This window comes from Uloborus diversus, chromosome 1 (genome assembly GCF_026930045.1).
Source record: "Uloborus diversus isolate 005 chromosome 1, Udiv.v.3.1, whole genome shotgun sequence".
Taxonomy (NCBI): domain Eukaryota; kingdom Metazoa; phylum Arthropoda; class Arachnida; order Araneae; family Uloboridae; genus Uloborus; species Uloborus diversus.
Window position 1 is genome coordinate 179,905,843 of NC_072731.1, and position 104,487 is coordinate 180,010,329.

The 104,487-nt window shown below is 32.7% G+C and overlaps 2 protein-coding genes across 6 annotated transcripts; both read right to left on the bottom strand.

The window, feature by feature from the left end:
• Positions 1 to 15,166: 15,166 nt before the first annotated feature.
• Positions 15,167 to 16,617, bottom strand: LOC129217416 (uncharacterized). The gene is made up of 2 exons (XM_054851718.1): positions 15,302 to 16,617; positions 15,167 to 15,170 (listed from the first exon to the last, which is right to left on the bottom strand). The coding sequence occupies exons 1-2, from the start codon at positions 16,606 to 16,608 to the stop codon at positions 15,167 to 15,169; spliced, it is 1,311 nt and encodes a 436-aa protein (XP_054707693.1). The 5' UTR covers positions 16,609 to 16,617.
• Positions 16,618 to 37,957: 21,340 nt separating this feature from the next.
• On the bottom strand, positions 37,958 to 103,985 carry LOC129223376 (replication factor C subunit 1-like). Of its 5 annotated transcripts, none has more exons than XM_054857967.1 (24): positions 103,818 to 103,979; positions 103,613 to 103,712; positions 93,710 to 93,749; positions 78,666 to 78,701; positions 72,471 to 72,559; positions 71,484 to 71,561; positions 65,522 to 65,693; positions 65,139 to 65,233; positions 63,476 to 63,592; positions 62,577 to 62,756; positions 60,888 to 61,244; positions 60,528 to 60,714; positions 57,515 to 57,615; positions 56,954 to 57,068; positions 54,447 to 54,538; positions 53,176 to 53,313; positions 48,389 to 48,484; positions 48,192 to 48,290; positions 46,346 to 46,497; positions 44,956 to 45,073; positions 44,728 to 44,873; positions 42,015 to 42,228; positions 39,154 to 39,336; positions 37,958 to 38,154 (listed from the first exon to the last, which is right to left on the bottom strand). In XM_054857967.1, the coding sequence occupies exons 2-24, from the start codon at positions 103,640 to 103,642 to the stop codon at positions 38,056 to 38,058; spliced, it is 2,934 nt and encodes a 977-aa protein (XP_054713942.1). In that variant the 5' UTR covers positions 103,643 to 103,712; positions 103,818 to 103,979; the 3' UTR covers positions 37,958 to 38,055. The 5 variants fall into 5 exon arrangements, with proteins under 5 accessions (XP_054713942.1, XP_054713934.1, XP_054713952.1 ...); XM_054857959.1 differs by having other exon boundaries at positions 72,471 to 72,604; XM_054857977.1 differs by lacking the exon at positions 71,484 to 71,561 and having other exon boundaries at positions 72,471 to 72,604; positions 103,818 to 103,985.
• Positions 103,986 to 104,487: the final 502 nt, after the last annotated feature.

Here is a 104,487-nt window from a genome sequence, read left to right on the forward strand (position 1 = left end):
GCAACAGAATCTATCTTCCTACATATGATTCAGTGCAAAATAGGGGAAAAAGTAACTAATAGTTTATAGATCAGAAACTAATGAATTCTTATTGGTGTTGTGGAAAGGAAAAGAGCTTTAGGATGGCATCTATCTTCAGGAGCACTTACGGAAAAAAACATCTAAAATTTTACAAGCTTTTGATGCATTTTCCGACTGCGATTCAACAAGTAAAATAGGAACAAAAAGTATGCTTTCACTTTACCAAAAAAGTCGGAAACTGTTTTTTGTACACTAGAGTTATCATTAAAACAATATCTGAGTGCTTCAGAATTTCAACTGTTAGAAGCTGTATTATAAAAAAAATTGTCAAGAAAATAGGTATTTCTTGTGAATGCAACCATTACACACAATAATTTCTTATCATTTCCATCAGAAATAAACAGGGCCGATCCTAGCAGGTGTGCAGAGTGTGCACCGCACAAGGGCGGCCAAAGCAAGGGGCGGCCGCAGGCCGCATCGTACAGTTCTTTTAATGAAGCAAAATTCCTCATGAATTTCTCACAAGATAACTTATAATAAGAAATAAATAGGCTGAATTTTAAATGTTCAATTATCAAAGTAAGTGCCGATTTCCCGACAGCATAGCATACTTTAAGAAAAATAGATTGTTAGGGAACATTGTGTTGGTTTATTGTCCATTAATATCTACTCTTTACACACATTGCTTCATTTGGATGCAAAATTTGTGACAGAACCGGTAATATGGCATGGATACAGGGGAGGGGAGATGAGGGAAATGGCCCCCTCCTGAAGCATGAAAGGGTGCTTTCTAAAAGGAGCACTCAAGGCACAGGGCGGCCACTAATGCAGAGCCTGATTGCCGCAGGGGCATGAGGGGCACAGGCCCCTCCTCTTAGATTTCAGGGGGGCCCAAAATCCCCTTAATTTATCATGATAATTAAAAATAAAAATTGATTTCACTCAGAATCTAGAGTACAGTGATTTCATTTATATTTGTGGATTTGTGTAAATGCTAAGAGAAGCAAAAAATCTCTTATTTGTCGATAAAATTCCCCTTAAAAACTTGATGTCTTTACAAATCCTAAAACCACTCCAAGTGTAGTCTGTATTTACTATTAAAAGTTATATCATAGGTAACTTTGATATTTACGGTTTAATGCAACGAGCAAAGTTTAACCACATCTTATATAACTATCGTATACAATATCTCTTCTATTTTTAAAATGCATAATACTCTATTGTGATATGAGGTACCTCCAAATTTAGCATGGTATCGAAATATTTTATAGCTTCATTATATAAGCAGGAATGGGGGAGGGGGGGGGGGAAATAAATTTCATGCCTAAGGTCTTCAAAAATCTAAGTCGGGCCCTAGGGGGGCCCTGAAATAGAACTGTGCCCCGTGTCCAACATCAGAATGATCGGGCTCTGCACTAATGTTTACCCCCCAAGCTTTTATAGACTTAAACAATTAAGACACATTTTATATATTATATTTTTAAAAAGCTATACTTATTAGTACTGATTAGATACTCTCGCAAGCATTTCAAACAACAAATTCTGATTTCAACAATCGCGGATGCGTGGAGAGACAGTGGAAAATTGCGACCCCCCGAGAATCAAACATATATGAATGACGAACTAAAATTTTGTAATTTTCCCCCTTTACAGCATTTTTTTCGAATTAAAATCACGAATGAACTGCCCGGTTTCAGATCAGAGCTCTTGCCTCGAGTACTAGAATTAAACGTCGCTCTAAAACGAAGATCCAAAAGGATGCCATGACCTCCTTGACGAGACTAAAGAAGGCTTCAAATTGCGTTTTTAGGACTTTAATTTCGGAAAATTTTGCTGTTTTAACCACCTATCTTGAGGACCCAATTAAATCTCTGATTCATCCCTTTCACCTTAACTTAATCAAACATAGCCTGAAAATGTTCGCTTTAAAATCCAAAATGTGCTTTTAGAAGACAGCCCTTCTTAATGTCATCAAAATTTACTTAATGACATTTTTCTTATTTCGTTTTCGAAATTTTTGCGATGGAGGGCCCTAAAATCCATTCCCAAACATTACTACCAAAGATAGTCTCAATTAGCATCTTTAGAGAGACCCATAATCCCTTGAAATTGACTTGAGTTTCAAAAAACAGTTCGTGAGGACACACTGAACCCCTCCCCCCGCCCGCTCTTTGTCCCATCGTTATCAAACAATGCGTAAAATACGATTTTCTAAAAAACTCTGGAGGAGAACTGCCTGGCTTATGTAACTTTTTACGGCGTTAGGGCATATACCCATCAATTGTCGAAGTGAGGTGGACAAAAGTCTATAGTTGTGCTTTTTCAGATATTAATATCGAAAAATATCCGAAAGATCCGCCGAAGCTTCCCAATTTTGTTAACGTTACCAAGATAGCATAAAATTGCGCTTTTAGAAATATCCACTTGGGAGCCCCAAAACCCTTCCTTCCCAAAAATAGCCTAAAATGGATTTTAGTTCCGAAAAATATTTCGGTTTGGAATATTTTCACGTTTTCCCTATTGTTTTCAAATATAGCCAAAAATGGGTTTTTGAAACAATAGTGCCGAGAAATTACCGGAGAAAAGCTGCCAGATCCCCTAACGTCACCAAAGACAGCCTAAATTTGCGTTTTAAACTTCAATTTCGAAAACTGTCGATACCTCCCTCTAGCAACGTCAACAAAGATAACCTAAAACTGCTTGTTTAAAACTTCAGTTACGGAAAATTTTCGGGAAGAGCGCCAATCTTTCCTAAGCTACGGTCACAAAAAATAGCTTCAAATTGATTTCAATTTTGAAAGAATTTTAGGAGACTCCAACATTACTTTTCCCATAAAGTCTCGAAAAGGTTCGTAAAATTGCGATATTTGATGTCAATTTCGAAAATTTCTCCACGCACCTTGAATATACCCGACTCTTTTCTCCTTGCAACCAAACACAACCAAAGATTACTAAAGCTATTTTTCGTTTTTTTTTTTTTTCTGTTTTAAATTAGAACATGATATAGAAATTTGAAGAAATATTTATATGGACGTCAAAGGTTAGTCAAAATATGCAAATTACTCTTGAGGGGCGGCACATTAGATCTTTGCACACGGGCGGCCGACACCTTGGGATCGGCCCTGGAAATAAATATAATATCAGCTCTCTACCATGCTCCTGCAACTCTTTCCAACATGTGCTAAGAAGTATTGCTCTATTGTAGAAGTAGTACGATTGAATCAATTCCCCTGTACCTTAGCAGTGCCTTTAGATGTAACCAAGTTTGGGTTTCACTTGAATGAAAATAAAACAATAAAGCCCCACATCTTATGATGCAGCCAGTGTTACCAGAGAGTTTAATTCCACTCAGCGCAGGCAAGGCAAAATAATCTTGTAAAAAAAATCTCTCTGTAAATAATCTTGTAAATGTTTTATTAATAATTCATCTTGCTGTAAATACTGTGCTATTAAGACTAAAGCAAAAACCCATAAACTACAAAATACTCGGAAGAGAACGATTCAACAGAACAATTACAAGTCAACAAAAGAGAGTACGATCCAGCTTTCAGAATTTCTGATATATTAATGCTTTATGTATGCATATTGATATTCTGCAATTATTTTTTAATGCGCATTATTTTACTAATTTTATTTAATTAGTTTTTTAGAACTTTAGTGTATAATTTTATATTTATATTAATTTTCATAAAAGCTCAAAGAAGCTTCCAATTTTTTATATTTATTTAGAACATATTATTTCTTGTATCATTGTTCTTTGTTGGGTAAATTATAAAAAATAATATCCGCAAAACAATACCCTCAACATTCTTTTGTGCAAATTGAAAATATAAATTAATAGAAATAAATTAAAATTATATTTGATATGAAACTACTGTGGGCCTGGTTCCCTAGTTCCTCTCAAATTTAAAGCAGCATATAACAAAATTAAAGCCATAATTGAATACTTTGCAATTAGAATAAGTTTATAAACTGAAGAATGAATAGTTCGTCATAAAGATAATAAGGCTATTTTTTTCTCCTTAGCATACTGCCGTTTTGTTCAATGCGCTAACTTAGGCAGTGCTTGCATTTTCTATTTCGCTTTTTAACGCTCACGTTGGTAATAATTAAGTAGTTTTTTAAACAAAATGAATGATGAAGCTTCAGATTTTATTGATTCCCTAAACGGTTAAATAATTTTTAAAAAAAACTTATTTTTGGAAAAAAAAGCTTTTCGTATTTTATTGAAAATTTTTGCATGGCTGCTAAAAAAGGAATTTTACTTATAAACCAACAAAGATAGAACTATAAACATATTTAGGTTTTTCAAGCCCTTGTTCAGTTGCATCTTTTGCCACATTTTTAATGCTTTACCTCCAACAGTTCGAGTTATAAGTGTTTTAGTAAACGGCGTCCCCCTACTGCTTTCCCCCTCCCCTGGGGATGTCGACCGCCGAGGGGGGACGACGACATGTGTTTTCATAATCACTATAGTGCCTGTAACAATAATCAGAAATAATTTTGCGTCAGGTCTTCCATGCATGCTCAAAACCCCCCTTCAGATCCTGAACCATACTACGAATAGTTCGACCTTGCTACTGTCATTTTGTTTTTCAACGCGTTAACAGTACTTAAATAGTTTTAACAAACTGAATAATGATATTTAGGACTTTATTTGAAAAAAAAAATGATTTGGAATTTATTTTTTTCAAAAAAAGTTTGTTTTTCGCATTTTATTCAAAAATTTTGCTTGTTTGCGAAAAATGGAATTTTACTCAGAAACCAACAAAGATAGGTCCATAATTATATTTAGCTTTTATGAAGCCCTTGTTTTGTTGCGTCGATTGCCACTTTTTTCAGTGTTTTATCTCAAATAGTTCGCGAGTTATGAGTGTTTTAGCAAACTGCTCCCCCACTGCTTTCCCCCCTCCGCCGGGGTTGTCGACCACTCAGGGGGGACGACGACATGTGGTTTCATAATCACCATCGTGCCTGTAACAATAATCAGAAATAATATTGCGTCAGCCTTTCCATGCATGCTCAACCCCCTTCAGATCCTGGACTAACATGTTATATATTTTGTTTTGTGTATTTGGTTTGTAAAACAGATACAGCTGTTCGAAATTGTGTTATTTATCCAGTTAACTCATTTTGAAAGGGAGCACTAAATCATTGAATTAGTTAATTGGGGCGTGTTTTTTTTTAATCTATAAATGGGCTCTAAAGTATTGCAAGACTACTTTAATTATAATTTAATGAAGAACAACAAAAATTTTGTTTGCTTTAAAAAATATTTAAATCATTTTCTGAGTTAAAATATTTAAGACAAATGAAAATTACTGACCATTTTTTAGCTTTAATTATACAAAAACAATGAAGCATTTTTTTTATGTCAGAGTATCATAAATAATCGGAAATATTTTATAAAATTGCAAATAACATTTTGTTTGTATTAGTAAATAAAAAGTGATGTTGCATCATCTCTAGTTTCGGATTAACATTGGTCACTTGTGAAAGGACAAAATTCTACGATATTATTGGGTGCTGGGAATTGGTTAATATGATAGGAACTGAACATAAGTTACATCGTTGCCGTAGTAAAATCATTAGTGGTCATTGTTGATGACATTACCTGTTTAAAATAAATAGTATTATGTGGTTAGTACCAGAATAGATCTTCTGTCGTGAGCAAATGGAACTTACTTTGCAATTAAAAATGGTCGAGTGCACTCATCCGTTGAATCTGTATGGAATGACCCAATAAAAATAGTCACAAAAGTAATATGTTGGAAGCAAACCTCGATAACCAATATAATTATAAATAAAAATATATAAATTTCGTATGATAAAATATTTATTAGGAACTTGCATGCAATGCATGTGCGTGTAGAGTATTAAAACAGTCTATGGTGAAATTTTTGTGCGAAATAGGTGATATGATTGTCAGAGGCGCCCGATGGGGGTCATGGGAGGTCATTGTTACATCCAAACTTTCCTATTTCGACAAAAAATATCCGACCGTTCGGAAAATTCGGAGACAACATAATAATATTTTTGTTTGTAAGGATGTCTAACTTCTGATTTTTATTTTCGTAAGATATTGGTACGTGATGTGCATGCTCGTATTTTGTCATTCGGTAAATTGACAATCCCCCCCCCCCCCCCACAGGGCCGATCCCAAGGTGTCGGCCGCCCGTGTGCAAAGATCTAATGTGCCGCCCCTCAAGAGTAATTTGCATATTTTGACTAACCTTTGACGTCCATATAAATATTTCTTCAAATTTCTATATCAAGTTCTAATTTAAAAAAGAAAAAAAAAAAAAAAAACAAGAATGATGAACTTATAAAAAGGGAGAAAAGTTTATAGTAAGAAACTCCCTAGGTACAATTGATATCTTTGAAGAAAGTAATAGATACTAAAATTTACTAGTCGTAAAAACGCATTTTATAGTCTATCTTCGGTGACATCAGAGAAAGCACGGAGGAGGGGGAATCAGGGGAGGGGGGATTGCTCAAAGAAAATTATCGAAATTGGCCTACGAAAAATAGCTTTAGTAATCTTTGGTTGTGTTTGGTTGCAAGGAGAAAAGAGTCGGGTATATTCAAGGTGCGTGGAGAAATTTTCGAAATTGACATCAAATATCGCAATTTTACGAACCTTTTCGAGACTTTATGGGAAAAGTAATGTTGGAGTCTCCTAAAATTCTTTCAAAATTGAAATCAATTTGAAGCTATTTTTTGTGACCGTAGCTTAGGAAAGATTGGCGCTCTTCCCGAAAATTTTCCGTAACTGAAGTTTTAAACAAGCAGTTTTAGGTTATCTTTGTTGACGTTGCTAGAGGGAGGTATCGACAGTTTTCGAAATTGAAGTTTAAAACGCAAATTTAGGCTGTCTTTGGTGACGTTAGGGGATCTGGCAGCTTTTCTCCGGTAATTTCTCGGCACTATTGTTTCAAAAACCCATTTTTGGCTATATTTGAAAACAATAGGGAAAACGTGAAAATATTCCAAACCGAAATATTTTTCGGAACTAAAATCCATTTTAGGCTATTTTTGGGAAGGAAGGGTTTTGGGGCTCCCAAGTGGATATTTCTAAAAGCGCAATTTTATGCTATCTTGGTAACGTTAACAAAATTGGGAAGCTTCGGCGGATCTTTCGGATATTTTTCGATATTAATATCTGAAAAAGCACAACTATAGACTTTTGTCCACCTCACTTCGACAATTGATGGGTATATGCCCTAACGCCGTAAAAAGTTACATAAGCCAGGCAGTTCTCCTCCAGAGTTTTTTAGAAAATCGTATTTTACGCATTGTTTGATAACGATGGGACAAAGAGCGGGCGGGGGGAGGGGTTCAGTGTGTCCTCACGAACTGTTTTTTGAAACTCAAGTCAATTTCAAGGGATTATGGGTCTCTCTAAAGATGCTAATTGAGACTATCTTTGGTAGTAATGTTTGGGAATGGATTTTAGGGCCCTCCATCGCAAAAATTTCGAAAACGAAATAAGAAAAATGTCATTAAGTAAATTTTGATGACATTAAGAAGGGCTGTCTTCTAAAAGCACATTTTGGATTTTAAAGCGAACATTTTCAGGCTATGTTTGATTAAGTTAAGGTGAAAGGGATGAATCAGAGATTTAATTGGGTCCTCAAGATAGGTGGTTAAAACAGCAAAATTTTCCGAAATTAAAGTCCTAAAAACGCAATTTGAAGCCTTCTTTAGTCTCGTCAAGGAGGTCATGGCATCCTTTTGGATCTTCGTTTTAGAGCGACGTTTAATTCTAGTACTCGAGGCAAGAGCTCTGATCTGAAACCGGGCAGTTCATTCGTGATTTTAATTCGGAAAAAATGCTGTAAAGGGGGAAAATTACAAAATTTTAGTTCGTCATTCATATATGTTTGATTCTCGGGGGGTCGCAATTTTCCACTGTCTCTCCACGCATCCGCGATTGTTGAAATCAGAATTTGTTGTTTGAAATGCTTGCGAGAGTATCTAATCAGTACTAATAAGTATAGCTTTTTAAAAATATAATATATAAAATGTGTCTTAATTGTTTAAGTCTATAAAAGCTTGGGGGGTAAACATTAGTGCAGAGCCCGATCATTCTGATGTTGGACACGGGGCACAGTTCTATTTCAGGGCCCCCCTAGGGCCCGACTTAGATTTTTGAAGACCTTAGGCATGAAATTTATTTCCCCCCCCCCTCCCCCATTCCTGCTTATATAATGAAGCTATAAAATATTTCGATACCATGCTAAATTTGGAGGTACCTCATATCACAATAGAGTATTATGCATTTTAAAAATAGAAGAGATATTGTATACGATAGTTATATAAGATGTGGTTAAACTTTGCTCGTTGCATTAAACCGTAAATATCAAAGTTACCTATGATATAACTTTTAATAGTAAATACAGACTACACTTGGAGTGGTTTTAGGATTTGTAAAGACATCAAGTTTTTAAGGGGAATTTTATCGACAAATAAGAGATTTTTTGCTTCTCTTAGCATTTACACAAATCCACAAATATAAATGAAATCACTGTACTCTAGATTCTGAGTGAAATCAATTTTTATTTTTAATTATCATGATAAATTAAGGGGATTTTGGGCCCCCCTGAAATCTAAGAGGAGGGGCCTGTGCCCCTCATGCCCCTGCGGCAATCAGGCTCTGCATTAGTGGCCGCCCTGTGCCTTGAGTGCTCCTTTTAGAAAGCACCCTTTCATGCTTCAGGAGGGGGCCATTTCCCTCATCTCCCCTCCCCTGTATCCATGCCATATTACCGGTTCTGTCACAAATTTTGCATCCAAATGAAGCAATGTGTGTAAAGAGTAGATATTAATGGACAATAAACCAACACAATGTTCCCTAACAATCTATTTTTCTTAAAGTATGCTATGCTGTCGGGAAATCGGCACTTACTTTGATAATTGAACATTTAAAATTCAGCCTATTTATTTCTTATTATAAGTTATCTTGTGAGAAATTCATGAGGAATTTTGCTTCATTAAAAGAACTGTACGATGCGGCCTGCGGCCGCCCCTTGCTTTGGCCGCCCTTGTGCGGTGCACACTCTGCACACCTGCTTGGATCGGCCCTGCCCCCCCACCACAAAATATAACTTCCGGTGCTCCTGATGATTGACAGTCATAAATAAATATCTCTACATAGTATAAAATGAAGTCTCCAAAAAGCGTCTGTGTGTTTGAACTCGCAAAACTCGAGAACTACCCAGCCGATTTTGCTGAAATTTTCACAGTTTGTTCCTTTAAGTCCTGAGAAGGTTTGCAGACCAGTTCGAAAACAATTCGATGAATAGTTTTTATTTTATTCCAATTTAGGCCCAATTTTCACATAAATTCCCGAATATGGGGGTGAAAAATTACTCGCAAATAGTAATATTAGATATCGTTGGAAAGGGAAGAATTTTCCGCGTTCTACGCTATTGGTTCCAATGCTCTAATTTAATTGCGGCGGGAGGTTTTTACGTTTTTAGCTCGAATTTTTTTAGGCTTAGCTGAAATTTAGGCACTACTTTCTTCATTAAATCCATCAATAGAAAGTGAAGGAATTGTCCCACAGTTTTCTTTTTGACTGCATTGGAAAGAGCTACCTTTTTTACTCCAGATCTAACTCGACCTATGGTCGAAAAAATAAGCTTTTATGTCGAAAGGAAAAAAAGTTACAAGCCTTTTCCAATCAAGTTTAAGAAATCTCGATTTCATTCAAATTGTAAACCATTTTCTTTCGCATTTTAATTCCTTAAACATATTTTATTTTGTTTCCATGGTTACTCATTTCAAATCCATCTTTCTGAGTTTAATTTCTTAAAATTATTTTAATATCTGTCGTCATTGTTTGGAAGGGAAATAAATCATGATGTTTTTCTTATTTATTTTTTACGCATGGTTGTTGAATATATGTCACTTGACACAATTTTTATTTTCAAGGTGAACCGGGCAAAGCAGCTAGTGGATTAATAAATGATTAATAGCAAAACACAGCAGGGATGCCCCCAGGAAGGGGGGGGGGGGGGTTATGGCGCAAGTTGCGCCATCAAAATTGGGGGGGGGGGGGTCTCTAGAAGTTTTTTTTTTAGAATATGGAGTTTTTGATTTTTGGAATAAAAAAAAAATATCTAAACTTATTTAACAGGAAATACATGCATAAATAATTCCTTTTTGACGTACTTGTTTCGAAATTTTTTAGCCGGTGTCTCTTTCTGAATAAAGGGATCATCAAAGACGGGATGGAGTCACTGTCCATTGCAAATCAGGATCAGTCGATTTCATTTCTTTTTAACTTATTATAAACTAGCTGCGTCGCCTGGCTTTGCACGATCTACCGCGAAAATATAAGTTATGTCAAGTGATGCGTGTTTAACAATCTGGCTTGGACAAAAAAAAAAAAAAAAAAAAATTAAAATTTCCTGACAGATCGCGGAAAAATAACCAGAAAGGAAAATTTTTGAATCCCCCGATTACAGGAAAAGCCTCAAAACAAAAGCAAGAATATTATTTGTTCCCAACCGAGAATAAAAAATGGCGACAGATCTTTCTTCACCAGATTAAAACGCAGTAGACGATGAATTTCTGATTTGATATTGATGTTCCTTTGCTTAAAAATGCGTTACAACTTTTCTCCTGTTGATTTTACAACCTTGTTGACGGTTTTGAAATCCAAGGGAAGTAAATCTACTTCAGGCGTATTTTTGCGGGCTTTCGAATGAGGCTAAAACAGAGCCGACTGGGGGTTGAAAAAGCCTTTTAATGGTATTTATGGTCGTAAAACTGGAATTCGAACGGTTCAGTACTTCTTTGCCACTTGAAAATTCCGATACGTTCGTTCCTGTCAAATATGGTCGAGATCCAACATAAACTGGATCTATATAGGGAACATGTATACACATATATTCTTTGTTTTATTTATGTAGATTTTCTGGAAGTAGCACAGTTCTGTATAAAGAATATATGTGTAACAGTGATGAGAGGGAGGTCAAAAATGGCTAAAATAAAAAGTTTTTTAATTGTTTTTTTTCCCCTGTTGTTTATTTATTGTTTGTAAGAATTTTGACTACTATGCTCTAGCCTTTAATGGATTCATTTGCACCAAAACAATCGTTAAAAACTAATTTTGAAGTTTTCGAACAATATATTTTTTAACCCATCACTTTAAAATTAATATAGTTTCTTTATTAGGGCTTCAATCTCGAAAAAAAAATTCTGGGTTAGTGCTTCCGAAAACTCCTTTCTCTAACGTCTTGAAAGGCGGCTACAAATGCGATTTTAGAGCTTCAATTTCAGAAAACTGCCTATCCTCTAACCCTAGATAGCCAGAAATCGCAATTTTAAGACTTCAACCTCGAAAATTTTCCGTGGGAGACCTCCCGAATCTCTTCTCTACCTAACATTACCACAGATAGTTTAAAACTGCTTTTTTAGAACTACTATTTTGAACCACCCAAACCCGCCCACTCTCCTTTACATAACAGAAGAGTATCTACAGTTTTTTTTTTTTTTTTTTTTTGATATTTAAATTTCTAAAAAAGAAAAAAAAATACCGGGGAGGGACCACCGAATCGTTCCAATCGAAGCCACCGAACCTTCCCAATTAATGTCTAAAACTATGTTTTTATAACTACAATTTCAAAAATTTTCCGGGAGAGAAACCCTCGGACCCCCCTATCCGACTGAATATTATACTTCCGACAAGGTTCAAATGGCTTACATCCAGTAACGGCTCCATGATAAACCAGAAAGGTGAATCCATTCTCTCTGTATGTCTTCATATATATATACGTTTGAACAAAAAAAAAAAATCTCTAAGCTTTTTTACTCAAGGACCATACGGTAAGTTTTGGGAGGTGAGACGTGCCAACACCCAACAATATTTCGGTTCAGATGGCAGTAGTTAACGTTACCCTCCTCCCCCCCCCCGTTAATTTGCCCGGGAATTAGAAACTCTAAAAAGTGTTATCTTTAACCTTATAAGATAGCAAGAAATTTTTTTCGGGGGGGGGGGGGCACCCCTGAAAACACATACTGACTGACGCAATTTAAAAAATCAAGAGAAAAATTGTTTCAATAACAAATTTTATAACTGAACATTTTCTAGGTCGTGATTTTTACTGATTTTCGTGTATGTGACGTACCTCTAATAAGTTTTTTACTTTGCCAAAGCCAGGGGCGAACTAGCCCGCTGCCGTCGCATCGAAGCTGTGCGACTCCGGGGTTTTTTCTTTCTTTTGGTGCCCTCGAAACTGTGCGACTTCGTTTTTTTTTTTCATTTGCCCAAGGACGCGTGCGCGATTTCGTTTTTTTTTTTCTTCTACCCCTGAAACTGTGCGCATTTTGGAGTCAAGGTTGGCGCCCTCTTGGAAGACTCCGTCTGCCACCGGTCAAAGCTATTTTAGAGAAATTATTGTTACAATCCAAGATATTAAAAATTATATGCTTTGACCGGAAAAGGACCTCGACTAAAGCACCACGCCCCCCCCCCCCCCCATATTGCTATTTTTATGCTTATCGCGCTGGTTGTAATCTTTTCTAGACAAATTTTGTTTCTCCATATACTAACGCGTCGCTTTTTTTTCCTCAGCAAGCTGTATATTTTTTCCCCCTCTGCGACGTGCGCCCTTTTCTGCTTGCGCGCCTAGGTTGGCCTATTGGGTAATCCGGGCCTGCCCGTCGCCACCGGGATTACTAGAAGGCCTCGGGACGGGAGGTATGAGTCATCACCAGAAGACGATGTGGAGGGGTGTTGCAGATGGTTTTTACTCTTCTTTCTTAATTCCACGGTTCGAAATCTACTTTTTTGATAAAAAAAATCGCTTATTCTGATGCATGTTAAGCGTATTTTCTTTCGACGAAAGCAAATATAGTTGCTATTAAAATTATCACATGAATTTTAACATTCTTCATTATAAATTAAATGTAAGCAGTCTGTGTTCAGCTTTCAGTACGTTTAAATCAACATTATGTTTTGAACAGTAATGTGTTGTATAGCGTTGGAAAATTTCAGTAATTAAAAAAAAAAAATATAACTGTATGCATATTAAAAAATAATAAATTGAAAACTGTTTAGAACTACATAAACTAAAGTGTAAGCAAGAAAATATATCAGCATAAGTACATGTCAATGTTTTTGGCAAAATAACTCACAACTTCTATGCATTAATTTTTATTGTTCAACACATATAACAGACACATTTAGATGGTTTCAAATGAAAATATTTTGAACTAACTCAGCACTCAACGGTGTAAATTCCTATTTGGAAAAATTAACCCCCCCCCCAAAAATAAATAAAAGAAAGCATTTTTTTTTTTATATTTCATTTTCAAAACACTTGTTTCAAATTGCATAAATAATTAGAATATAAAACATAACCATTGGTACAGATACCATTGTTTTTAGTATTAAAATCATTTTTAATTTAAAAAAGACTTTGTAAACTTTTGTCGCTAATTAATTCATAATTTGAAAATGCAGTAAAATTTGAAATGGACAGTTAAAAAAAAGAAAAAATACAGAAACATATTTAAAGTGTTACTTCACCAAAAAACCTTTTATATTATGAAGTATGATCAATTTTAATGAAATTGTATATGGAAATAAATACAAAGAGTAATGTTGTATTTAATTAAGCTTGGTTTACACTAAAAAGAATGAAGTAACACATGTGATTTCTTGATTACAACACTACAAAATTTCATTTGATCTTAATATTCTTATATTTGGTTAATTCTAAGTCAGACAATCCTCCTTAATAAAATTGAGGGAAGGAGAAATATAGGCGGTATATTTGTTTGACTAAACATTAATTCTTTTTACTCAACTTTTACTGCTGTTCCTTAAGAGTGCCTGATTGTTTTTTTTTTAAAGGAAAAAAAAATACTCTAAGTGGCTACTGTTGATAAATAATATGGCAGCTACTAACTTATAAGTGTCCAACAGTCACACCAACAACTTATGGAATATATGAATTTTCAAGTTGAGAATAGGATGAGAGATTTTAATAAAATAACAATAATAAAGTGTGGACAAACTCTAAGGCCAAATCATGATTGAGGAAGAAAGCTAATTCCTTGTAAGAAAAAAACAGAGCAAATGAAATTTTAAACGTAAGGGAAGTTCTCGAGTTTAACCTAAAAAAGGGTTTAAATCAGAGCTTGAAAAAAAAAATTATTGATTTAAACCAGTGCCTTATATTAAGCTGAATGCGGGCAAACATATGTAAAATTTAGATTCTTTTCAATTTAATATGGTAGAAAAAAGAAAAATGGAAGAGAATTATCAGCAATTTAAATCAGAAATACTGATTAAAATTAAAATATTATGAAAATCATGTAAACTGTTACCAAAACATATTAATCTTTCCACTAGCTTTTTCCATTTAAGGACCTATGACAGCTCTATTTCTTAAGAGTTTGAAGTTTTCTTGCTGCTACAATTTTTTTGACAATATCATTCTTCTTACGGCAATAATTCTTTAGTAATATGTTTGTTGTCACCCAAACAATTTTTTTGATAATAGAATCGGATATATGACCATTGCAACAAACATCCGTATCGTTGAAAATTTCATAATTATTTAAATTCTTTAAAATCAGATTAAACATATAAAACCTCTGCTTCGAAGTTTTCAAAAACTCATTTTCATGTTTGGGAGACAGTAGTTTTTGTGCTACAATATATGACACGTTTACAATACGTATAACATCAGCATTGGGGAAAAGTAAACCACCTCTATTTATTGACCCAATCAATTTATAGCAGTCTTCCACTGCTAATTCACGATCTGTTGTGAGTTGCTCCCTACATGGCTCACATTTGATTCTATTGCAAATGCTGTAAATGCAGTAACCTGCAAGATATGTTAACACAGGCATGCTGCCTTCAATTTCATCAAAATCAGAATCATTAACAGAAATATCAATTTTGAATGAAGTATCAATTTCTGCTTCTTCCGACTCGATTTCAACATCAAATTGGTCAACTGAAATTTCGCCATAAGTAGAGGACTTTAAAGAAAGAGGAAGATAATTTTGAAGTCTTAATTTTGATTCAGATTCAAATATTTGTGCTATTGATACATTGTAATTTGATCCAGACAACATTCTGTACTTTCCAAATCTTTCTTCTAATAGATCGGTCTGAAATTTACCTGTTAGAAAATAATGCATTTTAAAATTACTTAAACAATACGAAGAAAGTTGTAGAAGAGCATTAGTGGAGTGAGTTAGCGCAGCATGAGTTTCCGTTGTCAAAATTCCAGTTGTACAATTTGAATTCCACCATATGTCAAGCCATTGTAAAAAATCTTTCAGAAAAGAAACCCTTTCATCATTTTCTGCATCAATTAGTGGATACATAAAAGAATTTTTTAGGCGATTACCTTTGTTGGGTGTTTTTACATTAACTACCCACCACCATTTCAAAATTATTTCAATAAACATTGCAGTTCCCTGAAAATGTGGTAATGCATGCTTTTCCCCTAAAGTATTTAATGCTTCTATAACAAATTCGTTGAAGATATTTAAGACTAGTTTAACATTCTGTCTTTCTATATTAGTTGGATTTAATGACTTAAGTGTCAAACCATGACCAAATTTCACTAAATTTACATATTCAAGCTCATGAAGTTTTTTTAAAGTGCCAAAGGAGGCAGTTTCAAGTTCTTTAATCACAAAGTTATTGATATCTTTAAAGTTAGGGAAAAACATGCACTGACCTGGGTTTTTCTGGTTCAACCAATTATTACGTATGCATTTAAAAATGTGAACTACATCAATAACATAAAAGAGAGGTCTATCTGGATTAGCAGGATGAGGATATTGTGTTTGTAAATTTGGAGGGTCAACAAATAAAGACATTGTCTTCCTATTAATTGAATTATTGTCACTAGACACTGCAATTACACAAAAACCTATCTCTTCTAGCCCTAATATAATTTTTTTAAGTATGATATGCAGTTTTTCTGCAGATATGGTTTTGACAGGCAATATGTGCACAACCTCTTTAAAGTCAGATAAAATACTCTGAACCATAAATGTGTGTGCACTGGTTGCAGCATGCTCACTATCATATGCCATGCCGATCAAATTCCCACCTTTATACTCAAAATACGGTTTTATGTGTATTTCATCCATGGTTACGACTACAACATTTTCTTCGCTTTTTAGCTGCTTGAACTTTTCTGTAATAAATTTTAAAAATGAAGCATCATGTTGTTCTTCTGCGGGATTTATGTTAAGATTAGATGTAAGCTGCCTTATTGTTGTTGGATGTGGAAGAATTACACTACCTGAGTTCCTAAGAAAACGGTAGGCATGGGGTGAAATTGAATTGAGAAGAGCAGCAAAAACCATTAGATTGGAAGGGTAGCGCCTTTGATTTTTTTGCACATTCGATAGGCTTATTTGGTCCTTAATAAATTGCGATAACAAATCACAATCTATATATTTATCGACTAAATGCTTTAATAGGGGAAGGGCGTCTGATTGTTCAGCATCACTTGCTGCTTTTTTTAGACGAACAGTTTCTAAAAAGTCAAGAATTGAGGAAATTTCGCGAAGGTCCTTTATAGTTCTTGGAAGATGCATTTCATCACATTTAGGCACTTCAACACTCCCAAGAAAGGCTTTTACTGTCAAATTTAAATCTATCACGACAGAAGCTACAATAGATGGAGCAGTTTCCATATGTAACCAAGCAAAAATTGTGCAACTAGACTTTTCGAAAACAGTCCAATTTGAGGGAACATTGTATGTTTTCAAACGTGCAGTCAGTTCATTATATGAAGAAAACTTCATTTTTTCGTCAAACTTTTTTTTGCTCTCATGGCTTAACTGAATGGCAAGTTTTAATTGGTCATTTTCAACTCTTGCTTTCTTTGCTTCAGGAGCTTCTCTCTCGATTTCAGTTTTAGAGAAGTATGAAGGGGAACCAGAAAATATAGTTGGCACTGCATCTTTCCTTAGTCTCGGATGTTTCAATGGTGCCGAAATTTTTTCCCCTGTTTTGCTGTCGTAGACAAAAGTTTCTACCTCGATATCCGATTTTTGGAAGTGTTGCTCGCAAACCTAAAAACAAAATTAGAAATTCAATTTTCAAATTTTCAACATCATAACATCGGTGAAGAGGAAAAACTCACTAGGTGCATTTTAAGTGGATTTTGAGGTGTTAGCACATTTGGTTATTAAAACTTGTTCTTTTTTCAAATTACAAAAACAAAACTTAATACAAAACTTGAACATCAAAACAATATACTATATATACCAACAAATATTGCAACGGAAAATCACCTTCTTTTTAAAAATAACTATTTTTAAATACAATTTCCACATTTCAAGAAGTTAATCAAAGTGCACTTAGTGAGTTTTTCCTCTAAACTGACGATTATGAATATATATATATATTACAAAATAAAGAAAAAGAAACTTTACAAAAATATATATATATTGGGTTTTAATGGGAAAACCAAGTTGTGTTGGCCTGCAACCTCATTAAACGAAATCCACCTCACTCTGTCGTTCAGAATATCAACGAATTCGGGTATAAAATGCATCTGAATTTTGGAAGTGTGTCCTATACTCCATAAAATTTGGTATTTGTTAGTATGCAGCATTTGTAAACTATTTTCCTTGCTTACAGACATGGAATTTAGCTGTGCAAATGATTATACCAAAAGGCTTTACAGACTGCAGAAATTAATATAATAAAAGCATGTCATTTTTTACCTAATTCTTGACTATTTCACTTTGTCTACTTTTCGCTTGTCGAATTTTAAAGCATTCGGACGAACCTAAAAATCGGTTTGTCTGCCGAATAGCAAGTGTAACTCCAATTATTATTATTTCAGGTAGAAAAAGCAATTTAATGCCCATTGCCCATTTAGGGTTCTAAAATTAAAATTCAAATGGTCCAGTTCATTTTCGGCATTCGAAACCCCCCCCTCCCCCAACGCTCATGCTTGGGTGCCCAAATTCCTCCCTACCAAATTTGGTCGAGATCTAACATAAATTGTGGGTTTGTATAAGGAACATACACATGCATATGTACAATATATTCTGTTTTATTTATATAGATGACATAAGAATAATGTGAACAAATATTGGACTTCATATTTGAATTCAGTTTCTTGTTATTTTGGTTTTATTACAAAATATCAAAGTGTACAAACACGTTTGGGAACCACAATAGCTGCATATTGAAATATCACTTAACCATATTAAAAACCAGGCCTAAAGCAGTTACTACTATTCATTAATTGTTTTGCGTAGAAATGACATAAGAATTTGTAGTAGCTGTATGTTGCTGCCATCGTATCTCAATCAGCAACACGATAATCATGTCTGACTGTCTGAAATGTATAAATAATGACAATAATAATACCAATAATTCTAACTATGATCAATTTTGAACTGATAAATGTGTTACTGAACTCAAGGCTGAATGCAAATTTTGGTAAATTGAAATGTCCACAAATGTAACGGCTTCATTTTCTATACCAAATATGAAAAATTTTCTTCTTGACACACAATACCTCCAAGCTAGGCAGATTTTAAGTTCATTCTGAATCTTATGCATATAGGGGAGCTCAAACCAAAATTTTTAGGAGGGTGAAAGTTCTCAATTTTCCGAATGAAATTCTCGATTTTACTTTACGATTAAATATGAGCATGCACACGTCTACACATATTCGTCCTAATGAGAAAAGAACAATAGACATCTCTAAAAGAAAATTAAATTAAATAAAGAAAATAGAATCTAAATGTTACAATAGGCCCAAATTACCTCATAGTAGGTAAAATTTGGTCCTTGATCAGCATTTTTCTTACTACTATCTTTGATATTGATAAGATTTCTTGGACTTTAACTTAACATATGCATGGTTTGAAAGTAAGTAGTACTACACAAATCAATTTCAGCTTATTTGAAAAGTGGCAGATATGTGTAAAAATACTGTTTTAGAAGAATAAGGAGTGTTATCAAGTTTATATAAAATAATTCTCTTTAAAACTAATAAACAAAAGAAAAATGGGTCATGTTTTTGCTCAATTAAATATGTCTCTTCAATGTCAAGCAATGCTAACTACAAAATCATAATTATTTCCAATTTTTTAACATCAAATAACACATAAATCTTCAAGTACAGTAGAAGACCGTTTCATAGGTTTTGACATAATATAGATCATTTCACAAATTTTGAAACTTGTTTTCAGAATATATTTATGTTTGTACTTCAGAATAAGTTTTAACTGAAATTATAGCACCAATTATACAATAGATACATTTTTTCATTCACAAATTAATGTTTCACATTTAAAAGAAATTTTGTTATCCTGCAATTCTGCTAACATCATTGGTTTACATAACAATTGCATTTTCAAAACAGATCGGTTGCTTTTTTTTCACGCTGAATTCTTTAATCTTTCTGATTTTCTTGTAAAAGATTAGTTGCATTAATATGGAAAGATGAAAAAATTCAGTTTTCACAACAATTTTCACGTTTGCAAGGCGGAACAGACCGTTTTTTTAACTGCAAAACTTATTGTTTACTTCTGAAAAGTTGTGCGGTTAATAGAGATTTGGTCGGCGTTATAAAGGCATTCTACTGTACTTAGAGTGCATTTTCTAAATTCTACCGACATGCTTTTAAGTAGTATTTTTTGACATTAAGCGAAGGATGAATGTATTAACTCAAATAAAAGTAGAAAATAGAACTTACTCTTGATGAATTCGTGACTTTGTAATCCTTCCGAGAGATGTTCCGGATCCACTTAGATCTCAGTTGTTCGTCTTGAGGAAATCTAAACACGGACACTTTATTTCCATCATAGTTGCCTTTACAATTTGGCACACAGCAGTGGGAGGGCATGTCAACAAAATAAGTTGTCCAAATTAATTGGACAATTAACACGATTGCATCAAACTATAGAAAGTACACTCCTGCAATGGCGGCAGTGGTGTTCAACGCTTCACGTGCACGTCCACGACTTCTATCGTCTTCAGTGGGTGACTCAGAGGTAGCTTGGGGGGAGCGTCACGAGGCCTTCTAGTAATCCCGGTGGCGACGGCCTGCCTGGCAGAATTATGCTGCTTAGTGCGCTAGATGCTAATCACAGTATTACGACGCTGCTAGGTTAGGTTTGCCCCAACCATAGTAAATCATCTTGAAATTAATTATCATTAAATAATAAGTTATTAAAAAAAGAAAACAAAAGGTATGACTAATGAAGCTAAACTTGAATGAACTATTCATTGTTCACTGTCATCAAAAAGTATTCTAAACAAATTCAAGACGAAATATTTATCCTGGAATTTTGTTTTTAAACAATCTTCCCCATAAATAAATAAATTAAAAACATATTGACCCGAATCCATCTATGGGTGGGCAGTAAACGCAATCAGAAATTACCTGCTGGGTGGGGGCTTTTGGTTATAACTGCCTTCAAAGTACCGTATAAAAGGATTGACAACATGTGTTAAAACAAAGTGTTTTGGAAGTGGTTGGTTCTCAACCGCTAATCCCGCGTTTACGTGTCTGAGTCAGTTAAAGAGTATCTAATTTAAAAAAAATGAATAAATAAATCAGATATAAATCAAATAACTATTAATAGGAACTAGTGTTCGCCCAGTGGTCGAAATTCGACCATATTCATAAATGAATATTTGAGAAAACTTGTATGAATTTAACTATTTCCAACATTTTTATTTCTACTCTTACTCATGTTTACTGCATATCTGAAAACATACAATTTTTATACGGACACACAATACCACAGTAATAATTTATTCCAATTTTGCATTTTATTTGTTAATTTCAAAATAAATAGATGAAAGGGGATATTTCGGTGATGGGGTCGTTTCCTAAATTTTCAAAGTATTTTTTACTGAAAGAGGATGCTTAAAAAGGAAGGTTTTAACCATTTTTAAAATAATTTGAAAAAAAAAGTAATATTTTTTAACAACTATTTTAATCGATGCACAGATTGAAATTGATTTTTTGGCATCAAAAGCGATAAAATGCCACTCATTGATGCCATTAGCGTACAGCGCAAATTATCATAATCCAAAAACGCGGTATAGAGCAAGTCGTAAATATTTAGCGCGGCAATGGAGTTGCGCTCCAAAGCATATCACTTATAACGTCATATAAACCACGCCTTATTTCCAAAATCGGACATTCAAAAAAGTTAAAAAAAAAAAAAAGAAAAAAACTGTTAAGAACATAAAAGTTTTTTCTGGCTCAACATTTTTTTTTTCTCTTATTCTATCTATTTCAGTGACTAAAAGTAGTACTTTTGACTGAAGGAAACAACCCTATTAGCTTATTCTTTCAGAACTTTTTCTGCTGCGATTTGCTGTTCTCCAGCGATCCTTGAGCGACTATGAACTAGCAGGTGGCTACGAAAAGCTGTATGGGCCCCTGTACACTCGACGAGTGCTACACGCGGCAGATTAAGGAATTGATTGGCACCCCACCTCATTAACCCTTTGATTGATTACAGCCCATAAGCTATACGCCGCTATCTGTGGGAGCCAGCGGCAGAGTGTTTCCTAGTTTCCTGCTAGTTCATAGTCGCTCAAGGACCGCTGGAGAACAGCAAATCGCAGCAGAAAGAGTTCTGAAAGAACAAGCCACGTAACCCGCACCAAGTACGCGACAGCTATGGCTAGCACAGAATATTATTCAATACAGAAAAATTCGTTTTGGCTGTTAGCGAGCACTATCTATGGGATCTCTCAGCATGTGATTACTGTGATCAGAATTAAAAAAAATAATAAAAGCGTGGAGCATTGTAGCTCAAGCGACTAAGCAGCAAGTAATTAGACACAGAAGCAATCTCAGAACGCTCATCCTAAGATTGAATACTTGAGGAAAAAAGATGCACAAATATGCGGCACTATATAATCGCACCTTATTAATTTTACTTTTTAAAAACATATAATTGGCGGAAAAATCGTAGGGAATCAAAGTACTTCATTTTGCAAGGAAGAAAAAAAAATTTTTTTTCTTCATTTGATTAATTTTCCCTGAATTTCTGTTATTTTTTTTAAAAATTTCCTGATATTTTCCTGATTTGTCGCCACCCTGTTTTATAACGTTTCAATTTGTGGCAACCTCTCCTCTTCCTGATCTCTTCATTAATCCACAATACAAGAGCAGCTTCCATTTTCAGAATATTTACTTTACTAGACTGCTTTGCAAGCTTCAATATTGAAACTAAGTTCTGATCTTTTACGGATATCTTTTTGTTTTGACCTTTAATTGTACATATGGAAGATTCCCTCTACTTATTGTCGCGTTACCGTCGATGTTTTGTAGTTGTTCAAGCATATCAAGAATCTTGGCCTTTTTTAAAAAATTTTATCAGAAACTTTTTTTTTTTTCATCTTCACAAACTTTAGATAGAGGTGACACTAAGGTGCCATTATGTTTCATCAACTTTTATATTTAGAATGAAAAAAATGAATAAATGAAAGATGCTGAGTGGTTATTTGATGCACTAGACTAGTTTGGTGCAGGGTTGGCTTTTCGCCGGCAGAAACTGGTTATTACCGGTAAAAACCGGCAGAAACTGGCAAAAACTAGAAAACGTTTTTAATAGCTCTAGTAATTACTTAATGACAGGCAATAAAGTAAAATAAAAGATATAACTCCATTTCGTCATTGCAAAAACTTAAATATAATAGTTATTTAATAATTAGTGTAAAAATATGTTAAATAACAAGACTGACATTTCCAAAGCAAAGTAAAATTTATCATAGTTGAAATTGCTATGTGTTAGAAATTTTAGCCTTGTAATGTTGTAAGTAACAAATTTTTAGTTTGTTGTTTATAATTATTTTGTTTGCATTTAATATAAAGTGTAATATATATATCAAATATTTAAATAAATACAGATGTTTTATTTCATTAAACTCTAAAATTCAAGAACTTCTTATTTTACATTTAATATAACTGAATAAAGCTATTCTCAAAGAGCTTAATCAGGCAGTTACTGATAATCATTTACTCGCCTATATGCTCCATCAAAAGTATTTTGGAGTAAATTTATCATGCAATCAAGAAGAAAATGTCCGCACTTTACTCACAAATATTAACCCTGATTATGTACCTTATACCATTGCTTTACAAAACAAATCGGCCCCTTTTCCCAAAACCTATTTTTCCAATCACATTGTAACAACTACTCCAAATACCAGGTCCTCCAAAATGGTGGTCCAGTTTGAAAAAATGTGCTATAGATGAAAGTTATGTGAATCTTGCTTGTTCTTTGAGGATAATGCCAGTTAGTTCTGCTGGGATTGAAAGAATCTTCTCAAATTTCTCCTTTGTGCACAACAAATTGGGAACTTGGTTAGGTTTAGAAACAGAGTCAAAACTTTTATTTTGTTACAGGCTGCTGCAGTGGGAAAACAATGTAAAATTTGATTTTGAATGGTGATAGTGTTGTAAATAAATTGTATTTGGGTTAATATTTAATTATTTTTCTTATACATTTTCTATTGTATGTCAGGAGTTACATTTATGTCATTTTTTGAGTTTCCGCCAGTTTCTGCTATAAATGTGGCAGAAAGGGGTTTTTGCCATGCCGGTTTTAACCGGTTTCTACCAGTGGTTTTTACCGCCTCGGCAGAAACCTGCCAACCCTGGTTTGGTGTGGGAACTTTGGCTGTCAGTGATGCTTAAAGGGATGTAATAACATCCACGCAAGAAAGATTTAGTAGCCAATAACAAAGCTGATACTTCCTTCCAACAAAATTGAGTTGTGGGCGAAAAATTCGTGTTAGCTCTAAAATTCGTTACTCGTGAAAAATTCGCGGTATAGCCATTTCACGTAAGTCGAATCGCGTTGTAGTGGAAGTCGACTGTATTGGCAAAGTAGGCCTGTCGCTACATTGTATGCATAATTGTAAAAGTGGAGAAAGGGAACGCAAAAATTAATCTTCCTTCAATCATCATTCGCTGTTAAAAATTTAAAGTGTGCATATAAATAAAAATGCAAGAGTTATTTTGAAAATATTTATTATAGATGAAAAAGAAGTTTTAAAACATAAACTTAAAGTGCAAGTATAAACAGTAAATATATGTACGTAAACATATACTTTTGCTGGAAATGGGGGGAAATAAAGATGGACTGCCGTCTAAAATATACCAGCTCTCTATATAATGAGTAGTTAAACTTTTTTTTTCGTAATATAATTTTTTAATCTGGGTTGAAATAGTCAATTTAAAATTTAAAAAAAAAAATTCATTATTTCTTTTTTTCTATTCAACTCTTGTTTGATTGTTCTCTGATTCAACTGAATAATTTGTTTTCTCCTATCCTTCTGTATTTAAAGTGTAGTAATATGCTATCTATACTTAGTTTTATTTGAAGGTTTTTTTTTTTTTTTTGGTAAAGAATACCAAATGATATATATGAAATGAAGTACAATTTTTTTAAACGTAGATTTCAAGTTTAGTTGTGATCTGAAAAAGAAGAAGAAAAAAAAAAGAACAGATGAATAAAAGATTTTTTGCGGCAGGAAGTGTATTTATTTATTTTTGCTTTCAAATTGGAAATATATACTAAAAATGCAATACATATAACAATGTTAAAACTATGCAAACATATAATTCTATTATTTACATTCAAGTCAAAATTCTGAGCTTGTATACGATTCCTTATATTTATTCATTTGTTTATCCTTTTTTACTTTCTTCTATATCTAATATATAGAAAAAAGTATTGGATTCGTGCAAATTTTCGAATTTTGACGGATTCGAACGTTTTGAGGTGTGCTGAGTCCATTTCGACTATTTTTGGAAAATGTCTGTCTGTCTGTGTGTGTGTGTGTCACGTCCGTGTGTGACCAGTTTTTTTGTGGCCGCTCTACAGCAAAAACTACCGCATGAAATCGAACGAAATTTGGTACACACATGTGCCCCTATGTGAACTTGTGCCCATTGGTTTTTGGCGCGAATTCCTCCAAGGGGAGGTGGAGCAATGGGACGTTTTTTGAGTTACCTGTGCTTGCTATTCCATCAGGAAGTAATTTTCGGAATCAAACAAAATTTGGTCCATATGTTGCCCCTAACAGGAGCAGGTGCTGATTCAATTTTGGTGTCAATAGCTCAAACGGGGGTTGAGTTATAGAACGTTTTTTGTCGTCAATTGTGACTGCTGTATCTCAAGAAATAACAAACGGAATCAAACAAAATTTTTTTGACAAGTAGCCCTTAGTGGGTATAAGAGCTGATTTTATTTTGGTGTCAACAGCTAAAAAGGGGGGGTAGCGCAATCGCCCGTTCTTTTTTTCCATTGTGAGTGCCCTATCTCAAGAAGTAATGCTACGTTCTGGTTGAAATTTGGAATATATGTGAATCCATACGTAAACAGGCTTTGGTTCAATTTTGACTCCAATCGCTCCAAGAGGTGTTGATTTTTTTTTTTTTTTTTTTGTGAATAAAAATAGTTTTATTAATACAACAATAAGAAAGATAAATCGTAATAGATTGTCGTCTGCGTATTTCTCGTGATTTTAATTGTATGGAAATGATCGGAAATATTATCTCAATGATTTAAAATTTTTAACTGTTGCCATCTTAGTTTTGTTAATAAATAAAATATTTGTAATTAATTCAAGTAAGGCTTTTAAAGTAACTTTCAATTTTCGCTCTTTGTTTTTACAATAATTCAGACATTGGGATGATCGTCAAGTTTTCGCATGTGTAGTTTTGTTTTTGTTAGGAATATTGCTTCCTCGTCAAGCATGGGGAGGGATCAGAAAAAGGAAAAATATAGAAGAAAGTTTCGTGATGGCCACAACATACTAGTTTTTCCATTTGTTTATCCTTTTTTTCCTTTTGTTTCTCTTCTCATAAATTCTGTGCATCTAGGATATATTCGGGGTTTCTGCATGGCATGGGGCAAGGATACCTTGAATCGATGAGTTCTGGTAATAAACAATCAAAATAAAATTTGATCAGCGTGTTTTCCATTTGTGATGCCCAGAACTCATGGTCTAAGTCGATCTTTTCAATCTTTATGTCGCGTGGTGTCCACAGGGCAAATAAACAATAACTTCTTGAAATACGTAGTTGGCCCTGAATCTGAAAGTAAAATGTATGTTTTAAGTTAATACTTTTGATTGTGTTATTTTGTTTGTTGATATTCCAAAACGTAAATTTTCTTTCTAATGTGCTCTCCTCTGGGGTCAGCTTACTGCAAGAAGAGGGACATTTTACCTCCACCGAGCCATCATTGTCGATGAGTCCATCTAGACTTGCAGCTAAAAATGGCAGATTTTTGTCCATAAACAGACCACAAGGTTCTATTTTTGTTCCCATTTTTCTCATCTCATCCAGGGCATCTTTTTCATGTTTTTTTCCATATTTCATTCCTTTGAATTCAGAATTGTTATACAAAATTCTTTTAATTATACTATCGCATTTTGTGTGTGGTAGTTAATTACACACAATGCCAAAATTGGAAGCAGTTAAGCGTTTGCGCCTTTCTTTCATCCATTCATGGGACAAACTTTCAAGAGTTGTATTATGATTTTATTAAAATACGATTTACTTCTTCTTCAGAAACTGATAAACTGTGAGTGAACTTGTCCAATTTAATTTTGTAAATCGCTGGATCTAAGTCCGGTTTTTCAGCATTGCTCCCATAGGACACTGCGTCAGCTGGAGAAAAATGTCGTTTTCGGGTACAAGTTTTTTTTACGCAAGAAATAGTGTGCTCTCCTAGCAATTTTTCTTGCCTCGTACCTCTTGCTTATCTTCCAGGACTGCACCGATACAGAGCTTTCTGTAACTTGTATATCGGTGTTCTTGAATTGTAAGAAACCACAGCTGCATAACATCTTGCTTGATAAGACCATTTCAAGCAGTAGTTTACCCGCTTGCCTCTTATGAATTTCGAGGTAATGCTGTTGAACTCTTCTACCTTATTGCTGGTAACGTTTTTAATCAAGCTTTTGGCATGGTCTGAGAGTGCATTAAAAATATCCAATAATCTACAAAGTAGACAGCTACTTTTTAGTGCAGGCACATAGTTTTTATCCTTCTTATCACAGCAGAAATAAGATTCACAAGATTCGTGATGTCCAAATACATGATAAGGTACATTTATGATGTCTTGCCTCAAGGAACTTATTTTTTGATTCTTTGCTTTGTCTAAATCTTTTCAATATATAATTGCCATTGTTACGGCCATTCTCAATCGTAAGATGCGGCTTCCGATTAATTTGAGCAGATTAACGTGACCGATTTTGCTGTTTTTTGTGAGGTCTTTCAATTTATTACACATATTTCTTAATAGATGATTTTTGCATTCTATTTTCTCAACAGTCAAATTGTCGCCGTTGCTTATGAATCTAACTTATTTCACCCCATGCATTTCAATGCTTCTCGAGAAACCTTCTACAACTATATCTTCCATAGCTGATGAGCTTCCTGCAAAGTTCCTGAAACACTTGTGTTCATCTGGTTCCAAACCCTTTGATTCAGCTCTGGCACATATGACGCAATATTTGTTTCTCACTCCGGCAAATAAAACTTTTTTGCTTTCCAATCCAACTATGGCTGCCTAAAATGAAAAGAAAAGAAAATCAACTATTATAATTTGCTTTTGCATATTTTTAACAGAATATACTCTTCAGAAAACCAAATCAACAATGTGATGAATAACAGAAAAATCACAGTAGCATAGTCACGGCAATTAATGTAAGTTAATGAATCATAGAAAGAAGTTTCATGACAAAGCAAACTTTTCACTATTAAAAATGGACATTAATATAAGCCAGAGATGCCAACGGAAGAAGAGGGTTATAGCACAGAATGCACCATTGAAATATTTAAGGGGGAGAGGGGGGGGGGGGGTCAAAAATCTTAAGACTTTTTTGGAAGAAGGACCCTTGCTGTTAGGGGAGGGTGATGTCTATAATCTAAGAGGATGCACCATTTCTCTTAGTGGCGATGGGCGTCCCAGTAATAGGATTTTTTTTTTTTAGTTGTTGAAAGAATCAATGAAAAGATTTATCATCTAGAGTTTATAGGGCTGCGGAGTCGGAGAGAAACGGTAGGAGAGAAACCCCCTAACCATGGGAAAGAGGAAAACCCTAAACAGTGATTGAAATATTAATTCATTTTTATGAAATTTTCACGTGTGTTTTTTGCAAACCCAAGATGCATACAACGTTGTAATCAAGAAATCATATATGTTCTGATTTTATTTCATACCTTTTAATGTGAACCAAGTTTGTAGAATAGTTTTGAGATTTAAAAAACATTTATTATATTTTATGGGATCTTTTGGGTTAATGCTTTCACGCCACATATTATATGAATTTGCCGCCCCTAAGAAGCTTCCACCCAGTCTACGAGCCGCAACTTGGCCCAGGGATAAATTTCTTTTACTATTTTATAACTGAAATCAAATTAAAAAAAATAATACTGGTTGTGCTTTCTTCCGATTTAATAACTGCTTCTACTTACAAAACATTAGGGAACAACATCTTTGCTGACTTGAAAGTTAAAACAAGGAAACAAGCGGATGAGCGGGGGTATTACAGACAGAGAAAGTGCCATAAATAAGGAAGCCAGCTAGTTGCCAATGGCAGTTATTTTTTTATTAGTAAGTCTTCATACATAAATCAAACCAATTTGTAGTTTTTTTTTTTTTAATGTAAGAAAAGTCATTGAAAATTAGAGAAAAAAAAGATGCCCGGGTCGCAGTTGGAGTCTGCATGTTTTTCAACGACTCCGACTCCTTTACTCCAAAACCAGTCCGACTCGGATTCAAAACTTTCAATTAATTTGGTGCATTGCACATAAGAAAGAATATTTTTTCCTTATAACCTGGGGAGGCAATGGTCCTGCATTATTTGTATAACCAACACTTCTCTCATTATACTCTGTTGTCTTACATTGAAATCATCGTCATAGGCATAATTAATTATCTTCATATATATATTTTTTAAAAAGTATCGTCAAAGAAATGTGTAAACCCTGTTTGTTGCGGGTCCGTGTCCCCATAGCACATACAGCCTTCAAATTTTGTTCAAAATTACTTTGAGCCTTGGAGGTTTGCACCTGAGATCATGCCACTGATTGATGGATAGAGTGATGGATGAGACTGGGTAATCGCGAACTAATAGGGAAGTTGCAACCTATTAAATGTTCATATTTTGGCTATTGGATATTGTTAATTGACCCTCAAAACTAAAAAATTCACCATCGCCGAATTTTAAAACACCGTGGTTGATTTTTAATGAATTTTTAAAAATCCACGCGCAAAAGTGCGCGCTTCTGAAACGTCACGAGCCTACGTCACAGGGCGCGAATGGGCAGCCTTCCGCCGAAGATCCCTTGTTTTCGCTAGGAACATTTTGAGCGCGCTGATATTTTTATTTTTTAGAAATTCAATAATCCTTTTAAACACATTATGGAGGCCGGATTCGTTAAAGCACAATCTAAATAATCTTCCTCAAGTAACACCAATGAGATATTCGAATATTTTCGAGAGGATGAGAGGTTTAATGTTCCAGAAACGCGAGGAGTTAAATGCGAGGAGAAAGCCTTTTACGTTTCGTCTTCGAAGTCGAATGCGTGACCTTCGCTTCTCCCTTATCGGAAGAGGGGATGACGTCACTTCCTATGCCATTTGATGTCACAAGAGCTTGAACTTTAAAAATTAATTTAAAAAAAACTACTTATCGTATCGCAAAATTTTTTTTACCTATGATGTTCATACATGTTACTCTATCATATAAAAATAAAATTGAAAAATCGAAAACTTCCCTATTCCAAGCTCAGTATTTCTAAATGTAAACAATTCTCCCTTGCCACACATGTCGACGAAAAAGGGAGAGTAGTATTTCACCTTGGAGCGACAAATTAAAGTCATTGTGCCCACTGAGAAAATACCCCCCCTTCCCGCCACCTTGCAAAGTGACCCTAAGGGCCCCTGTACACTCGACGACTGCTATGAGCGACCAATTGAGGAATCGATTAGCACCCTACCTCATTAGCACTTTTATTGATGATGGGCGATATGCTTTACGTGGGTATCTGTGGGAGACGGCCGCACAGCTTTTCGTAGTATCCTGCTAGTTCATAGTCACTCTCAGCAAGTGATTACTGTGATCAGAATAAAAAAAAAGCTTGATTTTAAAACTATTTTTCTCTTAATGATTTTAAATCAAGGCCGACCTCCCATTGGGGCCTCTCTGCCAATCATATCACCTACTTTGTGCACAAAATATTCACCACAAGCTGTCTCAGTTCTCTATACAGACATGCATTACATTAAACAAGTTCTTAAAAATAATTTTTTGTGCACAATTTTATATATTTTCATTTATAATTAGGTCGGAAGTTGGGATTTAATCCAACATATTATTTTTCTGAATATTTTATTCAATTTATCATCGCAATGATCACAATAAAATGATTAAAATGCATGGGATGCCCCAAAATATATTTTAAATAGAAGAAAAATTAAAATATGTAGGGGAACATGGGGAAAGTGAAATGGTCAGATGTTTACTCTGCTTTTATTTCCACCTATTTGGTATTATTTTAAAAATTTAGTACCATATGTAGCATATTCCAGTCAGGAAAAAAATACCGTCAAATATTAAAGCATTTGGTAACACAGGCATTTTTTAAAAATTGACACTCATACTGCAATATTTTGTAGTAAAACAAAAAATATTTGTTACTACAAATGATCAAGTTCTTGTTATGAACATTTTAAATATCAATTGGGTTACCCTAATATTCAATGCAGTATTGATTTAGTTAATATTAAGCTTATTTGTATTTTGAATAAATTATACAATTAATCAAGTACATACGGGGCAAAGTTTGTTTTATTTACTCACTCAATAATTTAATATAAATCACTTACGTTTCATTTATTAATTTATTCATTTACATTCCTTCATTTAGTTATCCACTTATATTTATTAATTCATTTACTTATTTTCTTATTCATTCATTCATTCTTTTACTCGCTCATTTATTTTTCTTCACATATTAATTTATTTATTCATTTAGTTATTCATTTATTGTTTCATTATCTTTTCATTTATTCATTTAACTTTTTGCTTACTGATTCTTTTGATCAAAAAAATATTTTGAAATCGAATAGAAAATATTTCATTTGAAAAATATTTTATTTTTCACTTTGCCTCATGAAAAAAAGTGAAAATTTCTCTTTCTTTTTTTAAGGACTCAAAATTACTGCCAAAAATAAAAAATAATGTTTCAATGCAAGTTTTACTATAAAATATAATGTTCTTATGTACTGTAATTTTCAAAACAAATTTTTGATTTGTTCATTTTGAAAAAACTCAGTCATCTTAACCGTTTCACTTTGCCCCACATTCCCCTACATAGAGAGAGAGATATTTAGAATACTGTAAGGAAGAGATACCAGCTGTTCTAAATCTTTTTAGACAAAAAAAAAAAAAAAAGAAAAAAGAAACTAAAAGAAAATAAAGCTGTATCAAGAAACTCAAGAGCCATGATATTTATATTTCAATGAAAAGGAAAACATTACTTATATAAGATAGCACTGCTAAATTTCTTCAAAAACTTTTTTGTTGGTGGGGGGGCACAGACGTTCCTTTCTTAAACACGTAAAAATTCGAGGTGTAAATTGAAAAATGTACTATGGAAAAAACAAAACAGTTCAACCTTTTTGGGAAAAAAAACTTTGGGAGGATGTCTTACAACATATGTTAAGTAATAAATATAAGATTAAGGACGTAGTGAAATGGGGGGGGGGGGGGAGAAAAGTGTTTTCCGAGTCTAATCCCATCCTTTTACGTCAACAAAAGTAGCCTAACATTGTGTTTTTGTAACTTTAATTTCAGAAATATTCCAGAAGAGATTCCTTGAACCTGCTGCTACTAACATCTTCAAAGATTATCTAAACTTGCTTTTCATGAAACGTTAATATCAAAAAGTTTCCGAGTTAAACTCAACAAGTTTAACGTTATTAAAAACGAACTTGAATTGCGCATTAAGGTCTTAAATATCGAAAAATTTCTGAGGAGAGTGCCAAACCCTATTTCTTTTCCAAACACGTGGTCTAAAATTTCAAAAATTTTCCGGAAAAGAGTTCACAAATCCCATCTTCTCAACCAGAACCATCAAAAAAGCATTAGATGTCCTACAATGCATATTCAGAGTTTTCATTTCAAAAATGTTTAGGCAAAAGCCCTAGAACCCTCTATCTTCATGTTATAACAGATCGTCTAAAATTTAGTTTGGAGGACCTCAAGTATAAAAACTTCCCTGAAAAGTGACTCTGACTTCAGCACTCCCCCCACCTCATTAAAAATAATCTAAAATTTCGTTTTTAGGATCTACATTTTTCAAACTTTGCGGAAGAGAGTAGAAAAACCCCATCCCCAAACCCGTCATTTCAAAGTTTGACAGGAAGGGGGACAAAAGGCATATACTCAATGCATTGGAAAAAACACAAAAATACATGCAAAATGGACATTTTCTTTTTATTTAGAAATCTGCCCCGCATAAAAAAAATTTACGGGGGAGCAGCCTCTCCCCAGCAGTAGCGGATTTTAGGAGGGGCCTAGGGGGTCTGTGCCCCCCCCCCCCGCAATTTGATGAATTAATATTACTACTTTATTTATTACTCTTTAATCAACCTTTTTTTTGCATTTTCTTTTACATAGTTAATTAAAAAGAACACAAAACACACACAGCATATTTTGAATAAAAGCATTTTTGTTAGCTAAAGAAGTATTGCTTGAGTCAGAGGTCCAGAGTTGCAGAATACATTTAACTCACTGGTTTCAAATTCAAGGGACCATATTAATTCGAATCATCCACCAATTCTTCTTTGATGGAATCAATAACTAACATTTATTTTAAAAAAATGTGTAGACACACCTAAAAGAGTCATTTTGATCAAAGAACCTATTCCCGAAGTAATAGATTTCCTTTTCAGCTTATAAAAAAAATGCAAAATGAAAGAAATTATATGGTAGTTTCTGGAAAAACAATGATTTTTAATGGAAACGGCATATAGTATCAATATGTTATCTTAATTGTATCATGGCTTTAAAAACAAATCAGCAACTGTTTTGAAATCCACACACAAACAATTTCTAAATTCTTCAGTAAAACTGACATGTTATGAAGTTATGATTTTCTTTATAAATTAATTAAAAAGAATTCAAGTGAGGTATGGGTTTATTTAATAACCAATCTTTTAATCTGTCAATTCTTATCTTTCAATTTATTAATCAATATGACAATGCTCCTATGTAAAGCCACTCATTGTCTAGCATCGTGGTGACATTATATTGGGTTTAGTATTTAAATGGTTTGAAACCTTAAAGATATTTTCCGTCCACATTAAAAGTACATTAGTGCATAATATTCATGTACCTAGAAGTAGTTTCATCAACCTGAAGGAATTCTAAAGAAGAAATAAATAAAAAACACGAACATTTGAAAATAAAGTTATTAAAACTTTGTTATGAAACATCGAAGGTGCCGGTGGGCGGGGCGGGGGTGAGGGGGCTATTCAATTTCCCGTGCCCCCTCTAAAAGATTTTCTGTATCTGCCCCTGCTCCCCAGCATCAGTAGAGATCCTCAAAATTTTCCTTTTTATGACTTTCATTTAAAAGGAGGGACGGGTGTTAGTCCCCGAACCAGGGTGGCGACAGGAACTGGGAAAAAAAGTTCCCTGACTTTTCCCTGATTTCCCTGATTAAGTTCACCAAATTTCCCTGATTTACGTTATCACTGATAATGGTTTCTTTTCTTTGCCCTACCTGAAAAGCATTGCATATTAAATAAAATGCAGTGTTTAGAACGGTTTAAGCTGTTAATTAAAAATATATTTTCAAAAGATGCTCCTTTTTTGTTTTGGTAAAAATAGTGTATTAAATTATTGACTGAGAAATATTGTAGGAAATCTAAAACAAATACTTTACTTCCAGGAACCAGTCAACACAAGCATTCTAAGAAATTATTGGAACCACTCTTAAAGAAATATCTAATCATGATAAAACTAAAAAATTTAAATGGAAATAATCTTGAACTGAATTTTCAAGCAGTATAATTGTTGCTGCAAGAATAACAAGTGATAGTTAATGTATAGAAGTAATGTAGTTTTATTTACGTAAATAATACTGTCGTGTGCAGGTAAACGGCAGTATCTGCAGAAGTTAGTTTTCGAGATATTTGAAGAAATGTGTGGTGGATTCAATACTAACAATAGGAAAATGTTGCAGTTGGACGTTTTTGTCGCGCCTCTTTTTCAGCGGAAACCAAATAAGCAAGCTTGTACAATCAAGATAACGTACAATAGATGACAAAAATGAAAAAAAAAAAGTGTAGTTACTGCCCTTTATTTACTTACGGCAGAATAGACATATTTATGTAAAACAAATTGAAATCTTTCAACAACCAGTCATATTGAGCTATTCTCTAATCAAGAACTTACGTTTTAATGAATGAATACAGCATTTTAACCATTAAATAATAAATAATAATATTTACTTATGTACACAACTCAATTTCAAATAATTTCATTAGTTGTCAAAAAAAAAAAAAATCTTAGATTACTTTTTAGTAAAAAACACATTGAAATTCAAAAATAATTATTAATTTTAATATGTATATGGTTTTAAAATAAAAGTGTTTTAAAGTCTGAAAAAAAACAAAAAAAACCTTCGTATAATCAGGAGTGACAGCAAATAATACTATGTGCAAAAAAAAAAAAAAAATTGATTTTCAGTCAAATTCCAATTTTAGCAATTAAATTAAAAACGCCAAGTGATAACTTTTAAGATTTTTTCAGCATTAATTTAAAAAAAAAGATTTTTTTTTTTTTGGAAATCGTGATAGCAGTATGCTAATTACTTCAAGACAATGAGTAAAGGCAAGGGAGCAAAGTCATTAACGAAGGCTTCCTCTTTGCCTGTCGGGTTGTTTATTTTAAGTAGCTTGGAATGCTTGGAAGGAAAATTCAAGCAATGTAAAATAAACAACTTTACAGACACACAAGCAATCTTAGAAAGCTCATCCTAAGATTGAATACTTTGACCTTGAGGAAAAAAGATGCAAAAATATGCGGCACTGGTATAATCACAACTCATTAATTTTACTTTTTCAGAACAAATAATTGGCGGAAAATTCGAAGGGAATCAACGTACTTCATTTTGCAAGGAAAATTTTTTTTTCTTCATTTAATCAATTTTCAATGAATTTTTGTTACTTTTTCAAAATTCCCTGATTTTTCCCTGAGTGATAAAGTTCCCTGACTTTTCCCTGATCTCCCTGATCTGTCGCCACCCTGCCGAACTCATTCCTGCGTCTAACGTCTAACATCATCTCTGGCACAAAATAAATAAATAAAAGAGAAAGAGAGAAAGGAAAAAGTAAAGAATAGAAGAATCATGGATAAAAGCGCTGGTATAATTTAAAAAAAAAAGGATTATAGGAAAAAAAATTCTGCTCATCACAAAATATGCTACATAAAATAGAGTGAATATTGAAGATAAAAATTTAGTATCTTGTTTTCCAAAACAAAACTAGAGCTAACCCAAATTAGAGCAGTTCCAGCACTATTACTTCGAAAATTCGTGGTTAAACAACAAAATCTATTATAAAAACAGCTAACTTACCACGCCTGATAAAGATGCATAGTTCGTCTTGTAAGAGCATTTGGCCCAATTTCCATCAACGACGACTGTGATAAGTGGTAGTACGCCATCAGAATCTATGTCCTTGCGCTGGATTGCAAGACGTTTCTCTTCAGAAACAGCTGATTCCATTTGCTTTAAAGTTGTTGCTTCCCAGGCCTCTGAGAGTTTCTCTTGTGTTTTGAGGAAAGTCTTTTTCAACATTGATGGAATATTAATTGCCGAGAAGAACTCTTCCATGTGAAAAAAATCTCCGCCAATGGTTATAATTCCAAACTGCTGCGGTATTGGTGTCCGTAGTTGGGTTTTGAGTATCATCTGCCCAAATAACTTTTGTAAAATTGCACATACAGCATTTTCATTTTAATTCCTGAACTGAGACCATTTTTTTTTCTTGGACAGTATGAACATATCAGAAAAAGTACAGCTCAATGGACTGTGTTTATTACAGTCTTGAATTTGCGAAATAAAAAAGTTAATGTCAATTATTCGCCTGCCAGAAATCAAAAAGGATTCTTCAGGAGTGGAAATGCTATCACCGTGAGCACTTGCATTATTTTCTGTTTGTCTAAAATGAGAGGAAAAAAAATTAAGTTGCAGAATGTTTTATATAGTAAAAAATACAGGGCAATACATGTACAATAACTTAATAATTAAGACAGTTTGTCATATTGAGGGGTGGAGCTAAAAAGAAGATAGACCGATCGCAAACATAAAACAAAATATATCTATATTATCGAAAATACTACATACATAGAATACTAAATGAACGATATTAAGAAAAAGTTAATATTCTATGCTAAGACAAATCCAAAAAAATTCCATAATCTAGAAACTGGTCAGAAGTGAAACAAAATTAAATAATTTTTTTCGAATCGATGCAAAAACTTATTTTCTAAAATATAAGTTAAATTTTATGTTCCTAATACATAAATAAGCCTCTCCAATTTAAAGTGGAAAGTATTTAATTTATTTTTTTAAATCATGCATCCCATGTTTCTTTTTTTTAGTGTCTTACATCAAATTTGCTTTGCTGAATAGAAAGGAGGAAAGTTAATTAAAAAAAAATAATAATAATGAATGCATTTCTAAACGAGCTGATGTGTGCATCACATGATTTCTTTTTATTCCAATTTAAAGATAATAGTGCCTCGGAGTGAGCAAAAAAACACTTCAAATACTTTCATTCCAAGTCTGTTGCAAACCGAAGCAAAGAAAACGTTTTATACAGATAAATTTTTCCAATATTGGCAGTTTTAATGTGATTCTATGGTTAACTCTCTAAATATGGCCAAATCAAAACCAGAGTTTAAAAAAAAAAAAAAAAACCCGCCAAATTCGTCGCCAAGTTCGCAAAAAAACTTGGCGACCAAAAGCTTCGCAATATATTGCCAAGTGTTTGCCAAATTATAGCACCGCTTGAGTATACATTGAAGTTAACAATGATTTTACCCCAAAAAGTTGTAAGAAACCCCCTTTGGAACATCCAAATGCAAGCAAAAGAGAAGGTGCACAACTAGACCCCACTTGGAGCCGATGTACCAAATTTCAACTTCCTAGGACATACATACTGTTCTTGAGTTACGCAAGATACATATGCACGTCACGAGAAAACTCGTTGTAATTAACTCGGGGTTCGTCAAAATGGATTCTTCAGGTGTCTATACGTTCTTAGGCATTTATATACACGTGTGGTCAGGTTGAAAAAAAAATCAATATTCATTCAGGGGTGAGCAAAATGGAAATTAAGGCCGATCTTTGAGTGAAATTTTTTTCACGAATACAATACTTGCTTTTTTGTAAAAGGAAGTAAAAAGGAGGACTGAACCACTTAGAAATTGTTAAAAATACACATTTTTTTACTAATGTGGTTTATTTTATTCATTTATATCTCCTCAAATATATACAATTAAACACTCGAAATTTAGCCTCTTCTATATTAAATAAAATTGATAAAAGTCAAACTTACCTTTTTCGCCAATTTACTAGATTTCCACCCTTGTTTGGTTTTCTTTTTGCAGATAAAATTAGCTGACGACGTTTCGTGGGGTACTAATACTGACGAAAAATCGATCAACAGACAAAGTGGCTTTTGCGATGATTTCTTTCGGGAATTGTCGACTTTAGTTGGTGGTGGAAAAACAGGATGCTCCTCCTGCTTTTAGAATTAAAGTCAGCTTCCAATAATTTTATTACGAAACTTTAATAACAATAAGAACATTTTAGAATAATAGTGAAAAAAATACTCTAAGTTTTTGTCTAAAAAATACTTTTATTTTTATTCGTAAAACAGTATGATAACAATTATGGTACAGTTATATTTGTAAAACTTTAAAATAAGGCATTAAATATCACACAGCTACTTAGTTTTTCCTTTCTTAGAAGAGTTTTTCTTTCTCTCTTTAGAGGTGGAAGCCTCACTTTGAGATTGAGTTGCTTTCTTAGATGGTTTCTTTACCTATGAATAAAATGCACTACATTTAATCAAATAGCACTTTAACTCTTAATGTCCATTTTATGAATTACTTCTGACAAAAATGTAATTGCAATGATATTTTGATACTAGTTAATGACATCAGCAGCTCTTGTATTATTAGGGTGTAATTGTATTTGCAGTGCTTTCGTGCACTAAGATGCACATGAATAACAAATTGTTCTAAGCTGAAATTTACTCTTAAAAACAGATACTGTAACAATAAAGTTTGAAATTAAAAAAAAAAAGTTAAAAATAACACATGAAGAATTTTAACATTACTAGAGTTATAGTTGTTTAATTTATACAAACATCTTTTTGCCATATACGAGTACTTCATACTTTTACACCTCATTAGTGCTGATTTTTCAAAAACTTTTCACCATAGAAAATACCAAATAAATCAGGAACAATATCAATAGTTTGTAATAGATGTTAAAGAAAAAAGAGAAAAGATATGAAGACAAATTTTAGAATTAAATTTGCCAATTTGTGGAAGTATCGTAAGATATAATTATAAATATAAAATAAAAATATTTTGCCTACATAGCATCTGTTAATAATAATTCAGGTGGAGTCTGTATTTGAATTTTATTCTTAAAGATGCTTACGATAAAACATGGTTGATACATTTATGGTAGTACCTCAGTATAAAAAGTAGCAAATTACCAAGAAAAATTAAGCAGTACAGATAAAATAAATAAACTAAAAAAAAAAAAACCTTCAATACAAGTAACACAGTACTGATTAAAAAGTCGAAAGAGTTGATGACAAAAATATTTTTCAGAACTTTTAAATAATTCAATTGTTTGTTAAAAGCTTTGCTTTACAAAATGTTTCTTGAATTATAATTAATTTTAATTGCAAGACCTAATCAAAAACGACCAATGACAGATAACACATGCGGAATAAGTTTAAAGAAGAAATGTTCAAGACATTAAAATTCCAACGCCTTACATCAGATAAGAACTTTAAAAGGCTTACTTTGATCATAGCATCATTTTCTAACTTATCATCCTCCTCTTCTTCTGACTCAAGAGCATTTTCTTCCTCTCCAAGATTTTCATCAGCATTCGCAGCTGATCCTTTTTTCTTTTTAACATTAGTGACAGCATATGGATTTTTACTACATTCTTTATTATATGTTCTAGTAAAGGCAGCTTTTACCTGAAATAAATTAAAGGTAGGAAAAAATGTGCTCCACAAGGAAATCAGTCACAGTTTGTACAGCAAAACTTGTACAATTGTTTTGTCAGAGCGACAAATGTTTTCCCAGTGAAAATTAAGTACAAAGTATTCAATCTTTTAGAGATATATCAACATCAAAATAGTTAGCTAAATAATACAGAACTTTTTCTTAACCTGAAACATTTATTTTCTCTTTAAATTAAGACACTTTAATAGTAATATTCATCAATTTTTTAATCGATATACCGACCTCATAAATACTTATAAAAGAAAGGTAAGAAGGATTTAAGGTTAGGCAACAATTAACTATTACCCTTTTATTATACATAAATAGTTAAATAAGTAACAATGTGTCTTAACTGCCTTGCTAAATAAAATATCATTTAACAGATTAAATGAACTCATGATTGTGTTTGTGCAATTCAGCAATTTCAGAAAAAGTTTATAGTCTGGAACCATTTTATGTATAGTGTTTAACTTGTACAACATTTTAGGACTGCAGGTGCAGATTTTGTCTGATCTAGTAGCTTATACTGAAATAAGTAAAAGTTTTTGCTCTAAATCCACTTTGTAGCTCAGCATAATGTTTTATTTGTTTACTGTTGCTAAAACCGGAACTGCTGATGCTCAACAAGGCAGATAATTTCACAAAATGACTGAATGATACTGACAAGTAAATATCCCTAAGAGTTTATATATACATGCTTAGTAGTTCTAATATAGCCTACATGGACGTACATGCTTAATGTTTTTCCTATGTTTAATAGCCATATGCTTAATAATTGAATCAATTATTTCAAAAAGGGCATGTCCAACTAATGCACCTTTTCAGAAATCAATAAAAAGTGATTTTTCATTCATGAATGAACGAAGTCCAACGAAAATTTTTATGACTAATCTAGCCACAAGTAGGATCACTACCTTACTTTAAATTAAGTTTCATTTCATCACTAAAATTAATTGATTTTTTTTTTTTTTTAGTTTGGACTTATGCTCTTTCTACAATAAATATCCTGACAGACTAGTTTAGCGTGATGAAAATGTGAGTCAAGTGAAACAGATTTGTTTCAAACTGATTTATGATAATAAAAAATAATATAACAAAGGGACAAAACAATTAGGGAATTCCATATTCAAAAATTTATAATCTTAAGAAAATACATTGAGTATTTTCCTCTTTCTCTGGTCTTGTTTTAGAGAAATAATAAAGTCTAAAATAAAGGAAAGGGAAATAAGAAAGTGTAAAAATACAAAAACTAACAAACTGAGATAAAAAGCAAAAGTTTTACACATGTGTATAAAAATATTCATATTCATCAAATACATCCTCCACGGAAATATTTTTTTCTATCCTTCTCTTGTCTAGTTTTGTGTACCAAGTTTGATGTACATATGACTATGTTCAAAATTGCACTGAATAATCATCTTGATATTTGTTATTTCTTCCAACAATATGAAAATTTTCCCTTTATGCTCAATATTGGCAAAGGTAGTTGAGCTGACAACCGTTACCTTGCAACACTCTTTTGAAAACCGTCTATAAAAAAAGAGCCTGAAACCGTTCCTTTGATGTTCTATCGAATATTAAAATATCATGAATGTTGATAATTGAAAACATTTGTCGCCCAGTAGAATCTTTTTCCAAAATCTCAATTTGGGAGATAAGTCCTCTTAAAAAATGAAGGGCACCTGTTTTAGCAGTTATATTTATTGTTTTCAACAGATGTGACGGTGAATCTTGATGTAATTTCAAAATTTCACTTATAAGAGTTTGGATTTTACATGGTAATAATCTGTCATATTTGTTTAACATTCGTATTATTGTTTTAAAATCCCGGTCGCAAAGGACAAATAAATTTACTCTCGGAGGAAAGTCATCAGCAATCTTGTTAAATTTCTTCAGTGTTATTTCTAAGAAAAAGTCTCCTGCAGTGTCGTTCTTATTTTGACCAGAGTATATCTCACTGAAAGCATATAGTTTTTCCACAGTTCTTAGAGTAATGTTAATAAAACCCTGGAGAAATTAGCGAATTTCATTCGGATTCCGTGATTTCGAACCTTTTCCTTAACCCAACAAACTGACATAATTACCATTACCAAAATTATGCTAGATCAAAGGAGTTATTTGTTTTTACTTCATTACGCCAAAAAATCTAGTTCTTCTATGATCTTGCCATTGTGTCTTACTATTTCTTCCTTCACGTTTAGTGCAAAGGGCATAATTCCGGGACTTATGCCCTTTCTACACTAAACGAAAAATGTGATCCCTAAATAAAGTGCTTTTTAAGAATCCTTGTACAAGGATTGACTTCCCTGCTACACTAATTGGTGTCTCTACATACAAATATGGGAAAACCACAGCTAACTCAATTTTGAAAAAAAGTGTGACTTATGCCCTTTCTGAAATAATTGATTCAGTTTTCCTATAGTCGTTAGACATACTGAATGCATAATAGTAATCAAAGGGAGGCAAAAGTATTTCACAGGAAAACATCCAGAAAGTCAACAGACCCTGTTAGAACATCAGATACTAACCATACAGAAATTGATGTTAACAGAATTATTTCAAACTATGCAGAAATATATGATAAATAGTTATGCTCACATTATATATCATAAATAGTAATTTTATGCTAGATGAGTTTATGCTTACTAACCTTTGTATTAATTTTGCTTCTAGGATCTATCTGATTAGGCCACAAAGACAAGTCTATAACAGAATCAAAATCTTCTCGTAAGAGGTGGTAATATTCCATAGTTTTTAAAACATCAGGTATGCCTTCTTGTTCACTGTTTATCAGAGGCTTAGTAAGAGCACGCTTCAGTAGCGGTAAATATTCAAGATTGACATCAGTTTTATTTCCTGTTATTCTTAAAAAGAGATAGAAAAGAACTGAGCATTTGTATTTAATGTTACATTAACATTAATATAAAATAAACTATAAAGTTTAGAACAAGATGAAACAATATAATGAGATAGAAATGAGATTGTAGCTTGTACAAGAAAATGTTCTTATCTAGCAATCAGGGATGTCTATGTATATTTTAACCAACTTCAAAGGGCATAGAATTTATAAGGTATACCGGTAACAGTGCAATCTGTGAAAAAACATAATTGTAACATAAGGGTCATTCTCATAAAAGCAGTCAGTTAGAGATCATTAAGTTTAGAAAAATTAAAAGTGCATGGAATCAGATGAAACCTTTTATAGAGATAGATGTATGCAAGAGCATTATAAAAAAGTTACTAATTGAATAACGCTCTCATGTCAGCAACCATGAAAATTGAGCCATTATTGAGTCGGCATTATTTCATTGTTGAGCACCAAAAATTCAGTAAGTTATTTGTAATTTGATAGTATTTCTTAGCAATATTTGACCTGCATGGAAATGCTTTATTTTAACAAGGCTGAACTGGATCAGGTAACTTAACTGTTTTACTGTTTTAAGTGGTTAACAATTAACATTATCTATGTAGCTCAGGGTCCACTGGAGTTAGGGTTAAAATTTCAACAATCAAAATATCACCAAGCAGGCAATTGCTTTATTCAAATGTAGAAGCAATTTTCACCTGTCATACCTTGATGGGCGATTATCTAGTTTTTTGAATAGTTATCATTAGACCCTCACTTAAGCATCATTCCATCACTAGTGAGGGAATGACAAATTCATTAAAACACGTTGAAGTAGTAATGTCTAACTGATATTTGAATCTATTTGCATACAAATATTCTCAAACGAGGAAGTAACAAATGATTATGCAGTTTTCGTGCATTACTTTATTTTATTTAACATCAAAAACAGATGTGAGGGAGTGACAAGTGCAAAATACCTTATCTGGTTTTATGCTTTTATACAGATCCCAAGAACAAAGTTCCAACAACTTAAAGATGCAAATGTTTTTGTGGGTTACCAGCAGTAAATTACTACTCTTTTGGCTTAAAAAAAAAAATCCATGTGATGCTGGGATTAAAATAGACAGTTGTGAGAAAATTACCCTACCGAATGGGGACCAACTTAAAAATAATTGTGTGAACTAATTTTTAATAAAATTTAATTTTAAATGATATTTTTTGGCTGAAAGTATTCAATATTTTGAAATAAAAACCCAAACATGTGAACTTTTGGCTTGTTTATTTACAAATAAGTCTTGCATTTTTTTTGACTAACAGTGGGGACAAGTGTGGGAATGGAATTTGAGTACCTTAAACTTACATTAAAGATATTTAAAATAAAATATAAAAACTTTACTTTAATTGTATTGGTAAACTTTGTTCTGAAAAATATTTAAACTCCAGAAATGTGAATGAGTCATAAAACATTTTTAAATTATGACAAGGACAAGAAAATGACTGTTTCTGTGAGAGTGACCCATTAGGCACTCTAATTCTGATACGTAATATCACTGTCAGATAGAATACTATGGTGGAGTTACATTGAATTTGTCGGTCCATCGAATTATAACGTTATTACAAACAGTAAAAAAGTTGACTTTCATCCATGCTGCAGATATCATAAGCAGACATATTCAGAAATTAGCGGCCGCAATTTTACATGGGTCTTTGTCACAATATGAGGACCAATATAAGCAGTTTCACCACAGCTTATGTGTTGAGAAAGACCTAGAAGATTTAAAAATCTGTTGAGCTAACCGTAGCTATATTAAAAATCAGTAGTACTTATTCGCTGCCCAAAAATCCTATGATAATGTCCCTAGTTATAATGCAGTTGGAACTCATCTGCATTAACCAAGTGAATGAAACATTTTTGAACACAACTTGTTTAGCTAATTAGCTTCTTATAGCATTTGTTTTCCTTAACACTACACCATTTTTACTTCCTTTTACAACATAGTAAAGGAAGTATTGTAATCGTGAAATTCGTTTCAATTAGCAGCCTAAATTTCCATTTTGCTCATACCCGAATGAATGTTGAGTAGTTTACTCGGTTTGTCCACACATGGATTAGGGTGTATTGAGAAAACCTTTTTGTGGAAATTCAAAATTTTAAGTTGATATCTATCGCCAACGTTTGATACTATGAGACTACTACATACTACTTTTATTATGACTTTTATACTACTTTGAATGTAGAGGCAAAGATTAAACTCTTAGTTTATAATGTTAAACATTCACCGATGTTTCCAGATTTCAGATGAAATATCAAAATCAACTGACTGTTTTAAAAGATAACTTTTGGATTTCCTAAATTTCTGCAGTTCTCAAAGAGCAGCAACACTGATATTAATACACATATTTTTCACATTTTGTAGTTTTGAATAATGTAGTAACTCATAAATTAAAATACGTGTTGCATTAATAATCAGAGTGTTAGAAATCAAGGAAACATATTGATAACTTTTATACTTACTTCATCCTCATGTGAACATGTAGTTCCTGTAGCACGCGATCCATATGATTACGGTTAGAATTTTTCCCAAGCCAAGCAGGGAAATTTATCATTTGCCTCAAATTTCCACATAATAAATCCCCAGGAACAACGCTAGCAAATATTGCCTGGATGGAAAATAAAATAATTAATAACAATAAGGATATCTGTCATTTTTATAACAAAGGATCCCTTCTAAAATGAAATTACCTGAGTGGGTAATAATCCCCAACTATTTTGGTTTCTGATTTGACGATCAATCACATCTCCAATACAAATGCTATCGGCTGCTTGACTTAACAAATTAAGATGTTTCTTTTTGTCTCCTCTGAAAATATAAATGATCAAGAAACTAAAAGTATTATAAAAGCAATGTTAACTGCCACTCATTTGCTCAAGTAACAACACAAATCATATATAAATTGCTAATTATGAAAGTGGGGCAAGTTAATTTTTTGTTGCTACAAGACATTTCTGGGTTTGCTTCAATAAATATATTTTGTAGTTCTACATAAAGGACTTAGCCTACTTTCAATATTAATGAATTACTGAAATCATTTTAAAACTGCTTCTCAACTGGTGTGTCTTAGCCCACTGCTTGCACTGGTGTGCCACGGCATTTTCAAAATTACAGAAATGGAAAGAACAAGGTAGTAAATCTGTCCAAAAGTTTCCGATAGAGTTTAAGAGGTCATCTATAATGTTAGTAGTTTAAATTAAATACCAAAATGAAAAATGCATAACATAGGTGAAACCCTTACTTTACCAGCCTGTAAAGAACTCATACAGAGAATTTGTCCCAGTGCAATAAAGGAGTGATCAGAGTATCACTTCCAGACGACACCATCAGGAGTGCAATGCCTTTTACAGGAAACAAGAAACAAACAGCAGCAAATATATATATATAAATATATATATATGTAATTTGGCTTTGCTGATCTGGCCAAAATGAAACAATTATTACCAGAAATGTGGCAACTGAACCATAATCTGTCAACTACGGACTATGTGCAAATTGAAGTGAACAACATAGAACACAACTCAAGAAATAAGACCAAGGGAGACTTTCAGTTATGATGTTTTCTTGCGGCAATAAGAAACTCCGGGAGAGTTACAGTACATTGTTGGGGCAAATTAGCAAAACTCTTGCTGCCACAGAAAATTACAATAGTTACATTACAATATAAAAACTCAGACAAAAAAAAAAAAACACCAAAAAGACGGTATTAGAGTACAAATGTTCTGCACAGGTTTGGCTAGTTAGAGTAGAAAACATTTAAAAAAAAAATCCTTTCTTAAAATAGAATAGCAATAAAACTACACATCTTTGTTAATAACTTCTCTGATATGAATATTGAATGTTACTCATACATTAACTACATGAGCATCCAACATGGAAATAAATGTCTAACAATTAGTTATCACTGTTTTTTTTTTTTGTTAATTTCACAGAAATATCAGTCAAGATTAGCTGAAAAAAAAGGGGTAACCACATTTCAAAAATGAACATTTTGTTTTAAAGAACACGAAAAAAATGCAATTATATCCCACATTAGTTTGTAATAAAACATTTCATTGAAAACCTAAAGTTGCTACTCACTCTGCTGCTTTTGGCATTACATAAAGATAATTTTCTTGAACGAAAAGAGGAGCAATGGAATAATCATGGAAAAAGAGATCTGATTTATCCATGATAGTTGCTTTAGGATTATTGCCAATGGAAAATACATCTCGAAGTACATCAAAAGGTCCCTGTAATAAAACAAACTTTTTTAAACCACTACAAAGGTAACAATCCTTCATTTTGCTTTTACAAATCATTGTGAATTTATGTAAAGAAGTATTAAATTCAATCCTTAAAAGGCACCTGATTTGGAATTTATCTTTCAAGTGCAAAATTATGCAGAAACTGACAACCTCAGTTGCAACAACATTGGAGGGTTTGTAACATTTTTTAGATTTAAAGCCCAGGTGACAGTACAAACAAGGTTAATTTAGAGACTAAATTTAACAACCTATTGTAAGGTGATGTAATATACAAATTTATACAAAAGAATGACTGGTTTTTCAAAAGAATGACCAAATGGTTCATACACAAAATTAAGAAAAATTTCAAGGACTATTTAAGGACTTTCCAAGGAAAAATAAGTTTTTTTCAAGGACTAGCCAGTATTATTAGAAAGCAGAAATTTTTTACAATAATAAAATAAAAATTGTTGATTTGGTTCCAGTTCATATAAAAGTTTCAGCATAGAGAAAACTTTATACACCCCCAAACTATAAAAGCTACAAAATCAATCTTTAAGCATAGGCAGTAAAAATCAGATTGATTAACACAGACATAAAATCACAATAAAAGAGTGGTATTTAAAAATTGAAAGACTAATGTATAATACAACCGGTAATTTAAAAAAGAAATCAGAAGTGTTTTCAGAATTTCTTTTTGAATTATTCTGTGATTGCACTGCCAGGAATAATATGAAATATTCTCTAATTTCTTTTTTTATTTCATACAAACCTTGATTTTTGAGTCTTATGTGCACAAAAGTTTGACATATAATACAACGTTTTTAATCACATATGATTCGAGAGTGCCAATATTTGAAGCTGCAGATTTGGCAAGTAATGCGGCCCCTTGTCGAGGTTCATTATTAAATAAAATAAACCAAATGAAAAAAATAAGTTAAATAAAATATAAAATAAGCAAATTTAAGCATATGTTTTAATATATGCCAGTTTTTAAAACCATTGAAACATTTACAAGATGTAAAAATATTGGAATCTCAAATACTACATGGAAAATTCTGGCAAAGTGCAAACTCAATGTTGGCAAGTTTCCAAACTTAAGATTTTCATTAAATGAGTCGTAAACTGAAAATTCAGTTAAGTGGAAGAAATCAATTTATTTCATGCATTAAATTTGACTCTGGTTTCTCTTCAAAAAATTTAAATAGATGGCTTTCCAGAGTATAGAAATAAAATTAGTAAAACTGAGGCAAAACTTTCTTTACAAATTTTTTCAACGTACCTTTTTAAAATAAATGAAAGTACAAGGACCAAAGATTCATTGTGACATTTTTCAAGCACTTGAAAATGAAACATTTTATGAGGTTGAAATGAAACTTTTAAACAGTTTTCAAGGCTTTATTTGAGGTGTACGAACACAAAGTGTTTATGTTGAGATTGCCATCAAAAACTTTTAAAGGTGGTCATCAATTTATTGATTTTGTAAACAAAGTTGAAATAAAAAATTTGTTGATATGACTTGAAGTTCATTACAAATTAAAAACATAATTATCATGTTTTAAGTGTATATAACATAAGACTGCATATTTTAAAACAAACAGCGAAGATTGACACTGAAATATTTGAAAGTTGAAATCGTACTTCTTACATCAAATATGTAGTTCAAGAAGTAGGTAAAATATGTTAATAACAGTTCTTACCATTTTTATATGTTTAGTACCTCTACCGATATCTTGTTTAGTTTGCTCAAGGGAGAGGCCTTTGGATTTTGCACTCCACATTGACATATTATGAAGAACCTAGAAACATTGATGTTAAAAGAAATATCTAGCTTATTTTGAGGTTGATGAATATATATATATATATATAAAAAGAAAGAAAAAGTAAAAGTTCAAACCTGCCGAACATCTTGATTTGAAGCTACAATTACATCTTGTAATGCATTAGGTGGAACTTTGATGCCTTCTTTGAATGCTATAGACATCATAGCTGCCTGAAATTTTTTAGAAGAAATATAATTAAAATATCCATACATGTAAGTACATACACATTTTGATTATTAACCAAACCTACATCAAGTAAATAGCAAAGTTTTGAAAATTTTACTATCCTCAATAAAAAATAATAGCAGAAAGTTAACACTGACTAATCTATGAGCTGAAACACAGTGCCGGCTCTACTACAAGGCTAACACTTCCACAAGCACCAAATGGCAGATCACTATGAACTTCTAAATATTATTTTTCTTACTCGGCACTTTTAACTGACAATTCCAAAAACTAGGAGACAATATTACAACATTGCAATTATTTTTTAAAACCTTTTTTTCAATGAGGCTCACGATCTCTTCTCATTAGATGCAGGAATGCATGCACAAACATGTTGTTTTTATCATTAGGTAAAATTTGTAATTACATTCAGTAAATCGAGATTCCTCCCCCCCCCCCAAAAAAAAATGTTCAGGGAGCCTTTGGTAGCTCCTAAGATCCTTATTTATATATTACTTAAACAATTGAGTTTTAAAAAATGTTCTATATATCCATCAACCATCTGCTGTGCTCATTTTCCAGCAATGCATGGGTGAAACACTACAGTGGGAGGCAGGGCTGGAGACAGGGGCGGCATTTCAGCATTTCGTTTGGGGGGTCGAGCTACTTGAACATGAATTTTCTCAGTACGGTATAAATTAAATATTGGTTAACAGGAAGGAATAATAAAATGGTTTTAATGTTAAGAATAATTAGGTTTGTTAAGAACTATAAATTTTTTTGCGACCAGAGCTTTAAATTTATTTTGTACTCACAAAATATCTCGATAGTAGTTTTTAGTCTGCTATTCTTGGGGTCAGGAAGAACAGAAAATTTTGTAACTATATTTAATCAATATCCAGTGTTTTGCTTTTTTTCCAGGATAGCTAAAGATGAAGGTCTCGCTTGCCACATTGCGGTTCGAAAGTATTTCTGTAACCTCCTGAGACACAAGTCATTTTTAAAATGACTGACCAGATTGAAAGAGACAAAAAACAATGGAAGCAAGAAAGTTATGTTAAAAAACACACTTCCTTCAGATATCTCTTTTTCAAATAATCAAGAAAGCTTTCTAAATTGGGCTAGTATTTATTTTGCGTCATCGAAAAGTATAGTCGTAATTCACAAAACAATTCCTCTTCCCTCATACTCTGAATTTTTCTTATAAGTGCAGTGGCACAGCGAAGGGGGGGGGGGTGGTGGAAACACCCCTAGAGCCATTGGTTTTAACGTAAACGCAAATTCTAATGTAGTAGTTTACGCATATGAAGGGGCTGTTTTGATCAAAAGCTCCGCTTCAGAAGGTGATTTTCATCAAAAAATACCCTTCAAAAGATATTTTTCATCAAAAAAAAAAAAACTCTCCAGAAGGTATTTTTGATCAAAAAACCCCCTTCAGAAGAAATTTCTGGTTGCGCTAGTGTACTAAGGTAATATTTTCTTCTTCGGTTTCTATAACCAACAGACTAACCTACATAAGACCGAAAAGAAATGTATCTCATCAAATCCTGCCTCAATTTCTTGAAAAACTGAGTTGATTATTTTATTCAAAATATTAATTCAATATTTTGACTACAACTTCATGTGGGTTTTGTCACCTCTTCTACATTGTCATACAGTAAAAATTGTTATAGAAAGTTTTGTCACACAAAGTTCCACACTTGGTTCAAGTATGCATTAGTGCAAAAATTACTAAGAGTTTCAATTGTCAATCCAATAATTGAGATTGAAATTTTTATGATTCAGTGTAGCATTGTTCAGAAAACGCTCCGCAGGAAATAAAATAAACAAAAATTCAAACAAAGTCACATATATTAAAATAACATTATATTTTCTATCTTTGAGAAGGTCGCTTTCCAGTAATTCTTCCAGGGAGTTTTTATAGGTTTAACTCTTGAATACCATTTGTGTCACACTGAGATTGTCAAGTTAAGAGCCCCAAAATATATTTGTTGTTGATGTGAAAGTAACTTTTGATGTGGGAAGTTTCTCAAAAATAGCATATCTTTACAAAACGTTTCTATGAAAGCATATAATACATATGTATCGCGTTGCTAAAATGTGTTTCCAGTACCGGTAATTACTAAACCCTTACTAGCTAAACATTAATCATGAGCATTAAATTTATGTAAAATGACGTGGATTTTACGTGTAAAAATTGCGCAGTCTCCACACTATACGGGCATCTCATACAAGATGCACCATCATAACATAGATTACACAATTTTGAAATATTTAATCCATATGAAGAAATTCCTTCTTTAGTTAAGGCAAACCATTATTCTCCATCAGTTTTTTCTGTTCTGAAAATGCAGGCAAATGATTTTCTATATCTAAATTGAATTTACCCATTTTTTATTTTTCTCAGTGAAAAATTTGGGGGTGCAACCGCCCCCTCTTGACCCCCCTATTTGCCGCCCCTGGCTGGAGAGAGACCACGGCAGCATGGTCGGAAACTATGGGCCTAGCTCGGAATTGGAGTAGCTTAAGTTTTACAACTTGACAAAGAGCCCACCTTGGCTCTCGGTTGCCCCAGTGAGAGGTTATTTTATAAATCAGAAGTCTGTCCTGAAGGGTTTAAAGGAAAGTTAATTTGTCTAGGTATATTCAGTAAAAAAAAAAATAAAAAAATATATCTATAAAATAATAAAAAAAATAATAATAAAAAACAACTATTTGAAGCGTTATAATTATAATACAGCAGTTCTCAACCAGTGGTTCGCCAACCCCTTGGGGTTCGTGAACCACTGGTTTGTGAAAAAAATATTGTTATGGTGGAGTTTTAACATGCCTGTTTCTGATGAAGTTTCATGTTCAAGTGGTTTCAAGCAAATTTTGCTCCTTTTTTATTCATTTTGTCTCTCACACATTCAATACTCTTAGCTTGAATATATTTGCATACTTCCAGACATATGTTACATTTAAATAATTTAGTCTGTCATTGCAAAGTGCCGGTTTTTGCGCTTCCATTGACAATGATAGGTGATAGCCCTGAAGCCATGCTGAAAAAGCTCTACCTATGAATACAATGTCCTCAGATGAAAGAATTTGAAAGCTTTTGTTTCTTCAGAAGCTTTTGATCGGAAGGATTGATAGACTTTATGAAAACATTGCATGGAGCATATACGAGCGTCTAAAATATTTTGATTAGAAAATTTTCATGGGTGAAAGTTTGTCAGCGGGAGGTTTACGCAGTTAAAAAAAAAAAAAAATCAACGGAGTTTAACCATGCAACATAATTTGCGTATATGTAAATAAGGAATTTATGAAATTTGTGTAGAAAATTTCTTTTGAAGTGAGTGAGCTTAACAATATTTGTTTTGTAAAAAATTACCTTTTGTGTAAAAATTAGAGTAAATGCATATATTGAACATTGACGCTTTTATTATTTCTCAATATACAGTTTACACCACACTTAAAGCATAATTACAAGAAAATTCTTCAGCAATCAAACGATTAATGTAAGCAGTAAATCTTCATCAAACAGCTAGGTTTGTAGTCCTTTTCAAGAAGACTTAAACCTAGATATTTCTCATTTTACTGTAAGAAAAAAGCTCATTTAGTTAATCTGAGAATTCCCTGAAAGGTATTTTAAAGATCATTCTTTAATTGACTTCTGATTTAGTAATAATAGAGAAAAATGTACCTTAGGGTCAGAAAAATTTCAGCCAAACTTATTTTGAGCATCTTTGTTCCACAAATATTCCATTTTCATAATTTTTTCAAAGTTGATTGAAGCTCAACATAGAATAATCACTGTGTTTATTTTTTTGTGTATTTGTTTAGCAATCATTTTAGTATGTAGCAATATTTGTAATTCTATATTTTGCAATTATGTTTTCATTCTTGTTATAAATTATGCAGCAGCTAACTAAAAAAAGTCTCACAAATTTTATTGTCAATGTGTAGTTGTGTGCGCACACTTTTTTTTTTGCTTGTTACTCATTGCCTAGTACCCAAGGGGGAAAAGGTTGGGAACCGCTATTATAATATATCAGCATAGTAGCAGAGAAAGTGGCAAAATCTACACTGTTTTTGGAATAGTTTGAGTTATTACAGAATAGAAAGTTTTATAAAATTCCATAAAGAACTCCTTTTTTTTTTGTCTTTCTTCTTATCACTTGCAAAAGCTTTCTGGCTTAGGGACAGTAACTTACTGCAAAATATCCATGCTTTGCCTTCAATTCACAAGTCGAACCGCACCATGCTGCGGATACTCACTGGCAAGATAAATTCACTTTATCTATCAGTTTGATGACACTGTTAGTTTTAATGAGATGACATCTGCTTCCAGCTTGGTTATCCACTATTCCTGACTGAGGAGTTCTAATAAGAACGAAACTGCAGTCTCATGATGTGATAACCGAGCTGTCTGGTATAACTGCATGTACATAGTGATTTTTATTACCATTTTCGTTTTACACTTTAAAAAAAATTCTTGGCCAATGAACAATTTTCCATAATTATCCAAATAATCCAAGATTGAAAAATTCACTTAATTTTCCTGGATTTTGCATTTGTTTCACCATTGCTTCAAAAATAGGAATAATATCTTAGCTTTCTGCTATTCTCAACAACTAGATGCAAACAAGATGAAACCTAAAAGTTGAATTCCTTTTGGAAAGTAACCATAGACCCAAAGAAATAAGAAACTTACTTTGATTTGCTCAACTCTTGGCTTCTGAAATCTTAAATCAAAACAATAGTTACTCAACGATCTTATTTTTGTATGATTTCTGTCATTGCATATACAAATGATTGGCACTTTTGAGGCTTTAATAAAATCAATTAGTTCCTGAAATGGGAGAGAAATTAATGAACAACTGGTTTTTATTGCACACAGCAAAAAAATGAAAAATATTTCAAAGAAAAAAAAATACTCTTTTTTGGTTACAAGTTACACAAATGAATATAATACTTGGCAGACAGCAGAAAAGCTAATAAAGCAATGCCAACTGATTAGATTATAAGCATATTATCATTTATTAGTTAACACTGAGTATGTAATACAGTTTAAGAACAATTCTTGAATTTTATATAAAAAACAATAAAAAAACTCCCTTATTTTGACTGAAACTGAAAGACGGGTGGTTCTGAAAATATTTTATTACCTATTCAAAAGAAATAGAGTAGCAAATCCAAACATAAAATCAATATTATTTTTAAAATTAAAAAATCCTATTTCCATGTTTTGCAACATAGATTATATCTACTCAACACATTTTTTCTGAATCAGAACAGTAGCATTTTCTCTTTTGAAATAGTGCATTACTGAGTCATTACTACTTTCCAGAAATATGTCAACAGTTTTTATTGTTTATATTGTTGCCGAAAAAACCTGACAAACTGAAGGTCTGTCATTTATGATTTGGCTTTTTAAACCATGCATGAGATTGCCAAAAATGGAAAGAGGAATTCATGCAAAACAGAAAATTTAAAAAGAAAGTGCTCTAAAATTAGGACTGCGGAGTTGAAGGACAAATGACCGACTTTGGAGATATTTAGGGTCTCTTTGATTTTGAGTAAAGGAGACTCCCAACTCCTTTACCCAAAATCAGTCCCAGTCTGACTCTGACTCGGCAAGTCACTGGCAGAGTTGCAGACTTTGAGGAAAAATGACCGACTCCAACTCTTGAAACATTAAACCTTCGACTCTCGACTCGGCAGCTCTGACAATGACTTAAGATCAGGTTTTAATCAGTTTGCCATTTTGACCAAATTTGAGACCAAATTTGCATTTCCAACTGCTTTAGAACAAAAAATTATCTTCTGTGATGAACCTTTCTTAACTTTCATAAAAATGCACTAACCGTAAAAATTAAATCAAATGGGATGGTGAACATTATTTTTATGCTTCAACTGGCTAAAAGTAGCACATTGCATTCGATTTTGATCAAAGCCTAATAAATTGATTTGAAAGCTGCTTACTCGCATTCCGCCTCGATCCTCATTTCCAGCCATGCCATCAACTTCATCCATTACAATGACATGATTACTAGATACCTTCCCAGCAGATGAATCTAAAGTAAATTACATTAGCTTTTTTGAAACAAACTGTAATGCACTCTCACACACATTTGTATACATCTGCTCATAAAAACAGATATTAAAAAGAAATTGTTTTCATCTTTAGGATATTTTTTGGGTGCAAGGGAAATATTCTATTGCACTCTCATTTCAGTAAAGAGATTTTCATACTTTATACATTACAAATATCTTTATACAAAAAATGTTACAGAGGTACATCAAAACTATTTTTTTTAACAATTTTATTTTTTTCAATTCTTCACAAAAAGCAGCATTAAATAATTGGGCAACATCTTATATCTTTAAACGAGCAATTTTGGGGGAATATATATATTTCTTATCTCAGAAACGGCTCTAACAATTTGGATGAAATTTTGGATTTAATTGTAGTTTTGCATTCTAAGTTCATCTACATCAGTGTTTTTTCTGTAAAAATGCGATTTTTTACAAAAAACAGTTTTTTAATATAAAGTCAAATTGAGTTAAGCCTTGAAGTAAACTGTGAGTTGACGCATCAGGCAGACGATTTGCAACCATAACAATGAAAATTTGTCTCTTCTCGCTTTAAAATTTTATACTTGCTTAGGGTTGCCAGGCTTGGCTGATATTGGCCACTTTGGCTCATTTCACTCACACTTGGCTAAAAAGAAATTCAAAAGCACTATGTAAGTCGAGATAAGGTTTGGTTTTTAAATCAAAACTATTGCTTGGCCATCTTATTTTATTTTGGCTTCTTATAGCTGAAATGATTATAATGCTGATGAAGTGTTTACATGTATATCTCTCGTTTCTCGGAAGCATCGAGAACCTTAATATTTCGTTAACGTGATGCTTTTCAAGTATATTTAAAAAAGTATCGAACCTTAGAAAAACACGAGTTGACAAAAAATAATTCTTTTAAAGCCGAGCGAGGCTCGGTTGTCCAGGTACTTTGTTTTTATGAGGTCAGTTAAAGTAAGAGCTGCTGTACTAACTAGAGCAACGAAATAATCCTGAATTTTATAACTCAGTTGTTAGTAGGATGAATAGACTAAAGAAATTTATGACAAAGAATTTTAGATTTTTAAAAATGATTATTTATTCATAACAAGAAAAAAATTCCTGTGGAAAATGTACATGATTCACTTACTTTTTGATCCATTGCAAAATTTCCAGATTTTTCCACCACAACACAAATCTGAGTTGAAAAGTCACCAGGAACTAAATTATTCTATTAACCCACCTCCCTTCATTACATTTTAAATAAACATTGGCATGCGTTTTCTCGACTGACATATGGTAATGATTAATTACTAGCTGATGTACATAACATTTGCCAATTTATTAGAAGTTAAGACCTTCTGATAAAAGGGTACAATAGATTGAGTTTAAATTATGTGTAGCATATTTCAAATATATTCAGGCCTTAATATTTATTTACAATATGTATTTTTGAAAAATGCTGCAGTTTATCATTACTATTTTTCTGGGCTTGGCTGTTTGGTCGATTGGTAAATGAAATTTTTTTAAATATTTCTTGATCAAAATATTTCATTCAAACATTTACATTATGTTTTACTTGTTAGCTTAGAGAAATAACTAAAATGCTCATTAGAGTCATTCCATTTCAAATCAAGCAGGCAGTTCTGAAAAGTGTAGCATGACACTAGTCATAGTAACATAACACTAGTTAAGGAACATTGGTAATAATGCTTCAGATTTTTACTATTAATTATCACAGAACCAAAGGGCAGAACTTTCAGGAAGGAAGTGCTTTAGATTTTCTCATTAAACTGTAAAGTTTTTACATGTTTTAAGAACATAAAATTTGACTTCTTATGCAAATCCAAAAATGAAGGCTAAATTTCAAAATCTTAAAAAAAAAAAAAAAAAAAAAAAAAAAAAAAAAAAAAAAAAAAAAAAAAAAAAAAGTAAAATCAAATTAAAAAATCAAGAGACTTTTGTCATTTCATATTGCCAAAATTGCGCAAAAAAAAAAAAAAAAAGTCTTAATATGAGATAACTGAATTATATTAAATTATTAAATGAAATTTTGTCAGTAACAAATTCCAGGAGTTGATTGAATTTAGTGGAAAAACTTGTACAAATCTGTCAGTGAAGTAGCCATAAAAAAAATCATTGGAATGCTTCTAAGTTTCAGCAGGAGATGTATATCACCAAATCCTTGGCAATGCCCTTGAAATCTATGATATGTTGAAAAATTTATAAAGAGCTAAAATTTTAAAACTATAATTGCATTATGCAATTACAGTTTTAAAATTTTATATATAATAAAATTATTATATATATTTTAATTATAATGTTTTTATAATATAGGCATAGTGTCATACATTAATTTATAGTTGAATTTTACCAAAATATGAACCAAAAAATATTATAAATACTTATAAAAGCAGTTAATTCTTTACCTTTGAAACAATCTGCTAACGTTTGATTTCCAAGCAATTGTGAAACAGATTGTTGTAAATATTTCTTGGATCTTGTGTCAGATGCATTTAATTCAAAATAATCATATCCAGTTTCCTAAAATGTAATAGTTAAAAATTTAGTTTCATACTTTGGAATATGTATCTATAGTTAGGGAAAACCTAACCTGACAGCATTCTGAAGGCTATGCAGATCCCAATCACAGCATTACAACACTGCCAGGTTAAGTTTGCCCCAACTATACATGTCTGATTTTTTGAGGGGGTATTAATAAGAAAAAGAAAATTATGAAAACGAAAACAAATTAAAGCAAATGAAAAATAAAATTTCCAAGGAAGAGGGAGGGGGTGGAGTGAAACCTAATTCCTCAATTCCTCCGTAAAAATAAAATCAAATTAGCAAATTTCTCATGTTAGCCGTATTTTATTCAAAATTGTCTCTACTGATCTAATCATTTCAAAAAACAACAATACCCCAATACTCACGTAACATAAAAGTCTGATTTATGATTTTGATAAAAAACTAAAATGTATTTCACCTACTTTACAGACTAACTGGGCAGTTGTCGTCTTTCCAACACCTGGAGGTCCTGACAAAAGGGCAGCTTTGTAACCAGAGCCATCGTCTTGAGCATTCCATCGACCTATACAAAATATACATAGAAAAATCATTCAAGTACATCCTTAACAATGCCTGTGGTTTGTACATAAAATTGGATTTTTTTTGAAAATGAGTATTTAAGGAATTTTCAAGGGTAAAATAAGGTTTTTCAAGAACTAGTTTGGACTAGTTGAAAGCATGAATTTTTTTACAATAAAAAAATATTAAGTGCTGATTCAGTTCTAGTGCAAATAAAAGTTTCAGCATTGGACAAAACTTTTTACACCACACTCTAGAACAGGGGTTCCCAACTTGTGGGATCGACCACCAAGGGGGGTTGTGAAGCATTTCTTAGGGGGTCGCGACATTATCCCTATCATATCATTGCATAGTTGAAAAATTGAAATAATACATAGGGGGGGAAAATAGCATTATTTTAGAGTAGGGTCAGTCCTTGAGTGCAATGGCAAATCCAGGAGAAGGGCTATGGGGCTACAGCAACCACCATCTCCATCTCATGCTAGAGAACCTGATCCCCTAACATCCTCTAAGATTATCTTAAGCTTTGGTTTAAGGACAATCTCCACAAATTTCCGCGAAAAGAGTCCCGAATTCACTCCCTATAACATCATCCAAAATCGTTTTTGGAACTTCAATTTCCAATACTTTCTGTGAGAGATTCTCTAAACCCCAATCCTTATCCTGAAAGATGTCCTGTAGTTTCCTTTTTAAAACTTAACTTTTGAAACATTCTGAAGAAGAGTTCTGAACCCCATCCCGTCCCTTAACTTCATCAAAAAAAAAAAAAGCATTTTGTTTCCTAAAAAAATTTGAGGAGAGTGCCTGCTGTTCCCTATCACATAAAAAGTCAGATAAAAATTTGTTTTTAGGGCTTAAATTTCAAAAAAAAAAAAAAAAAAAAAAATCAGGATGAGAGTCTCTGAACATATCTACTTCTCATAAAAGATAACCTACTATTATTTTTTTTTTTTTTTTGGACTTTAATTTAGAAAAATTTCCTTGGGAGTACCCTAAATCCGCTCTCCCCTTACATCATTGAACTTGTCTAAAATTTTGTTTTTAGAACTTGAATTTTGAAAAAAAAAATACTCCAGGGGAGAGGAGATCCAAATTCAAACCTTTTGCCTAATGTTTACAAATATGGTCTATAATTGCATTTTTAGAATCGCAAATTCCAAATGTTCCGGAGAATAGGTGGCCCAAACCCCTTTTCTTTTCATAACTGTAACAAAGATAGCCAACAACTAAGCTTATTCAAGACGTATAATTTTCATGAAATTAGAGAGCAGCTCCAATCCATTTCACTTCTTCCCAATTGTTAAAAATCGTCTAAAACTTCATTGCTAGCCAATTTTCCCAGTAAAAGTCAATGAAAGAAGAAAAAAGCATGAAAAAAGGCTTAATGCATCTTGAAAATATTACAAAAAAAAAAAAAAAAAAAAAAAAAAAAAAAAAAAAAAAAGTCAAAAATAAAAAAAAAAATAATGAAATATCAAAAAATGAAAAAATTGGAAAGAAGGGTATTGAGATGGGAGAAAATGTCTCTCGGTCTGTCCCCCCCCCCCCCAATAACTTTTGAGTGAATAGTCCAATTCAAAACATTTTTTTTGTTTGAAAGATTTCGGCAATTACACCTTATCCCTATATTTCACTTTTTTTTTGATTTGAACTATTTTTTGTTCAATTTTGAACAACTTAAAAAAACCTAAACGTGGAAATTCAAGGTAATTCCGAACTGTGAGGCGAATTTGCTTCAAGCAAACTTTGTAGGAAAAAGCTTTTGATGAAAAACTTGTATATAAAATATCTTTTTGATTTGAATAATTTTCCCTTCAATTTTGAACAATTCAAATCCCTTAACATTAGCGTTTACAGGGAAACTGAAAGTCAACGTAGAATCCGTACTTGAAGGTGGATTTACTTCAAACAAATTTTGTTGGACATAGCTTGACGACCAACTCCCGACTCAGAGCATTTTACGGCACCCGACTCTGACTCCTGTGCCCGACAATTAGTCGAACTCTGACTTCGTAGCTTTGGTAAAAATTTATACAAGGAGGAAAAATGACTGATTTCGATTCTTGGATATTCAACTACGACTCCTTTATCCCAAAATGAGATCGACTCCAACTCCGAAGCCATGGTTTTAACTGTGAAATAATTATTGTTGATATGCCTTGTTTTTATTTTCACTTTAAATTTAGGTACTCAGTTTTCGGCAGATAAATTTGAAGTCATTTATGTTTCTACATAAAGATATGCACAGACGATTTTTTTTTTTGACAATGAAAATTTCTTTAAGTTGACATTTTATTGCAGGGGAAAAAGAAATGTTTTTTTTTTAATGTATTTATTTTAATGAGCTTATTAATTTTAATTACTATTTTTTTGTTTTGAAAGCAGTTAAAGAATTTTTTTTTTTAAATGGAAAATAAGTGTATTAGTTGCTTTTTTTTAAAAGGTGCTGCTATTTTATTTATTTTTTTTTTTATGCATCTAATTTTTTTAGATGAGTAAAGTATATTTTATTTCTAGAAATCAGCTTAAAATATTAAAAAATTATGTTTGAAACAATTTGCGAGTTATTTTTGAGAATATTGATCAGGTACTAGAAAGTAGATAGGTATACAGAAAAGTAGGCTCGTTTAGTTCTAGACGGAACTTCTTGTTAGGATTTCAACTTCAAGAAATTTCAAAGCCCATCTTCGAGCTTGAACCATTCATAAAAGTCCCTGAACCTCTCCTCCTCCAAATATCACCAGAGATTGTGTAAACTGCAGCTTTAGCACTACAATTTTGAACAATTTCCAAGTGAGGACCATTGCGAATGTTATACATATTGTAGGTTCTTGTTGTTAATTCTCTTTCTCTGCTTATATAATGCAATTCTCTTTTCAAATACATTTTCAATGTTTAAAATCACTTATTACTTACCAGGTGCCATAGGTTTTTTATTTAGACGACGATTTTTATGCCAATTCAACAGCCAATGTAGTAGTTTCTTTGCATTACTTTTGTCACCTTGCTGGCCAATGATCTGCTTAACAGTAGTAGGTTTATACTTATCAACCCACATAGAGAGATTTTCACCAACTTTTTTCACTTTTTCAGGACTTTTTGTCTGTTTCAAAATAAATATAAATTTTAATTTCACAAGACATTTCAAAATAAACAATTTCTATTACTACACATGACGTTTCACAAAACATTTCAAAAGAAACAATTTCTATTACTACATGACACAACTCACTCAATGTTAAAAGTAAAAATTTTAATAACAAAAAATTTGATTACTTGAGGCAAGGAGTCAGGTACATCATGTTCAGATTCTCTTTTCTGTTCTGGTAGCTTCTTGTTATCTCCAATGATTTCATCCTCATTTGGTTCAGCAACTTCTGCAAACAGATCATCATCTTCCTCCATCAGCTCAACTTCTGAGCTATTACTCTGTTTAGAAAAATGTCTGCTTACTGTGCTACTTGTATCATATTTTTCTTCTTTGGCATTCTTTTGTTTACTGACTGTGCTACTTGTACTACATTTTTCTTCCTTGACATTCTTTTGCTTACTCTTTCCATTTTTTCCTGGCATTGTTCGAATCAAATCAAGTAAACCATCTTCATCTAACTGCTTTGTTCCAAACTTTTCAGCCTAAAAAAAGAACCACTTAACAATATTGAGATTAAAAAAAAAAAAAATCCAAAAGTTGACAACTTCCCACACAATATGTGCATGTATCGGCTTAGACTAACAAAAGTTTCTGATTTCTTCACTTAAAATTTTCGTATTAAAATACAATAATTTTCTTTTATTAGAATTAACTCATCATTTTGTGATGGAATAGGAGGCCCATTATGTACCAAGAAGAAAATGTCACATCTTTTGCATAGAGAATGAAGCCTATACATTTATTTACTGTAAAAATTTCAATTTGTTTGGTAGTAACAAAGACAGGGTCATATCAAATACAAATCTCGTACGCTCCTTCAAAACTCTTCCAATACTCCTTCATTTTGGGAAAATTTTTTAAAGGATCCTTCCAACGCCTTCATTTTGGTTTTAACTCCTTTTTTAGTTCAAGACTACATAATCTTCCTCTATGAGAGTAACTTAAAATACGTCGATTAACAACTAACTTCATCATAAGGGCGATTTCCAAGACATTTCATGAGTGAAGTTAAACATGCTTAAATCATCCTTGGCTATTTCATCCACAGCAGCATATGTCAGGTTGTCTAATTATTAAAATATTTAAAAATACATAAGCAGATATACTATATTAAGTGACTGTGTTAAAAAAAACAATTGTTTAGTTGTGATGAAGTAAAAAGGATCACACACAGGTGATGTCATGTCTCGAGGGGGAGACGGGTTCATGAAATTGTGACAAGAGGAAGAGAGATGGTGACAAAAAGTGACATCACACGGTTATTGTAACGATATATTTTCAAAAAAATAACATGTATCAAGAAGAGGAGTTAGGCGAAGTATGACACTTTGTGATAAAGGGGGTAGGGGGTCAAATATGTTGAAAAAAAGTGCAAAATCATTTTATTTCATTTTACTCTTTCAAAACTCATTCATTTTATTTCTGAAATTGAGTACAAACCCTGCAAATAGCTAACTTGAAAACAGAATTTTGATAATGATAGTATTTGAACAGCAGTCTTGGATGACAACTGATTGGGTACCCAGGCCCACATTAGCTATGGATATTTGTTTACAGTGGATTCAGACTATATTGCAAATATTGTCGTCATATTGCAGATAAATTTGCAAAATAAATGTGCACGTCATTTAAGTGCATGATAGTGTTATTATTATTTAGAATTGAAATTAAATTTCTGGTTAGTATTTGTACTAATTAGTAGTAAATGTTGAATGTAATAATAATAGTTACTGATTCTGATCCTTCTTCATAGACAAAAAGAGTTAACTAGAAGTGATAATTTAACAATGTGCAAGTAATATAGAGAGTAGTACCTTATCTAACTTGCTTGCACCAGCGTCTCTGCCAATTACAATATACTTTGTATTTTTGGAAATAGTGGACATTACTTTACCACCATACTTTTCAATTAAAGACTTGGCTTCATCACGTTCCATCGATTCTAAGATACCTGTAACTATGAATGTTAATCCAGCTAGACAGGCTTCCTCTCCCTATAATAATAAAAAAAATGAAGTAGAGTCAATAAGCAAAAATGCAACTTTTGCTGGGGTAAACTAATCTGGCAGCATTGTGAAGGCCACACAAATCCTAATCATTGGCCGCAAAAAAAAAAAAAAAAAAAAAAAAAAAAAAAAAAAAAAAACCATTAAGGTAAAATAATTTTAGATATTCTATTTTAACTGTTCAACACAATGAATATTATAAGTATAGCCAACATAATTCCCGAAAACTTGGAGCAAAGCAAAAAAAAAAAAAAAAAAACAGAGGTGAGGAGATAAAACAAAAGAGACAATATTGCATTTCTGGCATCAATGCATAAAAGAATACTTAATTTCACCATTTACATGGAACACCTGTTTCATAAGGACAAATCAAGTCTGTGATAAGATAAGAGTACTTAAATTAAGCACTTTGCGAGAGCAGCATACTGCTTAAGCAAAAAAATACCTTTCTTCCTCCCATTAATTGAAATTTAAAAGAGATTTCTTCATTTTGAAGACCTTGATTGTGAAGCTTAATGTGAAAATGCTAAAGAGGAACCAATGCATAACAGAAATCGTATGATATGATTTTGAGATTTAACACAAATCTTCAAAATGAAGAAAAATTAGTTATGATATGTCCCCAAACAGTTTGTATTTTACTTACAACTACAGCAGCATGTACTGAAAAATATGTTTATTTAGTACAAAAAATATGTGAAAGCTACCTCAGGTATTTCTTTGCTGCCAAGAGCCTTCGGACCTTCGCGATTCAGGTAACTTGCATAATTTGCTGAACCTTTTGGTTTTGGCTTCTTCACTGCTGGGGAAGTGTCTTTATCTGCCTAAAGAATTGTGGAAAATTGTCAATACTCGAAAATTTTATGACTCATAACAATTTTTATAGCCACACAACAAATATAATGAATATTCTTACTAATTCAGCATTATGTTAATGCTTTCAGACTAAAATAGACAGATTTTGCAGAAAAGAAGTCATACAAATTAAATATACAGAAAAAAATGAATACAATTACAAAATCATATTGATGCTTTTATAATATTTTCAACTGTTTATATCACACTGCTACCAACATCAGAGAGTGAATTTGGTGCATTTCAGGCCTAGTAGCAGTGGTTTTGTTAAAAAAAAAAAAAAAAGAAAGAAAAGAGAAGATCAGGACACTTCATCAATTTTATAACACTCTAATCAATGGAATTTTGACACCGATTTAAAAATAGCTGTTCGTGACAGGTCTCGCCAGTAGTGGCTGTCTCAAGTACAATGTATCAAGCCAAAAATTACTTTAACAGCTGTTAGTTTTTTTTTTTTATAAATATTACTCATATTGGCTTCTGAAAATACATAACTGTTAATTAAATATGTAGCCTCCTGATGCAGAAAAGTACGTTACAATATATTGTGAAAGATTTTTTTGAGCAATCACATTGACTATTGTTCTCACTTGATGGTTTTGATGTTCCTATGATTTATTTTCCCCCCGCCTCCCTCTGCAGCACCACCGTTGACTGGCCCCTCACAATGCTGCTCCTCTAGCGAAAACGGTCTCCAGGTTGCATCCATATCCTATACACATGCATACATACATACATACATACACGCATACAGACACACATATACATAGACACACATACCGACACTCACGCCAGCACACATACACACACGCCCACACACTCACGCCAGCACACATACACACACACCCACACACTCATTCCTGCACACAAACACACACGCCTACACACACTTGTGATTGCAAAAAACATCATTTGAATGCAAGATGTCAAAATTCAAATTATTATTATTATTATTATTATTATTATTATTATTATTTGAGTTTTGCTCCACCTGTTTTGAAGACACTTTTCTTTACGAAAAAAAATTAAACTCTTGGAATTCCATCCAGTAAGCATGCACAAATAATTTTGAAGTTAAATCATTAACATTTTTACTTTAGAAGCTTAATGAAATGATGATTCTAATGATAAACCAAAACAAACAAATAAAAAACATCTCAAAAGCTGACATGTAAGTTGCATATAATTACCAGGAATCACTAACAAAAGATATATTTTTCGGAAATTTTTGAGCAAAATAAAGTTTTAGTTTTAGATGAAAATTGATGTTTCTAAAAATTTTACACATAATCCGGATTGTTTTAGGAAATTTTAAAATGAGAAAACATTTAAAGATTTTGGGAAAATACCTACATTTTGCTAAAATACAAACATGTTCATTTTTCAATTTTCTAATCATTCAAATGACTACTATATGCGCATTAAATTCCATTAGAAACAAAATTCACATTTAAAACACGAGTAATAGTTTTTGAGCAGAGAAAGATTTTAGAGTCAGCTTTGCAATCAACTTACAGATACAACTGCTGTAACACTCTTTTTTGGATTTTTAATTACTTCCATTTCAATAGAGCTAGAAGGTTTAGATTTCTTTTTTGGTCTTGAATCATCTAAAAAATTGTAAAGAAATAATTAGAAGAAAAAACAAAGTTAAAAATTATGAAATCACATAAACATTTTATTTTGTCAAAAACATAGCCAAAATTGTTAATCAGCTTTAAATGTGTTTTGTTTGAAGAACCAAGAAAATAAAGTGTCTTTATTACTTGATGTAAAAGTCTGCATAATCCTAGAATTCTTTTATTCTTTATTAAAGTCAATATGTTTTACTTAACAGACTATTATTGCCCGTTTGTGTTCATATTAAGGGGCATCCACTGTATCAATATATTATGCACCTTGAAATTTTCCAGAATCTCTCGTCTGTTTTTGTTTGGCCTTGGATGGGACTTCAATTTCAATTTTTTTTGCTTTGGCTGGAGATTCAATTTCCTTTTCAGTATTTCTTGCTTTGATGGGTGATTTAGTTTCCTTTTTCACACTTTTTATTTTAGCAGGAGATTTGGTTTCCTAAAATTAATGAACAAATGATGGATTAATGAATGAATGTGAATATCTTATTGTATACATTGTTAACTTGTGGGTTACAACTTCATACAAAGTCCACCATAGATAACAGACCAACTAATTCAGCTTCTTGATACCAGTTTTGTTTAAAGTTTTTGAAAATGTTATTTCTGATACCTGTTGCTTCTTAAAAATAACCAACAAGAAATTAAGTAAAATACTACAGTAACCCCTCGTTATATCACGCTTGTGGGGAGACAACAAAAAAGCACGACATATCCAAAAATGCGATATAACAGAAGTCATAGAAAGGTAATGATTTAAAAAATGTAAAAATTTATAACATTAGTATACAAACTAATGCTTTCAAGCAGATCTTGGGACCAAAATGCGAAATGAGTCAGTTTCCCCACCAACATAGTACAGTAGCCATATTTCAGGGATGACATTGACTTGAAACCCTGAAAAGTATAGTAATATCATCAAAAATTGAGAATTTATATTCATAATGCCTACTCTGCAACTCAAGTAGGAAACACATAGTTTTCGAAAACATTTTTTTTCTTCAAAAAAATGATATTTACTGGGCAAATAATAATTTTCCAGTATTTTTTAAAAATTCTTTACGAGTGCATTATCACCACATAAGTTAGAATTAAATTTAATAGCTATTTTTTTATAAGAACTTTCGGTACAAGAGAAACATTAGTCAATGGAATAATAATACATGCCAAATGTCTACAAAATTTGGGAATTGATTGCGATTCTTTAACTGGAATTGCACTAAAAAAGTAAATTATGAATAGGTTTATTACTTGTTTCAGCACTTTTCCCCCCAATTTCATACCAGCTTTGAAGAAACAATTTCAAATTTTGCTTGCATTTGTAATTAAGCAGGGGGTAAAACTGTTTGGAAGGTCAAAAATACTGATTTTACAGACCAAAATTTAAGAAATACTGACCAATACTCACTAATATCTAGCTAATTTGCAGGGTTCGTGATTTTTTTATATATTTTTTTAAAAATAAAAAAAGTCAGACTTTTTTAAATTTAAAATCGGATTTTTTTGAATTAAATCAGATTTTTTTATATTTTTATTAAATTTATAATTATTACTTTACATTTATAAACATAATATATTTCATACAGTTGATGAATCTATTCAGCTTCCTTTTCAAACTAAGATAAGTTCTCTAACTATTCTATACATGTTAAACATTTATAAATCGATTATAGTACAGTAGTCCCTCGCTACTTTGCGCTTCGACTTTCGCGGCTTCAGTACATCGCGTTTTTTTTCAAAGTTTTTTTTTTTTTCCAAATATAGTAATTAACATTTTTTATGCGCACGTATAAGCTATTTGCTACAAAGAATAACAAAGCATGTCTTTTAAGTAAGGTGAGCTCTTTTGAGGGGCTGTAGTTGTACTAATTGAGGGAGTGGAGGTATACAATCTCCGAAGAAAGTGAAAGGGAATCGCTATCTCATTTAACTGTTAAGCGCTAACTGAAAAGTATAAATCACTATATTATTACAAGGGGATAAATAAATCTGTAGTGCAGATGGTGTTCAACTTTGTACTAGCTTTTCAAGTTGTATACGTAATACCTCTAATGAGGAATGTTGAAGAAAAACGGGGGCACATACGGTCACTAACTAGCAATTAATTTTCATAGATTAGTAGTAGTGTATAATAACTGTGTATTATTTTGTGCAATATATTGAATACTACAAATTTAATGTTGGCTAAGGGTGCTGTTTCATGTCTATGGTGCTTGATCTTAACAACCTATTTAAATAGTCATAAGTTTTATGTGCTCTAATAAGGAAAATATTCTGTTTATAAATACAGAATCCTACTTCGCGGAAATTCAGTTATCGAGGTAAAGTCTGGAACGAATTAATTACTTGCGATAAACGAGGGTTGACTGTACTTCGATAAGAAATGATTTTGTTTTATGCTTTGCTTAAAAATATGGTTTCCATCATCATGTACCTTTTAGTGTACAAGAATATGTTAAGTAATTACTTTTCTCATATATATCAGTGATGGTGTATGAGAAAAACTGAAAATTTTTATTTAGTTCTATATTGAATTGAACTGTAATTTTGGAGTAAAAGCAATATTGCAAGAAGGAAAATCTGTTTCACACACATCAAGAGGGATCTATGTAGTTTTGCCTGTTGAAGTTAAGATTGTATAATGCAGAGTAGTTAAATTTAGAGCAACACATTCTAAAAATGCAAAATTAATTTATAGAAAAAAAATAAACTGATTTTAATTAAGGATTTTGGTTAAAAAAACCACTTGATTCAAATCAATTGATTTAAATCATGATTTAAATCAAGCAGATTTAAATCAACGAACCCTGCTAATTTGGGACAAATTTTGACTGAAAGTTTAGTTTAATTCCTATATTTATTGAATAAAACTTTTCTGAAACTAGGGAAAATAATTAAAAGATCTTGCAACTGTTTAAAATATTATTAAGCAATTGAGAGCAGTTTTTCATTCACATTTTCTGTATTTTTTTTCTAAACTGAGTGGAACATAACTTTAAGAAAAATTCTGAAATCAGGAAATACAAAGTGGAAAAAATACATAAATTATACACTTATTCCTGCTAATTTTTAGTTAAAAACATATTTTCGTAAAACTCAGAACACATTTAAAACATTGTTTTAATTACTAATAAGCAAATATTTTTGTATGTACAAGAACTACCCCCGTCCCCAAAAATATAGGTATAAAATACAATTCACAGTAAAAATATGAATGGAGGAATTTATATCACATATGTATATAATGATAACCAGTACGTGAAACACAAGTTAGGGTGATTTATTTTAAAAACACCATGTGTTGAATTTATTAAGAAACCTAGAAAATAGGGTGTCCCATAATTACAAACACTTTTTAATTTATGAATTATATTTAAGGTTGAGAAACACAGTCACAAATGAAAATATGAGATTTTGTTTCCATTACTTCCAGTTACTTCAAAGGCATGAGTTCATCGTAAGTATTAAGTTATTCCTGCGTCAAAAAATATTGGCTTCCAGTTTCATATCATTTTGGTGCCAGATGTAGCCCAAAAGGCAGATCCAGAAATTTATCAAGGAGCGAATGATTGTTTTTTACCATTACTTTTCCAAGGTAACTGATCTACATCTACTCTAAAATTGCATTATATAAATTATTTCATAATAATTCAGGGGAAATGTTTCAGATTCCTCTCCTCCTAACATCATTGAAGGTGGTCTAAAATTGCACTTTTTGGAACTTCAGATTCGAAAAATTACCAGAGGAAAGTCACTGAACCGATTCCTTACCCTAACACTACTTGAGATACATGCAATCCCGTCTGTCAAGACTTAAATTTTAAAAAATACCTGGCGGAAGGCCTCCAAACTCCTCCTCCATACATCACCAAAGATCGAGAAATAACCCTCAGCTGAGAAATAACAGGAGAAAACCAGCGTAATTATAGCATAAATACACAATCTGTACATTTGTGCTACAAATATGTTAGTTTTCTCCAGATATCACCAAAGAGTTTAAAATCTCCCTTTTGAAATTTTTCTTCCAAAAAGTTTCTGGGAGGGAGATTTGAATCATATTTTTTTCCTTAAAGTCATATCAAAGATGGCCTAAACTATTGATTTTGGACTTCAATTCGGAGAAACTACTGGTGCAGGGTTCCTCAAGGGAGGAGCAAACGCCCCTCCCTTGTATCTGTCCTTGATGTTGCCACAGGTTTAACATAGGATTTTCTAATCGATGGCCAAGCCATGACATTATTCATGTTGAACTACAGATTTGTTGAGTTGGATGCATCAGTAGGCCCTTTGTCATGCTGAAATCCAGTTTGGTCTTCCCACCAAATCCTGCATTTACATCTGGTCCTATAATACTCGCTAATAGTTGAGAAAACTCATTTTCTTGATGCAAATTGCCGAAAAAATAGACTTTTCTTATGCTAATTCATAAGAATACAACTTTGAATTGGAAGGGGGAAGTTTATGGTTTCTATCAGTCCTGATTTTTGAGGCCACCTTCCATATTATATTTTTAGAGATATTTTAATCAGTAAAGGAACGATAACATCCCAAAAATTAGCCTAATTTTCAAAAAAAAAAAAAAAAAAAACAGCGTCAGGGGTGCCGCCCCCTAACACCCCTCACTTCTGACCCCCTATTTTTCTGGTGCACCACTTGCCTGTGATAAAAAGTGTCAAAATTATGGGTTACTCTATTTTCTGTTTTTCTAAAGAAATTCAACATGTGATGCAGGGGGGGGGACTACCCCCTAAGATCACAGGTGCACCCCTCTAAGCATTGCAAAAGACTCCCCCTCCCCCCCCCCCGAAAAAGGGAGAAAAATACCCCTTAAAAGAAATCTTCCTACAAACCCCCCATCCCCAGGTTGGGCACCCTTGCATGATGTTTCTTCTAATAAATTAACCTTATCTTGTGCTTTACATACTGTTTATTATTAGTATACACACATGAAATTAAATGTCCTACCATTCATATTTTTACTGTGAATTGTATTTTATGTTTGTGTCTAATTTTTTGAGATAGGGGGTAAGTTCTCTAATACTGCAAGAACTCATGATGATGAAAGTCAAAGACAACAAATTAAAAGAAGAATTTTAACATAACAAATTTTGACTCGTCTCGATATTGTACACAAATTTAGCTGTCATATACACCTTATTGCTCGAAAAAATCTTCATCTTATCTTGTACTTGGGCAAAAACAGGGAAATGTTTCAAAGAATATATCCCATTATTGGGGAGGGGGGGGGTTGGTTTTCCATAACACTAGATCATTCGAATTCAATAAAAGATTAGCAAAGATTTTTATCAAGTAAAATAGACTACCAGGTTGGCGAAATTAGGTTGCTATATTAGCGATTGATTGCTTTTTTGGCATTTTTTAAAGTTTATCAGAAAATAAAAACAAAATTGACAGTGAATATTATCTTAGAATTAATTATGTGGTAAATTTCCAAAAAAAAAAAAAAACCCTAATTTTACTAAGTTCTGCAAATACTGACTTACTCTGATCAATTTTTGAAATACTGACTTTAACTGACCAGCTTTATGACCCGATTAAATAAATCAGTCACAGGGACAAACATTCGAAAGAGTTGAGATTTTACTGAGGGAACCAGTTTTTATGCATATTGATCTAATTAAAATTAGACATTTTGTGTTTCAGACTATAGGAAAACTGATCACTAAGCAAATGATTGAAAGAGTATTTTCAAAATACATACTTTATACTGAGTTTTTTTACTTGTTAAATCCACTTTATAATTAAAAATAAATATATAATTATTTGTCATTTCCCATGTATTAACATTTTTCAACTATCAATTAAACTTCAAGTTTTCTAAATTTACGTCTTTAACTCTCTCATGCTCTTCCCACTGTTTTCCACATTGTGTTTAAATAAGAATTAAGAAATTGCATACAAACACAATTAGTTGAATTTGGACCATAGGCAGTAATACTTTTACTTCATTTCCTATCAGATTTCTTTGAAATATTGAATCGTAAGATTTTTTTTTTGAGCTGGAAATATGAGTTGCTGTATGCTGACACAATTCATTGTCTTTTAAAGAACAAAATTCTGTTCCATCAACTAGTGGATTTTTTTAAATATTAGAAGCAAAAAAAGTTTACTGTACTTATTTTCTCAAAAAACAATAAGAATTCAAAAGTTTATGATCTTGTATTATACAAAATAACTTTGAAAATAATTTCAAAAATCATTCATAAACCTTTTGAGTTGTTTGATTTAATTGCTTCAAAGTTTCTTCAAAATCATGATCTTCATGAACACAATTTTCTTTTAGTTTCTGGAAAAATAAAACATTCATAGCTAAAAATTCAAGTGCAAACTCAAGACTACCGTGAAACATTAACCTTATGAACTTGAATGGTGAGTGTGGGATCACGAGTGGGGTCAAGTTTTATTTAATGGAAAGAGGACCCAAACATTATTTTGTGAAAGCTTTTATTACGTACATATCAAGAATGACGGCACACACAAGAACAAGAGGACAATAGAACACACAAGATGGATGACAAAAGTGAAAGCGCAAGTATATTTTCCTGAGCGCTAATAGCGCCACCTGTTATTAAATAGGGCAGATGCAACAATGGGCTTGCTTGAAGGAAATAGAACTCAAATGATGAGCTTTGTCATGGCATCGGAAAACTATCAGAAATTTCCACAAAAAAGTAGAAAAAAAGTTTTTTGCCTCAATCCTCAAAATTATTATTAGAAATTCTGCGAGAAAAATAACTAGGAACCCACTATCTTATGCATTGTTATTAAGTATTTATTAAACTTAAAATTATCCTACATATTTAAAACACATTATTTAAGCAGTTGCATTTTATAAAATTATTCCTTTTTCTGATTAAATTTTTCAAAATAATAATAAAAAAAAATCACAATTAAAATTTATTAAATTTAAGTCTTTGGCTAAAATTTTTAGAATTAGGCTAAGACAATTAGAAAAATTCAGTCAAATGAGTATCAACAAGCCCTTTTCAGAAATTCAGTCATGAAGTACATAAGTACAACTATGTTCTTAAAAATCATAAAACTCGTGCTATACTAAATGTTTACTTCTCATATTAAATGAAAATCTAAAACATTATTATGGTCTTTCGAACAGAATAATTTATAATCACACAATGAGGAATGAGCATTTACTAATACGTACGTAATAGTACACTGAAACTAAATGAAAAATTACCTTATTTTCTTGATGTGTTTTGCTTTCTCTTTTAATAGGTCCATTACCAAAGAACTCAGATACAGAGACAGCTTTTGTATTTGATGTTTTTTCAGTAGCTTCCTTCTTGGTTCTTTTATCTGATTTTGATGTTTCTAATAAATAAATAAATAAATAAATAAATAAATATATATATATATATATATATATATATATATATATATATATATATATATATAAACATCAATAGAACAACAAACAGACAAAGTAACAACATAGATAAATGACAGAGATGAAGCAAGTACTCTTCAGCAGTGGAAACTTCATCCTATGGTCGAAAGACCAAAATGTTAATACTAAAACAATAGGATGTCCAGTTCCAAAAAAATCAACATTCAGGATTACATTGGGCAAAACGCACCACATGTGAAAAATAAATGCCTCTTCAATACATTTTTAATATATATATATATACTTAGGAACATTGACAATAGTGCCCCAAGAAAGAAGAAAGGTACAATTGTGAAATTTTGCATATAAGAAGAGTGACATCTGATATGCAAATGATCCATGTTTGGTGTCAGTGCGCATGACCGTTTACCCTACACTATTGGTGACATCACGAAAAAGGTGCTCTATAAACCAGTGCATAATTTAAGATTTGTAAATGTTACGATTACATCCAGATTGTCAGAGAACCTTAATGAGTGAAGGATGCCAGGTAGACGAGTTAGAACACGTTTCTTGCAGTTAAGCGAGTTTGAGAGAGGATTGATCATCGGCATGAAAATTGCAGGTAGGTCGACGAGCCATGTTGCTGCCTCGTTCGGTGTGTTCCATTAGAAACTGTTGGAGGCAGTGGACACAAGATGGTACCCATGTGCAAAAAGAAAATGGGTCTGGAGTGACCAGGAAGACCACTAGAAGAGAGGATTGAGGATCATGTGGAAAGCGCTCGTGGATCACATAGTGACTCGCTTCACCATACAAGCAGACGTAGGGGTAGTAGTTGATCCCCGAACCATTTCTAAACGTCTTACGGTAGTAAATCTGCCGTCCAAGAACCCTTTTCGTGTACTCCTTTTAAAACCAAAACATTGCAACTCCGTCCTCAATGGTGCAAAGCCAGAGCGATGTGGGATGTCACTGATTGGCAAAAGGTGAAGCTCAGTGATGATTCCTAATTTGTTTTGGGGTCAGATGGTATCCTTGCATGGATGTGGAGGCACCCTGTAAAAAGGTACCAGTCCACCCATTCTATCTCACGACACTCTACCCGCACAGCAGGCAAAGTGGTTTGGAAGGCTGTAGCCTATGATAGCCGGTCCACTCTAGTTGTAGGAGGGTGTACCTTAACGGGCCAGCGTTATGTTAATGACATTCTGCAACCACGTTTAGGACTGTTCCTAAATGGCTAAGATTTAGAAGTGGCTGTTCAAAATTTGGGGGTCCACTGCCTCAGAACAACATCAGACTTTAAATTAGCTCAATGTCTGACTGTATTATGTCATGTATTGCAGCAAAAAGGAGTCCAACGCATTATTAAAGTAGCACTGTATTTATCTCATTTTTCAATCGGTATTTGTTTAAATGTCTGGATCTTGGGATCAAGTGTATCTCTCATCTGTATTATTCCGTACATTAAATTTCAATTCAATCCAATGCTTCCTTCTAGGGGCGCCATTTTCAATGTTCCTCAGCGTGTATATATATATATATGTAGAATTTGCAGCACTGTCTATGGGTATTTTGAACGATAATCGTATTCTTCATTGTAATAGGATGTAGGATCCGTTGCAAAGAACTACAACCAAGTGACGACACATAATATTTATTATTTACAACACAAAGCACAAGACAAAACACATGCGGAAAAAAAGACGTCCGCCATCACGGACCATAAACAGGCGCTCCCCTCTTTATCGAACTCCCCACTAGAGGGCAGGGTTGCACGGAATGAACATGATTCAGTTGCCAGTTTATTTCCTACAAATATATACACATTTCAAAGCTTCAGCTAATAAATGTGACTTATATAAAGAAAAAATACATGTTTCCTTAAAATTGAGTCAATGAAAAGCGAAGAAGATGTAAGTGAACTTCAAGTTTTGAGTAAAACACATGCAAAGTTCAGTAGGTAGGCTTTCCATTGAAAAGTCTTTCAAACTCATGGTGTATAGTACCATTTCATGGGAGAGGGTGACAGCATAGGGTGTGCTATGGCCTTCTGCGCCAGTTGTCTTCACTCTTACCTATTCAATGTCAAGCACTTTCAATCCTTATTCTACTTATTATTTCATTTAGGTAAAATCAGAAAAAATTTAGTTACATCTCTGTAAATAAAGCTCAGTATTTTTGCCATTTATGAAAAAAGATATTTTTGCAAGGATGGTTTTAACCTTTGAGTCCACCTTTGATAAAAATACGTCAACTCTAGTTAAAATTAAGTAAACATTTCATAAGTAGTGTTATATGCTCACAGAAAGCATAAAAAATGCAGTTTTTGCTTCTTTCAATAGATTAAAAATTTGACTAGCTAAATACAGTAAAACGGACACCCCTCAAATGCGGACATCCCTCTTATGCAGACAATTTTTAATTCCCTGACTCGAAGGCAAACAACATTATTAAACCCGTCCTGCGGACACCCCTCTGTTGCGGACAAAAAATTTTTGCCCTGTTAAAATCCGCATTAGAGGGGTTTTACTGTATATATAACTAGTGAAAATACCCGGCGTTGCCTGGGTCAGTAATAATTAAGAGAAAAAATCGTTACTTGCTTTTGTTTTCTGTTTTAAGTGAAAGAATTTAAAACACATCTTTTTGACGTGATTAAAAATTGAGTTTCTTCCTTACCCATAAAACTAAAATAACAATAAGTATAAAGAACAAAATAGTATTGATTTAGAAACGAAAGCACTATATTTAAGCATATACAAATTTCCAAAACATGAAATTAATCTTCTCATGTTTAAAAAGATTAATCTGTTGATACTTTTTTTTTAACATGGAGTCTAAAACCTTCTCTGTATGGCTAATGAAGTACGAAGTGATTTAAAAAAAGTAGCTGCGCTCGTAATCCCCTTATACTTGCTTTAGCTATTTTGGGAAATTTCAATCATTGTGGGCTCTTGGTGCGATTTTACCGAATTTGCGAGAGTCGTTTTGGGGTACCTTCGATGATTCTCCCCCCTTCTTTCCTTCCTTTGTAAAACGATATGATATTAATTTTCGTTACAGAGATATCATCGCCAGATTCTGAGATACTTTTGGTCACCATAAAATGGCGCTAAACAGTTTCATCCGAAACGTTTCCAAAATAAGTTGTAAAATCTGGTGATTGTTTGAAATTGTGCACAAAGGAAAATTAGTGGAAGTTTTTGTGCTGTTTATGGATTTGCCTAATTTAGTTGCTGGATTATTTAACACAGTAAAAAAAGTCTTTTGAAAATTCTTTGATTGGCGATATTTTGTTCACATGGTGAAAGCTGAGAAACATTATGACGTAGTCTTCGGCTTCAAAAACAGCGACGTTGAAAAAACTGCCAAATGCATCAGCTACGGAAATCTTTCTGCAAAAATTTTGGCGATCTGCTGGTTGATTGGATAATGAGTAAGCGTTCAATCAGCATAAATAATAATAAAAACCATTAATTACATTAAAGTTCCGTTTAAGTGGAAAATGATCAGCCAAATCATGTATTATTTGCCAATCATGTGCAAAAATCTTACTTCAAGATTTGACTTGAGAAAAGCCTTGAACAGTCACGAAAAGCAAAGATAGTCAACAATACAACAATTGCCGCTATCGACAGGGAGTTGAGATGATACACTAAATACTGTATTGAGTTGAGGAAAGCCTTCGAACATGGAACTAAAAAGCTCATAACTCGTTTTTTATTCTACTTAGAAATTTCGAACAGGTGCCATCTTCAGCAGAAAAATCAGAGCTTTCGATGGACATATAATGTAAATATGTGCAAGTATTTTTTCATCCCAATATTAGAGAATTTATACAAAAATTGTGTTTTATTGCCCCCCTAAGGGGGTTTTGCCCCCCATAACGCGACGAAAACTACCCTATGTGTTATTCTGATGCATAAGCTATATTATTGTAAAGTTTTATGAAAATCCGTTCAGTAGTTTTTGCGTGAAAGAGTAACAAACATCCATACATCCATACAGACAAACTTTCGCATATATAATAGTAGTAAGATAATAATTGGCTATGAATGTAATGTTTAGTGAAAGGTTTTTTTGTTATCAGATACATAGAAGAGTAAGTCTGAATTTGCAGTACAATCTCATTTATCTGGATTAACTGGCATAGGCGTGCACAGGGCTTCAGAAATGGGGATACCACTGTACCAGAAGGTTGAAATTACGCTTGGAAAGGATCCCATACTTGTTCGCTTAAGGAAAATTAAAATATTGTGAGTAAAAAAGCACTTTTAAATCCTATGAGGTAAGAAATTAATGAACATAAAAATGTAAAATGTTAGCCACTCTTGTATTAACTTTCATTTCTATGTGCTAATAGGAGTACCATGGTTCCCCTGGTGACCCCATGGGCACACCTATGTTAACTGGGACCAAAGGCAATCCGGCTGATCGAAAATAAGCAAAGCAAATCCTTAAATAAGCAGTCTTACAGTTTATTACGATAAACAAGTTATTTTGTAGAAAAATGACATGGTACTGTTGAAACTATCCAAACGTTTTCACATAATTTTAAACAAAAAATTGGTACACTGTCCTCTGCTTTGAATAGGTGTGTAATTTGAAAAAAGCATGGTCAATCTAAAGCTTTATCAAGTTCAGCAGCAGGTCTGTTTGTATTATCCTATAATACTTTGCACAAACTGTACACAAGCGGCACATTTAATCAAAATAAAAGGCAAATGTTCAGCGTACTTATAGTTACGTTCTTAGCTATAATAATTTAAAATTATCTATGTGAACATAATTTGTTTTTAATATAAAAGTTGGTTCGGATAAACGAGGGCTGGATAAATAAGATTCTACTGCACTTGTTACTCGTTTTTGTAACTATGCTAACTTAATATAAAAGTTTCAAATCAAAAGAATTATCTAATGCATTTAAACCAATTAATATGAAAAAAACATGATTTTAATCTATATGGAGATAAAAAGATTCATTAGTTATAAATGAAATGGATGGGTCACTGAAACAAATACACACAGTATGTAAAGCTTAAACATAGACCAGCTTTTTGCAAGAAACAATTGAGACAGCTGAAATCAAATATTGGAGACAACATTTAATACTTAAAGATTGAAGAAAATTCACATTATAGAACGAAATCTCCAAATCTTCTCATCACGAATTTTCTCCCTCCTGATAACAGATCTGATTACATTAAAATTGGGCCATTCCATGGAAGACGGTCATTTTGTCCCATATGTGATGCCTCATGTATTTCATAAAAAATAAATATGAATGAACAAATTTTTCTGCCCTACAAATTACAAACATGTGTGATATCCAAAGCAAAATATTTTGTCCTTACCCTTTAAAATTATTACTTTTTCATGAAATATATGAACCGTCACGTGCAGGACAAAAGTTTGACTTTTTCGTGGAATGGTTCATTGAATTTATTAGGCAATATTTAACTTTTAAAAGCAAAACAATGTCATAAGATGTCATGACGGTACAAGTACTTTATTTCCCTTATGATATAGATAACTCAGTGAAAGAATAGGAAAGATATGGTTTTGAAGCAACTTCATATGTTTTAAAGCTCCACCCCCCTCCCCCCAACAAATTTTTTTTTAGAGCAAATGATAAATTTTAGAAAATAGAAAAGAGATTTATTCCATTCACATGCATAATCTAAGCATAAGTCTATTTACTAGAGCCACTTACACTAATGAAAATATTTAAAGGGCTATTTACAAATGGTTTCACACTTTTAGTGATGATGAGTTAACAATTTCAATTAAGACAGGATCTCTTTCAACAATAAACAGAGCGGTTGAATTTCCTTGATTTAGCGCAGCTTTCTTGAAAATTAATTCATTTTGGTGCAAAAAGCAACACAACTTTTGCTCTCGCATGAAAGAAACAATTTGTTAGCTTTAATACTGCTAATTTTATTTCAAATGACCAGAAGCACTTTTAGAATAAATTGTGTGGGTGAAAATTGTATTCATGTAAAAAAGAAAACAACAAATAAATTGATGAAGAGTCACCTTTTTTATCAAGTGGTATCGGATCTTCATCTTCATCTGAAAATAAAATATTGTAATGTAACTTCAAATTAACAGCAGTTAAACATCTCATTACATTTTTGTATAAAGTATTTACAAAAAAAATTAATAAAAGAAAAAAAAGTAAAATAACCAGGTTGATGGTAACAAAACTTTATTATGATGATATAACAAAAAAGCTGTTCTGAGGGAAATGATTTGAAAAGAGCATTGCTCCTGAAAAATACCTTATTTTATGTTATGCATCGTAAAACTTAATGTCCTACATTAAAAATTCAAAATTGCAAAAAACATCATGCGAAAAGACTGTTCATTAAAGCTATTAAAGCTCATTAGAATTAAAACAATTGCTCTAAAGCAAGGTCAGCTTTCCACTAGAAAAAATAAGTTACAATTGGGAACAATTGGTTTTAAATTTAAACATCCTAAAATGTTTCTCATTAATAATGATGTCAATTTAGACAGAAAAAAAAAGTTTTAACAGGGATTTTATAACAGTGATGATGTGAACTGTCTTCCTAGCATTCAACTTTAGTTAAATATATAGGTTTTTGAAAAAAATTTGGTTGGATAAATGCTGTTAAAAAAAATAGATATGACTTAATATGCTGAGAGATATTCCTTTAATGACTCGAAAGTATCACATTCAAAGATCATGATTTTATTTTATAACGCATTGTCATGCAAATGTTTAAGGACATACATACATCAACAAATTCATGCCCTGCTTAATTTAAAGTTTAAGATTTTCTAAAAATTCCTTTACAAACTAATATTAAGATGCCAAAGTTTAGATCATTATAAAATGATTAGAGACGTACCGAGTAGCACTTTGGCCGAGTACCGAGTACTTGGCCTTTCACTACTCGGCCGAGTTACCAAGTACCAATTATGTTTTTAGAAGAACCACCAACACACATGTGATGAATTTTGAACTTATTGGAATAGTAGTATAGACCTCCTTGTCCATATAATATTTTTTAAAACTGAATTCCTGCTGAAATTTAATTACGCATTATATAAAGAATTTTGTCTGCGTCAAAAATTTTACAAAAAAAATATTTTTAAAACTAAAAAAATGAATAAATAAAAGGTATGATTAATCCAGGGGCGGCAAATAGGGGGAGCGAGAGGGGGCGGTCGCACCTCCAAATTTTTTGAGCAGAATGATAAAAAATGGGGAATTTCAATTTATGTAACTCGCAAATCAATGTTATTTTTTAAAAATCTCGCTAGTTGATGGAACTCGACATATTTCCAGACAAGAGCAAGTGTTTTCCGTTACTTGATGACTTAGAAATTCATGAAGAATTTGCCGGCCTTTTGAGGGGAGGGGGGGGGGGGGGGGGGGGGGGAAAGAAAACTGATGAAATTCATTAACCATGGTTAATTTTAACTAATCAACTAATTTCTTCCTATTGGCTAAATATTTCATACTTGTGTATTTAGTGTAACTTTGGTACATCCAATATAAGAGACTCGTGCAAGTAGTCTGACTGCATGATTTTCACAAGAAAATTCCTTGGTATTTTACATTCATTATGCCCATATTTTAAGTATATGTTTCTTTAACAAGTGTTCGTCACTTTCTTCTACTGAGAATACATTTCAGCTACTCAATGCATAATATGCTTTCTTAGAAAGTTCTTAAAAATACATGCTATTTTTGAACAAAATATCGTACTTCAACAAATACCTTTTCTGGGGCTCTTTAATTATGCAATCTCGGAGTGACACAAGATGGTCTTAAGGAGACCCACAATCATAAAAACTTTTTCTCGATAGTTTCAAAAGCAGTGATTAAACACCTGGAAGAAATCACTTTCGAAAACGGCTCTTTCAATGGTGAAAAAACGGATGCACTTTAACATGTAGAACTTCATTTAATTTTTTACTCAATTTGTTTTTATTGTAGAGAGTTTTTGAAAAATGCTTTACTCGATTGTAATATCTTCATTAGCTAACCTTATTTTTCGGCCTGTTCAAGCTTCAGTTCAATCTACACTTGAAATTAATCCGAGCCAATTTTAAAAAGGAGCGGAAAAAATGAATTTTTTAGAGCCAAAAAACACAGAAAAATATTTATCATCAACTCCTTTGTTGAATTCATTAGAAACTGAATCTAATGGTTCATACAAAATATTAAATCATTGTTTGATTTTATATCATTTGGATTTTTTTTCACCGCTTCTATATTATCTGGATTGGACATTGAAAACGAAAAATAAAATGTTTCAATGATGAGTTAAATTTACATGAGGCAAAAAGATTAATTTTGCGAAAAGAGGTTAGACTATGTGGGGCTTCTTTTTTCATCATTGAATAAATTTTAAAATTGCCTGGGTGATTTTGAAGAACAAGATCTGAAAAGTATGTTTTCATACATAACTTTTGTTAATTCAATTGTTTTTTAACTATTCCAAACAGCTCGGCTAATCAAGAAAGATCATTTTCAATTTTAGGAGGTAAGGGAATCAATTTCGAAGCATAATGGGGGAAAAAACTTATCTTTAGCACTACTGGCAAAAAAACACGACACGGGGCATTGATGGTAACAGTCTAGTTAATTTAGTAAGAAGCATGATTTTTGCAATCCGAAAGAGCAGGAAAACTTTACCATAAGGTAAAAATTGTATTATTGAGACATTCTATATGAGTAACATGTAATGAAATGAATGAAAATTTTCGTTACAAAAATTTAAATTGTTTCTAAACACTAATTTTTATTAATATCAAACACATTTTATGATTACTTCCTGTTAGCCAATATGTGTTTTATTCCATACTAAGCCAGTTATTAATCGACCCCCCAAATGAAACGTCGAAATGCCGCCCCTGGATTAATCAAGTTGGAGTTAAAACAAATTACAGGAAAATCCCTCTAATGTGGACACTAACAGGACAATTTTTTTTGTCCGCAATAGAGAGGTGTCCCCAGGACGGGTTTAATAATGTTATTTGCATTGGAAATGGGGAATTAAAAATTGTCCGCATAAGAGGGTGGTCCGTTAGGAGGGGTTTCACTGTATACCAATCAATTATAGTTTTAGTCCCCCAAACATAAATAATTTTCAAAATCAGATAAAACAAATGTGCAGGAACACTGTTGACACGTGTTTCTGCCCGCCCCCGTTACAAGGAACGTCTTTTTCAGTGCATAACATGTGAGCTAAAGAATGTAAAGACATTCGACAAGAAAATCCGACTTTTCACGGATGCCTCTAAATCCACGAGCTCCCATTTTATGCATTGGAAAAGATATTTTCTTGTAACGCCAAAACACGTGTGTGCAGCGTTCTTGCACTGTGCTTTTAACATTGCTTTATTTCCTTTTATTTTTTACGCAAAGGTATTTTTATATTTTTTATAACTAATTTTTGTATCAAAAATCCATTTTTAATCTAAAAATTCCATATTTTCTATGCTTACCTTTTTTGCATAATTTTTAATAAATAAGTTTTATTAACTTTGGGGACATTAAAATAAAGATTTATTCCATTAAAACATTACAAACTTAATTTTTCTCAAAATTTAAATTTGATTGCAGAATATGACGCTTGCTTTTTTTTTTTTTATAAATTTTAATATCTGTCTTGGACAATATTCAATTTTTTGCAACTACTCGGTATTGGCCGAGTATCTGATCAGAATTTGGCCGAGTACCGAGTAGTTACCGAGTACTCGGTACGTCTCTAAAAATGATAGATATTCAAATTTATTTGTAGTGTTTGTTTCAACAGAGTTCGCACTGGGTGAAAGACTGCATGATTTCCTGTGTAACGGATCTTTTTCTAACAACATTTTATTATTTTAAAAAACAAAATGGAATCTTATGTAAGAATAGGGGGAGGGCATGGGTGCCACTCTAAAAATTGGCCAGGACTGAAAAGCGTGTGGCTCCATTTCGCGACACCAAAATGTTAACGCTCAGTTTGTTTGATGTTTTAGACATATATAATGCTAATTTTTGATGCTGTAACTATATAGTAAAACCAAATTGTAAGATTAAGTAAAAATTAAAACCTAAATAAAAAAAATAATGTATCATTGTCCAAGATTTTTAGGAGGTAAAAGTAGAAAAAGAACCTAATAATAAAATACAATTAAAAAAACTTACTATTTGCTACTTCAGAAAAAAAAGCTGCAGATTGTATAGTTCAGGTTACATAAATAGTTCATATTTCATACAAAAAAATAGTAATTAAAAAAATATTCAGGTATGAGATTCTTGGCTATAAGATGCATTGTGATAAAAACTTCAACAAAACTTTCCAGAATTAGATAAGAATGGTTGAAATCAACAGATTGAGTAACTTATTTAGTAATTTAAAAAAAAAACAGCTTATATTTTTAACTTTAGCAGATGGGCCAGTTTTTTGTTTTCAGAAGAATAAGACCTTTTTTGAGAGTGAGAGATTCAAAAGTAAAGATTTGTTTCATCTATAAAAATCATTTTGAACATGGAAAAAAAAATCCAATGGCCGAAACTTTTGAAAAGACGGAATTCCGTCCCTTGGACGGAAGTGTGGCAGCCATGGGGGAGGGGTTTGAAAAATCTTACGTATCATTACATGGGCGGAGAGGGGGGGGGGGTCAAAAATTGCCGAAATCATCCTTACGCAATTAATGAATGGCCAGCAAAGTAAATGAAGAATGATATCTTTCATTATGTACAAGAATGAGACAACTCCAATGAATATTGCAAAAGATATTTTTAAAAAAAGCTGTAACACGCTAGGTTTCAGGAGAAAATGAAGAAGAAAAAAACCAAATCATGCAGTTCATTGTTTTTAAACTAAAGTGCTTTTTATAACAAGACTTCTATTGTTTTCTGATTAAAAATCAAATATTATTTGAATTATTATTAAAAATTTGCAATTCATTTGAATTATTATATATATTTAAAGCAAGAAGATGACAGCTCCAACAGGTAAAAACCATTTACTTCTCCTTCAAAAGAAAAATATCCTTTTGTAGACCATGGCTGATCCTCCTTTAGTTGACCCTATTAATCATAATGACCCTCCATTGGTTTGACTCCTATTAGTTTGAGGTCCTGTTTCACATGTCCCATCATCGTTGTAGGTGGTAGTCCTCTACTTCCAGTCCTTAAAATTTTTGAAAAAGTGCATCGATAGATGGTCCAGCAATCCAATACGTGATGCGATTATAATTCTCACAATATCAGTCCACCAAAATTTGCCATATTTTCTGGAAATTTCATACTTGTAAAGAACTCTCTACATTATTGTTCTCTTAAATAGGTTCAAAGATTTTCCCTAAGATTTTTTTTTCTTCAAAATTTTGCAACTTTTCTTCCACTGCTTTATTGAGAGTTCAATATTCATTTCCATACAGAACAATAGGACTGATCAAAGTTTTGTACATAACATGGGCGCCCATATAGGGGGAAAGTGGGGGCTCAAGCCCCCCCCCCCTCCCCCATTTGAAATTAGAACTTCCTTGCTTTTAGTACTTTTCTAATTTGCAAAAATGTAATTCTTCTCCAGACGTTATAATTTATTGATACAGTCGGATCCCGACTTACGCAAGGGATGCGTTCCAAGTCCCCTCGCGCAAGTTGAAATTTCGAGTTGTGGAACAATGTTTTGAAATTTTTTTATAAGCATACGCAGTTATTTCAGACATGTGTAAACACCTTCAAATTGTTTTAAACCCTTTCTTAACTATATATTACCGTATATTTTATAAAGATCTGACTTTTTATTGCATTTCAAAAAAGCGTTACTATTTATCATAAATTGCTGTTATGAAGCACAAAATCAATGATCAGTCAGATACATGAATTTAAACAGTACGTTACTTACATTAAGTTTTTTACTACATTATAATAGCACTGAACAGTAAATATTGTAAACTTAATTATAATTTTTAAAATGATGAAGATAATGGTTTATGCAGTGGGGAAACACCCTTCTTTCTGGCCTCTTTAAGCCACAATGAAAGAGCAGCTTCCATTTTCATGATGTTTGTATTTTGGTTAGAGCTTCAGTATTAAAACTTAATTGTTCAAGCATATCGAGAATCTTGACCTTCACTTTAACGGTCAGAAACTTTCTCTTTTTCTTTCCACTTTCGCCAACTTCAGATGAAAAAGCCCGTTTGGAAGTCATTCTATTTTATCAACATTCATATGTAAAATGGGAACCCCCCCCCCCATTAAGAATCAAAGCGTTTTGATTAATGCAGTGAGTGAACTTCCGCTTTCAATGATGCTAAAGGGATGAAAGTCCATTCACAAAATTAATATTTAGTGTCAACGAAGCCCATTCTAACGCTCCGCCGCTAATTTCCAAATAATTTCACATTGCAGGAGAACAATTTGTGTTTGCAATAAAAAACTCATTACGCATAAAAAATTTGCGTTATAGTCATTTCGTATAAGTTGGATTGTGTTGTAGCGGGATCCGACTATTAAAAATGTCAAGTTTTAGTAACTCTAATCTGTACTGACATCGGTTTCCATGGGGAAAAATATCCTGTTAAAACTATAGGGAAAGTATCTGAGTCCCCCCCCCCTTAAAATTTTGCATATGGGCACCCATGATACATAATAATCTATTGCACATAAATAATATATTTTATCAAAATGTCATTGAAACTGATTTTGTTGAGGTTAATTCTAAATGTTACCCCATTAACCGCCAAAACTCAAAATCATTATTTGTTTTGGATAAAAATCACAGAAGTTATTATTCTGGACCCATACAATAGTAATATGCTTCAAAAAGAACAAAATTGCACTTAGCTTTTGAAATACAGGGTGTTGCGTTGACGCAACATAAGCAGAAAAGGAGTATGGATGCTGAGTAGTTTTATCAGAAACTTTTCTGCAATTTCAATGCGTTTTATGCACTGGGAATTTTTATAATCTGTGTTATGGTTCTGAAATGTGCAAAGCACTTTAGAAGCAACTGGAATTTATAGAAAATAAACACATAAATGTACATTAGAAACTTTGAATTTAAGAAAAAATTCAATTTCTTATAGTTACACATGATAAGTGATGGAGAGCAACATTGCAGCGATAAACAGTTTGACTGTGGTAATACTTGCAGCATAGTCTTTTATTGTCTGCAGGCTTTACGATAAAACAACCCGCTTGGTAGGCTGAATTTTCGAAGACAGCTTGTAGCTGGACTTTTCTTCTTTATGTCACTATCATAGACCGGAGCAGAATAGCCCCAACGTAATCCATGCATGTCGCAAGAGGCGACTAAAATGGACACCCAATCTAAGGTGTGAGGCATCGTGCTGATGGATAAATGGCATCTGGGTTGTATGATGTCTAAAATGGTCCCCTTGAGGAACCGGGCGAAACCTCTTTGTATTTAGCCTTGCACTCCTACAAGGTGGCTGTGCAGGTGTGGACCTTTTACCACCTCACAGTTCCCAGCTCAGGTGGAGTTGGAGACTGACTTGAAACAGAAAACCAGCAACCTTGCTGCTGGAAGAGGAGAGGGTGCGAGTCTGCAACCCACCAACTGAGAGAGGTAAGGTTTAGGGCTCGACCGATGGCATTTTTTGGCCGATGGGCCGATGCCGATTGTTGGCCGATTGTTCAAAGATGGCCGATGGCCGATTGTTTTCCTCCAAATGGCCGATTGCCGATGGCCGATGGCCGATGCCGTTGGCCGATGGCAAAAAAAAAAAAAAAAATATCAAACAGAAATAAATTGATAAGATTGTCAGGGATTTAAAGAATCATTGATTCATTTCACTTTACTTCCTTTCTACGAATAAGAAATTGTAATCACAAAAAAAAAATCAGATTTCGACCTAAATTTCTATTTTACGATCACCCAATTTACACTTAACAAGTTTTTTCGGCACATCTGTACACACATATATACCTAAGAATATATAGATAACAATATCCTTATTGAACGCCTCCTCAGTTAATTATCGCAAATTCTCTTGTGATGTCTTCATGTGCGTAAACTTGCGTCACTCAAAAACGTTATGAAATAGTAAGTTGAAAACTCATACGTACGTAGTATGATCTAAAAGTTCAAGGATATGTTGCATAAAACCTTACCCTGAATATTTTACATTACCGAAGCACATCTATCTACAAAATAGTCACCTTGAACGACTATGCACTTCTGCCAACGTTTGTATAGCTTTTAGAAGCACTCCTGAAAGACATTTTTCGCAAGCACCTGTGCCTCTTACGCTGCTGCTTTAACTTCATCGTGGGGAAGAAGGCGACTTTTATGTTGAGAATGCACGGTTCGATTAATCAATACTAAGATATGGCAAACAAATAACAAAACGTTTTGTTGGACTTAGTTCCGTCTGACTTCTACCTGTTCCCATCAAAAAAACATTTGCATGGACACCGCTTTCTTCCGTCAGTAGAAGATAAAGCTGCATCATAGAAGGTAGCGAAAAATGGCTTCCAGGAGTGTTTCCAAAAGTTATATGAACACTGGCAGAAGTACATAGTCCCTCAAGGTGACCTTTTGAAGGTGTGCTTCGGTAAAGTGAACTATTCTGGGTAAGGTTTTATACAGCTTGTCTCCGAACTTTTGGATCATACTACGTACAATCTGTATAGGGTGTAGCTATGCTTCTCCTTTTTTGACTGCTGTATGATGAAAGAGAAAGAACAACAGCCAAAAAAAAAGAGAGAAAAAGGAAGAAAAACTAATAGACTGTTTAATAACCAATTGATTTTTTTTTTAATTCAACATTTATTTAAGATTTCAGTAATATTGTAATAATGTATGGATTTAGGTACACTAAACATAGTTAAAAAAAACATTAAATTATGTTGTTTAATCATTCAAAAAAAAAAATAAGAACAAAACTATGAAAACGTCAAAAAATTACGCAATTAAAGTGAAAAGATTGCACGTAGGCATTTTTTAGTCATCAAATTAAACAAAAAAGGTAACAGATAAATTATAGTATTAAATCAAAATAGGAATATTTTTATACTTATTTAAAATTTATGAATAGAGAAGTTTGCATTTTTCATAAAAGCTATAACAGTGACATAAATTTTGCTGAAAAAAGAAATAGCCATGAAAAGAGCGAGGTTCTCAAAACGCAGCCACAATAAACAAACTCAATATTTACACCAAGTTAATAACTGAATACATATGCTACTTGATCTGATGTTTGCACACATAATATTGAACAATTTGATTGTTTAATCTTTTATGAAGCTTTACAAACAAGTTCAAATTAATTTTTTCAATTCAACAATAATTTTTTGAAATTCAAAAAATTGCATAATAGAAAATTCTTGATACTTTTCTATAACATATTATTAAAAATATGATGAAAACGAAAATAACTTATTCATTGATTTTATATAAATACATAAAAATAGTTACTTACAACAGAAAAAAAATCGATCACTATTAATGATGCGAAAAAGATGGCGCATTAAGAAATATATGTGAAATAAGTATGGGAAATATGCAAAATGACATTTCTTGACCAAAATAAATATTTTCTAAATATTTAAGAAATGCTGAAATGCTTGAAACGACGAGGTAGGGTTAGGGGGGTCACCCTTTGATTTTGGAGTAACTCATACTTCGGCCCCAACCTCGACCTCATTTTTTTAGTACAGAACCGCTACCACCAACGCCTGAAACGTCAGTTTCTGAATCTATTTCAGCACTTCTGGAAAAAAAATCAAAGTCACTTTGATTTCCGAATTATGTTACCATTCAAAACGTCTTTAATCAATTTCTTACATCAATGCTCTAAATTCTTTGGAAACAATAGATAAAGTTTAAAAAAAAACTCCAATTTTATGAATGGTCTTAGCTTTAAACAGCTCAGAAGTACAACTAGAGTTTAATTTCAGAAATTGAGGGAGTGGGAGGAGGCGCACGCAAGTTCTCAGAAATTGAAAAAATAGCCGTAAAAATAGAGTTCAAAATAATCATAAACATTGAGCAGAAAAACCCTTTCAAAACTTGCACCCGAGTTTGTTTTGATGTGCAGTGACGGATTTAAAATATAGCAAATGTTGCAATTGCGCGAGAGGCCCCATAACCATTGGGGCACCGCAGGAGTTACAAAAATGCTTATAATAAACGTTTTACAACTTCTGTGATAGAGAAATAGGGCCCGAAAATGTATTTCGACGGGCCCCAAACTTGTAACTCCACCGAAGCGATACAGAAAAGACTTCATTACTGTGATTCATATTACAAATACAGTCGACTCTCGCTACAACGCGATCCGACTTACGCGAAATGGCTATAACGTGAAATTTTCACGAGTAACGAATTTTAGAGCTAACGCGAATTTTTCGCCCACAACATGAATATTTTTATAAGGAATTATCAGCTTCGTTATTGGCTACTAAATATTGATTTCGTGAATGTTATTACGTCCCTTTGAGCATTACTGACAGCCAACGTTCCCACACCAAACTAGTCTAGTGCATCAAATAACCATAATGGCACCTTAGTGTCACCTTCATCTTAAGTTTGAAAATGTGAAGAAAAAAATGTTTCTGATAAATTTTTTTAAAAAGGCTAAGATTCTCGATATGCTTGAACAATTACAAAACGTCGAATGTAGCGCGACAATAAGTATGAGTGAATCTTCCATATGTACAATTAAAAGTCAAAACAAAAAGATGCCCGTAAAAGTTTAGAACTTAGTTTCAATATTGAAGCTTACAGAGCAGTGTAGCAAAGTAAAAATTATGAAAATGGAAGCTACGCACGCTCTTGCATTGTGGATTAATAAAAAGATCAGGTAGAGGAGATGTAGCCACAAATTGAAACGTTTTAAATAAAAGGTGAAGCGTATTTAAAAATGTATTAAATAAGAATAACGATCTGATCTTGGAGCATAAATCATCACTAGTATCCTCATTTTTTAACTCGTAAATATTGCTACTGTATCTACTGTACAGTACTATTTTGCGCATCATTTTAATTTTCCTGCATGCAGTGCGCACAATGTTGTTTTATTTTATATCTTTTATTCCCGTTGGTCATTCATTTTGTGCATCTTAAGGATTTCATGTTGAATAACAGTTTTTTATTTTTAAATACAGTAAAAGTCCAGTTCTTTATGAAAGAAACTGTAATGGTTAAGGAATGCTTTACAGCAGTTTCAGGGGTGTTTATAAGTGCCTAAAAGTATTTGGTATGCTTTAAAAAATTTGTATGCGTATATTTTTCCACAACGCGAAATTTCAACTTACGCGAGGAGTCTTGGAACGCATCCCTCGCGTAAGTCGGGACTCGACTGTATCGAAAAATTAAAAATTACTGTCGGTTCAACGGGAATCTAACAAAATTAAACAAAACTGGTTTCGCCATCTCATATTTGTTTTTATAGTCTCCAATTAAGCAATATATCACCAAATGATCGTCAGTCTGAGACGCTATATTAGTTTTCCATTGAAATAAGTAATTCATAGCCACAAAAAATGAGTAAATAGGATATTTAGAACACCCGATCGAAAGCGAAAAGGGAAGTGCACAACTGGAACGTACGCACATCCCACATGCGAAAATTTAGAGCCTTCTACAGCTTACCATTTTTGAGTTATGACTTATGAGAGATACATACGTACATCCAGCCGCAAGAAACAACGCATCAATTAAATTGTTTGGTACCTGAATGCAGTATTAAAAACTCTTTCAGGGGTGACTAAAATAGAAATTCATACTGAAATTTAAGTAAACAGTTTTATACGAAAGCAGTAGCTCCCTTTACTTGTATTAAAAAGTAAAACAGCAAAGGTTCTTTTTTTTTCAAAAACATCGGCCAATTCCATCGGCTTTTCGATGTTTTTTAAGGCCGATGGGCCGATGTTTCCCGTAAGTTAGCATCGGCCGCCGATGCCCATGGCTAACTTGTTGAACCATCGGCGCCGATGCATCGGCCAGGCCGATGCATCGGTCGAGTCTTAGTAAGGTTACAGATTACTTCAGATGTGCAGGTCTGAAGCCTACCAACTCTGCAGTAGGGGAGCAGAGAGTACTCAATTTTGCACAAATATGCAGCAGTCATGGGCAGGAGAGGGGGAGGCTGGTACAGGAGGCGAAAGCCACTGGGCCCGCCTTTCCCGAGAAGGTAGGAGAAACCAAACATCTTCGGTCAGAGGTTTGAACTCCTTCCCCTGCACAAACTACTGCATCTTTAAGAGCAAGGACAGTTCAACCACAGTCCTATGCTCAAGCAGGGAGTATGTTTATGATAGCTGTTGTGAGAGAAACCTTCCCTTTGGAGAAGTTATCTCATAATGACATTGAACGTATTCAGTTGGTCATCCTAAGAAGGACAGTCCTGATTCTTTCTGGGGATCACATACCGAAAATGCAAAAGATTTCTTCACAAAAATAGTACTACGAAGGCTTTAAGTCTTCTTATTGGTCATTGCACCTTAAAGTGGCACCTTGCTTAAATGGCTGTCAATTAAGATCCAACCTTCTGGGGTTGCCTCCTTTTTGAGGAAACTGTTACTCACATCATGTACGATTCTGAAGTGTTTTTTGCCTATAGGTTTGAACACCTTGGTCGTCATTTGCTTGAAGGAGACTCATAACATTCCTATTAGGTGTTCGTTGAATTTTGCTTCAGCTACTGGTCTGTTTTAAGACTAGTACAATAGATCTCTGGTCGCAGTGCTTGGTTCGGTTAACCCCCCCCCCCTTTCTTTCATTTCACTATCAAAGAGGGTATGTAAAAGATGAAGTGCAACAATAGTGATTTTATTTTTTTCCTTTAGATAGTCTTGAAAGTTTTCAAGCATTTGTTAATACAACATCAATATACTTTGAGCATATTGGTCACCACCCTTTCTTCCCTCGGGCTTGAATGCTATAGTTATAAACTAGATTTATCATACAAATAAACACCACCTATTTTCATGTTATATAGCTCAATGATTCAAGGCTGAAGAACTAAAATCTTTCTCTTCTGGTTTCTCGAGTAGCGAATAAGAGCCCAGCCCCAAAACAGAATACTACTAAATTTGCGACGTACGTCGCAGAACAGAAGCCTGAGCTGCTGAACAATTCTGTTCAAATGTGAGAGGAAAACTGACAAATTTTCTGCAGAAATTCTGCAAATTTCAGTGAAATTTCTGCAGAAACTGCGGTGCAGGAAATCTGCAGAAACCATGATGCCAAAAATTTGTAGAAACTGTGGTGCTGAAAATCTGCAGAAACTGCAGATTTTCTACAAATATCTTCCAACTCAAGATACAGAAATTCTGCAGATTTCTTAAAACTAGAAGAAAATCTAAAATTCTCTGAAATTACAATTTGGCGAAAAGCTTGCAATGTTGAATTCGATAAGTCCTATGCAGGACTTTCCCAATCGATCTTCATCCACTGCAATTTCCGCTATACACATGTGTTTTAGAAACATGTCAACATTGAAAAATGTCCATTGCCATAAATTGCATGTCTTGTTTGAGATTTCAATCCCTTTGCATCCAGAAAATATTTCTATTATTTAGAAAGTTTTGAAGTATTTTATTATATGCAACCCAAACTCGACTCATTTTATTTATTAATTCAAAATTTTTTTAATTTAGTAACATTATTTTAATTGCTCCTTCATGCCATGTAAAATAAATTTAAAAAAAAATGTGGTTTGACATCTAGGTGCTGATTTTTATAACATTTTGTATCTTTGCTCTTTCTATGCATTTTAGAAAGCATATAAACTGTTTTTGGAGAATTTCAATTGGTTTAGGTTTGACACCTTGTTCAAGTTTTTTCGATTTTATAGTTTTCATGGTCAACTAATTTTTCAAATTCATTGTTCTTTAATTAGTCATTTGGATGAAAGCTGTGATGTTTCCGAAAATATCTCATTTCCACAGAAATAAATAGCAGCAGTCCAGTTTAAAAGAAAAAACCTATATGAAAAAATTTCGCATCCAATTTGAGGAAAATGTCACGTTCTTTCGTGTACAATGCTTGATGTACTTGCAGAACAATTTTGGTCAAATGATTTTACATTGCAGAACATCCTAAAGTATTCTGCTTTGAGGGAGCCCAGTTAACAAAAGGATTCCGATGAATCTCCTCATATAGGCTCCCGTTGCTTCAAATTCTGGGAGATATTTTTGCTAGGCGTATAAATTCATTTTATCAGCAAGATGCGATAAAACATCAGAATCAAAATAAAGCTCAAAAATATCCACACTAGTTTTACCTTCTAGTGTGTTTCTTATAGTCTGAATTGAGACCTGTTCCTAATTTTTTGGTCGATACCTATCGATTGGTTCCTGTTTTGTCCATTGTTATACTTCTATTTTTCGTTTTTTTTTTACAATAGGATTTATGACGATCAATTTTTTTTCCGAAGTGGACTGAAACTTAACCAGCAGTATCTTCTGATTAAAACTTCATTATCATTATTCAAAATGTTGTCATTGCCTTCTTCTACGTCACTAGCTTTTGTTATTTCTGGTGGTACAAAATAACATTAGTTTCATCATCTGAGAGTCTTTTTCGAAAATCTGTTCAAAAGCTTCATCCAAAGTAAGATATAGTCCTGGGTATTTCGAATAGCGGATTTGAAAAAAAAAAAAAGCGTCTACAATCTAAACGCACATAATAGAAATGAAATTTATTTCTACCCAGAAAACAGTTGAGATAATCAGTAAGTCTGCCCCTTTTCCACAGACTGACTTTGTGTCAACGCAATGCCTGTTTTTACTCGCCCCTCCTCCTCCACAAAAACAATTTCTTTGAAGCATGTGCTGATAAAAAGTGACCTTGAATGAAAGTATTAATATCTAAACCGAAACTTTTTATTTTTATTAAACTTTTTGAGTGTGTGTGTATGTGATTCCTGCAAGTTTTTAAAAAGTGGAGCTGTCTCTTTTTTGAATTGCAGTAGTTATTAGATACCATATTGCTGATTCTCACACTGTAAGTAAATTATTCCTATATAATAATGAATTAAATTTCAAAATTAAAATAATGAGCCAGGAAAAACACCAATTTCAATAATTTAAAATATACTTACATAACGAGTATCTAAAGTTAAAAAAATACCTGATTCAATCCTTCTTCTTTTTTTATTTGACTTTGAGATCTACAAAAATCATGAAGAAATCAATAAAAAAATATCAAGAAAAATATTTTAAAAGAATAAACAAAAACATCAATTTTTAGTAGCTACTATTAAGAGTATCAGTAGTAGTAGTTACTAAAGGCTGATTAAATTTTAAATACTTGAAGTCATGCAAGTGAATACACAATAATTTTTAAACAAATTCACAACTAACAGGAAAATGTCCCTCCCCATCATTTTCTGCAACTGAGAATAAAAAAATTACACATGATTTGAAAAAAATTTTAAAAGCTGCACATTAGGGCAGTTAATTTTTTTTTTTTTTTTTTTTTTGAGCTTAAGTCCAGCACACTCCCTATTTTTTTTAAGACTCACTAATAGTATTATGCTGTAAAAGTTTTAGCTTTTTACTCCAGTTTTAAGAGGGAGCTCAATGACCCCTTAATTTAACATTAGATGTAGAATAGAAAATGCTACAAGTTTAGAAATATTTAATTTCCCCAGCTGATTTTTGGAAATAATTATTTTAATTCAATGTATAATGCTAGTGTATATTATAGTATGTAGCATTGTTTTTTCAGTTTACTGTACTTTTTGACCCCAATCCCCATACACATGAAGTTTGGGGGAGAGGGTTGAGCACCCTCTGTCAGTTGAAATAGGAAGCTAAAATTCTTCCAGTATTTTACAACCCAATTTCTAAATAGAACATCAGAACTGTTTGAACAAAACTTGTCCCTGAGTCGGGGAAAAATGAATGCATGCAAATTAAAAAGTAAAACTTTGTTGTTCATGAATGGGTAACTCAATTTAAACAACTTTTCAGACATTATTAGAATAATCTATTCATTCAATGTGAATTTTAAAAGTAGCAAAAATATTTGCATACCCGTTAAACGATAGTTTGTCACAAGTATGGAGCTTGGTACCCAGATAATTTTAAGCTCTTTTAAAAACCTTCTGTTGCTCAAAATGGGTCGTCAAGGTGATAAATAGGAAAAAAACGAAGTTACATATTGTATCATTTCTTAAAGTTAGAAAAAAACTATCCAACTCAATTCACTTGAACGTTTTACAATCAATGGTATGTAAGATTTTAAATGAATATAGAAGGACTGACCAACTAAAAAGTAACCGAAATAAACAAGGTAGAAAAATTGTAACACCTGATAAAGATGAACCCAAATTAAAGTAAATCGACCTAAATAATCGTTGAAAAATGTTTCTTACATCCAAAAGTGTTGGAAAGAATGTATAGTTATCTTGTCCATGCCAACTACACTTGGACGGTTGCATAAACTGCAGTTTTAACTGTGGATCTACAAAGTAAGATCAAAGATAAACATGAAACAGAAACGTGCACAACTCTCCTGGAGCAAAGAGAAACTCATAAAAGAGCAACAAGGTTGGAAAAGTATTATATTCAGTAATGAATCTTTTTTTGAAATATCTGTGAACAAAAAAAGGGGTTTGGGTTTGAGGTTTAAAAGGAAAAATGTATGAGAAATTTTGGGTAAGACGTTCTAGCCAATTTGACACATCCTTTTTGGTTTGTGGGGGTGCATGAGGGCTGCTGGAATTGGGAAATTATATATATCTTAAAACAAAACAATGTGTTACTTCCGCTGTTTATCAATACTACTGGGTTATACTTCATCTGAGGTACAGCCAGTTACACATTTAGTGACACATTTTATCTTTTAGCAAGATTCTAATTCCTGTCATGCCGCTAAATCGACTCATAGATTTCAAACAAAAAGAGGAATTTCGGTATTAAACTGGTCAAGCAACTCTACCAATCTCAATATGATCAAGAATTTGTGGTACTGCCAAATCTAAAGAAAGCCAATTCAAGACCTTATGCCTGCGAACGAAATTGAGCTCGTTGCCGCCTTGAAGAGGGTATGGAAACATTGTCAGAAATAACTAATGTAAAGAGGTAATAAAATCTGTGTGTGAAAGGATATTAAATCATTTTGAATCCAGCAAAAAATGACGCATTCTAGTACTGATGTATTGATATTGTATCTTTTGAATGTGATCCCTCTCCCCTTAATTTGAATATTCTAATTTTTTTGACTCAAGGTAAAATTTCATCACTATGAACTTTTGGATTATTCTGTCTAAGATTATTTTTAATTGAGCATATTTGAAATGAAATGCACACTTTAAGATCTAAGAAAGGTGACGCGTTCATTTAAATACCTAATTGGCAATTATATTTGGTTAGAATAAACTTTTTTCCAAAAAGTAAGTATTCTATTATTTTGAATTTGAATTGTACTATCTACAAGTCTAAAAATATTGAAGGTGTATCCCGTTATCTAAGAGAAACTTTTTTCAGAGCTTTATAATTTTCATATGACTTTTTTTGTTAGCCTTATTACATTTAGTACTTAAAAATGAGCTTGAATTTTCTTCCTCTCAACTATCAAGAAAATTTGCTTATCTGGAATGCAACATTTACTGCACTTCCACATTTTTATGCAAGTTTCACCCATCAGATGAAAAAACTGAGAAGGAATTCCTTGACATTTCCAGAAATTTCAATTATTTGCGACTTTCCCTGACCATTTTAGGTGATTTTCATTTTCCCTGACAATTCCAGGTTTGCCATATTTTCCAGGTGCGTGGCAACCCTGCTAACTCCTTTTTGCACAATAAGACGTGTCATGTAACTCGAGAAATTTTTTTTTCTTCTTTACCTGGTCCCGTTATAGATCAACACCACACTAGAAACGGAGTATCTATTGTGATATTGTATATATGAAGATTAAAATACTACTAGAACCATGATACTAAATTAATTTCCTGTTTGCTTCAGAGGAGTCTTTCTCAAAATTTGCGATATGACCACTAAAGAGTAATACAGGGTAAATATTTAGGGGGGAGGGTACTTCCTTAAAGCAAGAGCCCCCCTAAAACGGAACCCCCCGCCCGCCCTTAACGGCGTACCCCTGATTAATATTAATGTTTTATGGTACTTTATTTAACACTAAGTAAAGAAAGTGCCTTTGTTTTATGGCATTTACTTTAACAATGGATTATATATTTAATCTTTTAATATTGAAGTTTATTGTTTTTTGCCCATAACTTTTTTCTAAAGAACAAATAGGGTGGAGCAAAGATTTGAGACCTAAGTTAGATCACTCCTATCTATTATATTAAACAAAAAAAAACATAAAAACCGTTTCACTAAGTGAGATGCTATGAATTTACAAACAAAAAAGCGCAAGTATGAAATTTGAAGAGTTCCATCGATTTCTCCAGTATCCCTCATACCCGGACTTGAAGACGACTGGGAAAAGTTTAAACAGAAAAAGAATTTGCCTAATTGGTCTAGGCATCTTCTAGTAATCAGGGAGCATAGTACATAAAAATTCCAATGTTAACTAGTATTGTCATAACTGTAAATTAAACTGACGGCACGATAAAATATAAAATCTAGAGTACTCGTCAAACTTCAGAAATCATACACCAGTTACGATACATTTATTAAGGAATATAAATTATAATTGTCAGAGGGAGGGATTTTTGTCTTCAGTTCCCCTTGAATTGAACGCTGATTATATTCCAAAACTGAATTCGTTCATCAACAACATGCTTCACTCTTTTATTTTGCTTGATTTCTTTTACACAACTCATGGACAAGTTTTGTTTAAAAAGTTATTCTATTATTTTGAATTTTTCAACCTTCAACTTCATGTTATTTCCTAATTCATAATAGAAAATTTTCAGGTATCCGACTATTGATGTGCTTAGTAGAATCAAAATAGAGTATCGATACATACAACTAAAAACTGTCTCCAGGAAAGAAAAACGATAGATTGGTTGGATAAAATTTTTAGTATGAGGATGTTCTCTGCTTTTAATCATCCATGAAAGCAAGAAATGCCCTTTAATCATTAATTTATAAAGATAATCAATGTCAAATGTTAATATTAATCAATCATTTCCGGGTAATGCTCATAAACAAAGGGAATGTATCTGAACATATGCTCATAAACAAAGTGAATGTATCTGCACATGACGTTTGCATCTTATCATCTAGCTATATTAATGAGCTTTCAAAAAAATATTAAAAAATACTTTTAAATCTAACGTTTATCTTTAAATTAAACTAAAATTTTTACATTCTTTGAAAACGATTCATAACCTTATTTTTTTCATGTAGATTTCTTGTTTTGAATTTCATTTTTTCAGTTTATAGTACATGAAAAACACGTAGTAAAAAGTCATATAGTATAGGGTCAGATGGGGTGAAACGGGGCGGATTTTGTCTATTTTTTAAGATGATGCCATTTGCAAACCCATAAACTTTTTTTTGTACTTTTTTAAAAATTTCTTCTTTACATCTGATTCTTCCCCTTCAATTTAAGCTACTTTTCATTGAAATTTGTTGTCATTGACAATTTGAAAATTGCATATAAAGTATCTGACCCATTTCACCCCACGGTGGGGTGAAATGGGTTTTAATGGGATGATATGGGTCATAGCAATAGAAACATACAATAACTAAGAAATTATTACCAAAACACGCACAATAGCTGAAATAAATTGTTTCCAATGAACCGTTTATTTATTTTAACTAATTCAACACCAAAATATTTTGAACTAAAACTCAAAAATATAATGTCCACAACAATCGAATTCTGCTCGTTCAATGTCTTCAGAATTTGACATCTAGAAACAATGTCTATGTATCTTCCTACTCAGGGAAGATGTAGTATTTGCCTGAGTTGGCTTTTCGTAGAAAATTTATGCTATTGTAACCCTGGTCATTGACTTCTGTCAAGTGATCAACAAATTCTTTTGATGATTTCTTGCCCTTGCATTAGACAAGAGCCCACTTCCCAGGTGTTGGTTCTTGCATAAGTAACTCAGACCTTTCTTCATCCAAGAGTTGGGTTTCATTCGGTTGCTGCTTCTTAGAAGATGTCCTGGTTCTTGCTTTCATGAGCAATTCTGGCATCCTCTTACATAAGTGGCATGCCAATCTTTTTTCAAAATTCCTGGCCCACTCTATGCCAAGAGTGCCACAATTTCATTTTTCAGAATTGATCTTTATGAAATCTTTAGCAACAATGATTGTATATTCAGACTCTGATTTAGAGGTTGCACTAATTGAAGTTGAAGGTGATCAATTCCTGCAGCTGCAAGGAAATATAAAATGCCAAGAGAAACACCGAGGAGATGGGTCTCCGACACACGAAGTTGAAAAGGTTCGAGTGGACGTACAATGCTAAGTGAAGAAGAAAGATGTATTGCTTCAGCTCTACAAAGTGTGGTTTCCTCATTTGATAGAAAGATACAATCATTGTTGCTAAAGATTTCATAAAGATCAATTCTGAAAAATGAAATTGTGGCACTCTTGGCATAGAGTGGGCCAGGAATTTTGAAAAAAGATTGGCATGCCACTTATGTAAGAGGATGCCAGAAGGAACAAATCTGATATACCCCCCTCTTGGCGACTTTTTCCTGTTGGCGCCAAAAAAGCGTCGCCAAGAAAACTATGTATGACGTCATATGTCATACATCGTTCTTAGCGATGCTTTTTTAGCGCCAACAGGAAAAATTCAAATTATGTCATTAATTATTTAATGAAATTAATGCATTAATTTTTTTCCGTTGTTTCTCCGGGATACGAGCCCTCGGTCTCATAGTACTTTCGTAATGAGACCTCGGCTTGCCGGCCCTGCCTCGGTCTCATTACGAAAGTACTATGAGACCTCGGGCTCGCCAGGACCTCGCTGCCGCTCGGTCCGTTATCCCTCCGACTTTTAATATACATCACAGTCGGATATAAGTCACAGATCTCCTCCGTTCAGTATACAATAAAGTCACAGATTTTATGTCAAATTAACACCATTTTTGTGCTACAAAAATGCCAACCAGACCAAAATACAAACTACCAGAAACACACTAAAAACACAATAATTCAAAATATGTTCACTTACCTTTTTTACTTTTCTTTTACTTCCTCACGTGAGGCAGTGCACATATGTTCCGCTCTTAGGGAAATTATCCCATTTTTTATTATCATTACTTTACAAAAATATTTAAATTATGTTTGTTTTGACAAAAAAAATTCCAAAAAAAACAACCTTATTTTACTTGTATTTTGTACTCCACCCAATTAATTTCGCGAATTATTTCCAAAAACTTTACAAACATATCCTCATTTTTGTATTCACAATTTTTTTTGTATAAATAATAAGCTAAATAAAATTTAAAATCCCCTAATCTATTATATGTTGGTAGAGTACTTTTAACGTGTCTCCATGTGGATTCAATTGTGTTAGTGTGACATTTAGTTTCTGGATCTACAAAATTAAGTTTATGGTTGACTGTTAAATGCTCATACCCCTCCTCCCCCAATGTATCATATACCCTCCAACAATCGGAGTGCACCGTCGTGCCTGGTAGTATCCACTGCTTAATTGCCAAAAATAGAGTTTCCCTACGCCTATCCCCAACAGCAACCAAAAAAGTTTTCCCCGAACCCCGTTCAACCCCCCCAAAAACCCATTGTCCCTCAACTGCATGTCCCCGATTATATTTTCTTTTCCCAAATTTAGATTCATCAACTTCAATAACTTTCCCAACCCCCCCTATTTGTTCGGATTTTAATTCAATGTAATTTAATATTTCTTCATCAATATAATTTCGCCAATCGGCTAAAGTTTGTGATGAAAAAAAATATTGACTTTCAAATATCAGCAGTTTTGGTCCCAATTAAAATCTCATATGTTATCAAAAAAATCTCCTCTATTTTCAACTTGCTAGAACTAAACCATGACCCACTCCTGATCGTTGCTTCTTTTCCACAAACAACACCCCCGATAACCTTTCTACAAAAAAAATTAACCCATCTGAACATTTTTTAGTTTTTTTAATTTTCATAACAGAATTACATCTAGAACATAACATTTCATTCTTAAGTAAACCAATTTCCCTTAAAAATTCTAAAAAAACCTCTTTATTTTCAATTAGTTTAAATAAAAAATCTATTTAGGACTCCGGTACGTCCAAACGTTGGACGACCTGACGAAAAAGAAAAAGAAGATTCATTCAAAAATTTCAATTGATACTTTTGGACAACATCACAAACCGAACTCATAATTAAAATAGAAAATTCAACTAAATTAACATTAAAAAACAACAAGAAAAAGAATACTCTAAAAGCGGAACATATGAGCACCTACCTCCTACCACACAGACACGTGCAAAAAGACAGACTTCGAGAAACTACTTTCCAGCGTTCAAGTTGCAAAACCAGGGTTGCCAAGTTATCGCCTTATTGGCGATTTTCGTATCGAGCGAAAAATTAAAATCTCGCCAAGAGGGGGGCATATCAGAGGAGAGCCGAATATTTCTTTTCCCTTTTTCTTACATACACTCCAGGCATTTTCATTGAATAAATAAAAAATTTGAATTAGGAAAAAGTAAGTAGTTAATAGGTTGTAAATATGGATGGCAAGTTTAGATTTTGAATTCTACACATTAATAATACATGTTTTATCTTTGTTCCATTTAAAAATCTTCTAAATTTCCATTTAAGCCCAATTTATGGATTTTAAAAGTCAATTTACTCTCCTTTTGAATTAAAATTAGCTAAGCCTAACTATGCCCCATTTCACCCCACCACATGAAAATAGTAACAGGGGTCTGTCCGGGATTTTTCACAAGGTCCGTTTTTTGTGAAAAATCAAATAATTTTGTGAAGAATGAATAAATTTTGTGAAAAATCAAATAATTTTGCAAAAAAAAAAAAAAAAAAAGTTAAAACGAAATTTTATAATTTAGAGATGGCACAAACTGCATCAATTAAACTTAAAGTTGAGTGTTTCCCTCTTCTGTGTCGAGAATATCATTCTGGAGTGTTTTTCTGATATTTGGTGGGGGGGGGGGGGCATCGCTCTCTCAAGTATCATTATTTATCTACCATTCTACATTATGTTAAATTATACTACAAATATTTCTGTCCAGTATTTAAAATAATTGTAATAAAAAAATAAATAAATAAAATTCAGAATAGGGTTCAGCATTTAACTTTGTGACCCAAGACACTCTTAAAAAGCACAGAATTTCTTTTAAAACTTATAAATTCTGTGATTTTAACAAAAATAAAAAGTTATTTTAATTGTTTACCTCTTAACAAAGCGTAATAAACATCAAAAATTCGAAAAATCGGATTCCGATTACGGATGCAAAGAGATCGCAATTCTCAAAGTGAAGGCATCAAAACTATAAAAAACGACTTGTAAAAGAAATATTTTTGATAAAATTATTTTAAAATTGCATTTTAGAGTCCTATGATAAACATTTCATTAACATCTGTGGACACAGTTCAAGCAAAAAAAAAAAAAAAATAAATAAAAATAAAATAAACCATCTATTCAGCATTTTAATTTTTGACTCATAACAGAAAATGGAATTTTGCTTTAAAAACTTGAAATGAGAGTTCTAACAGAAATAAAGAGACTTTTCATTTACTTGCATCCTAATAAAGCGAAGTTAGCTCGAAAAAAGAACAAAATATGACTCTCATATCAGATTTAAAGGATTGCATTTTTCAAAATGTAGACATCTAAAGAAAAAAAAACGGTAATTAAAAGAGTTTATTTAAAGTTAATCATCATTGTTAGCATCGAAAAATCAAAACCCATATAATTTTTTCCCAAAATAACAATTAAACATCGCACCGCACTGTAAAAACGCAAATATTGACAAGCTAGTAAAATGAGAATATTTTCTAATCTAGTCATTATAAAGGTTCAACGCCAGATGCTAAGTGGTGATAATTTTGAAGTTGGTATCCCTATCTGAAGCGATCATATTTTTTCCCCACCCTTACTATCCTTTTGCAGTTCTAAGTTCATTTTGCAGATATATATTATTATTGTTTATTAAATCATGAGCGGGGGGGGGGGGAGAGAAAAGTGCTTACCAATGCCTTTTCAGAAAAGTTTACAACAACACCGCTGCTAATTAGCTGTGATAAAACAAACAAACAACCATTATATTTATTTGGCAGTAGCAATTATTTATCGCTTGCAGGAGCATCGCTAGAGTGCCGATTTTTTTCTTTCAAAATTAGCCGATTTTGTATAAGCTGATCCCTCTAATTTGACTTCAAAAAAGGTTCCAAAAATTATCGGTTTATACACAGAAATATGCATTGTTTTGCTTTCAGATTTGCTCTTTCAATTAACAATTTGTGAAAGATCCGATCTTGTTTATCAGAATTTTGTGAAGGGTCCGTTTTGATTGATCGGGATTCTGTGAAAGTCCGTTTTGGTTGATCAGATTTTTGTGAAGGGTCCGTTAACGGACCCAAATATCCTCTGGCCAGACCCCTGAGTAACAAAAGAAGAAAGAATTGATATACTTTTCCTACCTGTTTTTTTGGAAATTGTAGATAAAAGTCTGTTCTAACTGATAACACTTGAGAATTTCAAGAGAAAAAAAAATTATAGCAAGATTTTAAGAAGTTTGTCAGGCTTCCTAAAAATTCACATGTGAGTTGAGAAACAATATGTCAGTGTAGTGCTCCTAGCAATTTACACAGAACTTTTTAAAAATCAGAATTGTAGCCAAAGAGCCCCTCATTACTTGTGTTAAGTTTGAGAAAAATTCAGCCAGACCAAAAAATTTTATTAATAAAAATACACAGCATAACCCATTTCACCCCACCTGACCCTATATTGTTAGAAGCTAAACAAAGAAAATAATTTTTATTGCAAAGTTCAAGACTTTAAAAAACTCGCCACGATCACGTTACCCCCAACCCTGTCGGTTTTTACGTGCGAAATAGTCGATTGCTCTGACTGAACGTTACTTGACAGAAAGTTGAAAACGACTTTACGTCGATAAGTATCTACCTTAGTTTCTTTATCCTTTTTTTTCCTCATTGAAATTTTTATCAGATTTTGATGCAACCACTTTAGTAGGTTTCGGTGAAGTTAGCCATCGCCGAATATCCTAAAGATCAGAAATACATAAAACAACATCAAAACTACAATGAATGTCATACAAAACTAAAATCACAATTTTTTGTACCTAATATGCGTTAAAGTTTACACCTACCATAATTAAAAGCAAATAAATTTTTTAAGGATTATAACAATTAATTTGCCATATATGATTGAAATTGGAGAAAATTACAGCAGAATTATGCAAAAATTACAAATTCATATGTTATACATCGGTACGAATGCAATCTGCGCGCTTTTCCATTTTTGTTATGAATTTTCTGTTGCCAGATTTTTAAGCTAAATTAAAGCTTATATAAGTTTGTTTTCAACTAAGGGTGCATTCGGAAACGCGGATCGGTCGCCTCGGTGCAACCGCAAGTGTTCGGAAACGCTTGCAGTGGAACCGGTGACGTCACTTAACCGCGTTCGGAAACACTGCGGTTGTTTTCTGGCGGTCAACTTGGTAGCAACCTGTGGCACCGCTGTCTGGAAGCGGTTAGCGAGATCATAAACGTCACAAAGTCTGTGTTGGCCAATCCGGTCGTGTTTCATGTTTTGATCGTAACGCACGTGACTTGCCTATTATGAAAGTTACGCGTTGATTGGAGTGTCGCTTGCTGCTGAACTAGAACTACCGCGGTTTAACCACGAGCGTTCGGAAACACAGCTGTTCTACCGGAATTCCTAGAGAAATTCCAAATACGTCATAACCACACCGGACTAACCACGCGGTGTAACCGGTGGATCGTTTCCGAACGCAGCCCTAGTGTTCTGCCGTGAAA

Bases quoted from the DNA above. Each gene is read 5' to 3' on its own strand.
- LOC129223376 (XM_054857959.1), bottom strand. From the start codon at position 103,642: ATGAGGAAAAAAAAGGATAAAGAAACTAAG. The intron at 46,498-48,191 runs GTAAGAACTGTT...GTTTTATTACAG, and splicing joins GTACTAAACATATAAAAATG to GGACCTTTTGATGTACTTCG. The intron at 42,229-44,727 runs GTAAGTATAAAA...TCTCTTTTTAAG, and splicing joins CATGTTCACATGAGGATGAA to AATAACAGGAAATAAAACTG.
- LOC129217416 (XM_054851718.1), bottom strand. From the start codon at position 16,608: ATGCATCTTCCAAGAACTATAAAGGACCTTCGCGAAATTTCCTCAATT.